General features: G+C 42.1%; 1 protein-coding gene across 1 annotated transcript; it reads right to left on the bottom strand.

Moving 5' to 3' along the window:
- Positions 1–57,121: 57,121 nt before the first annotated feature.
- On the bottom strand, positions 57,122–130,965 carry LOC140201766 (putative aminopeptidase W07G4.4). The gene is made up of 17 exons (XM_072266396.1): positions 130,857–130,965; positions 102,822–102,863; positions 98,939–99,035; positions 95,175–95,240; positions 90,248–90,330; positions 86,150–86,258; positions 81,277–81,401; positions 80,661–80,760; positions 74,085–74,160; positions 72,403–72,488; positions 71,767–71,871; positions 64,624–64,699; positions 64,223–64,341; positions 62,094–62,186; positions 61,361–61,418; positions 60,522–60,703; positions 57,122–58,875 (listed from the first exon to the last, which is right to left on the bottom strand). The coding sequence occupies exons 1-17, from the start codon at positions 130,892–130,894 to the stop codon at positions 58,741–58,743; spliced, it is 1,590 nt and encodes a 529-aa protein (XP_072122497.1). The 5' UTR covers positions 130,895–130,965; the 3' UTR covers positions 57,122–58,740.
- Positions 130,966–144,179: the final 13,214 nt, after the last annotated feature.

The following is a 144,179-nucleotide window of genomic DNA, read 5'->3' as shown; positions in this document are numbered from 1 at the left end:
TAGGAAGCTAGAACACAACAAGAGCAACCAAGATCTCATTCAGCTGGTCGTGGGAGAGGACATCCCTGGCAGGCCTTTCCTGCATGCTCGGAGTAACAACATGTCCTCAATGAGGCTGCAGTCAGGAGGGACAAGTGACCATCTCTTTATCAGAGTTGCTGGTGAACGCAGCAGGCCAGGCAGCATCTCTAGGAAGAGGTGCAGTCAACATTTCAGGCCGAGACCCTTCGTCAGGACTAACTGAAGGAAGAGTGAGTAAGGGATTTGAAAGTTGGAGGGGGAGGGGGAGATCCAAAATGGTAGGAGAAGACAGGAGGGGGAGGGATGGAGCCAAGAGCTGGACAGGTGATTGGCAAAAGGGGATACGAGAGGATCATGGGACAGGAGGTCCGGGAAGAAAGACAAGGGGGGGGGGGACCCAGAGGATGGGCAAGAGGTATATTCAGAGGGACAGAGGGAGAAAAAGGAGAGTGAGAGAAAGAATGTGTGTATAAAAATAAATAACAGATGGGGTACGAGGGGGTGGTGGGGCATTAGCGGAAGTTAGATAAGTCGATGTTCATGCCATCAGGTTGGAGGCTACCCAGACGGAATATAAGGTGTTGTTCCTCCAATCTGAGTGTGGCTTCATCTTTACAGTAGAGGAGGCCGTGGATAGACATGTCAGAATGGGAATGGGATGTGGAATTAAAATGTGTGGCCACTGGGAGATCCTGCTTTCTCTGGCGGACAGAGCGTAGATATTCTGCAAAGCGGTCTCCCAGTCTGCGTCGGGTCTTGCCAATATATAAAAGGCCACATCGGGAGCACCGGACGCAGTATATCACCCCAGTCAACTCACAGGTGAAGTGTTGCCTCACCTGGAAGGACTGTTTGGGGCCCTGAATGGTGGTAAGGGAGGAAGTGTAAGGGCATGTGTAGCACTTGTTCCGCTTACACGGATAAGTGCCAGGAAGGAGATCAGTGGGGAGGGATGGGGGGGACGAATGGACAAGGGAGTTGTGTAGGGAGCGATCCCTGTGGAATGCAGAGAGAGGCGGGGAGGGAAAGATGTGCTTAGTTGTGGGATCCCGTTGGAGGTGGCGGAAGTTACAGAGAATAATATGTTGGACCCGGAGGCTGGTGGGGTGGTAGGTGAGGACCAGGGGAACCCTATTCCTAGTGGGGTGGCAGGAGGATGGAGTGAGAGCAGATGTACATGAAATGGGGAGATGCGTTTAGGAGCAGGGTTGATAGTGGAGGAAAGGAAGCCCCTTTCTTTAAAAAATGAAGACATCTTCCTCGTCCTAGAATGAAAAGCCTCATCCTGAGAGCAGATGCGGCGGAGACGGAGGAATTGCAAGAAGGGGATGGCGTTTTTGCAAGAGACAGGATGAGAAGAGGAATAGTCCAGATAGCTGTGCGTTTTTGCAAGAGACTGGGTGAGAAGAGGAATAGCGTTTTTGCAAGAGACAGGGTGAGAAGAGGAATAGCGTTTTTGCAAGAGACAGGGTGAGAAGAGGGTTTGCCAATCACCTGTCCAGCTCTTGGCTCCATCCCTCCCCCTCCAGCAACTTTGATGTGTGTTGTTTGAATTTCCAGCATCTGCAGCGTTCACCAGCAACTTTGATGTGTGTTGCTTGAATTTCCAGCATCTGCAGCGTTCACCAGCAACTTTGATGTGTGTTGCTTGAATTTCCAGCATCTGCAGAATTCCTGTTGTTACCATCTCTTTATGGTCTCTTTATGGACCGTGCATTTACATGTAGATGTGACGGCCATTGTTAAGGTTCTTTCTGATCAACCAAATGTATCCAAATGAGTGGTGTAGATGGGCACCTTCCAGGCTGCATCACCATGTTCCGAGGGACACCATGAGGTTCGGTGCTGCCAGTGCAGATGCTCTGTGGGGAAGGACTATAGCTTATATTCTGTTGCCACAGGATATTGTGGAGCTGAGTCCTGTGTGAGAGCCTCTTAAATACATTATACATTGTTGAAAGAGGTAACATGGACCCTGGAGTCATAGCGAAGTATAGCACTGAAACAGGCCCTTTGACCCATCTAGTCGATGCCAAACCATTTAAACCGCCTACTTCCATCGACCTGCATCAGGACCATAGCCCTCCATACCCCTACCATCCATGTACCTATCCAAACTTCTCTTTCCAACATCACTCGTTCTGGCAGTTCGTTCCACACTCTCACGACCCCCTGAGTGAAGTTTCCCCATAAACTTTTCACCTTTCATCCTTAACCTATGACCTCTCATTGTAGTCCCACCAAACCTCAGTGGAAAAAGGCTGCTTGCATTAACCCTATCTATACCCCTCATAATTTTTGGAGCAGATGTCGATTGGGTGAGCCATTTTGAAGAGAAATAAATGAATGGGACATGGGAAACTTTAAGACTGTGATAGCTGGAGTACAGGAGCAGCATATTCCTGTTAGGAAGGGGAAATCTGCCAAGTTTAAGGAGCCTTAACTGACAAGACATATTGAGGGAAAGAATGAAGGGTTTAGGATGTCAAGGTCAAGCAAATCCCTTGATGAGTATCAGAAAATTAGGAATAATCGTGAGAGATATCAAGAGGGCAGAAAGAGGATACAAGACAGATTTGGCAGGCAAAGTTAAGCAATATTCCATGAGATTCCATAACAAAATTAAGAGCAAAAGGACAGCTACGGAGAGAGTAGGTCATCTCAGAGATCAGCAAGGCAGGAGATGGGTGGGATTTTTAATGAATATTTCTCCTTTGTGTTTCCTGAGGGGAAAATCATATTTGCTCAAGAGAGAGAAGGGAAACCAGTGGAGATGTTTTGTGGAACATTCTTATTATCAGGGAGTGGGTATTTGCAGGGCATATTAACCCCCATGGTTTTACTGAATGTATCCTTGGTCAGGTCCTGCAGATTTTATGGGAGGCTAGTGAGGTCCTTACAGAGATATTTGCTTCATTGTTAGCCACTGGGGAAGTTCCTGCTGACCTGAAGGGGGTAATGTTGTTCCATTATTTAAAAAGACTAGCAAGAACAAGAGAGGGAACTGTAGGCTGGTCAGCCAGACTGCAGTGGTGGGGAAATTACTGGAAAGAGTTCTGAAAACATTTTACCAGCATTTGGATAAACGAAGTGTGATTAGTAGAAGTCAGCGTGGCCCCTGTGTGATAAAGTTTTTTGAAGAGGGAAATGAAAGGATAAGAAGAAAGTTGGGAGTGGATGTTATCTACATGACATTTAGCAAGGCCTTCGACAAGGTCCCATGTGACAGGCTGGTCTGGAAGGGTAGGTCTCATGGAAACCAGGGAGATCAGGTGAAGTAGATTCAAAAGTGGCCGGGAGTTAGGAAGCAGGGACTGATGAATGTTGGTTGGTTAAGCTGGCGCTGGTGAAGCTCAGTGATTACTTATCAGTGGCAAGCAAAACAAAGGAAACAACTAAGTACTTCCATGAGAAGACCTGAAGACGCTGGAAATCCGGAGCAACACACACAAAATGCTGGAGGAACTCGGCAGGCCAGGCAGCATCTATGGAAAAGAGTAAACAGTCAATGTTTTGGGCTGAGACTAAATAATTTATTAGTACCATTTTATCTGGTAAGTAATCACTGCAAACAACAGCCTGTAATTCTCTTTGACCTGGAGGCGATTGAACGTGGCAGAACGGGGGCAAGGCACTGAGAGCGAGGAAAGACCCGAGGTTTAATCAATTTAATTGCCACCCTGAAGTGGAAAGGTCGGGTACAGGCTGAATCGAGGCAGCAGAGTCCAGGCCCCAGGGAACTTCGAAGTGACTCAAGCCAATGTTTGGACAACGATTTAAGCGCCAGACCAGATTGAGAAGGTCAGGGAGTCAGGGCCGGAGACGAAGGATGGGCCGGTTCAGCTCACTGCTCCGTGACGTTTACTCGGCTCTGCGCTAAACTCAGGCTGTGGCCTTGTATCTGTGAACGGTCTCCCTTTCGTGGACTTCAGTCTTGAATGCCATTTGCTTGCTTTTATTGTTTGCATTAATTGTTTTCTTTCTCTCGGCATATTGGGTGTACTATTATCTTCTATTTTCTGTTTTGTGGCTGCCTGTAAGGAGACGAATCTCAAGGTGGCAGTAAATGTACTGCACTTTGAACCTTGATTGAAGGTTGTTTCTCAGAACAGAGGCCACCGGCTCGTGGTGCGCTGGGACCCTAATTACACATTATTTATGTAAATGGATTTGATGCACAAGACTTGATCAGTAAGTTATGGATGTGTGGATGACATGAAATTAGGTGGATTTGTTATCAGTGAAGAAGGGAATCTGATTGGTTAGGGAAGTGGGCTTGGCAGTGGTAAACAAGCGTGAATATAGCTAAGTGAGGTGATGCACTCACATCTACTTTGACCAAGAAGTTGTTGATGGCCAGAACTAACTCTAGCCTGAGCAAGAACCTGGACCCACTGCAATATACCTTCCACCTCTAAAGGTCTACAGTAGATGCAATCTCACTGGCTCTCCACTAGGCTTTGGACCACCTGGTAAACAGCAATACATATGCCAGGCTGCTGTTTATCTATTTCAGATCAGCGTTCAACACCATCGTCCCCTTGGTACTAATCAACAAGCTTCATAACCTGGGCCTCTGTGTCTTCCTTTGCTACTGGATTCTTGACCTCCTTGTCGGGAGACCAGTCAGTATAGATTGGTGATAACATCTCCTCCTCTCTGACTATCTCAGGAGCCACTGCTCCACTCTCTCTACACTCACGACTGTGTGGCCAGGCACAGCTCAAACACTATCTATAAATTTGCTGATGATACCACTGTTGTTCAGATGGCGATGAGGAGGTGTATAGGAGCTAGATAGATCAGGAGGCTGAGTGGTGTCGCAACAATGACTTTCCACTCAACGTCAGCAAGAACAAGGAATTGATTGTAGACTTCAGGAAAGGGAAGTCAGAAGAACAAGCACCAGCCCTCCTTGAAGGGTCAGCCGGAGAACCATTTCAAGTTCCTGGGTAGCCTCAAACAGAGCTGTGGGTGGACCTACCCCTCAGGGACTGCAGCGGTTCAAGAAGGCACCTTCTCAAGGGCAATAGGGATGGGCAATAAATGCTGGATTGGCTGGCGACGCCCACATCCCGTAAATGAATTTAAAAAAAAAATCTCAGAGGATCTATCCAGGGCCCATCGTATTGATGCTGTCACGACAGCGGCTCTGCTTCACCAGGAGTTTGAGGAGATTTGGGATGTCACCAAAGACTCTAGCAAACTTTGCAAGCGTTCTGACTAGTTGTCTCACCACCTGTTATGGAAGCACCAATGCCCAGGAGTGTAGGAGGCTTCAGAGAGTTACAGACTCAGCCAGTTCCATCATGGGCACAAGCTCCCAATGACAGAGGACATCTTCCGAAAGTGATGCCTCAGGGAGCACCCTCACCATCTGGGATGTGTCCAATTCTCTAGCATCATTCAGACTCAAAGTTTTTAGGAACAGCTTCTTTGCCATCGGATTTCCGAATGGTCCATGAACACCACCTCACTAGTCCTTTTTCTGCACTATGGATGTATATTTTTTATTGTAACATAGTAATTCGTTATAGCAGCACTGTACTACGAACAAAATACAAGTTCACTGTTTATGCAAGCCACAGTACACCTGGTTCAGATTCAGACCAGTGTGGGACTATTTCTGTGGGGCACGAGGGAGCGTGATGGAACACAGAGTCCTTGGGTACAAGGGTATTGTCCATTGCAAGTAGCATCACAGGTAAGGTGGTGAAAAAGGGGTTCAGCATACTGACCTTGGTCAGTTGGGGCATTGAATATAGTAGTGTGTTGCTATGGTGCAATTGAATAAGTCATGGATGAGGCTGCCCTTCAAGTACTGTGTATACGTTTGGTCACTTGTTAATAGGAAAGATGTGGCTATTAATAAGGAGAAAATGCTTTGAAAGCTGAGAGCCCTGAAGATAAGTCACCTAGACCAGATGGACTACACCCCAGCATTCATTTCGAGAGTACCAGGTTATTAAAGAAAGGATGTAGTACTGAGATTTTAAGGCATTGGTCAGACCACATCTGGAGTACTGTGAGCAGGTCTGGGCCCCATGTCTAAGAAAGAATGGGCTGACATTGAAGAAAGCCCAGAACAAGCTTATAAGAATAATCCTGGGATGCATCAGGAGTGTTTGATGTCTCTGGGTACTTGCTGGAGTTCAAACGAATGGGGTTGAGGAAATATCTCATTGAAACCTACCGAATATTGAAAGGCCTAGATCGAGGGTACGTGGAGAGGACGTTTCCAATAGTTGGAGAGACTAAGAGCAGACAGCACAACTTCAGAACAGAAGGATGCCCCTTTAGAGCAGAAATGGGGAATAATTTCTTCAGCCAGAAGGTGATGAATTTGTGGAATTCATTGCCACTGATGGCTTTGGAGGCCAAGTCATTGGGGATACAGTACTGTGCAAAAGTCTTAGGTACGTACATAACGAGGGTGCCTAAGGCTTCTGCACAGTGCTGTAGTAGTCAATGTGGAGTGGAGGTTGAGTTTGTGAATCTGGCAGGGGCAAAGGATGTTGGGAATGGCGAGGATGGAGCACCATGGGAGGGGTGTGGGAGAGGTGGCAGTGAAGGAATGCCTGGGCACGGAGTGCTGTGGATGCCGGACATCCCACCTCTCCTGGAAGTTCTGGGCACCTCCCGTATACTGATAGCGGCTCCCTGATGCCCGCAAATTATATACAATATCCCGGAAACCGATTTTTTTTTTAGAGCGAGTGAGCAAGGGGTGGGGGGGGGCGGGAGAGAGAGAGAGAGACACACACACAGAGAGTGAGTGACAGACGTAGCGAGAGAGTGACAGAGAGAGCATCCTGATTGGTCTCTCTTTGTGCTAAGTTTTGTGCTATCAGTTTTCTCTGTGGGCGGGCTTTACAGTCGAACTCTCTCTCTCTCGCTTTCATTGTCCACCAATTCAGATTTCGAAATGTGATCAAGGCAGATGCAAGAGAACAGCTCCACTTGGAAGTCCTGGATTCTGTCTCAACTAACCTTGAAGGACTGGTGCCAAACTACAAAAGTTTGCCAGTTGATGAGTTCTGGGGGAAGCTGTCCAAAGTAAAATCTGTGAGCACAGGGCAGTTGAGATTCAAAGAGCTCTGCCAGTTGATGAAGCTGCTTTTGGTGCTGCCAAATTCTAATTGTGATGTAGAAAGGGCATTCAGCATGGTGCATCACATTAAGACAGAATTCAGAAGTCTACTGTCTCACAAAACACTTGTGAATCTGATGTCTTGCAAAATTAACAAATTCATTGACACAGACTGCTATGAGGTTGAGACTTCTGGTAAAATGCTCAAATCTGCCAAGCAAGCCACATCACAGTACAAAGAAAGTTTGCAAAAGAAATAGAAAAGCTATTTGCATTAGCATTGAGACTGCCAACAAAATACTCAACAATATATACAGTGTGTGTAAGTAGTTTCAATATGCAATCAAATAAATTATTGTGTTCTTTCATAATCAAATGTCCTGTATATACACCCTTGTAGGTCAACTGGGGGGGGGGGTGGAATATGGTGTTGTGGGGGTCAGGGGTGGTGGTGCTACCTCCCTGAAATGAGTTTTTGCAGGGGGGGGATGTCTGGGATGCAGACACACCCAGCACTGAGACACGATTGCAAGTTCATTTGATTCTAAAGAAATGGTGTCACTGCGTTCGGATATGTCCCAAGTCTGGAGTGAGAGAGACACTGAAGTGGGTCGATAGTTCACAGGCTTCAATGCAAACAGAGTTAGAGGGAAAAGAAAATAATAAATGCTAGGCTGAACAGGGCCATTAACTAAAACTCTCAAATGGAAGACGAAGCTGACACTGCGGCTGAAAGGAATAACTACATATAAAACAGATACCGCTAGTCTTCAGTCAGTTGACTCGACCGTACAATTTCTCAGGCAAATCCAAATGCAAGCAGGCAGCGAAACTTTGCTGTGCTTTGCTCAAGTCTCGACAAGCACTACGACGAAAAGAATGGAGTTAAATACCATCACAATGAAATAGTAATTATCTGACACGTGCGTATTCATGAACACAATTGTATCTGCTGTGCTGCTGAATCCATGGTTGTGACAATTGGTTTATTGATCATTACAAAATGTCTCTCTGGTGCTCCTCCCTCCCTCCCCTTTTCCCAACCATGATTCTCCTCTTCCTGCCCCCTTCCCACTCTTTCCACAACAGAGACCCATATCAGAATCAGGTTTATCATAACTCATGTACGTCATGAAATTTGCTTGTTTTGTGACAGCAGTACGGTGCAATACATAAAACTATTACAGTACTGTGCAAAGGTTTTAGACACCCTAGCTGTATGTACGTGCCTAATACTTTTGCACAGTACGGTATTTAAAGTGGAGGGTAATGGGATCTTGTTTAGTAAGGGGATCAAAGATTATGGGGCAAATGCAGGAGAATGGGGTTGGGAGGGAAAACAAATCAGCCATTATGGAACGCTGCAGTAGATTTGAGGAACGGAATGATTCTATGTCTTATGGTCTAAACTGGAAAGGGTGCGGAAGACATTTACAAGAATGTTGCCAGGACTAGAGGGCTGAGTTATAGGGAGAGGCTGGCCAGGCTAAGTCTTTATTCCTTGGAAAGTAGGAGAATGGGACTGATCTGATATAGCGACATTTAAATTTATGAGATCCAGAGATAAGTAGGATAGCATCAGCATTTTCCCCAGGGTGGGAGAGAGAAAAACTCAGTGGTTTAGATTCAGGGTGAGGGACATCTTTTTTCATGCAGAGGATGGTAAGTATATGGAGCAAACAGCCAGAAGTGGTTGGGGCAGGTAGAATCGTATAATTGAGGCTCTAGGATAGGTACATAGGGCCTTAGAATAATATGGGGTGGAAGATGGGTGGTCACAGATGTCAGCATGCACTTGTTGGACTGAAGGGCCTGTATGCATGTTGCATTGGTTGATGAGTGGCATTAAACAGAAAGCACTGGTTTGATGGCACAGTGAATGTATTGATTTGATGAAATAATGAATGTAAAGGGAGACATGCTTTGTATTCCCTATGTGTTTTTATGAATAAATGTGTTTAAAATATTAATTAATTCCAGTTCTATATATTCTGGAACCTGGAGTGCCATCAAGAGGCACCTCAAGGCATCAACAGCACATCCATAAGATTTATCATTGTCATTGTAAGAATAATTCCAATATCCATTCCCAAGTCAGCATGAATGACCTGGTTACAACGTTGTTGACACCGGATAGTCTGCCTTATTCAGATGCTCCACGCCCAGCGTCTGAAACAGACACTGTTCTGAGGAAACAAGATGGACCAAGAAAACAATTTCAAGGAAGCACAAACACATCCTTAAGTGCAACATGCTCACCGATTCCTAGAATCCTCTGCCCATGACAGTCCCAGTAAAGGAGCATTCAGGATGGTAGAGAACCTCAAGGCCACACGCTGGAGGACACAGAAACCCACTTGCAACAGTCAGCCAATGTGGAAAAGTGCGCGGGTCCCACAATGGTCTCAGGCTCCTCAGAGCTCACGAGCCTAGAAGAGCAAATCCTGAGGGACTGCCCACGAAATCAAATAAAAACACATTGGGGGGTTGTGTAAGTGTGATATAGGATAACTAGTGTTAGGTCGTTACAATTCTACTACCTTCGTTAAACCTTATATACAAAGATTGAAAATTCCTTGGAGGCCTGCTCAGAATTCAGGATTAAATCACTGCTCACCTTGAACTGACAGATTAGAAGCAAATATATGCAAATTATTCTATGTAGATTCATTTGCATATTGATATTGATGACAATCAAAGCATCTTCAGTGATACAAAGAATTAACATTTATTGACCAATATTAATTGCAGAAAAGGCTTCAATTACCAATGAATTTAACTGATTATAAGTTGATTCTTTGCTCAAAGGCCAGCAATATCAAAGGAGACCTTGTTTTATCAAAAGGGTAATATAAATTCCAATCAGTGATTTTTTGCATCAGTAGTCTCATCAACCTCCTGTATGCCAGTTGACAGAGGTGGTAAGAGGGAAGCCATGTTCTTCTGCAACTGGTCCGACTGATATGTTTTCATTTCCCCTTTACTGTCTGGGCTAACCACTTGAAGTTGGTGGAGACCTGGTACAGAGGGTCTGAGGTGTGTAACAAGAATTGGCTGGAGCAGATTGGGAAGGCTAAACAAAGATGGGACTCCCTCCGGAAATAATGTGTTCTCCCAAAAACTGCGAAGAATCAGAATCAGGTTTATTATCACTGATATACAGTGGTATGCAAAAGTTTGGGCACCCCCGGTCAAAATTTCTGTTACTGTGAATATCTAAGCGAGTAAAAGATGAACTGATTTCCAAAAGGCATAAAGTTAAAGATGACACATTTCTTTAATATTTTAAGCAAGAAAACATTTTTATTTCCATCTTTTACGGTTTCAAAATAACAAAAAAAGAAAAGGGCCTGAAGCAAAAGTTTGGGCACCCTGCATGGCAGTACTTAGTAACACCCCCTTTAGCAAGTATCACGGCTTCTGTAGCCAGCTAAAAGTTCTATTCAAAAAGTTCAAAGGAACATCTAAACAAGCCTGATGCATTTTGGAAACAAGTCCTGTGGATTGATGAAGTTAAAATAGAACTTTTTGGTCGCAATGAGCAAAGGTATGTTTGGAGAAAAAAGGGTGCAGAATTTTACAAAAAGCACACTTCTCCAACTGTTAAGCACAGGGGTGGATCGATCATGCTTTGAGCTTGTGTTGCAGCCAGTGGCATGAGGAACACTTACTGGTAGAGAGAAGAATGAATTCAATTAAATACCAGCAAATTCTGGAAACAAACATCACACCGTCTGTAAAAAAGCCGAAGATGAAAAGAGGATGGCTTCTACAACAGGATAATGATCCACAATGGACTACCTTGAGGCACAAGCTAAAGGTTTTGCCATGGCCCTCACAGTCCCCCAACCTAAACATCATCGAGAATCTGTGGATTGACCTCAAAAGAGCAGTGCATGCAAGGCGGCCCAAGAATCTCACAGAAGCCTTTTGCAAGGAAGAATAGGTGAAAATCCCCCAAACAAGAAATGAAAGACTCTTTTTTAAAAACGCAAACAACAAACAACAGGAATTCTGCAGATGCTGGAAATTCAAGCAACACACATCAAAGTTGCTGGTGAACGCAGCAGGCCAGGCAGCATCTCTAGGAAGAGATACAGTCGACGTTTCAGGCCGAGACCCTTCGTCAGGACCTTTCGTCTTCCTAGAGATGCTGCCTGGCCTGCTGCGTTCACCAGCAACTTTGATGAAAGACCCTTAGCTGTTTATAAGTGTTTACAAGCTGTGATACTTGCCAAAGGGGGCGTTACTAAGTACTGCCATACAGAGTGCCCAAACTTTTGCTTGGGGCCCTTTTCCTTTTTTGTTATTTTGAAACTGTAAAAGATGGAAATAAAGAAGATTTCCTGCTTAAAATATTAAAGAAATGTGTCATCTTTAACTTTATGCCTGTTGGAAATCAGTTCATCTTTTACTCGCTTAGTTATTCACAGCAACAGAAATTTTGACCAGGGGTGCTCAAACTTTTGCATGCCACTGTATGTCATGAAATTGGTTTGTTTGGTGGCAGCAGTACAGTGCAGGATGTAAAAAATGCTACGTTACAATAAGAGGAATAGCGATATAATGTTCATGGACCATCAGAAACCTGGTCTAGCAAAAGGGAAGTGGCTGTTCCTAAAATGTTGAGTTATGGGTCTTCAGGCTCCTATGCCTCCTTCCTGATGGTTGTCACGAAAAGGAGGCGTGTCCCAGGTGGTGAAGTTCCTTAAAGATGGATGCCAGCTTCCTGAGGTACCGTCTTTTGAAGATGTCTTTGTGATTGCATCAATACGTTGGGCTCATGACAGATCCTCAGAGATGTTGGTGCCCAGGAACCAGAAGCTGCTCCACCTCCCCCCCCGCCCCACAACTGATTCCTCAAAGGGGATTGGTCATTAGGTGTGAGATGCTCTCGGGGATGCGGCACTTGGCGCAGATGTGACCCGTCCCCCATCCCTCCACCTCAGTAATCAGCCAGTTCAGCTGGGTCATCATTTGGATGTCAGTAAGAGGAGCCTTCACAATCAGACAAAATGCCATTCCCAACACAAGCTGCCCTCAGTGGGGAGGAGACGGTCACCCACCTCTTTGCCGACTATGGATTTACTAGGAAGATGAGGAGAAGATTTAAGGGTCCTTGTTTTGGTTTATCCCAAGCAGCAGCATAACAGGGGGCTCATCTAGACAAACATCAAGTCCTGCGGAAGATCATCAACTAGGCGAAAGATTAACTAGAGAGCATAAGTTTAAGATGATTGGGTGGAGGTGTAAGGCCCTCTTATCCTCCGCTGGCCTGCAGGTCACCCTTGGGCAAGGTGTAGCACCTGCTTAGACCCCCGATCAGGTTCATATGAAGCCATGGGAGCAGGTGGTGGATGAACATATGAGTAGCTGGTTCACATCACAAACCACTGACACCAGGCAGACGATCTCTGAACAGTCCTGCTGAAGGGTCTCGTCCTGAAACATCAACTGTACTCTTTTCCATAGATGCTGCCTAGCCCGCTAAGTTCCTTCAGCATCTTGCGTGTGTTGCTCGGATTTCCAGCATCTGCAGATTTTCGCTTGTTTGTAACCTCTGAAGAATATTGATAATGGTTGAGGTCACCCATCTTGTACAGACACTGCCCAGAAGAGAACAAGGGCAGACCACTTCTGTAGAACCAAGGACTAGACAATGATCACCTACGTCATGCAACGCAGCACGTTGAGTGGGAGGAGGTTTAAAGAAGACCTGATGTGCAAAAGAGAATGGAAGCAGGAACAGTAAAAAACATTTAAAGGGCATCTGTATGAGACAGAGTGATGGTAAATTGGGATTAATGTAGTTTGGAATGAAGCTCAGCAGACATGCTGCCAACTGATGGGCCTGTTTCTATGCTGTACAACTCTATGATTCCATATATATTTCTTATTAATGAGAGATCTTGCAACTGTTACAGACAACATACATCTCAGATCAAATGCTGAAAATAATACAAAATATTTCTTTTTATCAAAGTGCTGGATGACCTGATCTCAGGCAGTACCCGTTACTGTGTCAGGGCAAAGACCAGTTTCCGGTCTCCAGCATTTTAATTTTAACTCCACTGTTGCTGTTATCAACCATCTCAGTTCCAGCAACTCAAGTTCACTTCAGAACTTGAGTATCATGTGCATGGAGCTTGCACGTTCTCTGTGACCACGCAAACACAAGGAAATCTGCAGATGCCGGAAATTCAAGCAAGACACATAAAAAATGCTGGTGAACGCAGCAGGCCAGGCACTATAACTCCTTGCCCATCCTCTGGGGTTCCGCCCCCCGACCCCTTTTCCTTCTCCCTGGGCCTCCTGTCCCATGATCCTCTCGTATCCCTTTTGCCAATCACCTGTCCAGCTCTTGGCTCCATCCCTCCCCCTCCTGTCTTCTCCTCTCATTTTGGATCTCCCCCTCCCCCTCCAACTTTCAAATCTCTTACTCACTCTTCCTTCAGTTAGTCCTGATGAAGGGTCTCGGCCTGAAACATCGACTGTACCTCTTCCCAGAGATGCTGCCTGGCCTGCTGCGTTCACCAGCAACTTTTATGTGTGTAGCTTGAATTTCCAGCATCTGCAGAATTCCTGTTGGTTGGTTACTTACATTAGTACCCTGTTTTCGCTTTCAGAAGGTGTCTTCACTGTTACGAAGAAAGACAGCGCGTGCCCCAAGCAGCTGCTCTCCCCGGGATTCGGAACTGCATTCTCGCCGGCATTGCTTAAACACGTGCTTGTGAGCAGCCGTTTGCAAGGTGACTTCTGAGGTATTGGAAAAGCCTAAAAGAGCTCGTAAGGGTGTTACACTTAGCGTAAAACTAGACATAATTAAGCGTTTTGATCGTGGTGAACGAAGCAAGGACAAAGCGAGTTTGGCTTGTGGAAGCTGACAAAGATGATGTTGAAGAAGTTTTGGCATCCCATGACCAAGAATTGATAGATGAAGAGCTGATGCAATTGGAAGAGGAAAGGATAACAATCGAAACTGAATACAGTATCGAAATGAACGTGAAGCCACTGCGTGAGATTTTCGCTGCAATGATGAAGTACAACTTTAATTTTGAAAGGGTACGTAGGTTTAGTGGGTATTTGCAGGATGGTTTGAGTCCTTACAAACAACTGTACGATAGAAAAATGCGCGAGGCTCAGCAGTCAAGCAAGCCTTCCACATCAACCACAGCAGACGACGAACCTCGATCTTCAACATCGAGGTGGGCAGTTATAGGAGAAGATGAGCTGCCTGCCCTGATCGATGATGAGATGACACCCCCGTGTCCCACCACCCCAACACCCAGGCGCCGGACAGATACTACACCAATTCGTGGAGAATGCAGCAGTAGCCGGGAGGCACACAGCACATCTTTAAGAAAAAAGCCGAAACAAACAAGCTAATTAATTAGGTGCCGCCGACACATAATTGTCGGCCCAGATCAGTGCCGATTTCCGATTGCATTGCCTCTGATCTGGGCCGACAATTACGTGTCAGTGGCACCTAATTAATTAGCATGTTTGTTTTGGCTTTTTTCTTAAAGATGTGCTGTGTGCCTCCCGGCTACTGTTGCATTCTTCACGGCAATGTATCGGGTCGGTGGCCCGGAGGGTGGGGGCCACTGCACCAACCAGCCTGCAACGACTCAGTCTAACACACCATCATCAGTTTGCTCGGCAAGCTGTCTTGCCGATTCCAGTAAGTAATACTACACTGTACATACATCATTTCTTCTTTATATAGGCTGTGTATTTTTATGTGTTATTTGGTAGATTTGATAGCCTCATAGCTTAAAGGTTACTGGAGAGGGTGTTTATGCCAGCAGCGCTTGTGTGAGATTTTCTGCCGAGAGCACTTGCGTGAGATTTTCGCTCCGGAGATCTGTGCAGGCAATCATTGTAGAGAAGTATTTCTACTTTACATAGGCTGTGTATTTATCATATTATTCCTGCTTTTACTATATGTTACTGTTATTTTAGATTTTATGTGTTATTTGTCATGATTTGGTAGGCTATTTTCGGGTCTGTGAATGCTCACAAAATTTTCCCATATAAGTAAATGGCAATTGCTTCTTCGCTTTACAACATTTCGGCTTACGAACCGTTTCATGGGAGCGCTGTACCTTCGGATGGCAGGGGAAACCTGTATTCCAAAATTACCACCCAATGAACGTTTAAAATTAGATGTACCTATTACGGTAGAAGAAATAAAGAATGCTATTTCCTCGATGAATTCAGGTAAAGCACCTGGTCCAGACGGTTATACAGTAGAATTTTTAAAATCCTTTTCTACTGTACTTTCTCCTTGGTTATGTAGAATCTTTAAGGATGCAGTATCTATAGGTAAATTACCACAATCTTTTTATCGAGCTTCTATCCTGCTGAATGTGCATCTTACAGGCCTATATCTTTGCTGAATGCGGATTCTGAGATTTTTTCTTAAATATTGGCAACAAGACTGAAGAATGCATTGCCTCAAATTATTTCTGTTGATCAGACTGGATTTATTAAAAATTGTTACTCCTTCTTTAATATTAGGAGATTAATGAATATTGTTTATACTTCTTCACCTAGAACTCCAGAATGCGTCATTTCATATGGATGCTGAGAAAGCTTTTGTTACAGTGGAATGGACATATCTGTTTAATACACTTGAGAAATTCAATTCTAATCCAATATTTATATCTTGGATTAAATTGATATATCTTACTCCTTTGGCTTCGATATTTACCAATATACAAAGATCTCCCCTTTTTCAGTTATTCCGTGGTACTAGGCAGGGTTGCCCTCTTACTCCACTACTATTCAACATTGCCCTGGTATTGCTATTGCTATTCGTGACTCTCCAAATATATTTGGTATTACCCATGGGAATGAGATACATAAATTATCACTATATGCAGATGACTTACTGTTATATATTTCTAACCCTCAGAAATCCAATCCAGCAGTATTATCTTTGCTTGCTCAGTTTAGTAGTTTTTCTGGCTATAAATTGAATCTTGACAAGAGTGAACTTTTTCCATTAAGTATGCAGGCTCCCATTTACAGATGTTCACCACTTAGATTGATTACCGACTATTTTACTTATTTGGGGGTTAAAATTGCTAAGAGGCATAAGGACTTATTCAAGCTTAATTTTTTACCGTTAATTAGTCAGGTTAAACAATTGCTTACTAAATGGCCCCCATTGTCTCAATCACTGATTGGCCGAATCAATGCTATTAAAATGATTATTCTGCCTAAATTTTTATATCTATTTCAGGCAGTACCCATTTTTATTCCTAAGTCTTTTTTTTGATACTATTGATTCTAAAATTTCTTCTTATATATGGCAGAATAAAAATCCAAGGTTAAGTAAAAAATATCTACAGAAGTCCAAGAAAGATGGTGGTTTAGCATTGCTGAATTTAAGATTCTATTATTGGGCAATTAATATTCGATATTTAATATTTAGGACGCAAGATTGGGATATAATAACAAGTCCACAATGGGTAAACCTCGAAAGTAATTTTGTACAAGGGTTTTCATTAGTTTCTATTTTAGGATCTTCACTGCCCTTTGTGTTTTCTGAATTGAATAAACAAATGGTTAATCCAATAATTAAACACACATTATGAATATGGTTCCAATTTCGTAAATTTTTTGGTTTGAACAGATTTATATTATCAAGCTCTATTATATCTAATTTTTTTTCCAACCCTCGGTTATGGATCAAGCCTTTTTGATATGGAAAAGGAAGGATATAACATGTTTCTGTGACTTATTTTTGAATAACTGTTTCATGTCTTTTGAACAGTTATCAAATAAATATAACTTGCTCAGATCCTATTTTTTTTTAGATATTTACAAACAACAAACTTTTTAAATACCATGCTGCCTACATTTCCGATTTCATACCCAACTGATATCATGGAAAAAATTTTAGGCTTAAATCCTTATCAGAAGGGTTTAATAGTAACTGTTTATGATATAATTATGATAATACAGCCAGGTATATCTGATAAAATTAAAAATGAATGGGAAAGGGAACTTCAACTTCACTTACCTACGGAGAAATGGGAGAAAATTTTTCAATTATTTCGCTCTTTCTCTATATGTGCTAAAAATATGCTGATACAATTTAAGGTAGTGCATAGGGCCCACATGTCTAAAGATAAGTCTAAAGATAAATTAGCTCGTTTTTAGTCCCAGATAAATCCTATTTGTGACAGATCTCACTCTGAGGTGGCTTCCTCCACTCATATGTTCTGGTCCTGCCCTCTCTCGGAAAAATTTTGGAAAGATATCTTTGGTATCATTTCAACAGTTCTGTGTTTTGATTTACAACCCCATCCTATTATGGCAATTTTTTGTTTGCCAATGATGGAACATAGCTCTTTATCCTCTTCAGCCTGTCAGATGATCGCATTTGTTACATTAATGGCCAGAAGATCCATTTTATTGAATTGGAAAGAGACCAATCCTCCTACTACATTTCAATGTTTTTCTCAAACTACATCATGTTTAAATTTAGAAAAAATCAGAAGTGTCATTTTTGATCCTTCGGCTAAATTTGAAGAGACTTGGAAGCTATTTATTCAACATTTTCATATGATATAGTTTGACCTTTTTCTGAATCCTTTTTATTAACTTAGAATATATGAATAGAGGAGTGGAGATGACGACATTAATGAATGTATTCGATCTAATATATTGGTTCAGCCCTGTTTTGATCTGTTAGGAATTTCTTTTTGTTTTTTGGGTTTTTTTTATGATATCCTTTTCTTTTTATTTCTTTTCTCTTCGTGATTAATTATATTAAGAGTTTGGAAGTCTATTACACTTGTACTATTTGTAGTTTCTCTTGTATATGTTGATTACCAATAATGTAATTCCAATCTCTTTATATCACTATTGTTATTATGTTTTTGAAAACCAATAAAAAGATTTTTAAAAAGTGGACACTGCACTTTTTGCCTGGATAAAATTGAAACTTTCACTGTGCAGTTTCAGATTCAGGATGTTCATTTTGTCATACAGACCAGCTGGGTATGTTACACCTCCACGGAGAAGTTCAATCTTGTTTCCCAAACTCTTGTTGACTTTGAGCAAAAATTCAACCATAATGTCAAAAAGATCAAAGAAATGTTTTAAGCAGCAGCCTTTTGACAGCCAGCACACTTCAATGTGAAGAAGCAAACATTCAAACTCTTCATCATTATCTTGGCACAAGTGGCACAATGTTCTGCTATTTAATGGATGAGCTTTAATTTTGTTGATAGTAGGCATTGCAAGGTATTTTCACTGTACAGGTTGAATAAGTCTGGCGAAAAGACACAGCCTTGCCTGACTCCTCTCACGATATTCACATACTCACTCACTTCTCCTTCTATTCTGATGGATGCTGTCTGGTCCCAGTATAAGCATTATGGCAATTGGAGGCCATAATATAAATAACATCAAATAACAAACTCATTCGTAAGGCCAGTGATGTTGTGGGGATGGAACTGGACTCTCTGACGGTGGTGTCTGAAAAGAGGATGCTGTCCAAGTTGCATGCCATCTTGGACAATATCTCCCATCCACTACATAATGGACTGGGTGGGCACTGGAGTACATTCAGCCAGAGACTCATTCCACTGAGATGCAACGCTGAGCGTTATAGGAAGTCATTCCTGCCTGTGGCCGTCAAACTTTACAACTCCTCCCTTGGAGGGTCAGACACCCTGAGCCAATAGGCTGGTCCTGGACTTATTTCCTGGAATAATTTACATATTACTATTAATTATTTATGTTTTTATTACTATTTAATTATTTATGGTGCAACTGTAATGAAAACCAATTTCCCCCCGGGATCAATAAAGTATGACTATGACTATGACTATGACTAAATGCTGATGACATTGTACTAATAGCTGATTCAGAAACAAAACTTCAAGAGCTACTCACTATAGCGGCAGCAGAAAGTAATCGCAGAGGCCTCTCAATCAACACCAAGGAGACAGAAAAACAAACATCCCACAATGTGTGATCAAGATTGGAAATACGAGCATCAAACAAGTCAACAAATTTAGATACCTTGGCAGCCTAATAAGAAGTGATGGCAGGTGCGACACAGATATCAAATACAGAATAGCAATGGCGAAAGAAGCTTTTCAAAAAATGAAGACCATATTAACAGACAGAAAGATGAGCACGTACACTAATAACAGAATACTGCAGTGCTACATTTATTCTATCCTAACTTATGGAAGTGAATGCTGGACCATTTCTCCTGCAATGGAAAAGAGATTAGAAGCAGCTGAATTATGGTTCTACAGGAGAATGTTAAAAATATCATGGACCACACACACAGCAAATTAAGAAGTTCTCAGAAGAGCCCAAGTAGTCCGATCACTCATACCAACAATAAGAGAAAGACAACTCAGATTCCTAGGACACATCATGCAGAAAGATGAACTAGAAAAACTCACACTCTCTGGAAAGATTGAGGGGAGCAAATCTAGAGGAAGACCTCGGCTTATGTACACCAAAAGCATAGCCAGGTGGCTACACATCGAGGAAATGGAAGTCATCCAAAGAACGAGGGATGGATCTATATGGAAAACCACGGTCACCAACGTCCGCATCAGATATATCCGGGGTGGGGCTGGAGGCTGGAGACTAGGGGCGGGGTGGGTCTGGAGGCTGGAGATTGTGAAAAGGATGTAAAAAGAATCTTAAAAAGAAATTAGAAAAACTAAAAGAAGGTACGAGGCTGCTTTGGTAAGTAAGGTGAAAATAAATCCGAAGGGTTTCTACAGTTATGTTAGTGGCAAAAGGATAGCGAGGGATAAAATTGGTCCCTTGGAGAATCAAAGTGGACAGCTATGTGCGGAGCCAAAAGAGATGGGGGAGATTTTGAACACTTTCTTTTCTTCGGTATTCACTAAGGAGAAGGATATTGAATTGTGTAAGGTAAGGGAAACAAGTAGGGTAGTTATGGAAACTATGATGATTAAGGAAGAGGAAGTACTGGTGCTTTTAAGGAATATAAAAGTGGATAAATCTCTGGGTCCGGACAAGATATTCCCTAAGACTTTGAGGGAAGTTAGTGTAGAAATAGCAGGGGCTCTGACAGAAATATTTCAAAGATCATTGGAAACGGGGATGGTGCCAGAAGATTGGCGTATTGCTCATGTGGTTCCACTGTTTAAAAAGGGTTCTAAGAGTAAACCTGGCAATTATCGGCCTGTGAGTTTGACGTCAGTGGTTGGTAAATTGGTGGAAAATATTCTTAGAGATAGTATATATAATTTTCTGGATAGACAGGGTCTGATTAGGAACAGTCAACATGGATTTGTGCATGGAAGGTCATGTTTGACAAATCTTATTGAACTTTTTCATGACGTTACTAAGAAAGTTGACGAGGGTAAAGTGGTGGATGTTGTCTATATGGACTTCAGTAAGGCCTTTGACAGGGTTCCACATGGAAGGTTAGTTAGGAAGGTTCAATCGTTAGGCATTAATATGGAAGTAGTAAAATGGATTCAGCAGTGGCTGGGTGGGAGACGCCAGAGCATAGTGGTGGATAACTGTGTGTCAGATTGGAGGACGGTGTGTAGCGGTGTGCCTCAGGGATCTGTACTGGGTCCAATGTTGTTTGTCATAAATATTAATGATTTGGATGATGGGGTGGTAAATTGGATTAGTAAGTACGCAGATGATACTAAGATAGGTGGCGTTGTGGATGATGAGGGAGGTTTTCAAAGATTGCAGAGAGATTTAGGGCAGTTAGAAGAGTGGGCTGAAAGATGGCAGATGGAGTTTAATGCTGAAAAATGTGAGGTGCTACATTTTGGTAGGACTCGTCAAAATAGGATGTACATGCTAAATGGTAGGGCATTGAAGAATGCTGTAGAACAGAGGGATCTAGGAATAATGGTGCATAGTTCCCTGAAGGTGGAATCTCATGTGGATAGGGTGGTGAAGAAAGCTTTTGGTATGCTGGCCTTTATTAATCAGAGCATTGAGCATAGGAGTTGGGATGTAATGTTAAAACTATATAGGGCATTGGTAAGGCCAAATTTGGAGTATTGTGTACAGTTCTGGTCACCGAATTATAGGAAAGATGTCAAAAAAATTGAGAGAGTACAGAGGAGGTTTACTAAAATGTTGCCTGGGTTTCATCTCCTAAGTTACGGAGAAAGGTTGAACAAGTTAGGTCTTTATTCTTTGGAGTGTAGAATGTTGAAGGAGGACTTGATACAGGTGTTTAAAATTATGAGGGGGATTGATAGAGTTGATGTGGATAGGCTTTTTCCATTGAGAGTGGGGAAGATTCAAACAAGAGGACATGAGTTGAGAGTTAAAGGACAAAAGTTTAGGGGTAACATGAGGGGGAACTTCTTTACTCAGAGAGTGGTAGCTGTGTGGAATGAGCTTCCAGCAGAAGTGGTTGAGGCAGGTTTGATGTTGTCGTTTAAAGTTAAATTGGATAGATATATGGACAGGAAAGGAATGGAGGGTTATGGGCTGAGTGCAGGTTGGTGGGACTAGGTGAAAGTAAGAGTTCGGCACGGACTAGAAGGGCTGAGATGGCCTGTTTCCGTGCTGTAATTGTTATATGGTTATATGGTACCTAGACAGACAGACAGGCATTACAATAATCATACTTGAAAAAGTTACTGGCTGAGGTTTTTGGCTGCGAGATGTTGAGGATGAACTACACAATAGATTATAAACAGACTTGGAATTTCTTTTTTCATAAATGCCACTAAACCAGCATGGTGACCTGTCATATATGGTTCTCCATCTGTTGCACAAGAAATTATGTTCCTGATTTTTATCCTCAATATACATTGTGAGCTCGTCCTAGATTGATTCTCTATTGATGTTTGTTTTTAACTTTTTACAAAAAAGAATCTCTTCATAAACTTTTCCATTTTTGATAAACCCATACATATGCCATTTGCAGTGCCTCGTTGTCTCGTACAGTTGGCTCATCCAGTTGTATCTCAAATTCTGGTTTTGTAGTTCTGGGCATAGATGATACTCAATGTCTTCACTCATGTCGTCAACATAATGAGCTACAGAGTTATTACTCAGAGGAATTGATTTTAAGATACTGGTATCCATTTTGAGAACTGTGGTGAGCACTTCTGATACAGCAGGCATGATTAATCTTTCACCAACTGCTATCATTTGCTATATCTTTAGAAGTGTTATAAGAAACAATGAGACCACTATCAAGGTCATTTTTAGCTTTCTTGGCAAATGACTCGAGTGTGCAATGCTTTTCAAATGCTTCTTTCATCTTCCAGAACTGAGTAATGCCATAAGTAGCCTTTTCAGGGTGCTTTTATGGAAGTGTTCCTGCAATCTTGATGGCTCCATGGCCTCATTAGACAGTACAGTATTGCTTGCTTCACTGCCTTGAGACTCATAGAAATTGGACCATTCGTATTTATCCATTATTAATGGTGCTAAATTAAAATAAAAAATTAACACACACTGGGGATGCCTATCGGATATTGATGAGGGGATTGAGTTGACAGGGGTGGAACGATGGAAGTGACACGCAAAGGAACGGTGAGGCGGTGACGAAGACAATCACAACAGCAAAAATTACATTGACAAGGATTCAGATTGGAATCTGAATGTTAGTTGGGATAAAGCTGGTGTTTGGCTAGCTACCTTTATACTATTCCAGTTAGCGCAATTGACCAATCATAAGACCATAAGACATAGGAGCAGAATTAGGCCATTCCGCCTATCGAGTCCACTCCACCGTTCCATCATGGCTGATCCCGGATCCTATCCAACCCCCATACACGTGCCCACTCACTATATCCTTTGATGTCCCGACCAATCAGGAATTTATCATTTCCGCTTTAAATGTACCCACGGACTTGGTCTCAACTGCAGTCTGTGACAGTACATTCCACAGATTCACCACTCTTTGGCTAAAAGAATTCCTCCTTACCTCTGTTCTAAATGGTTGCCCCTCAATTTTGAGGCTGTGCCTTTGGTTCTGGATACCCAAACCATAGGAAACTTCCTCTCCGCATCCGCCTTGTTGAGTCCTTTCAACATTCGGTAGGTTTGAATGAGATCCTCACGCATTCTTATAAATTCCAGTGAGTACAGGCCCAAAGCTGCCAAACGCCTCTTTTATGTTAACCCCTTCATTCTTGGAATCATCATCGTGAACCTCCTCTGGACTCTCTCCAATGACAACACATCCTATCCGAGATATGGGGCACAAAACTGTTGACAATACTCTGTGCGGCCTGACTAGTGTCTTATAAAGCTTCATCATTATCTCCTTGCTTTTATAATCTATTACCCTTGAAATATATGCCAACATTGCATTTGCCTTCTGTGACTCAACCTGTGAATTAACCTTCTGGGAGTCCTGCATGAGGACTCCCAAATGTCCCTTTGCACCTCTGATGTTTGAATTTTCTCCACTTTTAGATAATATTTTGCACTATTGTTCCTTTTACCAAAATGCATTATCATACATTTCCCAGCACTGTATTCCACCTGCCACTTTTTTGCCTAGTCTTCCAATTTGTCTAAATCCTACTGCAATCACATTTCTTCCTCAGCACTACCTATCCTTCCACCTATCTTCATATCATCCGCAAACTTTGCCACAAAGCCATCAATTCCACTATAGAACATAGAACATAGAAAAGTACAGCACAGTACAGGCCCTTTGGCCCACAATGTTGTGCCAACCCTCAAACCCTGCCTCCCATATAAGCCCCCACCTTAAATTCCTCCATATACCTGTCTAGTAGTCTTTTAAACTTCACTAGTGTATCTACCTCCACCACTGACTCAGGCAGTGCATTCCACGCACCAACCACTCTCTGAGTAAAAAAACCTTCCTCTAATATCCCCCTTGAACTTCCCACCCCTTACCTTAAAGCCATGTCCTCCTGTATTGAGCAGTGGTGCCCTGGGGAAGAGGCACTGGCTATCCACTCTATCTATTCCTCTTATTATCTTGTACACCTCTATCATGTCTCCTCTCATCCTCCTTCTCTCCAAAGAGTAAAGCCCTAGCTCCCTTAATCTCTGATCATAATACATACTCTCTAAACCAGGCAGCATCCTGGTAAATCTCCTCTGTACCTTTCCAATGCTTCCACATCCTTCCTATAGTGAGGATCTAAATTATTGACAAACAATGTGAAAAGTAGTGGTCCCTTGTTTATATTGGATGAGTTTGGGAAAATATCAGGTTATAAAATTAATGTAAAGAAAACACGGGTTTTGTCCTTAAATTATACAGCATCCAAAAATTTACAGGATACACATGATCTTAAGTGGGAAGCTAAAGCATTAAAATACTTAGGAATAACCCTGCCAAAAGATCTTTCAACATTGTCACAGGTAAATTATGGGCCATTAATTTCAGAGATAAAAGCAGATATACATAGATGGAATCTTATCCCCTTTTTAAGCTTAAGTTCAAGGATAAATACCGTAAAAATGAATATTCTCCCTCGGTTACTTTACCTTTTCCGGACTTTACCTGTGGAGGTGGACGATAATCAATTCAGGGAATGGGACAAATGGATTTCCCGCTTTATCTGGCAAGGAAAGAAACCTAGAATCCCATTTAACACCTTACAGTTAGGAAAGTAGGGAGGAGGTATGGCACTTCCTTGTTTGAGAAATTATTTTTATGCTTCACAGATAACCCCTCTGTTATATTGGTGCAATAGAGAATATAAGGCTAGATGGAAGGAAATAGAATTTGGATTGATTGACAGTTTTCCTCTACAGGCCTTAATAACGGACAAAGGATTGATGGCCCAATTGGAAAAGATTAAAAACAGCTGGATAAATCTCACATTAAAAGTATGGCAGAAGGTGGCTAATTCATGTGGAATCTACAACATGTTAAAACTTTTCAGATTGTGTGCTTATGATACTGAATTCCTTCCCAGCAGAGGAGATAAAAGATTTGAACTGTGGATAAAGAAAGGTCTTACAACCTGCCTCTCATTCACACATAAAAGAGTATTACAAAGTTTTCAATCCCTGCAGGACAAACATGGCCTAGAACACAATGACTTTTTTTAGGTACCTTCAAGTACAACATCATGTTAACTAAAGTTGTAGATATACAGACTTATCAACAGTAGAATTAGATTTTTTCAAGATTCTGAATTTGGCTTACAGTTCAATACCAAGTAAATCAATTTCTCAATTATATAATGCCTTCTCTCATGCCAAAAATGAAAACACATTTTATAAAGAGAAGTGGGAGAAAGAAGCGGGGTTGGTACTTTCAGACGAGGCTTGGGGGGAAAATATGCAGCTTTCAGTGGTCGACTAACTCTTTGATTTGGAGAGAACATTGTTGGAAAAATATTATAAGATACTTCAAGACTCCATACCAGGAAAAATATAAAGACACAAACGTGGCGTGTTGGAGAAGGTGTGGCTCCAAGGAGGCAAATTATTTCCATATTTTTTTGGGATTGCCCTAAATTAAGTTTATATTGGGAAGGTATTCACAGAACATTAGTTAAGGTATTTAAGACTCAGATACCTCTGAACTTTGAGACTCTCTACTTGGGGCATGTATTGTTTTTGGAACGGAAGAAAGATATAAAGCTGCTGCTGGCCCTTTTAGCGGCAAGTAAGAAATCAGTCATCAGAAAGTGGTTAAATCCAACATCACCTGCATTAGAAGATTCGCATAAAATCATTTTGGAAATATTTAAAATGGAAAAGATGACCTACTCTCTGAGAATTCAAAAGGAAAAATTCTATCAAATTTGGAATAAATGGATTGTATTTATAACCCCAGAGTGAGCAGACTTTAGATGACTCTCCTAATGGTTTATACTGTTTGTCTCACCAACATAGTAATAGTGTTAACGTAAGCACCCTTGGCTTGAATGTTTACTGTCCTTTTTTTTGGAAAATGTGGAATTAACACAAGTAAAGAAAAGATTTGGGGAAATTTTGGACCAGAAAGAAATGGACCAGAAGAGATACATGGAAATTAGTATTCAACCACTATCATTAATATTTTTATAGCAACTATTATCATTATTTAGTTTAATAGAGTGGAATTACAATTGCACATAAACGTCTATTTGAGTGCCTAATTATTTTCTATATTACATCAATGTGCACTTGTGAATGTACAAATTAATATAGATTTACTCACATAAAAATGGAAAAGGTTATATATGTAAAAAAAAAAGTTTGTGTGTTACTTGTGAATACCTTATCCAAATAAAACTAAAATTTAAAAAAAAATTTAAAAAAAAGAAAAGTAGTGGTCCCAATACTGAGCCCTGTGAATCACCACTAGTCACTGGCATCCAGCCAGAAAAGGCTCCCTTTATTCCCACTCTCTGCCTTCTGCCTGTCAGCCATTCCTCTATCAATGCCAGTATATTTCCTGTAACACCATAGTATTTTATCTTGTTAAGTGGCCTCATGTGGTCTCATATCAAATGCCTCCTGAAAATCTAAGTAAGTGACATCCACTGCCTCTCTTTTGTCTACCCTGCTTGTTACTTCTTCAAAGAATTCCAACAAATAGGTCAGGCAAGATTTCCCTTTACAGAAACTATGCTGATGTTGACTTATTTTATCATTAGTCTCTAAGTACCCTGAAACCTCAAACTTAATAATGGACTCCAACACTTTCCCAATCACTGAGGTTAGGCTAACTGGCCTATAACTTCCCTTCTTTTGCCTTCCTCCCTTCTCAAAGAGTGGAATGATATTTTCAATCTTCCAGTCCTCGGGGACCATGCCAAAATCAAGTGATCCTTTAAAGCATCCTTTACCTCTTCAGCAACCTCTCTCAATTGTCTTTTGCTGGATTTTTAAAACTTCCCAATCATCCAACTCCCACCAACTTTTGTTACATTATATGCTTTTTCCTTGGCTTTTATGCAGTTCTTAATTTCCCTTGGCAGCTACAGTTGTCTAGCTCTGTCATTTGAGAATGTCTGCTGTGGGGCAAATCTATCCTGCGCCTTGTGAACTATTCACAGAAACTTCAGCCACCTCTGTTCTGCCATCATCCCTGCCAGTATCCCCCGCACCCCCCCAATCCATCTGGGAAAGCTCCTCTCTCATGCCTCATATTAAGACTCATAATCCCCAAAGATGGTTCTTGACCACATATACTGTATGAAGCCGAGGTAGCCTTGAATACCACAAGAGGAATCCTTGAGGTTGCCAGGTCACTGATTAGCTCTATTTCATGGTTCGGTTTCAGCCAGTGCTGTATCGTTGCATGACCTGTAGATCTATAGAGAAAGTTAGAAGGTGTTCTTGACTTACAAACTGTTAAAATGCATGAACTCGTTCTGTGCCACTGGTCAAGGTGAACTGGTGGGTACCCTGTTTGCTAATTTATGCATCCCTAATAATGTCTGTTTGGTCTGTAAGGTTGGATGAGATTGCCAGGTTTCAGACACATTGTGACGACGAGTGCTCACCGCCTGCAGAGCTGTGGTTCTTCCTGTGTTCCAGTGCTCATCCTTTGTTTTGGAAATATCTGCCCAACTAATGGTCGGTCAGGTCTTGTGCCTCAAATTAAAGTGCCACTTACTGTACCACCCCCCCCCCAAGAATCTTGAATCCCCCCCGACGACTTCTATTTCCCCTAATGCTCCCTTAGGACATGCAACTGCCCTCTTGGGGGGGGGGGGTGTTGTACTGCCCCATCGGAAATCACTTCAATAAAGCAATAACAATGATAACTAGCAGTCTAATGCTTTAGATTTTATGCATGAAGAGTGAAAAAGTGTAGAATAATTTACAACATACTGTAGTTGTTGTCAGAATTAGTAGTGTTTCTTTGGCGAAGCAAAACTTTTTGATATTACAACAATCTCAAGAACCGACTGCTGATGTTCCTTAGAAATGGCCTCCAGGGGGCAGGCAGAGCACACTTTCAACAAAATAGTTATAACCCAACAAGTATGAGGACTAAGATCGTAGTACATGGCTGAACAAGAACTCATTCAAAAGTAATCAATGTAGTTTAGCAACACACATCAAAGTTGCTGGTGAACAGGCCAGGCAACATCTCTAGGTAGAGGTACAGTCAACGTTTCAGGCCGAGACCCTTCGTCAGGACTAACTGAAGGAAGAGTGAGTAAGGGATTTGAAAGTTGGAGGGGGAGGGGGAGATCCAAAATGATAGGAGAAGACAGGAGGGGGAGGGATGGAGCCAAGAGCTGGATAGGTGATTGGCAAAAGGGGATACGAGAGGATCATGGGACAGGAGGTCCGGGAAGAAAGACCTATGTTCGTGACACTTCTCACGCTCATAAACTTTTCGATGATTTTAAGTTCCCTGGCCCTCACCGCTTTATTTTCACCATGGATGTCCAGTCCTTATATACTTCCATCCCCATCAGGAAGGTCTCAAAGCTCTACGCTTCTTTTTGGATTCCAGACCTAATCAGTTCCCCTCTACCACCACTCTGCTCCGTCTAGCGGAATTAGTCCTTACTCTTAATAATTTCTCCTTTGGCTCCTCCCACTTCCTCCAAACTAAAGGTGTAGCTATGGGCACCTGTATGGGTCCTAGCTATGCCTGCCTTTTTATTGGCTTTGTGGAACAATCTATGTTCCGTGCCTATTCTGGTATCTGTCCCCCACTTTTCCTTCACTACATCGACGACTGCATTGGCGCTGCTTCCTGCACGCATGCAGACCTCATTGACTTTATTAACTTTGCCTCCAACTTTCACCCTGCCCTCAAGTTTACCTGGTCCATTTCCGACACCTCCCTCCCCTTTCTAGATCTTACTGTCTCTGTCTCTGCTTATCCACTGATGTCTACTATAAGCCTACTGACTCTCACAGCTACCTGGACTATTCCTCTTCTCACCCTGTCTCTTGCAAAAACGCCATCCCCTTCTCACAATTCCTCCGTCTCTGCCGCATCTGCTCTCAGGATGAGGCTTTTCATTCTAGGACGAGGGAGATGTCTTCATTTTTTAAAGAAAGGGGCTTCCCTTCCTCCACTATCAATTCTGCTCTTAAACGCATCTCCCCCATTTCACGTACATCTGCTCTCACTCCATCCTCCCGCCACCCCACGAGGAATAGGGTTCCCCTGGTCCTCACCTACCACCCCACCAGCCTCCGGGTCCAACATATTATTCTCCATAACTTCCGCCACCTCTAACGGGATCCCACCACTAAGCACATCTTTCCCTCCCCCCCTCTCTCTGCATTCCGCAGGGATCGCTCCCTACACAGCTCCCTTGTCCATTCGTCCCCCCCATCCCTCCCCACTGATCTCCTTCCTGGCACTTATCTGTGTAAGCGGAACAAGTGCTACACATGCCCTTACACTTCCTCCCTTACCACCATTCAGGGCTCCAAACTGTCCTTCCAGGTGAGGCAACACTTCACCTGTGAGTCGACGGGGGTGATATACTGCGTCCGGTGCTCCCGATATGGCCTTTTATATATTGGTGAGACCCGACGCAGACTGGGAGACTGCTTTGCTGAACATCTACGCTCTGTCCGCCAGAGAAAGCAGGATCTCCCAGTGGCCACACATTTTAATTCCACATCCCATTCCCATTCTGATATGTCTATCCACGGCCTCCTCTACTGTAAAGATGAAGCCACACTCAGGTTGGAGGAACAACACCTTATATTCCGTCTGGGTAGCCTCCAACCTGATGGCATGAACATCGACTTCTCTAACTTCCGCTAGGCCCCACCTCCCCCTCGTACCCCATCTGTTACTTATTTTTATGCACACATTCTTTCTCTCACTCTCCTTTTTCTCCCTCTGTCCCTCTGACTATACCTCTTGCCCATCCTCTGGGTCCCCCCCCCCCCTTGTCTTTCTTCCCGGACCTCCTGTCCCATGATCCTCTCGTATCCCCTTTTACCAATCACCTGTCCAGCTCTTGGCTCCATCCCTCCCCCTCCTGTCTTCTCCTATCATTTTGGATCTCCTCCTCCCCCTCCAACTTTCAAATCCCTTACTCACTCTTCCTTCAGTTAGTCCTGACGAAGGATCTCGGCCTGAAACGTCGACTGCACCTCTTCCTACAGATGCTGCCTGGCCTGCTGCGTTCACCAGCAACTTTGATGAGCGTTGCTTGAATTTCCAGCATCTGCAGAATTCCTGTTGTTCAATGTAGTTTAGCTTTATCAAAATTAAAACTCAGGCCTCAGAGGCTCTTGTTTCAAAAATAGCTGATATGGCAATTTTTAATGTACCTAAAAATCAATTATTTGTCTGTTTTCAGCAATGCACAGATATATTTAACAGGAGAATGAGAATTTCAGGCTGGTGTTTCATTCGGAAATTTAACAACTATAAATCAGCCTTAAAATGTGGAATTCAATCAGCCTAGCATAAAAATGATTAAAGATTAGCTTTGTCACATGTGCATCAAAATATTGAAACTTACAGTGAAATGTATTGTTTGTCTCAATGACCAGAACACAATCTACTTTAGTGCCAGGGTGTCACATCTTCCCCCCACTCCTAAGCACCCCACACTCCGCTCTCTGCTTTACATAGGGACCACTCTCTCCATGACTCCCCACTTCACTCATCCCTTCCCACCTGCCTCTCCCTCGGCATTTTTCCTCCAAAAGTGGGAAATACAACACTTGTCCCTGTATCTCCTCCCTCACCACCAGCTAACAACCTAAGCAGCCCTTCCACGCCAGGCAAAGATTCACATGCACCTCCACCATCCTCATGTGTTTGTGATATAAATGACTTGGATGAAAAAAAACAAATGGCTGAGTTAGCAAGTTTGCTGACCGCATTAAGGTTGGGAGAACTTAGAGAACTGTCATACGATACTAAAAAACTTAGATCAGTTACAGGAGGGAGGAGAAGATGGCGGCGCAACGCAGCACGCGCGGCTGTTCCAAATGAACATCGATATGTGTAACTAAGGGTGCCATACACAATCCGGATTTGATGGGGACAGCCGGGAGAAGCGCAGAGGAACATCTGGAGTAACTTCTGAAATGCCTGCTTCGCTGCCCCTGCTACTGTGCGATCGAGAATCTCCGGAGACGAAGGCCCCAAATCCTCGGCTTTGCGTATTGCCTGTTGCTGGGGCCGGGGTCGAAATGCTCGGTAGAGATGGTGCTCGGTGTCGAATAGGTGGTCAGAGGCTCAGAGTTTTCGGACGGACTCGGAGTCGGACCGTGGTCGGATTCCTCCAGGATGCTGCATCGGCAAGTTTGTGGTGCTGGAGGTTTACCGTCTGCGTGAGATGATGCGACTTTCAAGGGACTTTGAGATTTTTACTGTGCCATGGTTTGTTCTTATCAAATTACAGTATTGCTTTGCACTGTTGTAACTATATGTTATAATCATGTGTTTTTTGTTAGTTTTTAAGTCGGTTTGTCATGTGTTTTCGTGATATCATTCTGGAAAAACATTTTTATCATTTCTTAATGCCTGCATTACTATATGACAATAAAAGGGGACTGCGTGTCCTCATAATCATAATGGGCAAGAAAATGACAGAAACCCAAGCAATTGTGAAGTATTGCACTGCAGGAGGTTAAATGCTAGGGGAAAGTACACAATTAATGGCAGGATCCTTAACAGTAACATTGGACAGAGGGATCTTGTGGCTGTAAGACCATAAGAAAGAGGAGGAGGGCAGCTGGCCCATTGAGACTGCTCCATCATTCAATGAGCTCATAGCTAAACTGGCCACGGACTCAGCCCTACCTACCTGCTTGCCTTTTCTCCACAACACTTAATCCCTCTGCAATGCAAATATCTGTCTAACTCTGTTAAATGTGTCCAATGAGGTAGACCTTGCTGCTTCCCTGGGCAAAGAAATCCACAGATTCACTACTCTCTGGGAAAAGCAGTTTCTCCTCATCTTCATGTTAAATCTATTCCCCAGAATTTTGAGACTCTGTCCTCTAGTTCTATTCTCACTTACTAGTGGAAACAACTTTACTGCCTCTATCTTATGTATCACTTTTATAATTTTATACTTTCTGTAATGATTCCCTCTCATTTTTCTGAATTCCAGCAAGTATAATCCCTGGTGAATCAATTGCTCTGCACAGGCTAACCCCCTCACCTCCAGGTTCAGTCTGATACATAGAAACATAGAAAATAGGTGCAGGAGTAGGCCATTCGGCCCTTCAAGCCTGCACCGCCATTCAGTATGATCATAGCTGATCATCCAACTCAGAACCCTGTACCAGCCTTCCCTCCATACCCCCTGATCCCTTTAGCCACAAGGGCCATATCTAACTCCCTCTTAAATATAGCCAATGGAACTGGCCTCAACTGTTTCCTGTGGCAGAGAATTCCACAGATTCACCCCTCTCTGTGTGAAGAAGTTTTTCCTAATCTCGGTCCTAAAAGGCTTCCCCTTTATCCTCAAACTGTGACCCCTCGTTCTGGACTTCCCCAACATCGGGAACAATCTTCCTGCACCTAGCCTGTCCAATCCCTTTAGGATTTTATACGTTTCAATCAGATCCCCCCTCAATCTTCTAAAGTCCAACGAGTATAAGCCTAGTCGATCCAGTCTTTCATCATATGAAAGTCCTGCCATCCCAGGAATCAATCTGGTGAACCTTCTTTGTACTCGCTCTATGGCAAGGATGTCTTTCCTCAGATTAGGGGACCAAAACTGCACACAGTACTCCAGGTGTGGTCTCACCAAGGCTTTGTACAACTGCAATAGTACCTCCCTGCTCCTGTACTCGAATCCTCTTGCTATGAATGCCAGCATACCATTCGCCTTTTTCACCGCCTGCTGTACCTGCATGCCCACTTTCAATGACTGGTGGATAATGAGACCCAGGTCTCATTGCACCTCCCCTTTTCCTAATCGGCCACCATTCAGATAATAATCTCCACTGCAATGCCTCCAAAGCCAACGTACCTTTCCTCAAGAAAAGAGACCAGAACTGCACACAATACTCCAGCTGCAGTCTCACCAGTATGCTATACAGTTGCAGCATAACTTCCCTGCTCCTAAATTCAACCTTTCTTGCAATGAAGGGTGACATTCCATTTGCCTTCTTGATAACCTGTTGCATCGGCAAACCAACCTTTTGAGGTTTGTGCACAAACACTCCTCTGCACAACGGAATGCTGCAGTTTTTATTTTTTACCATTTAAAGAATAAATTGATCTTTTATTTTTCCTTCCAAAGTGGATTCTTGCATTTTTCAAGCTTTCCCCTCCATATGCCAGACCCTTATCCACTCAATGTATCTATATCTCTCTGCAGACTTCCCTCATCCTCTGCACAATTTGTTTTTTGACTCACTTTAGTTTTATCAGCAAACGCAGCTATATTACACTTGGTCCCCTCTCCCAGATCATTGATGTACAGTATATCATGAACAGTTATAAGCTCAACACCGATCCCTACAGTGTTTTGCTCACCACTGACTGCCAACCAGAGAAACAGCTGTACATCCCAACTCTCTGCTTTCCACTGGATACCCAATCCTCTATCCATTCAGTACCTTACCCCCAACTCGATGTACCCCTATTTTATGGATAAGTCTTTTACGTGGCACCTTACCAAACGACTTCTGGAAATCCAAGTTTACAACATCCATCTGTTCCCCTCTATCTAATATGTTCATTATTCCTTCAAAGAACTCCAGAAAGTTTGTCAAACAGAACCTGCTCTCCATGACTCCATGCTGCGGCTGCCCGATGGAACCATACTATCCAGATGTCTCACTATTTTTTAATGATTACGTCAGGCATTTTCCTGACTACAGACATTAAGTTAACTGGCCTATAGTTACCTGCCTTTTGCCTACATCCTATTTCAAAGAGTGGTGTGATGTTTTCTGTCTTCCATTCCGCTGGGATCTGTCCGGAGTCCAGAGAATTTTGTTAAATTATCATAAATGTGTCTACCATAACCTCCAGCATTTTAGTACCCCGGGATGCATCTCATAAGGGCCAGGAAACTTGTCTATCTTTAGACCTACTAGCTTTCTCATCACTATCTTGTTAGTAATATTAATAGTATCAAGGTCCTCATCACCCATGGCAACCATAATATTGCTATTTGTCATGTGAGGCATGTCCTCCGCACTGAAGACCAACATAAAATAGTTGCCTAGAGCTCGGCCATTTCCTCATCACCCAATATTAAATCCCCCTTCTCATAGTCCAAGGAACCTAAGTTCACTTATCCACCCTTTTTCAATTTATACAATTATATAAAAATACTGTTTAAATATCTAGTACTACTTTACTTTCATAATCTATGAAAGGAGGAGAAGATGGCGGTGCGACGCGACGCAGTGAGCGTGGCCTCTCCGGTGATGAATATCTGTAATCTGTTAAGTAGGATGCCGTGCACAATCCTGATCTGATGGGGCAGACGTGAGAGCATGGAGGAACATCTGGTGAAACTTCTGAGATGCCTGCTTTGCTGCCGCTGCTACTGTGTGATCCAGAATCTCAGGAGGAAGAGGCCCCGAATCCTCATCTTTGCCTGTTGCTTGGTGGCCGGGGCCAGGGTCGAAGCGCTCGGCAGAGATGGTGCTCGGTATCGGAGAGCTGGTCGGAGGCTCCAAGTTTTTGGACGGACTCAGAGTCGGACTGTGGTTGGGTGCTTCCAGGATGCTGCATCAGCAAGTTTGCGGCGCTGGAGGCTCATGGCAGGGAGAGTTTCTTCCTTCTACCATCTGCATAAGATGTTGGGGCTATCGGGACTTTCAGACTCTTTTTTTACCATGCCCATGGTTTGCTCTTAACAAGTTACGGTATTGCTTTGCACTGTTGTAACTATATGTTATAATTATGTGGTTTTTGTCAGTTTTATTCTTGGTCTGTCTTGTGCTTCTGTGATATCATACTGGAGGAACATTGTACCATTTTTTAATGCATGCATTTCTAAATGACAATAAACAAGGATTGAGTGTCCTCATAATCTAATCTAATAATCTAATCTAATCTTCCCGTCCCTTATTGATTGCCAGCTCTTTGCTGCTTTTTAAAGTTTTCCCAACCTTCCAGTTTCCCACAACTCTTGGCAACATTGTATGCATGAGCTTTTAGCTTTTGATGCCTTTTACTGCCTTAGTTTTCCAGTGCTGGATCTCCCATGCTTACTGTTCTTGCTTTTAAATGGACTATACTTTCATTGAAGATCATGAAAAATACCCTTGAAAGCCTTTCCCTGTTCCTCAACTGTCCCACTATATAGGCAATGCTCCCAGTCTGTGCTAGCCAGTTCCTCCTTCATCCTGTTGCTGGTCCCAGGGTTGAGGTTCTGAACTGGAAGAAGGCCAAATTTGAGGAAATGAGAAAGGATCTAAAAAGTGTGGATTGGGACAGGTTATTCTCTGGCAAGGATATGATCAGTAAGTGGGAAGCCTTCAAAGGAGAAATTTTGAGAGTGCAGAGCTTGTATGTTCCTGTCAGGATTAAAGGCAAAGTGAATAGGAATAAGGAACCTTGGTTCTCAAGGGATATTGCAACTCTGATAAAGAAGAAGAGATAGTTGTATGACATGTATAGGAAACAGGGAGTAAATAAGGTGTTTGAGGAGTATAAAAAGTGCAAGAAAATACTTAAGAAGGAAATCAGGAGGCTGAAAGAAGACATGAGATTGCCTTGGCAGTCAAAGTGAAGGATAATCCAAAGAGCTTTTACAGGTATATTAAGAGTAAAAGGATTGTAAGAGATAAAATTGGTCCTCTTGAAGATCAGAGTGGTTGGCTATGTGCGGAACCAAAAGAAATGGAGGAGATCTTAATTGGTTTTTTTTGCATCTGTATTTACTAAGGAAGCTGGCATGAAGTCTATGGAATTAAGGGAAACACGTAGTGAGATCATGGAAACTGTACAGATTGAAAAGGAGGAGGTGCTTGCTATCCTGAGACAAATTAAAGTGGATAAATCCCCAGGACCTGACAGGGTATTCCCTTGGACCTTGAAGGAGACTAGTGTTGAAATTGCAGGGGCCCTGGCAGATATATTTAAAATGTCGGTGTCTACGGGTGAGGTGCCGGAGGATTGGAGAATGGCTCATGTTTATCCGTTGTTTAAAAAAGGATCGAAAAGTAATCCGGGAAATTATAGGCTGGTTAGCTTGACGTCGGTAGTGGGTAAGTTATTGGAGGGAGTACTAAGAGACAGAATCTACAAGCATTTGGACAGACAGGGACTTATCAGGGAGAGTCAACATGGCTTTGTGTGTGGTAGGTCATGTTTGACCAATCTATTGGAGTTTTTCGAGGAGGTTACCAGGAAAGTGGATGAAGGGAAGGCAGTGGATATTGTCTACATGGACTTCAGTAAGGCCTTTGACAAGGTTACGCATAGGAGGTTAGTTAGGAAAATTCAGTCGCTAGGTATACATGGAGAGGTGGTAAATTGGATTAGACATTGGCTCAATGGAAAAAGCCAAAGAGTGGTAGTAGAGAATTGTTTCTCAGAATGGAGGCCTGTGACTAGTGGTGTGCCACAGGGATCAGTGCTGAGTCCATTGTTATTTGTCATCTATATCAATGATCTGGATGATAATGTGGTAAATTGGATCAGCAAATTTGCTGATGATACAAAGATTGGAGGTGTAGTGGATAGTGAGGAAGGTTTTCAAAGCTTGCAGAGGGACTTTGGCCAGCTGGAAAAATGGGCTGAAAAATGGCAGATGGAGTTTAATACAGACAAGTGTGAGGTATTGCACTTTGGAAGGACAAACCAAGGAAGAACATACAGGGTAAATGGTAAGGCACTGAGGAGTGCAGTAAAACAGAGGGATCTGGGAATACAGATACAAAATTCCCTAAAAGTGGCGTCACAGGTAGATAGGGTCATAAAAAGAGCTTTTGGTACATTGGCCTTTATTAATCAAAGTATTGAGTATAAGAGCTGGAATGTTATGATGAAGTTGTATAAGGCATTAGTGAGGCCGAATCTCAAGTATTGTGTTCAGTTTTGGTCATCAAATTACAGGAAGGATATTAATAAGGTTGAAAGAGTGCAGAGAAGGTTTACAAGGATGCTGCCGGGACTTGAGAAACTCAGTTACAGAGAAAGGTTGAATAGGTTAGGACTTTATTCCCTGGAGCGTAGAAGAATGAGGGGAGATTTGATAGAGGTATATAAAATTATGATGGGTATAGATAGAGTGAATGCAAGCAGGCTTTTTCCACTGAGGCAAGGGGAGAAAAAAACCAGAGGACATGGGTTAAGGGTGAGGGGGAAAATTTAGAGGGAACATTGGGGGGGTGCTTCTTCACACAGAGAGTGGTGGGAGTGTGGAATGAGCTGCCAGACGAGGTGGTAAATGTGGGTTCTTTTTTAACACTTAAGAATAAATTGGACAGATACATGGATGGGAGGTGTATGGAGGGATATGGTCCGTGTGCAGGTCAGTGGGACTAGGCAGAAAATGGTTTGGCACAGCCAAGAAGGGCCAAAAGGCCTGTTTCTGTGCTGTAGTTTTTCTATGGTTTCTATGGTTTCCTTGTTTAAGTATAATACATTGGCTTTAGAGCAAACTAATCACCCTCCATATGTATGAGAAATTCAATTACACTAAGTTTACCTACCTCATTGCACAGGACCAGATCTAAGGTAGCATTTTCCTTCGTAGGCTCACCAGCATGCCGTTCAAGAAAGCCAACAGAGATGCATCTTATGAAGTGCTCCTCCAGAACGCCTCGATGAACTTGATTCGCCTAATCTGTGCAAGGTAACTGTTCTCACATGCATCTGACATTGTTTGGTTTACTGTCCATACCACTAATGTTATTATTCAGTAGCCTATAGACAACCCTTTTTTCCCTTTTATTATTCCTAATCTCTGTCCAGATGAACTCAACATTCTACTCCTTAGATCTTTTATTATTTCTCACTGTTGCCCTGATTTCATCCTTATTTAAGAGTGCTAACCCAATTCCTTTACATTAATCCCAGCCCTGACCAGTTTGTACTGGCGCATCTCTCACTAGCCAAATCACAGAACAATTTACAATGACTTGAGAGAGGTAAAAAAAAAACAGGTGGGTTGTTGGGCAGTGTGGGTCGTTGGGTCACAAGAGCCTGTCCTGCATTGTATCTCGCAATAAATAAACCGGAGATGTGAGCATTGAATTTTCCAATTGCAGGCAACCTGAACATCATGTGTTCCTTTCTCCCTCCCCCTGATCTACCCAGGTTTTGTCACCACCCCTCCCCCAACTCTTAATCTACTGGGTCTTAAATCCACCTCCCACCAGCTAGGTGCATTTGCAGCCTTCTGTCATAAATTTCCAGCCTGCATCTCCCTCTGATCCTCTCCTCCCTTTGTTTTGAACAGCAGCAAATCAGAGATCCGGGGGTAGTGGGGGGAGAGACAGAGAGACAGGGAGACAGAGAGACAGAGAGATAGAGAGATAGAGATAGAGATAGAAAAGAGGTTGCTCACTCAGGTCAATGAGTGAGCATTAAAAAGCAGCTCTTTGCGGGTGTTTTGGCGTTTGAACAACGATGAATCGGGGATTATGATTCATTAGCAGTTGCAAATTAAAAATGAGCCAGGGTAAGGCAGAGCGGCCATTGTTGGACTGGACAGTGTTAGAGCAGGGATTTTGAAGCTTTAGTTCTTTGAGGCTTCAGCGAGAGAAGGCTAAAAGCTGTAGGTAGATTATTTCACGTTATTTATTGTTTCCTTCCTTATATTTGCACTGTTAAGGGCAGTGGGGAAGCCAGGCAGGATAGTTAGTGCTCCTCTTGCAGGATGGAGGAAGGCAGGAAGACCTCCAATGTCCCTGATGACTTCACCTTCAAGAAGTGCACCCAGCTACAACTTCTTTCTTTTTTCCAATATTTTTATTAAATTTCATATACACAAATACAGAATTAATAAGGATACTTATTATAAATCAAAATAAGGTAGCACAAAATGCACTATATATAAATCACACTGATACAGTCACAGTATCCCATATTCATGATCAATCAAGTGAAATAAATTGAATTATGAAATACAATAATATGGTTAATTATATTATATAAAAAAATCTACACCCACTGCCAAGACAAGGCTGGTGGGTTAAAAAAAACAAAAGAAAAAAAAAGAGTACTTTACCATATAGTGTTTTATAATAATAGCCCAGATCTATATTTTAATAACAATAACAAAACCAATTTCCCCCTGGATTAATAAAGTATGACTATGACTATGACTAATTCAAAGATTTTCAAAATAGTTCAGAAAGGGTCCCCATAACGTTTGAAAATCTTGCTTAGAATCAGAAATTGAACAACGAATCTTCTCTAAATTTAAACATGACATAACATCGCATAACCATTGAGCATGTGTGTGGGGGGAGCAACCTCCTTCCATTTAAGCAAGATTGCCCTCCTAGCCGTAGGAGAAATAAAAGCCAGTACCCCGCAAATGAGAAGGCTCCAAAATTATAGCTCTTTCCTCAACAATATCAAATAAGGCAGTCAAAGGATTGGGCTTAAAATTAACTTTAAAAAGTACAGAAAAAGTTTGGAATACATCTTTCCAATATTCTTCAAGGCTCGGACATGACCAAAACATACGAATTAATGAAGCCTCTCCGTTATTACATCTGTCACAATAAGGAGATATATCTGCAAAAAAATGAGAGAGCTTGTCTTTAGACTTATGAGCTCTATGTACCACTTCAAATTGTAGGAGGGAATGACGAGCACATAATGATGAAGAATTAATCATTTTGAAAATAGCCCTCCAGGTCTCATCAGATAATGAAGTCTGTAAATCCTTTTCCCAATCTTTTTAAATTTGTCTAAAGGAGCCATTCTCAGTCCCATCAACAGACCATAAATATAAGATATTGAGCCATTATCAAAAGGTTTCAAATCCGGGCTGGTAGAAAATATATGTAGTTTAGATCTTAAAAAATCTCTAATCTGTAGATATCAAGCCATACCTGTTTCTATTCTAAGTTTTTTTTTTGATTCTTTAGATTCGATTCATTTTTCCTATATATAGAAGAACAGAAAACCCCGACTGAATAAAGCCTGCCTTCAAAAAATTAAAAAGAATGGTGGGCTTGCTCTACCTAATTTTAGGTTATATTATTGGGCAATTAACATACGAAATCTCATGTTCTGGTTATATTATATTAGTCATAATCATTGTCCAATATGGGTCTTTTTGGAAGCAACTGGTATGAAATTTTCTATTATTTCTCTTCTCAGATCCTCTCTTCCTTTATCTTTAAATAAATTAACTGACAGTTTGGTGGTTAAACACACTTTGAGGATCTGGCTACAGTTTAAAAAACATTTTGGTTTATTGAGATTTGAGATTTTCTCTTTCTTTCTTTTTAAATCTGTTTATTGAATTAGTACACAAAAGGAAAAACATATAGAAACTAATACACTGATGTGATATAAATTTACAAGAGATATTAATACATAATAAAAGTACAAACAGTGCAGATTAGTTATAAAATAACGAGGTAATATAGTAGTATACTAATTTTCCATATATATCAATAAAGGGAAGAAAAAACCCAAAAAAGACCCCCAAAAAAAACCCACCGTGCAACTAACCTAAAAAGTAAAGCAAGGCAATGGGCTAACTAGCTACCAAGTAGACTTAAACAACTTAAACAATCACGTCCTCAAACCCGACCTCCATTAATAACAGCTAAAAACCAAGAAGGGAACATAAATATGGTCAAAGAGAAAAAAAAAGTTACATTAAATGAAAGTGTTGAATAAAAGATCTCCAGGTCTGTTCAAATTTAACTGAAGTATCATAAAGATTACTTCTGATTTTTTCCAAATTTAAACATAGTATTGTTTGAGAAAACCAAAAAAACGTAGTTGGGCATTAATCTCCTTCCAATGTTGTAAAATACATCTTTTTGCCATTAAAGTAAGAAATGCAATCATTCTACGAGCTGAAGGGGAAAGACTACTGAAGTTTTAGGTAATCCAAAGATAGCAGTAATAGGATGGGGAGAAATATCTGTATTCAATACCTTTGAGATAATATTAAAAATGTCTTTCCAAAAAGTTTCCAGAGTAGGACAGGACCAAAACATATGAGTTAAGGAAGCTACCTCCCCATGACATCTATCACAAAGAGGGTTAATATGAGAATAAAAATGAGCTAATTTATCTTTAGACATATGTGCTCTATGAACAACTTTAAATTGAATTAGGGAATGTTTGGAACAGATAGAGGAAGTATTGACTAGTTGTAAAATATGCGCCCAGTCATCCGCCAAAATAGTAAAGCCCAATTCCTTTTCCCAATCGGACGTAATCTTATCGAATGGAGCTATCCTAAGTTTCATGATAGTATTATAAATAATAGCCGTTACGCCTTTCTGACACGGGTTACGGTTAATTATAGTATCTAAAATATACGTAGTGGGTATCGCCGGAAAGGAAGAAAGTATGGTACTTAGGAAATTTCTAACTTGGAGATATCCAAAAAAAAATGTATTCTTGGTAAGTTACATTTGTTAGATAATTGTTCAAAAGACATAAGGGAGCCATCTGAAAATAAATCCAAAAACCATGAAATACCATTGGTCTTCCAAATTTGAAAGGCACAGTCCGTAGAGGAAGGGGGAAAGAATATATTGCCTAAAATAGGAATTGCCAGCCCAAATTGATTAAGATCGAAAAATTTTCAGAATTGAAACCAAATGCGTAAGGTATGTTTAACTAACAACACACATAAAAGTTGCTGGTGAACACAGCAGGCCAGGCAGCATCTCTAGGAAGAGGTGCAGTCAACGTTTCAGGCCGAGACCCTTCGTCAGGACTAACTGAAGGAAGAGTGAGTAAGGGATTTGAAAGTTGGAGGGGGAGGGGGAGATCCAAAATGATAGGAGAAGACAGGAGGGGGAGGGATGGAGCCAAGAGCTGGACAGGTGATAGACAAAAGGGATACAAGAGGATCATGGGACAGGAGGTCCGGGAAGAAAGACGGGGGGGGGTGGACCCAGAGGATGGGCAAGGGGTATATTCAGAGGGACAGAGGGAGAAAAAGGAGAATGAGAGAAAGAATGTGTGTATAAAAATAAGTAACAGATGGGGTACGAGGAGGAGGTGGGGCATTAGCGGAAGTTAGAGAAGTCGTTTAACTATCAGGTTACAAACCTGTTTATGGCGTTTCAAATCGAAAGGAAGAGAAGAACCTAAAATGGAGCCAAGTGCATAACCTTGAGCAGATTGTAATTCCAATACTACCCATTTAGGAATGGATAGTGTATCTTGGTCAAGTAGCCAAAATTTCATGTGTCGAATATTAATTGCCCAATAATAAAATCTAAAATTAGGTAATGCCAAACCTCCATCTCTCTTAGCTTTCTGTAGATGTATTCTACCCAATCTCAGGTTTTTATTTTGCCAAATAAAAGAAGAAATTTTAGAGTCAACTTTGTCAAAAAAGGATTTTGGAACAAAAATCTGTAACTCCTGAAATATATATAAAAATTTTGGCAGAATAAACATCTTAACAGCATTAATACGACCAATCAAAGTAAGATAAAGTGGAGACCATTTAAATGAAAGTTATGTAATGTGGTCAATTAAGGGTAGGAAATTAGTCTTAAATAAATCCTTATGTTTACAGGTAATTTTAATCCCAAGATATGAAAAATTATTATTAACCAATTTAAATGGCAGGTTCTGATATAAGGGAACTTGCTTATTAATCGGGAAAAGTTCACTCTTATTGAGTTTTAACTTATAACCTGAAAAAAGACTAAATTGTGTTAATAAATCTAAAGCTGTAGGAATAGATTTTTGAGGATTAGAAATATATAAAAGTAAGTCATCAGCATAAAGTGATACTTTATGAGACTTTATACCACGAGTTATACCAATAATGTTAGGAGATTCTCGAATAGTAATTGCAAGAGGTTCTAATGCTATATCAAATAATAAAGGACTAAGAAGACAACCTTGTCTGGTACCTCGAAAAAGAGGAAAAAAAGGTGAATTTAAAGTGTTAGTACGAACTGAGGCCATAGGAGAATGATATAACAATTTGATCCAGGATATAACTTTCGGGCTAAAGTTAAACATTTCAAGCATCTTAAATAAGTAAGGCCATTCGACCCTGTCAAAGGCTTTTTCAGCGTCTAGGGAAATGACGCATTCGGGATCATTTTGCGACGAGGTATAGACAATGTTTAAAAGTTATGAATATTATAAAAAGGATAATGATTTTTAATAAAACCCATTTGGTCTTCCGAGATAATATAAGGAAGTGCTTTTTCTAGTCTGTTTGCTAATAATTTAGAAAAAATTTTAGAGTCAACATTTAACAAGGATATTGGTCTATAAGATGCACATTGAGCAGGGTCTTTATCCTTCTTTAATATTAAAGAGATCGATGCTCTATAAAAGGATTCGGGTAGTTTACCAAATTTTAATGAGGCCTCCAGAACCCTGAATAGCCAAGGGATTAATGAGGATGCAAAAAATTTATAAAATTCCAGGGTAAACTCATCAGGACCAGGAGCTTTCCCCGGGTTCATAGAAAAAATAACATTCTTAATCTCATCAGTGGTAAAGGAAGTGTCTAACATAGAACATATATCGTATGAAATCTAGGTTATCTAAAAAGTTACACATATGTTTAGAATCTTGTGGAGACTCTGATTGATATAAAGAGGAATAAAAGTCAAAAAAGGATTGATTAATCTCAGCTTGATCAAATGTCAGTTGATCTTTTTGATTATAAATCTGATTAATTTGAAATTTAGTAGAGTTAGTCTTCAACTGATTAGCCAACAGTTTACCAACTTTGTCACTGCATATAAAATTCACATCTTGTTTCATTAATTGATTTGCAATAGAGGACAAAAGTAATAAACTGTGTTCCATTTGAAATTCAGTTCTTTGTTTATACAACTTCTCAGAGGGAGCTGTAGCATATTTCTTATCAATTTCCTTAATCTTGTCCACAAGAACCAGCTCCTCCTCCTTCAATCTTTTCCTCAAAGCAGCAGAGTACGAGATGATCTGGCCACGAATATAAGCTTTAAAAGTATCACAAAGGGTGTTCATGGATATATTCTCTGTACAGTTAAATGTAAAAAAGAGATCAATCTGTTCATTCATAAAGTTAACAAAATCCAAGTCCTGAAGCAACAGCGAATTAAAACGCCATTGTCTATTATTTTATGTATTGGCCAATATTTTAATAGAAAGCTTAAGTGGAGCATGATCTGAAATGGTTATAGAGTCATATTCACATTTAACCACTGAAGAAACAAGACGAGAGTCAATAAAAAAAAATAATCAATGAGATCTTCTCTTTCTAGTCCTATTTTTTCGAATTTTTTTAAACCATCTACGACCAATCTATTTTTTTTTAAGAGAATGGGATAGATTGGGCATTAAATAATTTCAGAATCTGTTCGTTGGAGGTATCTTTCTTCTTTTGAGCAGCTTCTCAGTGAAATACAACTTATCAAATACCCACTTTTTTCGATATCTACAATGATAAAGAGAGATTTTATCAATCAATGATAAAGAGAGAGACGACCAATTAGAAAGTGTCTTTTACACATAATTCATTAGGGTTAGAAAATTTTCTTTGAATAGATCTTTATAGTTCTTAGTGATTGTTACACCCAAATATGTAAATTGTTTTCTTGCAGTTTTAAAAGGAAGGTTAATATCGGATGGTATCAAATTATTTAAGGAAAGAATTCACTCTTATGTAAATTCAATTTATATCCTGAAAAATGACTACAATTAGTCAGTAAAAGAAACAGAGGGTAAAGACGTTGTAACATTAGATATAAAAAGCAATAGGTCATCAGCATAAAGCGAAATTTTATGAAAAATACCTTTCCTTAAGATACCGGTGATATCTTTAGACCCTCGAAAAGGCAACTGCTAAAGGTTCTAATACCAAATCAAAAAGCAAAGGACTCAACAGACATCCTTGTCTGGTTCCACGTTGGAGTTTAAATGGTTTAGAATTCTGAAAGTTAGTAAGGACCTGAGCAGAGGGAGATAAGTAAAGTAATTTAATCCAAAGAATAAAATTGGGCCCAAAATTAAATTTTCCAATGTTTTAAATAGGTAATTCCATTCAACTCAGTCAAAAGCCTTCTCCACATCCAGAGAAATCACACATTCTGATATTTCCTTGGATGGAGAATGCATAACATATAACAATCACCGTATATTAAAATAGGAATATCAATTTTTAATAAATCTTGTCTGATCATCAGATATTATAGAAGGTATAATATTCTCAAGTCTACAGGCCAAAATTTTAGATAGGATCTTAGCATCAACATTGAGTAAAGAAATTGGTCTATATGAAGAGCATTCAGTGGGATTCTTATTCTTTTTAAGAATAAGTGAAATGGAAGCTTCATAAAAAGACTGTGGCGACCTACCCACCTTGAAGGAATCAGTAAGGGTAGAACATAAATAAGGTATAAGCAATGAAGAAAAAGCCTTATAAAATTCTCCAGAGATTTCGTCAGGTCCTGGAGATTTCCCAGAATGCAATGAACGTACAGCTTCAGTGATTTCCTCCTGAGAAATAGGTTGATCCAACTGCTTTCGATTATTAGCCAAAAGTCCAGGAATATTTACAGTAATTGGTCTAAAAATTGTTCATTGCAGTATTATCTTTAACAAAATCAGAACTATACAGTTTAGAATAAAGTTCTCTAAAAGTGTTATTTATTTCAAAACTGTCCGTTGTCAACTCATCATTGGTTTTACGAATTTCTTTAATTTGCCGTTTATCTATAAAGGTCTTCAATTGATTAGCCAATAGTTTACCAGTTTTTTCTCCATGTATATAGAATTGGCTTCTATCTTTTAAAAGTTGGCTTTCAATTGGATATGTTATAAGAAGATCATATTTAGTTTTAATTTCAACACGTCTTTTGTATAGTTCAGGGTCTGGTGCCAAAGCATATTTCTGGTCTAATTGTTTTAATTGATTAACTAAGTCAGTTCTCTCTTTATTAGCTTTTTTCTTAATATATGCAGTATAGGAGATAAATTGTCCTCTAATATATGCCTTAAAAGCATCCCAAATGATAAATCTAGAAGTCTCTTCCAACGCATTTTCTTCTAAAAAAAAGAGTAATTTGATTCTCCAGAAATTTTGAAAGTCCTTATCAGATAAAGTTAAATTAAAATGCACATGAGTGAAACCAGGAAGATTTAAAGATAAAAGTACAGGAGAATGGTTGGATACAGCTATTTCTTTATATTCAGTGGATCGAACTAATGGAATCACTTGACTATCAATAAAAAATAATCAATCCTGGTATAGGAATGATGGACATGAGAAAAGAATGAATACTCCCTTTCTGCCAGGTGAAAAAAGTGCCAGACATCAACAATATCACATTTCATTAGAGAGGATTGAATAAATAAAGCTGATTTATTAGGTGTGGCTGATTTAGGAGAAGAACAATCTATTACTGGGTCTAGACAACAATTAAAATCTCCCCCCATCACTAAAGAATAAAGACTCAAATCTGGCAGGAATGAAAAGAAACGCTCAAAAAATTCTGGGTCATCCACATTGGGGGTGTACACGTTAGCAAATAGAATTTATTATCTAGTTTCCCTGACACTATGACAAATCGTCCGTTAGGGTCAGAGACAACTTTATGTTGAACAAAAGAAATTGTATTGTCGATAAAAATTGAGACCCCTCAAGATTTTTCTCTGAATGAAGAATGAAATTATGAAACCTTCCACCAATTAGAAAGGTGTGTGTTGTCACAACTACATACATGCGTTTCTTGTAAGAAAATAATGGGGCCCCTTAACTTTTTAATATAAGCAAAAATCTTATTCCTTTTCACAGGATGATTTAACCCTTTCACATTAAAACTAAGTAAATTAATATTTCAATTCATTTTAAATACTAATTAACAGAAAAGTTAAAAGATCTAACCATAAATTATTAGAACCAGAGAACAAAGCATAAAATAAGGTACTCAAACAGAAAATTTGGATTGGAGACCAACCCAGCTTCCAGAGGAAAAGGAAACCCCACTCCCTACCCCTCCCAAAGCCAAAGAAAACTGGCCAAAGAACAGACGGCATGCTAAACCCTAAAGACAACCCTCCCAAAGAAATCCTGTTGGCAAAACTCCAATCATTCAAGGTTATTATGTTCCTACCAAAAGAAAACAGACAAAATAAACTTAGATCAGAAATCCAAAACATAAGAAGATTCATTTTAACAATTTCAAAATATATATATATAGAAAAATCTCAAAAAAGAGCAACATAATAAAAAATATCAAACATATCAAAAAGCAAGATATATAAGTGGTCAAAATGCAAGTTTATTAAAACCTCATTCTATCCAACATTAAAAAGATAATTGCTCTCGTAAGAGGTATAATGCAATTAATCTTCTGCTTTCAAAAACTTCTATGCATGTTCAACCGATCCCAGCCATTTCTGCACACCATTTTTCTGAATGATTCTAAGATGTGTGGGGAAGCAAAGGGAGGGCTTAAACCCTTTGTTATAAAGCAGCAACATAACTTCTTTATATTTGGCACGTTCAGCCATAACCTCCGGTGTATAATCTTCCACAAATCTGATCATCTTCCCATTGTAATCAATCATTCCTACTCGACGGGTATGACGGATTAAAAGCTCCTTAGTATGAAATTCATGAAAACACAGAATAACCGACCTAGGTCGCTTGAACTTTGGTTTCGGGGCCAGTGACCGGTGGGTGCGGTCCAACTTAGGCACAGACAACAATAAATCAGGGAATAGCTGCTTCAGAAAGCTTGCAAAGAACTCCATGGGTGGGCACCTTCAATTGATCCTTCAAGACCCAGAATACGTAGATTGTTCCTTCTGCTTTCCAGGTTGGCAATCTTCTTTGTTAATTTTTCATGAGATAATGATAATTTTTTGCAGAGCTTACTCATGTCTTCTAAGTCCGCTTGCAGTATCGACAAAGTTTCTTTATTCTCCTTAATTCACTTATCATGTTCGATTAGAGTTTGTTGAATAATGTCCAAATTGACATTAAGGTATTGAAATTGCTCAGAAAGTTCTGTTCTTTGCTTTTTAAGGAAATCTCCAATTGATTCCAAAGTGGTTGGAGAATCATCTTCTTTTTCTTTTGCAGAGGCTTTAGTTTTTCTCGAAGATATAATAGAGCAATATTGAGATTTATAATAAGGTTTCAAAAAAACTGGTAGGAAACAAAAAAAAGATAAGGTAGGAGCAAGTTCAAAAAGTTGTTACCCTATTGGCTGCCAGCAGGGCTCTCTCCAGCTACAACTTCTAACACTCTGCTTTAAGAAGTTGGAGCTGGAACTGTATAAACTCCAGATCATTTGGGAGGCTGAGGGGATGATAGATAGGACATATAGAGAGGTAGTAACACCCAAGGTGCAGGACACAGGAAACTGGGTGACAGTCAGGAGAGTGAAAGGGGTTAAACAGCCAGTGCAGAATACAGAGAAAAGGGAAGCTGCGGTGATAGTGGATTCATTAGTTAGGGGAACTGAAAAGAGGTTCTGTGGATGAAAACAATGCCATGGTCAAGGCCGCCTTGGATTGAGTCTTCAGCATTCATTAAGTGAAAGGGTGAGCAGCCAGAGGTCATGTTACATGTCGTTACCAATGACATAGGTAGGAAGAATGATGAGGTTCTGCAAAGTGAGTTCAAGAAGTTAGGTACTAAGTTAAAGGACAGTACCTCCAGGGTTGTGATCTCAGAATGGCTACCCATGCCACATGCTAGTTGTTGGAGCATTTTTTGGGTTAGCACAAAAAGCAAATAACTTCAGCTAACAGACTTTAGATTCGAATATGAATTGTGGATTAAATCTAAGATGTAGCTCTGAATGATGGGTTCCTAAGAAGTGTGAACCAATTTAATTGGAAGACCAGATAATGCTAACTTAAATTTGTTATTTGTGGGTGCGAAGTGGGAGGTGTGATGTTTGTGTGCAGTTTAGAGGAAGCATTGTGGATGAATTATAAATATGGAAAGGTCCTTTGGCCTTTAGCACATAAAATGTTGTGTAGCGTTGGGTTGAGCAGCCTTTTGCTCCAAAAGAGAGTTTCTTTTCTCTTCTCACCTCTCCTCTCTCCCTCTCGTGACTCCAAAAGGCAGCCAGCTTACTTGGGAGTGTGTCTATCAAATAAAAAGTCTGCTTTTCATATCTACCAATTGCATCTCTCCAAATGACTTTGTTCACACGAGAACACTGGTGAAGACAGAAATAGAAAGTTCATACCATTTAATACATGTCTAAGGAGTTGGTGGAGGGAGGCTTTAGATTTTTGGATCATTGGGCTCTCATCCAGGAAAGCTGGGACCTGTACAGAAGAGAAAGCTTCTGGAGAGGGACTAATACCCTGGCAAGAAGGCTTTCTAGTACTGCATGGCAGAACAGGTAGTAGAGAGGATGTGGAGACATGATGTTAAGACCTCAGACAAAGCCAAGAAGCAAAAGGTTGAGCATGATGGTACTAATATTCTGAGTTGCGTATATTTCAATGCAAGAAAGATTGTAGGAAAGGCAGAGTATGGATCAACACATGGAATTATGATATTGTAGACATTAATGAGACTTGTCTACAGGAGGGCAAGGACTGGCAGTTCAATATTCTGGAGTTGCACTGTTTTAGGCACAACAGAGAGGGAGAGATAAAGTGGGAGGGGTGGCATTACAAGTCAGGGAAAATATCAAGGCAGAGCTCAGTCAGAACAGACTGGAGAACTCATCTAGTGAGGCTTTATAGGTGCACTGAGGAATACGAAAGGTATGACAACATTAATTGGGGCTATATTACAGACCACCTAACAGTCTGCCAGATTTAGAGGAACATTGTCTTTTTAAGAGATTGCAGACTGTTGCAAGAAACAAAGTTGTGATAGTAGGTGTTTTAACTTTCGACATATTGACTGGGACTACCAGAAAGGACTAGATGGGATAGAGGTTGTCAAATGTGTGCAGGAATGTTCCCTTAATCAGTAAATAGTAGTCCCAAATAGGGAGAGAGTGCAATACTTATCTATTAAGGAATGAGACAATAGATGACAGAAGTTAGCGTAGGGGAACACTTTGCATGTAGATTTCATAAAGCCACTAGTTTCACTTCAATGACGGAGGATAGGACTTGTCCTCAGGTTGAGATTCTAAATTGGAGAAAGGCCTTTTTTTGATGGTATCAACAAGGATCTGGCAAATGTGGATTGGGGCATGCTATTTTCTGGCAAAGGTGTACTTGCGAAGTGGGAGGCCTTCAAAATAGAAACGTTTAGAGTACCAAACTTGTATGTGCCTATAAAAGACAAGAATAGCAGGTTGATTGAACCTTGGTTTTTGAGAGATTGAGGCCCTGATTTAAAGGGAAGGGTTATAGGCAGGTAGGAACAAATGAGTTACTTGAGGATTAAATTTTAAAAATGCAAGAGAGCACTAAAGAAGGCACAAGGTTGCTCTAGCAGACAAGGTGAAGGAGAATCCAAAGGCCTTCTACGGCTACATTAAAAGGAAAAGGATAGCAAGAGACAAAATGGATCCTCTGCTGGAAGATTGGAATGGTAATCTACAGAGACATCTTTTTGGAGCCAAAAGAAATAGGGGAAGATCTTCAATAGATTTTGTTCATCTATATTTACTCAGAAGATGGACACAGGGTCTACAGAAGTGAGACAAAGCAGCCACAATATACAGATTGGAGGAGGTGGTGCTTGCTGTCTTGAGGCAAATTAGGGTGGACAAATCCAAAGGGCCTGACAAGATGTTCCCTCAGATCCTGTGGGAGGCAAGTACAGAAATTGCAGGGGCCCTAGCAGAGACATTTAAATCAACCTTAGTGACAGGTGAGGTACCGGAGGGGAGCTAATGTTCTGCTGTTTAAGAAAGGTTCTGAGAATAAACCAGGAAACTAAAGGCCAGTGAGCCTGACATCAGTAGTGGGAAAGTCATTGGAAGGTATTCTGAGAGACCAGGTATGAGAATTTGGATAGACGTGGATTGATTAGGGATAGTCAGCATGGCTTTGTGGGTAGGAGGTCGTGACTAACCAATCTTGTAGTTTTTCCAAGTTTGTTACCAGGAAAATTGATGAAGGCAATGCAGTGTGTCATGCACCCCATGACAGGGATAAAGAAACCAGCAAAAATAGAAACTACTTTGGAGTCCAGTATTGCTATAAACTACTAATATTTATTACTAACTACGCAATACAGTAATACAAATGTAGATAAATCAAACAGGTTAGCAATGATTTTATTTTTTTATATATATATATATATATATATACACACACACACACACACACGTAAATCAGTAAGAGTGGAAATATTTGTATGAAAAGCAAGCTTCCTTAAGTCTAGGGGTAAAAAGATACGGTCTTACGATGTTGAGTAAAGTTCAGTTTGTGGTATTGAGTAGTGATGGGAGAGGGGGGAGAGGGGGGAGAGGGGGGAGAGGGGGGAGAGGGGGGAGAGGGGGGAGAGGGGGGAGAGGGGGGAGAGGGGGGAGAGGGGGGAGAGGGGGGAGAGGGGGGAGAGGGGGGAGAGGGGGGAGAGGGGGGAGAGGGGGGAGAGGGGGGAGAGGGGGGAGAGGGGGGAGAGGGGGGAGAGAGTTGAGTCTTCAGGTGAGCTAACGCCGATCTTCTCGTCGTCCTCCGAAATCCTTTACAAGTCACCGACTGTGACTTTAACCAGGGGGACCAGTTTTCCTGTGGTGGAGCTATCATCCCGGCAAGGGTGGACACATAGACAACTCCCCACCAGTAAACCCATTCTTCACCGGTGGAATAGCAATTTGGAATCGATCTGCCTGATCGATCCTCCAAAACCCACTTTCTCTGCGGGCACAGCAATGCTCATTCAGTGTCCAGATCATGTGTCTGAGGTCTGTATCATCTGACCTCCTATTTATTTCTCTGTGCTGAGCATCACCTGTCATTCAAAGAGTCTCTCCTTCCTTTGTCTGCAAAGAAGTTCACAAGCAGGCTTTGAAGAAATATCAACAACCTGCTGAAAATCACATCGAGTGTCCATTAAATAACACCGCCTTCGGTCGCCATAGCAACTTACCAGCTGCTCGGTGCTGTCTCTAACTCCAAACTCAGTAAAAATCCAAAGTTACTTCCAATGCCTTAAAGTGACAGTCCAACCATTAATCTTCATCCCTCTCTCCTTTCCAAACAAACCATTAATGATGAATGTCTCTCTCTGTCTCTCTTTAAACAGTTAATAGGGGCACTCCTGGATCCCCTCACAAGTGAATGTTGTGTACATGGACTTTGGCAAGGCATTCAACAAGGTCCCACACAGGAGGTTGGTCAAGGTTCAATTGCTTGGTGTTCAAGATGAGGTAGTAAAATGGATTTAACATTGGCTTTGCAGAAGTCAGAGAGTGGTTGTAAATGCTTGCCTCTCTGACTGGAGGCCTGTGAACTAGTCGAGTGCCACAGGAATTGGTGCTGGGTCCATTGTTGTTTGTCATTTATATCAAAGATCTGAATAACGCAGTAAACTGGATCAGCAAATTTGCAGATGGCACTAAGATTGGGGATATAATGGACAGTGAAGAAGACTTTCAAAGCTTCCAATGGGACCTAGGTCATCTGGAAAAATGGCAAATGGAATTTAATGCAGACAAGTGTGAAGTGCAGCACTGTTGGAGGACCAACCCAGGTAGGTCTTACACAGTGAATGGTGAGGTACCGAGTAGAGTGATAGAACAGAGGGATCTGGGCATACAGTTCCAAAATTCCTTGAAAGTGGCATCACAGGTAGATATGGTCATTAAGAAAGCTTTTGGCACATTTGACCAAAGGGCCAGTTTCTGTGCTGTAGTTTTCTATGACTCACCCTCAACCGCTCCATCACCACCAACCACCGTCACCCAGCTTCACCCCCTCCACTCCTGGATTCAACTGCCCTTCACCCCCTTACGTGGTTCCATCTATCACTGATAGCTCCTGCCTCACTTTTCCTTCTCCCATTTCTGGCCATTTTCCCCTCCACACTTGGTCCTGATGCAGGGTCTGATCATCCATCTCCTGCTGAAGATGCTGCACGATCTGCTGAGTTCCTCCAGCAATTTGCAGTCTCATGCCTACCATCTAAATGAATAGTTTACACTACACACACAGTCAACTATAACAGATGAAGGGAAATACTTTTTTGATTAATGTTTTGCATATAATCTTTGGGTTAAACCAGTTTTGATAGCCATATGGCAACTGATTTTTGTCATATAGGAGCACTAAGTTGAGTTGCAGAAAATAACCAAGTTTGTGCTAAGGCCGAAATGATACAAAACATTTAACTCAATACTGAAAAGCCCTTCAGCAGCCAGTTATGGTCAGATTTTTTCTGTGCTCCTATATATGTTTGATTAAATAGTATATCAAAGGCATGGCTACAGATCAGTTATTCACTAGCTCTACAGAACAGCAATAGGACATTACAGAGGAGATGTCAGCAATCTCAATAAATTATTATAATAGAGTGAGTACTAAAGCAAAAACATTCAATTCTGTAATGTATCAAATACAGGAAACGACAGTAATGACATGAATACCGGGAACATTTCCAAAACAATTTTAATAGTTTATAAATGAAGCAATTTAAACAATGGAAAAGTTATCAGCCTTGTTGTATTGTAGTCAAGCGGTTATCAGCATAAACCCTGGATATAGTCAGAGGTTATCAACATAAACCAAACAATACATTACATTCAAGCAATTTAATGTAGATCAAGCTTGTGTCAAGGGGCTGGGGTGGTGTTTGGGTACAGTGAAAGGCATAAGGTGGAATATGAGCAGGAGGCTTACAAATTCACGCTTAATCCAATGCCCAAAAAGAAAATCACAAACTCTGGAATCAATCCTAAGAACTTCAAGGTAGACACTTTTCCAAATCCTTTCATCTATTGGCCACCACAAGAGTGCAGCAGGTAGCACAAATATATTGCAACTTGAGACATCGGCGTTCAGTTCCAACATCATCTGTATGCCCTCCCTGCGGAATGTACAGGTTTTCTTCAGATGCTCTGGCTGCCTACCACTGTTCAAAGACATACCAACACTCACAACAAGCTGGAGGAGCTCAGCAGGTCGGGCAGCATCCGTTGAAAAGATCGGTCGACATTTCAGGCTAGAACCCTTTGTCAGGACTGTAGGGGGAAGGGGCAGAGGCCCTATAAACTACAGTCCTGACGAACGGTTCCGGCCCAAAACGTCGACCGATCTTTTCCACGGATGCTGCCCGACCTGCTGAGCTCCTCCAGCTTGTTGTGAGTGTTGCTTTGACCTCAGCATCTGCAGATTATTGTGTGTTCAAAGACATACCAGTTAGTTACCCTCCCACCACCCCACCAGGGATAGGGTTCATCCTTTCTTCACCAACCACTGCATTAGCTTCTGTGTCCAACACATAATTCTCTATAACTTCTACCTTCTCAAACGGGATCCCACCACCAAGCACATCTCCGCCCCCCCCCCACCCGATTTCTGCTTTCCTCTAGAATCTCTCCCTACGTGACTCCCCTGTCCATTCATCCCTCTGCACTGACCTTCCTCCTGGTACTTATCCTTGCAAGCTGAACAGGTGCTACACCTCCTCCCTCACTACCATTCAGGACCCTAAACAGTCCTTGCAGCCAAGGCAACACTTCACCTGAGAGTCCGTGGAGGTCACTTACCATCTCTGGGGTGGCCTCTATATCAGTGAGGCCCGACATAGATTGGGAGACCGCTTTGCCGAGCATCTACCAGAAAAAGCAGGATCTCCCAGTGGCCACCCATTTCAATTCTGCCTCCCATTCCATTTCCAACGTATCAGTCCATGGCCTCCTTTTCTGCCGCGATAAGGCTGTTCAAGTTGGAATAACACCTTGTATTGCAACCTGATGGTATGAACATGGGTGATTTCTTGAACTTTCTATAATTGCCCTCCCCTTCACCATTCCCCATTTCTGCCTCTCATCTCCTTACCTGCCCATCACCCTTCCTCTGGTGCTTCTCCCTCTTCCCTTTCTTCTATGGTCTTCTACCCTCTCCTATCAGATTCCCCTTCTCCAGCTCTCTACCTCTTTCACAAATCAACTTCCCAGCTCTTTACTTCGCCCCTTCCCGGTTTCACTTATCACCTTGTACCTCTCCCTCCCCTCCTCCCACCTTCTTACTCTGACTTTTTCTTCCCCCCCGCCACCACACCTCACCCGTCCTGATGAAGGGTCTCAGCCCAAAATGTCGACTTTTTCCATAAATGCTGAGTTCCTCCAGCATTTTGTGTGTGTTACCAGTTAGTAGGTTAATTGGTCATTGTAAGTCAGGCTAGGGTTAAATCAGGGTTTGCTGGGTGGCATGGCTCAAGGGGCTGGAAGAGCCCACTGTATCTCAATAAATAAATCTCTGGTAGATGCACCCGCCACTCAATAATATTCAATTTGGTCGGGGATAATAGGATACCAATGGACTTGTTTTTTAAGGTGACTAGAAGCAGAGATCAGTGTCAGATACAGGAGTCAATCATGAAGGACTACATGAAGGAATTTCTTCATAGAGTAGTGCATCTTTGGAACTCTCCACAAGACAAAATCTTCCCTAAACCGTTATTAGTCGATCAGAGGTTTTAATGATTAGATAGTTTCAGTTACCATATCACACACACAATTTTATTCTGGGTTAGAGATGGAGAGCTAACATCACAAATGATTAAATTGGCACAGGAAACATAGCAGATGCTTTACTACCCCACTCAAAGCCCAAATAAATCACAATGAGAAGAGGAGCTGGTTATGAAAAGTCACCTAAGAGGAGAAAATGCTTCACTCAGTTAATTCCTTGCCAATGTCACTAAGGAGCTTGCCAAACCCATCTTCTTGCTGTTTCAGTGTTTGATTACAGTGAGATCACTGTTCACTGAACCATGATCAAGCATCCATTTTCATACTTCCAGACTTTCTCCTGGTTTAACACAAGAGTGAAAGCATTGTTTTAATCCTGGTTGTCGGATGTGGAAGGAGATCCATGTCTCTATTTTGACTGAAGTTGCTTTTTTGAAACTGTAGTTAATGAAACAACTTTATATCTACTGAACACAACACACACGAAACGCTGGGGGAACTCAGAAGGTCAGGCAGCATCTATGGAAATAAATAAACAACCCTTCTTCAGGCCTGGATAGGAAGGAGGAAGATGACAAGATAAAAAGGTGGGGTGAAGAGAAGGTGGCTAGATAGAAGTTGGGAAATAGAAGATGGGAGGGGAGGGATTTTTTTTAAACCAGGAGAAATCAATATTCATGCCATCAGGTTGGAGGCTACCCAATTGGAATTCAAACTGTTGCTCCTCCACCCTGTTGGTGATGCCCAGCGACTACTTTTCGGCAGCAAAAACAAAAAAAAGAAACTACTAAATGCCTTACTATAACACTTCATTAATAATGATCGATGCTAACAATGGAGCGAAGAGCAGTGGCACAGGTGAGAAACGGTTGAGGAAAGCGGAGGTGAGCGGTGCCGAAGGTACAGGGAAGGCATGGTCAAGACAAGCGAAGTTGGGGCGGTGGGGGGTCAAAGCAGTCAAGGCAGAGCTGTAGCAAGGAAAGTCCTGATGTCTGATCAATTCAAGTTCTAGGCCAAATTGGAAAGGTCAGGTACAGGTCAAATCATGGCAGCGAGGTTCAGGCCCCAGAGCAAGTAATGACTCGATGTTTGGACAATTTAAGCACCGGGCCGGATTGAAAAGGTCAGGGTGTTGGGACCAGAGGCTAGGCAAGTACCAATTCTGCTCTCTGCTCTGAGACATTTACTCAGCTCCACACTGAATTGAGGCTGTAGCCTGCTGTGGCTGCAATGGTGCCTGGCTTCGTATCTGTGGTCTTGCAACAGTTACTCAGCTCTGCGATGAACAAAGGCTGTGGCCTGCCCCAGCTGTGGTGATGTCTGGCTTTGTGACTTTCGTAAGATATTTGCTTACTTATATTCATCAAAGTTGCTGGTGAATGCAGCAGGCCAGGCAGCATCTCTAGGAAGAGGGTACAGTCGACGTTTCAGGCCGAGACCCTTCGTCAGGACTCGGCCCGAAACGTCGACTGTACCTCTTCCTAGAGATGCTGCCTGGCCTGCTGCGTTCACCAGCAACTTTGATGTGTGTTGCTTGAATTTCCAGCATCAGCAGATTTCCTCGTGTTTGCGTGCTTACTTATATTGTTCGCAGTTTTTTTTTTCTCTGCGCACTGGGTGCTTGATGGTCATTTTTTTTAATGGGGTCTTTAGAGGTTTGCTTTGTGGCTGCCTGTAGTAAGGAGACGAATCTCAAGGTTGTATAATGTATACATACTTTGATAATAAATGTACTGTGAACTTTTGACGGTGGCTTCATCATGGCTATAGAGGAGGTTACAGACTGACATGTCGGAGTGGGAATCGGAATTAAAACGTATGGTCATTGAGAAGTTTCGCTTTTGGTGAAAAGAGGGGAGGTGCTTGACAAAGCAGTCCCCCAACTTAAAATGGGCCTCTGCCTTGGGCAGTTAAGATTTGTAATGTAACCTAAAGCTTCAGATCCCAAACAGTATTTTTCTGCCATTGCTGCACAGACTATTCTGACAGCAATTGTATTAATGGAAAGATGTACTATTCTAGTGTGGAGACACTGTGGAAAAAGCCTATTCACAATTACCAGACCTCAGGGCTTACGAGGAAGGGTTGAGCAAGCGAAGGCTTTTCTCTTTGGTGCAAAGGAGGATGAGAGGCGACTTGATCGAGGTGCATAGTTTATAAGAAGTGTAGCTACACTGGATAGCCAATGCTTTTGACTAATAACAGAGGACATACCTTTAGCATGATTGGAGGAAGGTTTAGGGGTGATGCAAGTAGTAGTTTTTTTTTAAAAAAGTGTTAAGCGTCTGGAACGTACAACCGGGGTTAGTGATTACGGCTGATACGTTAGGGACATTTAAGAGAATTTTAGACAGGCACATGGATAAGAGAAAAATGGAGGGTTGTGGACAATGAAGGAAGGAAGGGCTAAATTGATTGAGGATAGGTTAGAAGGTTGGCACACTGAGCCTGTACTGTTCTATGTTCAATGAACGGTAGACTATCAATACACAATCCTAAACTCACCTTTCAATCCTATGATAGTGCAGTAATGCTCAGCTAATACCAGAACATCAGCTTTAAAAATGTAATCTCATTGGCTCAAAATTTGTCAAAATTATAGTTACAAAGGCAAATGAATACAATTGGAAATGTGTAAAGGTCTAACTTGGATGTTAAATGTGCATAGTTATTGAAATTATACTTAAAAGTAGCCTTCAAAAAAGTTCCTGCCAAACACCCAAAAACCTCTTACAATTTGCCTTTGACTGTTGTGACTCTGATTAGTTCTGCAACTGATGGCTTAGCCTCGACAAAAAATTGAAATAGTTGATTGTACAAGATAAAATCATTAAAAATTACATACAGATAGAAAGTAAATTCATTGATTACCCGACCTGAGAAAAGTTTGGATTACTTATTAACCAGCTGTAGACTATTCTAGAAAGTTGAACTAACTACCAACCCACAGAAATGTAACTAACATCAAGTTTCCTTTAGAATCAATAACGTGGGTTGACTATTTCACTGGAGTTCCTATGATTATACTTCCCCTGGTGTTCTCCGAATGCTGATTAGGAAGAACATTTCAATGGATCAAATCAGTTTGCTCAAATACGAGGTAGAATATACTTTGCTGTCAGGGCAACCACTGGTGATCCAGTTGGTATCCCGGGAAATGGACCAGAAGATCCAGCGATGTCAATGTGGGAGTAGCGAAGGGGCTTTTCAGAATCAATTCCATGCTGAAAGAAAAGAACTAATTTAGTACAAATGGTTTTACAGTAGACCTAATAATTGTAAGAATCTCCATAAACCTTAGAACAATAAAAATAAAAAACCCTGCAGATCCAAAAAACAAAGTAATTGTAGGACACCAGCATAACCAAGCAATTAACCTTTGTATCAGTTCATTTTTGGATGTCACCTCTCATTAGATCATTGTCAGTTCTGGTTTTCCTCTCATAACTAACAACTGACACAATCCATGGACTAGGGTTAACAAGCTGTCAGCTCCCTCAGAACTCCATGGGATTCAGAATCAGGTTTATTATCACTGTCTCATATGATGTTATATTTGTTTTGCGGCGTCAGCACAGTACAAAGACAATATTACTAACAGGTTACAAAATAAATAATGTATAAGAGGAATAATGTGAAGTGCTCATGGTCTGTTCAGATGAGAAGAAGCTGTTTCTGATCATTGCATCAGAGTTTTCAGGCTCCTGCACCACCTCCCTGATGGTAGTAATGATGGTATAATGAAAGGACCATATTTAATTTATTCTGGTCAGAAATTTTACACGGCTTATACAGAAACACAATGATTACAAGGTGGCCATTTTCTCCATAAGTTCTACACAAGAGTGCACCAACTTAGTCCCAAACACCCAATTTCTTTCCATTCCAGAGCCCCAAGTTCTTCTTGTTCAAACGCTGATTGAACTTTCTTTAGAATGCTATGATTAAATCTGCCTCCACTACCTCTGCTGACAGTGTAATCCTGAGACCAATAGCACACGGCACGAGGAAGATCCTCATGTTTCTTTTGTTAATTGATTTTAAGTCTCCTACCTCTTGGTCACTTTGCCAGTGGAAACAATCTCTATATAGCTTGTCTATATCCTTAGTGATTTTGAATATCCCTCTCCCCCACTTTCCAAGCTCCTTCAGAATGAAGGCCCCTCTTCTCTGGAATCATTCTGGTAAATTTCTTCCGCACCCTCTCCTGATTTTTCATAATTCCAAACTTGCAGCAACTACAATCGAACGATATTCCACTTCTGGCCAAAGTGCTTTACATAACCTCCTTGTCCTTGCACTCCTACTTCTATTCATCAAACTCAGAATTCTACATACATTGTTATTAAAACCAAAAGTTTAAAAAAAACGCTTCCTCAACCACGTGATATTTTTAAGTGGACCATACACTCTGACCCACACCTCCAAAGTCATCCCAGATCTGTGTCTGAACCTCAAATTGATTTTCTTCCAAAAGTGATTACACTGCATTTCATTTGCTAGCTTTCTGTCATTCTACCAGTTTCTACTACATTTCCTTCAAGGTTATTACAATCCCCCTCATGGTTAATGCACCTCTGAATGCCATATCATCTGCAAGTGTGGACATTGTGCCCTGTCCAACCAGGTGAAATCAGTAATACTGACACTTGGGTGAATATCACTAGACACCTGTCCTCTGGTCTGACAACTTGACACTAAGATCTAGCCATGCAGTGACAGGAGTTACCGATAATTAAATTACAAGACTGTATGGTTGTACATGACCAATTTAAAGATTGTAGATTTCATAGTAAATGTGCCATTAACTGGCTACACTTCTAAAGCATATACTTTGAAGTCCAACATGGAATCCTTGTGCAAACATCACCTTATCTAGGCCTGAACCCATGATCAGGAAAGCTGCAGGAGACTGGTGTCCACGGGCTGTGGCACTGGACGGCAGGTTGTTACACTGCAAAATATCTTCATATTCTGACTTTCCTTTATGGAACTCATAATCATCACGTCGGATGGTAGAGATTTCAAAAGGATCCCCCACTTCATCACCAGCTGACAGGAGGACAACAGTAAAATACTCAGCTTGTGCAGTAATAACATTACAACATAATGCAATAAAATGTCAAAATTCAGTCATACAGCATGGAAACAGACCATTCAACTCAATCAGTCCTTGCTTACCATCAACTAATCAATAACACTTATCCTAAACAGATCCCATTCCATTCTCCCTACTTCCCCATCAACTCCCCCAGGTTTTATCACTCACCTACACACTAAGGCAATTTGGGGTGATCAATTAACCTGCTAACCTGTGCATCACTTGGGATGCGAGACAAATACTACACCAGCTAGAGGAAACCTACGGGGTCACAGGAAGAAATGTAAAAAATGTATAAAACAGAGGTCAGGATTGAGCTCAAGTTCCTGGAGCTGAGGCAGTAATCTCTTGCTGTGCCACTGTCAACTTCAACAATGATTATTCCTACCCTTCTCCAGAAGACAAAAGTTTCCATGGCAATTAACTACATATTCTGAACAAAAATTTGTCAAAGTTTATGCAAAATTTGCACAAGTAATCAATTTATCCTTTGAACTGGTATGAAGCTATTAGTGAAGTAGATTTCTACCATGTTGAGTACCTGTAACATTAGGTGATAGAAATTTGAAAGCGCCAGCATGATAAGTAGAGGCAGAAATTATTCTTACCCTCCTGAATCTCCTGAGCAGTTTTGGCCCAACGCGCAGGGCCATTATCCATGATTATCTGCAGCAAAAGTAGTTGTAGTTTAATGTATGCAAGCTAGAAAATCGAGTGGACAACATACAGTATTTCCAAACTTCAACACTGCATTACAGTAAGCCCACTTTTGCAGTCACTTTAAAGAAAGATAGCAATTGTTCAGGTTTAATGCAATTTACAAAAATTTAAGGCTTTGTTTATATTGCTTTGTCATCATAAACCAACTCTCCGATGAATCACTGCTGTCAATTTGTACAGAAAAATCCCACAAAAATGGAGCGGAAAATGAAATTCAATTACTGTGCAGTAGGTAGTGATAAAACATAGCCAGGATACTGATATTTCGGCTCTTCCAATGAGAGTACAATAATTTGTTTATAATTCCGTTGGCCAGAAAGGACTATAGCTCTAAATCTCAATAAAAAAAACTAAACCAATCTAATGGCACTGCATCAGTACAGATGTGTCTGCTTTAAGTATGTTTAACACTCAACAGTAAAACATTTGTCAGACTTACTGCGCCTAAACAATGAAATAAGGTTGCATTTTCTGCAATCAAACAAAAAACCCTAACTAGAAACTGTTGTCATTCATTCAATATTCTACAATGGAACTAGACTTAAAACTAGCTGATATAATGTGGTACACTGCAAGTTTCCGCAAGGTCTTTTCATGTCATACAAGATAGACTGAACTTACAGAATAGTTGCAACCAACAGCTCGAATAGCATGGCCAGTCAACGTGGCGATCGTGAACAATTCAAAGTGGTTAGGTTCATAATTGTCAAGAGCCTGCAAAATGGAAACTGCGATAATTAATTTTTGAAACATAACAGGTAATGCTCAAACCATATTGATACAGGCAAAATGCTATTCAGCCTTTTAGAAATCCTAAATGAAATGCCAGTACGAACTTATCAAGAGGAATAAGATCAATGACTTCAGTCCAAACTGAAAAGAGAAACCATCAGATGCAGAAAAGATTTGTTAAAACGGTAACAACTCCCCCCCCCCACATCTAGATTCATGCTAAAGAGCAAACATCTTCAACACAGCCATCTTGTCAGAAACCCTCAGGACCTTGTTTCAATTAATGTACAAACTTTAACAGAAGGTGCTCCCATCATAAATGAACTCCATACATTTCTTCATCTCACACTCTTCAGTGATTATTCTGGAGTTAGGAAACTGTAGATGGCAGATATTAGAATGAGAACCAATATTCAGTAAATTAATACACGTGTCAGAAACCCCATCCGTTATTTATTTATATACACACATTATTTCTCTGTCTCTCTCCTTTTTCTCCCTCTGTCCCTCTGACTATACCCCTTGCCCATCCTCTGGGTTTTTCCCCCCTCTTCCTTCTCCCTGGGCCTCCTGTCCCATGATCCTTTCATATCCCTTTTGCCAATCACCTGTCCAGTTCTTGGCTCCATCCCTCCCCCTCCTGTCTTCTCCTATCATTTTGGATCTCCCCCTTCCACTTTCAAATCTCTTACTAGCTCAGTTAGTCCTGACGAAGGGTCTTGGCCCGAAACGTCGACTGTACCTCTTCCTAGAGATGCTGCCTGGCCTGCTGCGTTCAACAGCAACTTTGATGTGTGTTGTTTCAGTAAATTAAACCTGCTCATGATTTAATTTCAGATATTTTAAAGGCATCAAATCCAATCATTGGGTGTGGTACTGATTCTGTACCATTGAAACTGCACAGAGAAGACAATGCATGTTAGTGTTAATTGGTGGTCATGGAAAACTTCAGGATGAGATCAGGCATTAGCATTAAGTGGCCATGCCCTTAATTTAACACATCATTAAAGGTGAATCCTTGCCATTTAATGTACAGTTCAGGACATGTCCATTAGTCACTGGAAGATGTTTCCTGCTCGCCATTGCTGTCTACCATGCCTCCAACAGTGCCCTTAGGTCATCTGCAGGGTTATCAGCCAGGGACCACTATTCATTGATGTTTCGCTCCCCTAGCCCAAGTACATCTCCTGAGGGCAGGACATCTCCTTGCCGCCCCCTGCAGCTTTCAATGGGCTTAGTCGGTCCCCCAAATTCTGTCCTTCCTCAGCCACAGTCAAAAACTGTCCTTTCCTACCTCTTCAGCCAGCTCTCTGTTGGCCCTCCTGAGTCCCACGCCAGTCACTGCCATATCATGGAGTAACTTTGTCGTCGATGAGCCAACGAAGCCACACATCCTCCCTCCACAGGGTAGATGATGGTCTTTCAGCCGGCTGACGGGTCTGAGCACTTCAGCCTCTTCTGCTCATAGCCAGCCTCCACTCCTTCCTCCCTCAGGATGATTAATATTTTAGTGAGCTGTATATTCAGGGAGCTATCCCTCAACACGAACAAAAGTTTACTTTGGAATTCTGGAGGTCATGCTAAGGATCTTTCAGGTAGCCACCAGTATTTCAATATTCAGAGGAGTTCTATGTGGGATGTTCAACTATTGTAAATATGTACAGTAAGTCTGCAAAGTCCCCTAAGTATATTCTACATGTCAGTTAAGGTGGTGAGAATAGTCATTGAAACTGTAGTTAATCATTCACTATTCTGCGTTTTAAAGGTATAAAAGATTGTGTGGATTGAGGAGAAATAGATTCCCTTCAGAATATCAAAAAAACCTTTGTATCTTCCTGCTCTAGCTTCAATGTTGATTGGTTCAACAATCACAACAGATATTACTAGTAAACATTCTTTCAAAATAAGAAAACAGAACAGGAGGGAGCAGAATTTATTTTGTGTTAACCCTGTGGACAGATGTCCTTGCTGGATTTGGAATTCAAGCAGGTTTTCTTCAACGGTGGGAGAATACACACCCTTTCCTTCATGTGGCAGAGGAGATCCACCATTGCCATCCGCCCTTCAGCATCTGTATTTCCAACCCGAATTCTTCTCTTTGCCCGAGATGTGATAATCTCATCAGCCACATAGCAATCTACACAAGTGAACACCACAGGTTCAAACAGTAGAATTAAATTACATGTACATTAGAGACAAATTTAACAGTAACATCTGTCTCTGAAAATATAGTCACCATCCAAAAATTTAGTAGGATTTTAAGACAAATAGAAAACTGTTTCTATTTCTGGCTCTGATTCAACTGTTGATTAATCAGAACTTCACCCAAGCAATACCATCTAAGGAAACGTGCACAGAGCAGTACTGTGGAACTGCTACAAATAGTCTGCTTGATCACATCCTTTCAAATTGACAGTACCTGATCCAACACTGTTCCTGACCATTGCCATTGCACCCATTACTCGGATTCCTCTGGGTTTCAGGATTGAAAGTACCTGTATTTGGAGATAATTCAAATCATTAATAAACAATAGGTAAAATTTCAGAGACCTAGATGATCTCAACCTTGTAACATAAATGGCTTTGCTTTCAAGTAAATTGCTCCGGCTACTTAACTCCTGCACATCAGTTAACACGAGCTTAAAAATGAGATGAAACTTGAGTTAAGATAATTACAACTGATCAACTGACTTCAGATATTACTACGCCATTTGAGGCAATATACACATAGCATGAAAAGACCTTTCGACATAGCTTCACCAACAACTGTACTTGGACTTACTGAGAGGAGTTTTCCACTAAACATTACACACAAAACACTGGAGGAGGTCAGTAAGCGTGGCATGCTGAATTCCTCCAGCTTCTTGTGCGTATTGCTTTGATTTCCAGCCTCTGCAGATTTTCTCGTTTATGTTTCCGGTAAACATGTCTGAATGCAGACCCACAGTGCTGTCTGACAGTTTAAAGGCAACACCCACAGTGAACCGGAAATGCTTCTCCTAGTCATAGAACACTAGTCAGAAACAGGCCCTTCGGCCTATCTGAACTAATAATCTGCCTATCCCATCGACCCACACCCAGACCATAGCCCTCCATACTCCTCGCTAAATTTCTATCCAAATTTCTCATAAGTGTTGAAATCAAACCCCCACCCATCACTTCCGCTGGCAGCTCGTTCCACACTCTCACGACCCTCTGAGTGAAGAAGTCCCCCCCCATGATCTCCTTAAACATTCCACCTTTCACCCTTTACCCATGACCTCTTGTCGTAATTCAACCCAATCTCAGTGGAAAAAACCCACTTGCATTTACCCTATCTATAACGTTCAATTTCGTATATCTCTATCAAATCTCTCCTCATTCTTCCAAGCTCTAGGGAGTAAAGTACTAACCTATTCAACTTTTTACTATAGCTCAGGTCCTGAAATCCTGGGAACACCCTTGTAAATCTTCTCTGCATTTTTTCCAATCTTATTGACATCTCTCAATAACTGCACACAATTGTTAGAGTGAGTTTTTTTGGGTAGATGACTTGTTTACATTTAAATGACTTTGGCCACCAGACTTCTATTTGGCAAAGTACTGTGGATTGAGTCCACAACAATGCGCTTCCTAAAAAGGCGTGAATACCAGATGCTTCTGGTGCCGTAGTTTGACCTGATGTTGTAGTTTCGAAGACAGTATTATCTATACATTATAGATATTAATTGTCTTCTACGTTAGCACGTAAAATGCCAAATAAATCCTAAAGGCTGTGGACACCAACCCAGACATGTTGGTGTCAGAAGGAAAGGATGGTGTGACATTTTGTATATAGCTTCAAAAGGAAGCATTGTCTGTAACTTTTTAAGTAGCAATTGCCTTTGTGTATAGCATATAAATATCCAGCCCACACTGAGCTAGCAGACCTTTCTGTGGAAAGCGTCTCCGTCCGTAGATGCCTGCTGTACCTTGTTGTGTCGAATAAAGAAGCTGCTTTGTACCTACCAGTGACTCTGTCTCCCCAGTGATTTCATCCACGTTACAACAGTACTCCATATTATGCCTCACCTACATTTTATACAACTTCAAAATAACATCCTACTCCTGTAACTCAATACTTAATGTTCAAAGTAAATTATCCAAATACAAATACATTGCTACATACAACCTTGAGATTCATTTTCTTGCAGACATTCACAGTATATACAAAGAAATGAAAAATAATAATAGGCAAAAGTAGAGAACATGAGATGAGGAGACCTTGAAAGTGAGCCCATTGGTTGTGGAAACAGTTCAGTGTTGGAGTGAGTGAAGTTATTCCTTCTGCTTAAGAGTCTGATGGTTGAGGGGCAACAACTGTTCCTGAACTTTGTTTTGTAGGTCCTGTGCCTCCTGTACCTCCTTCCTGATAGCAGTAGTGAGAAGAGAACATAGCTTTCCTGTGACAGTGCTCCATGTACACGTGCTCAATGGCTGGGAAGATTTTATCCACAATGAACAGGGCCGTATACACTCTTTCTGTAGGATTTCCTGGGCATGCTGTTTCCATACCAGGCTGTGATGCATCCAGTCAATATATTCTCCACTGCACATCTACAGAAGTTTGTCAAAGTTTTAGATGACATGTCAAGTCTTTGCAAACATCTAAGGAAATTGAGGTTCGGCTATGCCTTCTTTGTAATGACACTTACCAAGTACAGATCCTCTGAAATAATAACACCGAGGAATTAAAGTTTCTAACCATCTCCACCTCTGATTTTCCATCGACAGCTAACTCAGACTCCAATTTCCTCCTTGGTCAATAATCTGCTGCTTGGTCTTGCTGACATTAAGTGAGGTTGTTGTTTGTGGCACCACTCAACCAGATTTTCAGTCTCCTCCCTATATGCTGATTCGTCGGCACCTTTGAATTGGCCAATGATAGTGGTATCATCAGCAAACTGAAATCTGTCATTGGAGCTGTACTTAGCCACACAGTGATAAGTATAAAGGAGTAGAGCAGGGGACTAAGCACACAGCCTTGTGGGGCACCTGTGCTGATGGAGATTGTGGAGGGAATGTTGGTGACAATGCGAACTGACTGGGGTCCGCAGGTGAGGAAATTGAGATCCCGTTGAGTAAAGAGGTATTGAGGCCAAGGCATTGGACCTTATTGGTTATTTTTGAGAGCATGGTATTATTGAATGCCAAAGTGCCTTTACAATTATATCCTACTGTCGTCTTCTTCGGCCGTCCCTTGATTTCGATGTTGACTGAGGCCTGGGCAAGGTTGTATGGAAGACCGGCAGTTGCCCTACTGTAACACCACTTTCAAGGAATTATGGACCTGTACTACCAGATCCCTCTGTTCCACTCTACCCGTCAGTGTCCTACCGCTCACTGTGCAAGTCCTACCTTGGTTGGTCCTCCCAAATCCAGTAGCTCACGCTTGTCTATATTAAATTACATTTGCCACTTTTCCAGCTGGCTCAGATCCCACCTCCCATATAGGACATTGTCAAAGGCCTTGCTAAAGTCTATGTAGTCAATATCCACTGTCTTGCCTTCATGAACTTCGACATAAATCTGCACTTTCAACAGATCTGTTAAAAATAAATCACACCTTTCAACCTCGGATTCTGCGCTGGTTTGGATTTTCTTCATTAGCACAAAATCATAGCTGCATATGCTGACATGAATAATCTTGTTCAGAATGGGAGTCATTGCTGTCCAAATGATACGTGGAGACATCAGTGCTGTGAGTATGGCTGATTTCACACACAATTTACAAATAGAATATCAAACTCAAAGAAAACAGTCAAAAACAGAGAGCACGTGATAAGATTGGGAAAAATACAAAGAAACACTTAATGACAAAGATTAATAAGGAAAGACAATACTATAAAGTCATGCTGGTAGAAATAGCAAGAGTTTCTACATATTTAAAAAGAAAGAAATTTAATAAAATGAGTGTTAGTGCTACAGAAAGACTCCAGGATTGACAATAAAAAAAGATGTCTTTGAGGATGCCTGGAACATCCCAGCAATAACTGTAAATCAGAAATTTGGAAAGGCGGCAAACTCAGGGGGCAGGATAAAATGCAATCCAAATGGCTACCGAAATTGTGCAATTGCTGGTTTGAATTTTCCAGAGTTCCCTAGATTTGGTGAAAATGGCATTAGCTTGGAAAATAAAAAACGTAACTCCCATGAAATTAAAAGGATAGACAGCATGCAGGAAACAAGCCAATTCATCGCAAAAAGTTTGAGTCTATTCTTAAAACATCATGGCTGTGCACTTAGAAAAACAAAGCATTCAGACAATGTCAACCGTTTTATGAAAGGGAAAGCATATTTGGCGGTTTTCTTCATTGCAGAGGAGCCTAACACTAGAGGGCATAGGTTCAGAGTGAGTTTTAAATGTGATCTGGGGGAGTATTTTTTTCCCACCCAGAGGGTGGTCAGAATCTGGAACACACAGATGGTGGTAGCAGAGTTGCCCAAAATTGAAAGCGCCTCTGGACAAGCATACAAATTGTCAAGGAATAGTGGGCTATAAACCACATGCTGGAAAGTGGGATTAGTATATCAAGATATGTGGTTGGCATGGATGTGGTGAATGGAAAGGCCTGTTTCTGTGAATATATTAAAAGGATAATAGCAACAATCACATAACTATATTATACATTAGCGTGGTGCTGTGAAACATGTCTAAACCTTACAGCACAACCATAAAATATGGAATTTACATATTCAACATACCAGTTTCCTTTCAAAGATGCAATGCCTTCCTGTAGACACTGTCCAATACTAACAGTGCTGGTATGGGAGAGATTAATTTGTAGAAATTATTTAACTTCTGAATGTTTATTCAGATGGAGGCTTGGTGAATGTTTCAGGAAGACAATGTAAGAATCAGAGTCTGGTTTGAAATCACTGGCATACGTTGTGAAATTTATTGTTATGCAACAGTAGTACATTGTAATACATAATAACTAAAATAGATTACAGTAAGTATACACGAGGAAATCTGCAGATGCTGGAATTTCAAGCAACACACATCAAAGTTGCTGGTGAATGTAGCAGGCCAGGCAGCATCTATAGGAAGAGGTACAGTCGACATTTTGGGCCGAGACCCTTCGTCAGGACATATATAAATACAGTAAGTATATATATTTTAAAATGTCAAATTAAGTAAGTAGTGCAAAATAGAGAAAAAAGTAGTGAGGTAGTGGTCATGGATTCTATGTCCATTCAGAAATCTGATAGCAGACGGAAAGAAGCTGTTCCTGAATCGTTGAGTGCATGCCTTCAGGCTCCTGTACCACCTCTGTGATGGTAGCAATGAGAACAAGGCATGTCCTAGATCACGTGGGTCCTTAAAGATAGATGCTGCCTTTTTGAGACATTGCTCCTTAAAGATGACCTGCATGCTGGGGAGGCTAGTACCCATGGAGCTGACTGAATTTACAACTCTCTGCAGCTTATTTCGATCCTGTGCAGTGGCTTGCCCCACACCTCATATCAGACAGTGATGCAGCCAGACAGAATGCCCTCCATGGTACATCTGTAGAAATTTGCAAATGTCTTTGGTGACATTCCAAATCTCCTCAAGCTCCTAATGAATGACAGCTACTGTTGTGCCTTCTTAGTAACTGCATCGATATGTTGGGCCCAGGATAGATCCTCAGCGATGCTGAGAACCAGGAACTTGAAATTTCTCATTCTTTCTGCTTCTGATCACTCTATGAGGACTGACGTGTGTTCCCTCATTTTATCCTTTCTGAAGTCCTCAATCAGTTCTTTGGTCTTACAGACATTGAGTGCAAGGTTGTTTCTGCGACACCACTCAACCAGCTGATTTATCTCGCTCCTGTACGCCTCCTCGTCACAGTCTATTGTTCTGCCAACAATAGTTGTGTCGTCAGCAAATTTATAAATGGCATTTGAGCTGTGTCTAGCCACACAAGTCATGAGAGTAGAGAGAGTAGAGCAGTGGGCTATGCAAACATCCTTGAGGTGCACCAATGTTGAGTATCAGCGAGGTGGAGATAGTATTTCTGATCCACACAGATTGTGGTCTTCCGGTACAGAAGTTAAGGATCCAATTGACGAGGGAGATACAAAGGCCCTGGTTTTGGAGCTTTTTGATCAGAACTGTAAGAATGACTGTGTTAAACGTTGAGCTGCTGTCGACTAACAGCAGCCTGATGCAAGTATTAGCATTGTTCAGGTGTACCAAGGCTGTGTGAAGAGCCAACCCACTGTAGACTAATTGTGGCGAAAGGGAAATTGTGGTGGGTCAGGTCCTGACTTAGGCAGGAGATGACTAGTTATAACTAATCTCTCAAAGCACTTCATTACAGTAGATGTGAGTGCTACTGGGTGATAGTTGTTAAAGCAGCTCACCCTTCTCTTCTTGGGCACTGGTATACTTGTCGCCCTTTTGAAGCAGGTGGGAACTTCTGTCTACAGCAATGAGAGACTGAAAATGTCTCTGGATGCAACGTCAGTTGGTTTCCACATGTTTTCAGACCCCTACTAGGTACACTATCAGGAGCTGTCTTCTTGCGATGGTTCAACCTCTTTCAAGACGTTCTAGCATCGGCCTCCGAAGCAGAGACCACAGGGTTACCGGATACTCAAGGATTTTCAGAGCTGTAGTTTTATTCTCTTAAAGTGTGCAGATTGGTGTGATGTCCTGTTTCTAACAGGAAGATCACAGTCTGGTAACAAAGTACGTTCCAAATTGGTGGCACAGGTAACATTTGGTCAGTGTTTCAGGTGCAAGTGCAAAATAGATAGGCACGGGTAAAGAAAGGAAGAGTTGGTGGAATGTGGAAGGGAGGGTGATAGGAAAGTGAAGGTATCAGGAGAAATAGAGTCATGGTGGCAAGGGAGTGAGAGAAGATAGGAGAGAAAATAAAAATTAGAAACATGCCAGTTTGAAAGAACAGACCTGATGCTCCGTTTCCCAATTTGCATTAAATCTCATTTACTCATCACTAGGACATCATTGAGAACAGCGAAGAGGAGGAATTTCTTTAAGCAGAGGCTACTGAGTCTCTGTAGGCTAAGTCGTTGTTGTTCTTCTGGTGTCTCGGGTGCCACTTCTTTAGTATTTGACTGTTATTTACGAGGCTGAGTTACTAGCTTGACACTCAACCCAGCACAGATGGAAAGTGTGCAGACAGCCGGCTGGATTCGAACCCAGGACCACTTACCCCGAAGTCTGGTGCGGATGCCACTACACCACCAGGTGGCTAGGCCAAGTCATTGTGTATATTTCAAGCAGAAGTTAATAGGTTCTTAATTAGTAAGGGCATCAAAGGTTTTGGGGAAAATAAATCAGCCACGATGGAATGGTGCAGAAGACTTGATGGACGAAAATGCCTAATTCTGCTCCTATGTCTTATGTTTAGTGGTCTTAATAATTATCAGCATTACTTTGCTAACAGCGCTATTTCTGACTGCATAGACTCGGGTCTCTTGAAAAAGGAGATGCAGCCTGGTGCTCACACCAGTAGGAACAAAAATTAAAGAAGCATGGCTGAGGCAAGTCATGGACCAACTTAAATAATCACCAGAAGATAGCTTGTACCTGGAATAGCCCAGCAACAGCAGCAGCTCCACATTTATCTCTGTGCATTCCTGCCATAATGCCACCTGCTTTGATGTCTGCACCACCAGTATCATAGGTTACTCCCTGGGAACAATTTTTTAATAAAAATATAAACAATTATGTAACTGGTATCAAATAGTCAATACAAATGTAAATCATTCCAAATCTTTTTTGAAATAAATTTGCCCAAATTGTTAATGATGACAGTTCGGTCATACAAAATACCCTAGGGTCCCACCAACTCTATACCATCTGAAAGTCTATTTGAGATATTAATTACTTAAATCAAGTAGTTACTTCATCCATTCCTAAATCCCTCATCCAACCTCTTCAAACAGGTGCTTGGGAATGAATGAAAGCAAAATACCAGAAACACAGCAGGTCAGACAAAATCTGTGGAAAAAGGAACAATTACCATTTCAGGGAAAAGGCCATTGCATCTGAGTGTTTCCAGCAGTTTCCAATTGTAATTTCAGTTCAGACCAATTAAATTATAATCATAAGATGTTTACCATTGCAGAGGGCTGGTATTAAAAATTAACTGAAATGATAAAAACATTGCAGTACCATTAAAACAATAAGGCATCAATTTTGATCCATTACACAGATTTATACCTTGCCAACAAGCAGGAGTGTTTTTTCTTTGGCACCTTCTCCATTATAGTCCAGTATAATAACCCGTGCCTGGTGACGTTGTACATCTGAAGAGATTTAAAGGAGGGAAAGAAAAACAACTATTTTTATACATCACCATTTAGTCCATTAAATGGCCACATACAGTAGAATCTATCTTGAGAATGCAAAACTAAAAATTTGCTTTGAATAGATCACTAAAAACTTTAACGACTTAAGTACCAGAATTACATTCCCAACACTTCAGATTGGAAGACCGACCCCCACCACCCCAGAATGAGGTAACAAAAAATTTTGCAGTGACTATCAGTCTTCACTATGACTTTGGAAACACTCTCGAAGATAAACACTGCCCTCAGCATCCACAGACACGTTAGTTCTCACTTTTGCCTCAAAAGGACCCGTCCTCTTATACTATTTTGCCTGATAATCACTTTTGAAATCTAATGCACGTTAACATCTTAACTTTCTTACACTCTGCCTCATTGCAGTTTTCCATTCTCTTCTGATTCTTTTGAAAGAAGGAAGTAACATTACTGAAATTTCCATGTGCAGAATTATAGGATCACATGATTAGAATAAAAACATCAGAATTCAACCACTCTGAAATTACAGTCTTATGGAGTGCATACAATTTGCTTTCATTGACTCCCAAATTCTAGTGCTATGAAATGTATAACAGGTTAAAAAGGAAATGTCAATTAATCACAACTTTATGGACTTGTAGTGGATTCTGTATAATTTGGAAGCCACAGAAATAAAGTGGATTAACAAAGATAGAGGCACAAGAGATTACAGATACAGGTCGACCTTCACTAATCCGACACCACTGGGACCTGAGGAGTGCTGGATTAGTGAAAATGCCAAATTACAGAAGGATCACATTAAGCATAATCAATGCCAGATTATTGAAGGAACCGGATTACAGGTAGTTGGATTAGTGAAGGTCAACCTGTACTACAACCTGAAACAGCAACCTGCTGGAGGAATTCACTGAGTTGATCTGCATCTCTGAGGGGTGAATGTTCTAACTCCTTCTGTCACTTTCAGGTCAAAACTCTCCATCAGAGCTGAGAGCGCAAAGGGCTAAGTCACAAGTTAAAGGTGAGTATGGGAGGTGAAAAGGCAAGGGAGGGGAGTGAGTTGGGAGACATTGACATTCTCTTTATCTGCCTCCATCATTCACTAGTTATTGTCTCCAAACTCTTCCCTGCCCCTCCCTTCCCTGGCACAACCTGCCCATCATGTTTCACCCTTCAGACCACCAATCACCTCCAGCTCCTTTCCCACCACTCCACCTCACCTCTGTATACTAGCATCTTCCCTCTCCACCCTCAGACCTGATTCAGGATCTTACCCTAAAGTGTCAACAGTTCTGCCTCCTGCCACCCCACAGATGCTGGTCTACCTGTGGAGTTTGATTGGTAGATTGCTACAATAGAAAGACCAAACTCATTGAAAGAATTCATTTCCTCCAGCATTGTATGTGTGCATTGCACAACTTGAACTCAGTAAGTCAGGCAGCATCAATCGAGGGGAAATAAACATTTGGCGTTTTGGCAGGGTGGGAAGAGGCAACTATATTGGATTCTAGCACATGGAGCAAGTGCAGCGTATCAAAACTACATTTTTTATTCAGAATGCAATTGAATGCATCAACTGACCTTTAGCACAGCGATTGACTGCCGCCAAGCATGGGTATTCCGCCTGCAGAGTACTTAAATCACAAGTCACTGAAACCTGGCAAAAAAAAAAAAAAATCACTTTAAACTAGCTTTAACTGAAAGTAAACTCTGATCAAAAATACACATCCTTATGAATAGCTAGATACCTATTAACTATATATACTATATCACTTCAAGAGCAGCTGCAGAAGATTTTCAACAGGGAGGGCGAGCAGCCAGAAGTTGTGGTGCACAAAGGTCAAAAGAGGGAGGAGGTCCTGCGCAGTGAGTATAGGGAGTTAGGGAAGAGGCTGAAGAGCAAAATGTCCGAGGTAGTCATCTCTGGATTACTCCCAGTACCATGTGCTAGTCAGGACAGGAATAGGATGATAGTACAGATGAACAAGTGGCTGAGGAAGTAGTGCAAGGTTTCAGATTTCTGGATCATTGAGATCTCTTCTGGAGAAGATATGACGTGTAAAAAAAGGACAGGTTACTCCTGAACACAGTGGGGTCTAATATCCTTATGGGCAGGTGTGCTAGAGCAGTTGGGAAGGATTTAAATTAATCTGGTTGGGGGATGGGAACCAGAGTGAAAGGGCTGGTGATGGGGCAGTTGGTGAACAAGTCAATGCGTTGTGTAGTGAGACTGTGAGGAAAGACAAGCAAATGATAGGGCAATATTGCAGTCAGTGGGATGAGTTGAAGTGTAACAAGAGAGCAAATTAGAAAAGGATGAATACAGGACTGAAAGTGTAATATTTGAATCCACGTAGTTTACAGAATAAGGTAGATGATCTTGTGGCACAGTTTGATATTGGCAGGGATCACTGAGTGGTAGCTGAAAGAAGATCACAGTTGGGAGCTTAACATTCAAATACACACATTGCATCAAAAGGATGAGCAGGTAAGCAGAGGGAATGGGGTAGCTCTTTTGCTAAAAAAGTGAAATCAAATCCTTCGAAAAAGGTGACATACGACTGGAAGATGTAGAATTCTTGCGGGTAGAATTAAGAAACTGCAAGAGTAAAGAGGCACTGACGGAAGTTATATACAACCCTCTGAACAGTACCCAGGATGTGGGCTTCAAATTACAAGAAGAGATAGAAAAGGCGCATACAAAAGGGCAATGTTACAAGAGTCGGGGTGGGGGGTGCGGGGAAGAATTTCAATATGCAGCTAGATTAAGAAAATCAGGTTGATGTTGGATCCCAAGAGAAAGAATTTGCAGAATGCCTACAAGATGGCTTTTTAAGAGCAGCTTGTGGTTGAGTCCACTAAGGGAAAAGCAATTCTGAATTGGGTGTTGCGTAAAGAACCAGATTTGATTAGGGAGCTTAAGGTAAAGGAATTCTTGGGAGACAGTTTAAGAGGGAGAAGCAGAAGTTAGATGTATCAGTATTACAGTGGAGTGAGGGGAATTACAGAGGCATGAGAAAGGAACTACCCAAAGTTGACTGGAAGGACACTAGCAGGGATGATGGCAGAACAGCAATGACTGGAGTTTCTGAGAGCTATTCAGAAGGTGCAGAATAGGTACATCCCAAAGGTGAAGTATTCTAAAGGGAGGATGAGGCAACCGTGGCTAACAAGGAAAGTCAAAGACAGCATAAGAGCAAAAGGGAAGGCATTTAATATAGCAAATAATAGTGGGAAGTTGAAGATTGGGAAGTTTGTAAAAACCAACAGAATGCAACTAAAAATAAAAACCATAAGGAGAGAAAAGATGAAATATGAAGGGTATCTATCCAATAATATAACAGAAGATGTCAGCAGATTTTTCTGATACATAATTATTTATTTTATTTTAATTTTTGAGATACAGTGCAGAATAAGCCCTTTCGGCCCTTCGAGCTGCGCCGCCCAGCGATCCCCTGATTTAATCCTAGCCCAATCACAGGACAATTACAATGACCAATTACCCACCAACCACTATGCCTTTGGAATGTGGGAGGAAATCAGAGCACCCGGACGAAAGCCACGCTTTCATGGGGAGAACGTACAAACTCCTCATGGGCAGTGGAGGAAATTGAACCCAGGCTGTCTGCACCGTCAAGCGTTGTGCTTACAATCACGCTACCATGCCGCCCAAAAAGATCACTAGTACTGATCTTTCAGGAATCATTAGATTCTAGAATGGTTCCAGAGGACTGGATAATTGAAAATGTTACCTCAATCTTTAAGAATGGAGGGAGGCAGAAGAAAGAAGATTACAGAAGAGTTGACACCTGACTTTAATGGTTGGAAAGATGGAGTCAATCATTAAGGATGTGGTTTCAGGGAACAAAGAAAATAGGCCAAAGTCAGTATGATTTCCTTAAAGGGAACTCTTGCCTGGCAAATCTTTTAGAATTCTTTAAGGAAATAACAAGCAGGATATAAAAGAGAGACAGTGGATGTTGTATACTTAGAAGGCATTTGACAAGGTGCCATGCATGAAGCTGCTTAACAAGTTTAAAGAGAATTACAAGAGAGACACTAGCGTGGATAGAGCACTGGCTGGTTGGCAGGAGACAGAAAGTTTGAAAAAGGGGAGCCTATTTCGGTTGGTTGCCAGTGACAAGTGGGTCCACAGGGATCAATATTGGCATCACTTATTTTCACATTGTAAGACCAAAAGAGATAGAAGCAGAATTACACCATTTGGCCCATCGAGCCTACTCCACCATTCCGCCACAGCTGATCCAATTTTCCTCTCAGCCCCAATTTCCTGCCTTCTCACCATGTCCCTTCATGTCCTGACCCATCAAAAATCTATCAACCTCTGCCTTAAATATACATAAAGACTTGGCCTCTACTGCTGCCTGTGGCAATGAATTCCAGGAAACATTCTCTCCACATCCACTCTATCAAGGTCTTTCACCATTCGATAGGTTTCAATGAGGTCACCCCTCATTCTTCTGAATTCTAATGAATACAGACACAGAGGCAAACACTTCATATGATAAGGCATTTAATCCTGGAATCATTTTTGTGAACCTCCTTTGAACCCTCTCCAGTTTCAGCACATCCTTTAAAAGATAAGCGGCCCAAAACTGTTCACAATACTCCAAGTGAGGCCTTACCAGTGCCTTATAAAGTCTCAACATTACATCCTTGCCTTTATATTCTAGTCCTCCTGAGGATCATATTATGATTACTTGACCCCAAGGGTTCTTTTACTTTAAGCTCTCTAATCAATTCTGGTTTAGTGTATAACACCCAATCCAGGATAGCTGATCCTCTAGTGGCTTCAACCAAGAGCTGCTCTAAAAAGCCCGCTCGTAGGCAATCTAGGAATTACCCCCCTAGAATCCGGCAACAATCTGATTATCTACCTGCATGTTGAAGTCCTCCACATGGCTATTGTAACATTGCCCTTTTGGCTGCATTTTCTATTTCCCATTGTAATTTGTAGGCCACATCCTTACTACTGTTTGGGAGTCTGCATACAACTCCCATTCGGGTCTTTTTAACCTTGCAATTGCTTAGCTCTCTCCACCATTCAACACCTTCCAGCCCTATGTCACCTCTTGCTTATGAGTTTTTTTTTAACCAACAGAGCAACGCCGTCACCTCCTGCCTGTCCTTACAGTGTGTATCCTTGGACATTTAGTTCCCAGCTATACTCTTTCAGCCATTAGTGATGTCAACATCATACTTGCCAATCTGCAACTGTGCTGCATGTTCGTCTACCTTATTCCGTATACTGCGTATGTTCAAATACAACATCTTCAGTCCTGTATTCACCCCTTTCGAATTTGTCTACTTTATACGTTGCTACTCACACTGTTGACTGCAATTTTGCCCTATCAACAGCCTCTCCTCACTACATATAGCTTCTGTTTGTAAACCAGCACTATTCTCTGCCTTTCCTATTATACTTCTTGCATTGAAATATATGCAGCTCAGGACAATAGTCACACCATGCTCAAACTTCTGATTCCTGATTTTGTCTAAGGTCTTACCAAGATCTGTCTCCACAAACCTCTCCACTGTTCTGGCACTCTGGTTCCCATTCCCCTGCAATTCTAGTTTAATGTACAGCATTAACAAACCTTCCCACTTGGATATTTGCCCCCCTCCAGTTCAGGTGTAAGCTGACACTTCTGTGCAGGTCCCACCTTCCCTGGAAGGGAACCCAATGATCCAAAAATCTTATGCTGTCCTTCCTACACCAACTCCTTTGCCACATATTACCAACATCTGCCTCCATAACCTTTCCTCTAACTGTTCTGGCACTCCGGTTTCCATCCCCCTGCAGCTTTGCTTTAAACCTCACCGCACAGGATTAACAAACCTTCCTGCTAGGATTTTAGTTCCCCTCCCAGTTCAGGTGCAAACCATCCCTTCTGTACATGTCCTACCTTCACTGGAAGAGAGTCCAATGATCCAAAAATCTTATGCCCCCTCCCCCCCACCAATTCCTTAGCCACGTATTAAACTGTACAATCTTCCTAGTACTGGCCTCACTAGCACATAGCACATTCAGCAATCCTGAAATCACAACCCTGGAAGTCCTGTCCTTTACTTAGCACATAACTCCCTGAACTCCCCATGTAGAACCTCGACACTTGTCCTGCCCATGTCATTGATACCTACGTGGGCCAGGACCTTGGGCTGTTCACCCTCCCACTTTAGAATGCTGAGGACTTAATCTGAGATATCCTGAACCCTGGCACCCGAGAGGTAACATAACATCTGGGAATCTCATTATTGCCTAGAGAACTTCCTGTCTATTTTCCTAACTAATGAATCCACTATCACCACAGTATACCTCTTCTCCCCCCACTTCCCTTCTGAGTCACAGTGGCAGACTCAGTGCCAGAGATTCACCCACCGCAATGTTCCTCTGTGAGATCATCTCCACACTACCCCCCGTCCCCTGTACTGATCCACTGCTGCCTTTTATCCTTGAACAACGGACCTGATTGAAAATTCCTCATCTCAAAGCTTACAATGTCTGGATGGCCACTGGTCAAGGCTCTTTATAGTCAAAGTCTATACAAAAACAATTTAAATGACAGAATTTATGGTTTTGTGGCCAAGTTTTCAGATGATACCAAAATAGATGGAGGGACAGGTAGTGTTGAGGAAGAAGGGAGCCTGCAGAAAGACTTGAACAGATTGGGAGAATGGGTAAAGAAATAGACAATGGAACATAGTGTAGGAAAATGTATAGTCATACACTTTGATTGAAGGAATAAAGGTGTTGACTATTTTCTTAACGGGGAGAAAATCCAAAAAAAAAAGATGTACAAGGAGTCCTTGCGCAGGATTCCCTAAAGGCTAATTTGCAGGTTAAGTCAGTGATAAGGAAGGAAAATACGATGTAGCATTCATTTAGTGTGTACTAGAATATAAGAGCCAGGATTAATTACACTGCACTTGGAGTATTGTGTCGGCACGTGGCCAAGTGGTTAAGGTGTCGGTCTAGTGATTTGAAGGTCACTAGTTTGAGCCTCAGCTGAGGCAGCGTGTTGTGTCCTTGAGCGAGGCACTTAACCACACATTGCTCTGCAACGACACTGGTGCCAAGCTGTATCGGCCCTCATGCCATTCCCTTGGACAACATCGGTGGCATGGAGAGGAAAGACTTGCAGCATGGGCAACTGCCAGTCTTCCATACAACCTTGCCCAAGCCTGCGCCCCGCCCTGGAAACCTTGCAAGGCGCAAATCCATGGTCTCACGAGACTAATGGATGCCTATAAACTTGGAGTATTGAGCAGTTTTGGGCCCCTTATGTAAGAACAGATTTGCTGAAATTGAAGAGAGTTCACGAGATTGATTCCAGGAATGAGAGGGTTAACATATGAGGAGTGTTTGATGGCACAACCTCAGAACAGAGGGATATCCATTTAGAACATAGATGAAAAGGAACTTCTTTAGCCAGAGGTGAATCTGTGGAATTCATTGCTACATGCAGCTGTGAATTCCAAGTCTTTGGGTTGATATGTTCTTGATTAGTCAGGGCATCAAAAGTTACAGAGAGAAGGCAGGAGAATGGGGTTGAGAGGGATGATAAATCAGGTATGATGGAATGGCAGAGCAGACTCGATGGGCCGATAGCCTAACTCTGCTTAATGTCTTACTATCGTCATATATAGTTTATAAGAAATTTATTTATTTATTTATTTTTTAACGTTTTCAACAGGATTAATTCACTTCACAATCCAGAACAGAACGATATAAAAAGCAACTCAATTTAAACCAGTACCAAATATTTTAAAGCTACTTGGTAAATGAAAACAAGGGTACTCATTTCTGCTGCAGATAATTGGGGGAAAATAGGGAACTTTTGACCACTTGGAGAAAAAAATAAACCAAGTACATGTCCTCAAATGTATTTCGAGTATGGTGGAAGCAAATTTAACAGTATTTTTCTTTTAAATACACGCGAGGATAACTCTGCTGAGCATTGGAGAAAGCAGGAAATTGGAGCTAATTGGACAGCTCCTTCAACTGGCATACGTAGGCAGAGTCAAGTTGCTCCTATGCTCTGATTTCAGGAATGTTTCATAAAGTGCATGAAAGCAAAAAGTAGATTTTTCAATTGCTTCAGAACAAACATTGTGCTGAAGTCAACACTCACTTACAGTGACAACAGAATTATGAAAAATATTCTGAACGTAGTTAGCCACTTTTGGAGCAGCCATTCGCTCTGGGTCAGAACCACCAATATCTCTGCACACAGTCCTGGAAAGAGATAACTTAAAGTCAAATTAGTTGGTAGATGCAGACAGCTCATTAAAACAGTGGTTCCCAATCTGGGGTTCACGGATCCCGCTGCTAATGGTAGAAATGTGTGGTATAAAAAAGGTTGGGACCCCCTGCACTAAATGAACATTTACAAGGAACCACACGAATCTCTGGACTTCCAGTTTCATAACTTTAATGATCAAATTTGTAATGTGATTCAGTGTTAAACAATTTAACATAAATCCTTTAAAAGTTTTTACTTTGGACAGAGGATCATCTCAACCGAGTGAACTGAAGTGACAGTATTTTTGAAATACGCTTAGAACAAGATCAAAGTTGCCAAATTACGCTACACAGGACTTTCTTCATGTTAAATGTAAAAAAAAACCTTCATGCAGTTATGCCATTTTAATCTAAAGAAACGAGATATCAGTTTGCTAATAAGTTTGTTTTTAATGGCTGTTTCAATGTTGTCTATTCTTGGTAATTTTATGGCCCTTCAGTAGTTCTTACCTGCCCATCTCCAGTGCTGACGCCAGTTTCACAAGTTTCTTCGCTTCCTCCTCACTGGGCGCCCATACACCTAGATAATCTACTTTATTAGACTTCTCTTTTTGGGCTTCATATATTTCCAATGGCTGCAATATAACATGGGAACAGACTTAGTAAATCAGCAAAACATTCTGAAAGTAATTTAAATGGATCATAGCATATCACATCAACCAATTTATGACAGATGTAAAAATGTTTTAATTTAGCACTCTGTTTACAATAAAGATATATTCCAAGGAAACATCCCCCCCTCCATCTCTCTCCAAGATTATCAATCATTACTTTAATAATTACTACACAGAACAACTCAGATACTGCGAATAATTAAAGTAGATGATAGATAATTAATTTTAAGTAGAATTGTTTCCGTATCTACAGATACTACCTGATCCAAATGTTGTGCATTTAATATTTCAATAACATTTGAGTAACCTTGTGAGTAACGATGTGTGTGTATATGTATGTATATATATATATATATATATATATATATACACACACACACACATATATATACACACACACACACACACACACAGTACTGTTTGGGTAGGCCCATTGTCTCTTGTCTGCTCCTGTCCTACTGAACTTGTGTCCTCATTTCGATTCCATTCTAAACACCTTGATTCAGTCTCTTCACACCTACATCTGCGACACTTCTCATGCTCTCAATCTCTTCAGTAATTTTCAATTCCCTGGCGCTGCACATCTTCAGCATGGATGTTCAGTCCCTATACACTTCTATCCCCGTCAGGAAGATCTCAAAGCTTTCTGCTTCCTTCTTGACAAAGGACCAACCAATCCCTCCTCCATTGGCTGAACTGGTCCTCACCTGAACAATTTTTCCTTTGGCTCCTCCTACTTTCTCCAAACCCAATGGGTAGGGATGGGCCCAAGTTATGCTCACCTCTTCATCAGCTACATGGAACAGTCTATGTTCGAAGCCTTCCCCAGACATACTCCACAATTCTTCCTCCACTACACTGGGGACATCATTGGCACTGCTTCATGCACCCATTCTGAGCTTGACAATTTTATCAATTTTGCCTCTAGCTTCCACCCTGCCCTTAAATTCACATGGTCCATCTCTGACCCCTCAACCACATCTCTTCCATTTTGCATATGTCTGCCCTCACCCAATCCTCCCACCACCCTAACAGGGATAGGGTCCCTCTTGTCCTCATCTATCACCTCATCAACCTCCACATCCAGCACATAATTCGCTGTAACTTCTGCCATCTCCAACAGCATCCTACACCAACCACAGCTTTCCCTCTCCCCCCACTTTCTGCTTTCCACAGGGACTGCTCCCCGTGAAACTCCCTAGTCCATTCATCTCTCCCCACTGATCTCCTTGCAAGCAGAACAAATGTTACACCTGCACCTACAGCACCACCCTTGCTACCATTCAGGACCTCAAACAGTCCTTCCAAGTGAGACGACACTTCACCTGAGTCTGTTGGGGATCTATTAAATTTGGTGTTCCCGTTGTGGCCTCTTATATATCGGTGAGAGCTGACGTAGATTGGGGGGAACACTTTGCCGAACACTTACACTCTATCTGCCAGAAAAAGCGAGATCTCCCAGTGGCCACCCATTTTCATTCCACGTCCTATTCCCATACGTCCATCCATGGCCTTCTCTACTATCATGATGAGGCCACACTCAGGTTGGAGGAGCAATACCTTACATTGCAATCTGGTGGCATGAACATTGATTTCTCAAACTTCTGGTACTGCCCCCCACCTTCTCTCTATTCCTCATCCCCTTTTCCATATATATATATAACCATATAACAATTACAGCACGGAAACAGGCCATCTCAGCCCTTCTAGTCCGTGCCGAACTCCTAATCTCACCTAGTTCCACCAACCTGCACTCGGTCCATGACCCTCCCTTCCTTTCCTGTCCATATATCTATCCAATTTAACTTTAAACAACAACATCGAACCTGCCTCAATCACTTCTGCTGGCAGCTCGTTTCACACAGCTACCACTCTCTGAGTAAAGAAGTTCCCCCTCATGTTACCCCTGAACTTCTGCCCTTTAACTCTCAACTCATGTCCTCTTGCTTGAATCTCCTCCACTCTCAACAGAAAAAGCCTAACCATGTCAACTCTATCAATCCCCCTCATAATTTTAAACACCTCTATCAAGTCCCCTCTCAACCTTCCACGCTCCAAAGAATAAAGACCTAACTTGTTCAACCTTTCTCTGTAACTTAGGAGATGAAACCCAGGCAACATTTTAGTAAACCTCCTCTGTACTCTCTAAATTTTATTGACATCTTTCCTATAATTCGGTGACCAGAACTGTACACAATACTCCAAATTTGGCCTTACTGATGCCTTATACAATTTCAACATTACATCCCAACTCTTATACTCAATGCTCTGATTAATAAAGGCCAGCATACCAAAAGCTTTCTTCATCACCCTATCCACATGAGATTCCACCTTCAGGGAACTATGCACCATTATTCCTAGATCCCTCTGTTCTACAGCATTCTTCAATGCCCTACCATTTACCATGTATGTCCTATTTTGATTAGTCCTACCAAAATGTAGCACCTCACATTTTTCATAAGAATGCTGTAGAACAGAGGGATCTAGGAATAATGGTGCATAGTTCCCTGAAGGTGGAATCTCATGTGGATAGGGTGGTGAAGAAAGCTTTTGGTATGCTGGCCTTTATTAATCAGAGCATTGAGTATAAGAGTTGGGATGTAATGTTGAAATTGTATAAGGCATTGGTAAGGCCAAATTTGGAGTATTGTGTACAGTTCTGGTCACTGAATTATAGGAAAGATGTCAATAAAATTGAGAGAGTACAGAGGAGGTTTTCTCTCACTTTATCTCCTTGCCTGCCCATCGCCTCCCTCTGGCGCTCCTCCCCTTTTTTCTTCTTCATGGCCTTCTGTCCTCTTCTATTAGATTACCCCTTCTCCAGTCCTGCATCTCTTTCACCAATCAACTTCCCAGCTCTTTACTTCATCCCCCACCCCTCCCGCTTCACGTATCACCTTGCGTTTCTTCCCCCCCCTCACCCTCTGATTCCTCATCTTGTTTTCTCTAGTCCAGCGCAAAACATCGACTGCACTCTTTTCCATAGATGCTGCTTGGACTGCTGAGTTCCTCCAACATTTTGTGCGCGGTACTTGGATTTCCAGTGTCTGTAGATTTTCTCTTGTTTCTGATATCTCCTCCTTTTTCTTGATCTATCTTGACCTCTGGAGACAAAGTCAACCAGATATCCTTTATAAACTACTGATTCCCATGGTTACCTCGACTATACCTGTCCCCACTCTAACTCCTATAAAAATGCTATTCCCTTTTCTCACAGTTTCTTTGCCTCCACCACATCTGTTCCCAGGACGTAGCTTTCCGTTCCTCCTTTACTACTGATACTGCCCTCACCCACATTTCCTCCATTTCGTGTACATCTGCGCTCACTCCATCTTCCTGCTCCCATAATAGTAAGAGTCCCTCTTATCCTTATCTACCACACCATCAGCCTCCACATCCAACATATCATCCTTCGCAATATCTGGCATCTCCAAAGAAATCCTACCACTAAACATCTTTACCTCCCCAACCCCTCCTCGCTTTCTGCAGGGATCACTCCCTCCATGATCCCCTTGTCCATTCGTCCCTCCACACTAATCTCTCTCCAGGAACTTATCCCTGCAAACAGCCTGAGTGCTACACCTGCCCATATACCACCTCCCTTGCATTCATTCAGAGCCCCAAACATTCATTGCAGGTGAGGTAACACATCACCTGCAAATCTGCTGGGGTCGTCTATTGTGTCTGGTGCACCCAATGCGGCCTTTTCTAGTGGTGAGATCTGTTGTAAATTGGGGGACCGCTTCGTTGAACACCTTTGAACCATCTGCTAGAAATGGGGCTTCCCAGTGGCCAAATATTTTAACTTTGATTCCCATTCTGATGTGTCGATCCATGGCCTCTTGTGCCAAGAGGAGTCCACCTTCAGCATGGAGGAGCAACAGCTTACATTCCACCTGGCTACTCTCCAATCTGATGGCATGAACATCAATTTCTCCTTCTGATGAATAAATTTCACCCCACCCCTCCTCTATTCCCCACTCTGACCCTTCTCTAATTCTCATCTGCCTATTACTTCCCACTGGGTTCTCTCCTCCTTCCCTTTCTCCTATTGCTCACTCTCCTCTCCCATCAGATTCTTTCTTCTCCAGCCTTTGGGCTTTCTCACCCACCATGCTTCACCTATCATCATCCAGCTAACCTTTTTCCACTCCCCCCACCATTTTATTCATGCATCTTCCTTCTCAGTCCTGAACAAGGGTCTCGGCCTGGAACATCGACTGTTTATTCATTTCCAAAGATACTACCTGACCTGCTGAGTTCCTCCAGCTTTTTGTGTGTTGCTTTAGATTTCCAACATCTGCAGACTTTCTCATATCTGATTAAGCATTCTTGTTTGTTTAAATAATTATGGGCTTTATATGCAAAAATATGTCAATTGCATACATCACTCTACCACATGATCTGTGGCACCTCAAACTACACCTGCAGTTTTGGATTCCCGTGTTTCACTTGAATTAATTCAATGTTTTGAAGTTACAAAATAACACCAAGTACCACCAGCATCTTGTTTTTAACCTACAAGCAAAGAGTAACCAATTTCTTCCTCCTTATGCAGTTCTGACTGGGAACAGAATTGTGGAGTTCATTGATGGAGGAAAGTCATTTAGAGGTAAATCCTTCCTGATAGAACAACTGCAAACTAATGATACCATCTTTTGGCTTAACAACAAATGGTGTAAAATTATTCAGCTAAATGCTGTACTTACAACATACAAAGCATGTAGAGCTCCAAGCACAGTGACCAAGGAAGCATCTTTGAACAATCCTTCTGGGGGACACACCAGAATGGGCTTTACCATGCCAGCCTTCAGAGCACTGGGGAACAGAATCAAAAGAAAGTTTCATACATGTTGCTAACCTCATGAAGTGTGAATCATTAATAGGAACTAACAACTGTCTCACTTTTACAGTGCAAGTATGAATGGCGGAGGGAGATACAACACAAAATTCCTTTTGAAATATGTTGGACTTCACAACAAAATGTACCAGCCATTACAGTCAATGTTTGAAGTAGCGAGCGAGAGTGACATCTTGCAAGGGCGGGAGCCATTTGGAAACCACAAGTCTCATCAGGAGTGAGTTATTTGAACCAATTAAAAGAAAGGAGGCGTTAAGTGGAGTGATCATTATTGGAGCGGGGCAGTGTTAAGAGTAGTCTGGCTTTGGCAAGAACAGACATAGGCTCTCAGTTTCCAGTATGTGTTTTTTTTTCTGTTAGTACACAGCTAGTGTGCTAAGAACAGGTCCAGAGTTGGCGTTATGTTCCTTGTACAAGATGTGGGAACTTTGGGAGACCAGTCTCCCAGAGAAATACATCTGCATGAAGTGCACCAAGTGCAGCTCCTTAAAGACTATGTTAAGGAACTGGAACTACAGCTGGATGAACATTAGCTGATACAGAAGAATGAGGTGATAGACAGGAGCTACAGGGAGGTAGTCACCCCTAAGTTGCAGGAGGCAGGTACTTGGGTGACTGTCAGTAGAGGGAAGTGGAACAGGCAGCCAGCACAGTGACCCCTGTGGCCGCTCTCCTCAATAATACGTGTACCACCTTGGATACCGTTTGGGGAGGGGGGGGGAAAAAGAGGGGGTGGAAGGGAGGGGAGTGGTGGACACTACCTATCAGGGAGAAGTCACAATTAGCAGATCATCGGCACTGAGTCTGGCTCTGTGGCTCAGGAGGGAAGGGGTGAGAAGAGGTGAGCTGTAGCGATTGGGGATTTGTTGGTTAGGGAAACAGAGTGGGGAGGGGGGAGAAAAGGCTCTGTAGACAAGAACAAGATTCTTGGATGGTTTCTTGCATCCCAGGTACCAGGGTCAGGGACATCTGGGATTGAGTCCACAGTATTCTTAAGTGAGAGGAGAACAGTCAGAGGTCGTGGTCTACATCGGTACCAATGACGTGAGTAGGAGGGGTGACGGGTTCCTGCAAAGTGAGGTCAGGAAATTAGGTGCTAAGCTAAAGGACAGGACCTCCAGGGTTGTAATCTCAGGACTGCTACCCACGTCACATGCTGGTGAGGGCAGAAATAAGAAGATTATACAGTTTGGCTAAAGAGTTTGTGCAGGGGGGAGGGCTTCAGATTTTTGGATTACTGGCCCTTCATCCATGGAACGTGGACCTGCACAGAAGGGAGTGTTTGCACCTGAACTGGTGGGGGTCTAATATTCTAGTGTTGCACTGGGGCAGTGGGGGGGGAGGGGTGGTAAACTAGATTTGCAGGGGACAGGAACCTGAGCATCAGAACAGATAGTGGAATGGTTGTGGAGAAAGATGTTGTAAAGCCTACACACAAGGTCAGGAATCAAACGGTTAAGCATGGTGGGATTAATGTTCTGAGCAGCATACATTTTAATACAAGTATTGCAGAAAAGGTGGACGAGCCTAGGGCGTGGATCAGCATGTGGAATTATGACATTGAGCCATAGGCGAGACTTGGTTGCAGGAGGGGCAGGACTGACAGCTCAATGTTTTGGGATTCTGTTATCTTAGATGGTGATAGAGCAGAAGGGATTAAAGGGGGAGGTGGGGTGGCATTACAAGAAGGGAAAATGTCAAGGCTGTGCTCAGCCACGATAGACTGGAGAGCTTAGCTAGTGAGTCTTTATGGGTAGAACTGAGGAATAAGAAAGCTATGCCCATGTTAATGTGATATTACAGATCACCCAACAGTCCGCAGGATTTAGAAGAGCAAATTTGTAAAGAGATCGCAGACTGTTGCAAGAAACAAGGTTATGACAGTTGGTGATTTTAACTTTCCACATATTGACTGGGACTCCCGTACTGTAAAAGGGCTGGATGGGAAAAAACTTGTCATGTGTATTCAGGAAAGTTTCCTTAATCAGTACATAGAAATCCCAACTAGTGAGAGCGATACTAAATCACTTCATAGGGAATGAAACCATGCAGGTGACATGTTTGTATATGGGAACACTTTTCATCTAGTGATCATAATACTATTTGAGTTTCAATGTAATTATTATTGTGGAGACCCTGTGCAGAAGTTACGGGGGCCCTAGCAGAGATATTTAAAACATGCTTAGCCTCAGTGAGGCGCTGGAGGATTGCAGGATAGCTAATATTGTTCTGTTGTTTAAGAAAGACTCCAAGAATAAACCACGAAATTATAGGCTGGTGATCCTGACATCAGTAGTGGGAAAGTTATTAGAAGGTATTCTAAGGACCGGATATACAGTGCCTAAAAAAGTATTCACCCCTTGGAAGCTTTCATGTTTTACTGTTTTACAACACAAGTCACAGTGGATTTAATTTGGCTTTTTTTGACACTGATCAACAGAAAAAGACTCCTTCGTGTCAAAATAAAAACAGATCTCTAAAAAGTGATCTAAATTAATTGCAAATATAAAACATGAAATAATTGATTGCTTAAGTATTTATCTCCTTTTATATAACACCGAATCATTACTGGTGCAGCCAATTGGCTTTAGAAGTCACATAGAAATAAAATGGCGATCGCTAGTGTACAGTCAAGGTGTTTCAATTGATAGCAAAAATACATCTGTATCTGGAAGGTCCAACTGCTGACAAGTCAGTATCCTGGCAAAAACTACTCCATGGAGCCAAAATAACACCCCAAACAACTCCATAAACAGATTATTGAAAAGTACAAGTCAGGAGATGAATACAAGAACATTTCCAAGTCGCTGAATATTCGGAGTACAGTTAAGTCAATCATCCAGAAATGGTAAGAATATGGCACAGCTGTAAATTTGCCTAGAACAGGCCGTCCTCAAAAACGGAGGGACTGTGCAAGAAGGGAACTAGTGTGGGAGGCCATCAAGAGACCCATAACAATTCTGGAGGAGTTACAAGCTTCAGTGGCTGAGATGGGAGAGATTGCGCATACAACAACTGTTACCTGGGTGCTTCACCAGTCGCAGCATACGAGAGAGTGGCAAAGAGAGCCACTGTTGTATGTGTGAATCATTTCATGAAATCTCCGCTGGAGTTCGCTGGAAGGCATGTGGGAGACACTGAAGTCAGCTGGAAGGTTCTATGGTCTAATGAAACCATAATTTGAGCTTTTTGGCCATCAGACTAAACATTCTGTCTGGCAAATCCGAACACTGCACATCATCAAAAACACACCATCTCTGCCGTGAAACATGGTGGTGGCTGCATCATGCTGTGGGGATGCTTCACTGCAGCAGGTCCTGGAAAACTTGTGAAGGTAGAGGGTAAAACGAATGCAGCAAAATACAGGGAAATCCTGGAGGAAAACATGATTCAGTCTGCAAGAGAACTACAACTTTGATTACTTTTCCAGCAAGACAACGACTCCAAGTATAAAGCCAAAGCTACACAGGAATGACTTAAAAACAGCAAAGTTAATGTCCTGGAGTGGCCAAGTCGGAGTCCAGACCTCAATCCAACTGAGAATTTATGGCTGGACTTGAAAAGGACTGTTCACTCACATTTGCCATGCAATCTGACAGAGCTTGAGCAGTTTTGTAAAGAATAGGGGAAAAGTGCAATATCCAGATATGCAAAGTTTGTGTTTAATAATTGTAATAAATTTAGATCAATTTTTAGAAATCTGTTTTCACTTTGACACGAGTCTTTTTCTGTTGATCAGTGTCAAAAAAGCCAAATTAAATCCACTGTAACTCAATGTTGTAAAACAACAAAACATGAAAACTTCCAAGGGGGTGAATACTTTTTATAGACACTGTATTTTACTAAAGTTCATTAACCTCAGAGCAGCAGGAGGCCCAATGTTTTACAGGGAATTGAAGATACAGAACATGAATGAAAACTGACTGCTCATGATATGCTTACATACCGCTTGATGCCACTGTTAGCTGCATCGCTAAATCTCCGCACATCATCATAATCCCTGTTGAGTGGTCCAGTTGGTGCAAAGATCTATAAAGTTCAGGGAGTTTACAATTACCATGCTGGAGGAATTTTATTCAGTGATATTCCTTTATAACAGAACTGCTCAAAGATAGCATTCATTATCTAATTGGTTCCTTTGTTCCTGGCAACATTCCAACGAATCTTTCCTGCACTCTATTAGGTCTGAGTATGATAACCAAAAATGAATATAGGACTCCAGCTGAGTTTTATAGAAACTTAGGTTTAGTACAATTTCCCCATTTTGCACTCTGCCTTCAATTTTCCATCTTCAACAATGTAAAAGTATCTCCAAGGATGTTTCTGAACTAAAACCAAAACAATTATTTTATGTACCTCACGTTTAACCTTCCTACCAAAATGAGACAATTCACACTTGTATCACAGTTATAAACTCGGCTTATTTATTCACATCAAATTACCACAAACTCATGTCCAATCCCAAACAGATTCATGGAGTCAGTAATACAGCACAGAAACGAGGCCTTCGGCCCAACTCATCCACACCCAACCCAATGCCCGTCTAAGCTAGTCCCATTTGCCAGCATTGGGGCTCATATCCCTCTAAATCCTTCCTGTCCCTGTACCTGTTCAAATGCCTTTTAAATGTTCTTATATCTGCCTAACCACTTCCTTTGGCAACTCTATATACTCCATCCTCTCAAGAATCTGATCCTCAGATTCCTTTTAAAACTTTCCCTTCTCACCTTTTCCCTCTTGATTTTGATTCCCTTTTCCTGAAATTAAAACTACAGCAGTAGTTTGATAGCAGTTCCCAAAGATTGCAGTGCATACACTTAATCTAATGAAAAACTGGCTACCATAATTTTTAGCTTTGTCCATCTTCAGTTTCATATCCTTATTGTTGCAAGTCCTCTCAATTTGCATAGAAGCAAACATTCTGTCCCTTTACATCCATAGTGACTTAAATATCTCCCCCTCCAAAGTGAATCAGAATCAGCTTTATTATCAACTTGTACGTCATGAAATCTGTTATAGAAACATAGAAAACCTACAGCACAATACAGGCCCTTCAGCCCACAAAGCTGTGCCAAACACGTCCTTACCTTAGAACTACCTAGGCTTACCCATAGCCCTCTATTTTTCTAAGCACTATGTATCCATCCAGGAGTCCCTTAAAAGACCCTATCGTATCCGTCTCCACTATCGCAGCTAGCAGACCATTCCACGCACTCACCACGCTCTGCGTAAAAAACGTACCCCTGACATCTCCTCTGTACCTACTTCCAAGCACTTTAAAACTATGCCCTCTCTTGCTAGCAGTTTCAGCCCTGGGAAAAAGCCTCTGACTGTCCACACGATCAATGCCTCTCATTATCTTGTATACCTCTCTCAGATCACCTCTCATCCTCCGACGCTCCAAGGAGAAAAGGCCAAGTTCACTCAACCTATTCTCATAAGGCATGCTCCCCAATCCAGGCAACATCCTTGTAAATCTCCTCTGCAACCTTTCTATGGTTTCCACATCCTTCCTGTAGTGAGGCGACCAGAATTGAGCATATTACTCCAAGTGGGGTCTGATCAGGGTCCTATATAGCTGTAACTTTACCTCTTGGCTCTTAAACTCAATCCCCCATGATTGATGAAGGCCAATGCACCGTATGTCTTCTTAACCACAGGGTCAACCCGCGTAGCAGCTTTGAGTGTCTTATGGACTCAGACCCCAAGATCCCTCTGATCCTCCACACTGCCAAGAGTCTTGCCATTAATGCTATATTCTGCCATTATCTTTGACCTACCAAAATGAACCACCTCACACTTATCTGGGTTGACCTCCATCTGCCAGTTCTCAGCTCAGTTTTGCATCCTATCAATGTCCCGCTGTAACCCCTGACAGCCCTCCACACTATCCACAACACCCCAACCTTTGTGTCATCAGAAAATTTACTAACTCATCCCTCCACTTCCTCATCCAGGATATTTATAAAAATCACAAAGAGTAGGGGTCCCAGAACAGATCCCTGAGGCACACCACTGAATCACCGACCTCCACGTCTACAACCACTCTTTGCCTTTTGTGGGCAAGCCAGTTCTGGATCCATAAAGCAATGCCCCCTTAGATTTTATGTCTCCTTACTTTCTCAATAAGCCTTGCGTGGGGTACCTTATCTAATGCCAGCTCATCATCTCTGACTGTCTTAGCAAACCCTAGCTTTGTCAAGAAGTGAAACAATTCTGATCTTCCAGTTCGTTGGTCAAGCTGAATGATTTCACAATCTCTACTCTTACTTCCTTTTGTAAGCGAAGGTACATCTCACATAGATCGGGCAACTTTTCTATTTTGAGTGCTACTAAAGTACTGGTTTAGAGGCATCTGTCAGCATTTTTTGTGTAAAAATTGATTGCCACATTTCCTGTGTTAGAACTGCGGGAGTAATTTCATAGCTGTTTGGAGCTGGTGCTTTGCTTTTCAGTTTTTGAAACGTTTTTAAGCTTATCTACATCTCCTCTTGTATTACAAATATCTGAACAGTTAAAGGAAGCTCAAGTTTTGAGTCCCCTTAAGTTATTCATCTATATTACATACTAGTCACTGTTTTAGGATTTTTTTTCCACTTTTGCATTTGACATTGTTCTCTGAAATATATATTTTTCACAAACATCTATTTCTATTTTATTCTCAATACCTTCAGTCATCCAGAAAATTCATGGTTTAACCTGCTTTCTTCTGTACACCCGGGAAGGTACCGTGTATCTAAGTCTCATTGTTTGACCAGCAACATAGCTGAACCAGATGCCCATGTACAATATTAAAACAATCCCTCTTTCAAGTAGCTACTCTAACATCGAATAGAACTTTTCCATAACCATTCCAAACATATTCCAATCACTGAAACACTTATTATAAGCACTCCATTCCCCAAAATCAAATCAGCACCACTGTCATTTCCAAATGAACAGGAAATATGCCAAAGAGTATACTTTAGGAGTGCCTCTATTTTAATATTATTTTCTCATGTAAATTTTGCAAAATTTTATTGTGTACACTTTTTATTGAAGTTTGATGCTATCAGTAATTAATAATGCAGTTTCATTCCAACCCACCCAATGGTTATGTTGTGTGATTCCCCTTCCGTGTAGACCTAGCACCTCATTTAAGTAGTAATAGATACCAAACTTCCCACAGAGCCACTAGAAGACATATAACATCAGGTGCTCCATTAAGAAACAGCTTGCAGTTTTTGAACTAAAAGATGAAAAGGGGAAGAGTCTAGGACCTGAGGGCTCAACCATAGAATATAAGGACATCCCTTTACAGCAGAGATGAGGAGGAGTTTCTTTAACCAGAGGATGGTGAATCTGTGGAAATCATTGCTGCAGAGGGCTGAAGTGGCAAAGTTATTGGGTATATTTAAAATGGAGGTTGGTAGGTTCTTGATTAGTGAGGGCGTCAAAGGTGATAGCAAGGTGGCCCAAGTTTTAAATGTTCATTTTTATTGTCCAAGTATGCATGTCCAATACAACTCTGATATTTGTCTACTCCAGGTAGCTATTACAAAGAGAAAGACAATGGGTGTTGATGAAAGAAAATACATCAACCCCCCCACCACAAAATAGGAACAAAACTTATAACCCTGCAATCCCTCCTCCTCGCAGCAAAAAACAGCAATAACAATCCCTGACCCTCTCACTCGCAGAAAAAAACAGCAATTTATTAACCCCCTTACTCGCAGAAAAGAACAGTGATGTAGCACCAAACCCCCAAGCTTCCCGCCTTTCACACAAAAAATTAAAACTGAAGCAAGCCAACATACAATCTACTAATCACATAGGAACATAGAAAATAGGTGCAGGAGTAGGCCATTCGGCCCTTCGAGCCTGCACCACCATTCAGTATGATCATGGCTGATCATCCAACTCAGAACCCTGTACCAGCCTTCCCTCCATACTCCCTGATCCCTTTAGCCACAAGGGCCATATCTAACTCCCTCTTAAATATAGCCAATGAACTGGCCTCAACTGTTTCCTGTGGCAGAGAATTCCACAGATTCACCACTCTCTGTGTGAAGAAGTTTTTCCTAATCTCGGTCCTAAAAGGCTTCCCCTTTATCCCCAAACTGTGACCTCTTGTTCTGGACTTCCCCAACATCGGGAACAATCTTCCTGCATCTAGCCTGTCCAATCCCTTTAGGATTTTATGATAAATCTTAAAATATCAGAAACATCATTTTGAGCAGCCACACAAACTCAGCCCTTCCATAGAAAGAGCAATTACCGATCTGCCTGCTGACCATCTCCATTGGGAGCCATTGCTGACCCTCACTGCATTCACCTCAATGCTTAAATCTTCCTCGCCGCTTCGAGATGGAATCGCTTATGACCCAGCAGGTCTTTTTCCCCAGTCAGCTTGTGCCCTCAGTCCTTTTTCTCCTGCTCCACCCCCGCCCATGTCTAATCTCCACAAGGCAGCTCCTCCAAACACAGCAGAGCGCTGGATCCTTTCTCTGAGTTCCAAACTCTACATTACAGGCTCCAGCAGATCCCATAACACAAGCCAAAACTAAAAGATCAAGTAGAAGGCATCAAGAAAATGAAATAATTGGAGAGGTTTTCTATCCGGAAGGTGTCCCCTGAGGAAAGGAGGTTGGGAGGGGAAAATAAGTCAGCCATGAGCAAATGGTGAAGCAGACTAATTCTGCTCCAATGTCTTATGGAGAAGGAAAACAAGCAAGCTCTGTATACAGAACACAATAATAATAGTGGGTGAACTTAACCACATTTGAGTTATGGAACATATTAGCACAAGTCTACAGTTTGTATCTTCATGCAGGAGGTCTAATTATCTGCAACTGTACAGAAAGAAAATATTGCTACACCCTTAATATACTCACCAATCTAGACCCCGGAAGACCAACATCATGGACCAACACCACTTCCTGTTCCACTGAAGCATCGATCTGGAAGACAGAATTTAGTCACATTAAAGCATTATTATTGTCACATGTACCAAGATAGTGAAAATCTTGCTTGCAAACTATTCATACAGATTAAATCATTACTCAGAGCAGAGGCAGAACAATGTGTAACAGCTACAGAAAAGGTGCAAGATCATAATGTGTAGATTGTGAGATCAAGAATTCAACTTATTGCCCTCAGGAACCATTTAATAGTCATAACAGCCGAGTATAAACTGTCCTTAAGCCTGGTGATATGAGCTTTCAGACTTTTGTATCTTCTGCCTGATGGGAGAGAGGACAAGACAGAATGTCCAGATGGGTGAGGTTCTTGAATATGCCAGCTACTTTACTGAGGCAGAGAGAAGTAGAGTGACATTAAGCTGGGTGCCAACAGCCGAAGAAGAGGAGGAGGAGGAGGAGTAGAGGGACATAACAAGCCTTTGATTCAAAAAGTTAACAGCAGTTGAACTTTACACCTACATTGAGAAAGTTGCTGAATTTCTCATTAACCTCGTGACACTCAGCAGGAGGTCTGCTGAAATACTGAATTAAAACCTGAGCTGTACCAGACCCAATACAAAAGGCCGACAGTTTCCTGCTATGCCAATTACCCCATCCTGAGTCCAAGAAGACAGCAAGCTCACTTACCCCAACCATTAGGCACCCCTGCCTTCAACTTTCAAATGATCCCCAACCTTTCAACACAGGCATATTTTATAAAGCTATGGGCGTTGGCTAATCTAACACATGCCAAGACACTTTTTGTTTACTTTTCAACACCCAGCCTGACTTAAACTCAAATACAGAGATGACCTGTCAATTTCTGGTTAAGGAGTCAAGCTTTAATTAGGCTGGCATTTGAATCTATGGTCATCATTCATTAGTTGATAAATAGGGGCCGTAGACAATTCTGATTTGATGGAGAATGGACGTGAAAGCACAGAGGAACATTTGGAGAAATTTCTGAAACGCCCGTTCGGTGCTGTCATTGCTGTGTGGTTGGGAATCTTTCGGAGGGTAGGCCTCAAAATCCCCGGCCTTGCTAGCTTTTAGCGACCAAGAAGGAGATTGAATTGTTCGGACAGAGATGGGACTCAGTACTCGGTGTCGGAGAGCTGATCAGAGCTCGAAGTTTTCGGATGACTCAGAGTCAGATTGTGGTCGGCATGGCAGGGAGAGTTTTTCTTCCTTCTCCCGTCTGCGTGAGATGTGGAACATCTGGGAAACTTTGAACTTTACTGTGCTCACAGACTTCTTCATCAAGTTATGGTATTGTTGCACTGTTTGTAACTATATGTCATAACTACGTGGTTTTGTCAGTTTTTCCAGTCTTGGTTTGTCCTGTATTTTGTGATATCACACTGGAGGAAATAATGTATCATTTCTTAATGCATGCATTACTAAATGACAACAAAAGAGGACTGTGTCTTCTACATAATCAATGATTTGGTCAACTGCAAGTAATTGGGAAATTGAGATAGTCCCTTCTTCCCATTATTCCTTAAATTGACCTTTCACTTAAGAAGAAATTAACATACCAGCATGAACATGCAAAAGACATACTAAAACATCTGGTCATGACTGAAGGACCTGTGAGGGAGTAGTTCTAGTCACTGTACTACAAAACAGCTTCTAGCTTCTCTTATTCCCACAAAAACAATCATTCCTTGACCACTGATATTTACCATTCGCAACCAACCTTATTTATATTCATTCTGATAAATCATCAGTTTTAATGGATTTGAAATCTAACTCACCTCCCAAACTCCAGCCTCTTGCTCTAAATCTTATGCAATCTATGCTCATACAATGCTAGCCTCATGTATCACATTTCAGTCATCCATTGTTAGCAGGCATTAGTCAGTCCAAAACCTAGAATTCACTCCCAAACTAATTTCTTTTCATACATAAAAGAGAGGCCTTATGGCTAATATTATCATGAAGCTTGGTCTTAGCTTGCTCAAGTTTAAGTACATACCTACAAGTTTGTGCTCCTTCCTCTACCCCCTCTTTCTTATGCTATTTCTTCCCCTTTCCACTCCAGTCCTGATGCTGGGCTGCAGCCCCAAATATCAACTGTTTATTCCCCGAGGCTGCCTGACCTGCTGAGTTCCTCCAGCATTTACAGAATCTCTTGTATTTATGGTTAAATCAACCATTTAGTACAGATGAAAATTTATGTACCTTTCTCCTTCAATGTCCATTCCACTGTAAGAACTGCACAAGTAAAACCTTCATCTGATAAGATAGGTCTAAATGTAAAGCCACACACACAAAATGCTGAAGGAACTCAGCAGGCCAGGGAGCATCTATAGAAAAGAGTAAACAGTTGACCTTCCTGGCCAAGACCCTTCATCGAGACTGGAAAGGAAAGAGAGAAATCAGAGCAAGGAGGTGGGGTAGGGGAGAAAGTAGTACAACGTGGAACGTGAAAGAGTTGATTGATGAAAGAGGTAAAGGGTTGGGGGGGGGCGGGAACCTGATAGGAGAGGGTAGAAGACCACGGAGGAAAGAAAAGTGGGAGAAGCACCAGAGGGAGGTGATGGGCAGGAAAGGAGATAAAGTGAGAGGGATGGGAGAATGGGCAGGGGCGCATTACCGGAAGTTCGAGAAATCGATATTCATACTATCAGGTTGGAGGCTGCCCAGACAGAATATAAGGTGTGCTCCCCCAGCCTGAGGGTGGCCTCATCACGGCAGTAAACGAGCCCAAGGTCTGGCGTGTTGGAATAGGAAGTAGAATTGAAATGTGTGTCCACCAGGAGATCCCGCTTTTTCTAGTGGACGAAACATAGGTGCTTGGCGAATCAGTCTCCGAACCTATGTTGGGTCTCACCGATATACAGGAGGCCACACCAAGAGCACCAGATGCAGTAGATGACCCCAAAAGACTCAATTATTTCCTTATCTGGAGGGACTGCCTGAGGCTCTGAATGGTAGGGAGGGAGGTGGTGTGGGGGCAGGTATAGCTCTTGTTCCACTTGCAAGGATAAGTACCAGGAGACAGATCGGCGCGGAGGGACAAATGGACAAGGGAGTCGCGTAGGGAGAGATCCCCGTGGAAAGCAGAAAGTGGGAAAGATATGCTTGGTGGTGGTATCCCATTGGAGATGGTGGAAGCTACTTAGAATTATATGCTGGATGCAGAGGCTGGTAGTTTGGTAGGTGAGGACAAGGTGAACCCATTCCTGATGGGGGTGCAGGTAGACTTGTGTGAAATAGAAGAGATGCGGGTGAGGGCAGCACTGATGGTGAAGCAAGGAATGCCTCTTTCTTTGAAGAACACCTGTTTAGTTCTGGAATGAATAGACTCATCCTGAGAACAGATGCAGCTGAGATGAAGAAACTGAGAGAAGGGGATGGCATTTTTTTAATACAAGTGACAGGGTGAGAAGTAGTATAGTCCAGGTAGCTGTGGGAATCAGTGGGTTTATAAAAGGTTTCAGGAGATAAATTATCTCCAGCGATAGTGAGATCAAGAAAGAGGAGGGATACATCAGAAATAGACCAGGTAAATGTAAAGCGCTCTGCAGAGTCCATTACAGATGGTCTAACGCCAGATATTTTTTTAAAAAATTAACCCTAGAGCACTTTTGTCTGTAATCAGAAATAGTTACACTGACTTCAGCTCAGTCCTTTATTATAACCGCTGAAGTATCAGTAGAAAATAATTTAAGGCATGTATTAAGCATACTCACAGACTTATACTGGTTAAGTGCAGTCTTCAAACAAAGCAAATCTCCACAAAGTTTATCAATGGTATTTGTTACTAAGACAACACCATCAAATTGCCACCTGTTCAGAGAAAAAAAACATCTATGGTCATTTGCACTTAGTATAAATAATGGTAATTTTAATTTGAGAATTTTCTCAACACCTAGTAAGCTGGACTTGTAGTTGCCGTGCAGGGCAAATATCACACAAGCACCAATCAGTTACTCAAATGAACTTTCACAAGTTAGATGGCAAAAGCTGTACCACATTAAAGTCCAAGCAGCAAGTATAACAACTTCTTTCAGAAAACAATGACAGAAACATGAACTATGAAACATTTCTCCAATGATAGAAACATGAACCATTTACCCACTACTCCAATTAGTAACTGACACCAATCCCGAGATGTTTCCTATAGGGGGGGATGTCTAGGACCAGAGGGCATAGACTTAGAATACAAGGACGTTCCTTTTGAACAAAGATGAGAAAGAATTTCTTTAGGCAGAGGGTGGCGAATCTGTGGAATTCTTTGCCACAGATGGCAGTGGAGGCCAAGTCATTGAGTATGTTTAGAAATAGCTGTTGGAGCAAGAAGGCTGCGAGTGAACAGCTGATTTTTGGAGCCAAGGCAGTTTTTACTACTCGGGGTAAAAGAGAGGCAAGACTGCACAGGCGTGTGACGTCAGCCAATAGAGCACAAAAGGTTTAAAAGGCAAAGAATCTTCAACGGTTTTTGATTCCGAGCAAGAAGGCTGTGAGTGAATGGCTGATTTTTCGGAGCCAAGACAGTTTTTACCACTTGGGGTAAAAGACAGGCAAGACTGCACAGGCGCGTGACATCAGCCAGTAGAGAGCGAAAGGTTTAAAAAGACCGCCGTATCCAGCGGGCAGCAGAGTGATAGGGCTTTGGCTCAACAGGCTTAGGCAGTAACGAGACGAGGCGAGGTAGGTTTACCAGTGTTACTTGCAGAAAGGAGGAAGTATGTGTGTGAGGCCAGTTATCTGTGCTCGGTGTCAGATGTGGGAAGTCCTGGAGTCTCCCAGCCTCCCGGACGGCTATATCTGCAACAGGTGTGTCGAGCTGCAGCTCCTAAGGGACCGAGTTAGGGAACTGGAGATGCAGCTCAATGACCTTCACCTGGTCAGGGAGAGTGAGGAGGTGATAGAAGGGAGTATAGGCAGGTGGTCACACCTGGGCTACGGGAGACAGATAAATGGGTCACAGTCAGGAGGGGAAGGGGAAGACTCAAGTACTAGAGAGTACCCCTGTGGCTGTACTCCTTGACAATAAGTACTCCTTTTTGAGTATTGCTGGGGGGGGGGGGGGACAGCCTACCTGGGGGAAGCGACAGTGGCCGTGCCTCTTCAACTAATGCCTTGTGGCTCAGAAGGGTAGGGAAAGGAAGAAGAAGGCAGTAGTGATAGGGGACTCTATAGGTAGGGGGTCAGACAGGCGATTCTGTGGACACAGGAAAGAAACTAGGATTCCAAGGGGTCCTTACCGGGCTTAGGTATAACTGTGATCAGGGCTGTGTTTAGATCTCTATGGAAAGTGCCATTTCCAAAAACATAATTTAATGTTTCTAACCATACTGGTCCAAGAACATCCCACAGTGCTAGGTAAAGTTCCACAGGTATGCCAACTATACCTGGCGTACAGCCCTTATTTGTGGCTTTGACTGCTTTTAAGTAGCTCATCCAGTGTAATAGGAAAGTCCTCTAATGACAACGTAGGGAGGTCTAATCCACTAAAAAAAAATCTGAAGTCATTCTCAGAAGGAACTGAGCCACTTGTATACAGTTCTTTAAAGTAATTCTTGAATGTCTTGTTTATTTCCTCTGTTGAAGATACTACTCCAGTACTGGTACAGACCTTTTAGCTTCCTGTTGTTTGAGCGTTAGTGCTAAAAGATGGCTCGGTCTGCTGCCTTCTGCATAAACACAAAATAATCTGCTGATGCTGGGATCAAGGCAACACTTACAGTATGCTGGAGGAACTCAGCAGGTCGGGCAGCATCAGTGGAACACCTCCACTCCATCCACCACAACAGACAAGATTTCCCAGTAGCCACCCACTTCAACTCTGCTTCCCATTCAGATATGTCCACACATGGCCTCCTCTACTGCCATGATGAGGCTAAACTCAGGTTGGAGGAGCACACCTCATATACCATCTAGGTAGTCTCCAGCCCCTTGGTATGAACATAGAATTCTCCAACTTCCGGTAATTCCCTCCTCCTCCCTTCCTCTATCCCTATTTCACTCTGCCCCCTCCCCCAGCTGCCTATAACCTCCCTCATGGTTCCACCTCCTTCTTCTACCACCCATTGTTTTCCTGCCTGTGACGTTGATGTTTCCCCTCCCCCACCCCTTCGTCTTTCAAATTACTGGTCTTTCAACTGAACCTACAAGCATTCTTCCAATCCTTCCCCCTCCTTCATTCTTCAGTCCTGACGAAGGGTTCCGGCCCGAAACGTCGACTCATCGTTTCCACTGATGCTGCCCGACCTGCTGAGTTCCTCCAGCGTACTGTAAATGTTGCCTTCTGCATAATACTTATGTTTGGTTATATGGATCATATATTCTGCCCTGCTTCTTAATAAATCATTTAATTCTACTTGTTTTGTTTTGAGCTAGTTTTCTTTTGTTATGGTGTATATCCTTTTGAGATCATTCTCCAAAACCTTACATAAAATCTAATGTCATTGTATTCACCGAATTGTGGTCACGCCAACATCCGTAAATCAGTATTTAAAAAGTATTGAACACATTTAAACCATAACTAGCAGGATAAACCTGTGCAGAAATCTTTCTCAATATGCACACACGTTTGCAGTGATTTATTTCAGCATTGTTTCCCCTCTTGGGAACCATCTGCAACCGACATCCAAAGATCTGGAAGATTAACGAACCCACTGCAGCATTTAAAAATAACCTGCTCCCATCTATATGCAACCTGGTTATGCTCAGGTAACTAGACATTTATCTTGAGAGAAATTCCTGAGGGAAAGGTAATAAATGTCATAAGAATTTCAATAAGAACTTCCGGTAAGATGGCAATGCGTTCAGACGCAGCGGCCTCTCGGGGGTCAACCAAAGGTGTTTTTGTAATTTTTTTTTTAAAAAAAGACTTTTTTTTAAAAAATGATCGCAAGACAATGCTAGATGTCAAGAACTTCAAGTACTGCAAGTCTATCCCATCAGTGAGCTGCTCATTGGCGAAGGAGCTGGACTTATATGGACTATGTTACCGCCTGCTACAGAAAAGGCATCAGAGTTGGTGTGCGAAAGCAGTGAGCAGACGAACAGTGAGCGATTGTCTTGAAAGTTTCTTTTGCGATCCAAGATCCTGTTGGACATTGATGATGTAAAATGCTACAAGTCCACTTCTCTTGTTTATTGGCGGGACAGACAGCGGGGGAGTTGCATGGCCTCGACAGTAGCACAGCCTAGGCCTCCTGCATCAGGCTTGCCCATAGCAGCAGGTCAGAACTGGAGCCGCCAGAGGCGGTGTAGCGCAGCAGCCATGCTAGGTTAGGGGCTGGCCCCTCCTGTCACTGCTACCATCCAGTGCTCGATCCATGGAAGGGAAGATGCATGATCATCTGCAGACTGCTGGAAACTCCTTATTCTTGCTGACAACACCAAAATACAGGACATGTCATTCAGGGACTTGGGCTAATTTTTTTGTGTTTACTTGTTATCTGTATACTTGCAGGATGTGGCTCGTGCTTTGTATGATTGTTGGAAATGTGTTTTGCACCTTGGCCCTGGAAGGACACTTTCATTTGACTATATTCATGAAAAGTTGTATGATAATTAAACTTATTACTATTGAGCAAAAGTCAAGAGCAATATTATACTCACTGGCTGCTTTGCAATTGAGTTGTGGGGACAACTTCTGGCAGTCTGTAAGAAACAATTGAAATAAAAGTTAGCATAATGTCAAGGACCATGCTTAAGAGGACCAACAAAATCTTCAAATTTCAACCTCGCCCATGACAAAACACAAACAAGGATGAAAAGAGCAGAACAATCGACATTGCTATTACTTCATTTATTATGGTAGAGGCAGTCTAGTCATTTGAAATCAAGGTATTGTACAAAATTGGATATTTTTCTCTTGATTGTTGCTGCAACAGCACTTGGAGCAGTCGAGTATCAAAATGAAAGATTAAGTGAAATAACTTTACATACAAGGGAGTTTTTCAACTCTGCTGGAAAAAGGGAACAGCCATGGTTGCTGCATCATTCAACAAATTCAGGGGTGGTTTTTTACCACTGCACCACTTTTATTCACTAACTCCACAGCCCTTTATGTCCAAAATAGTCTTGAATGCATCCACCAACTGCCCCTACTGGCCAAGAAGAGAAGTTCAAGGTCCATTACACTCTGCACTGAATTGCCAAATCCTTATTATGGGATTAGCATTTGGCTTGAATCATCCAGCTGTGGGGGGGAAGAGAGAAAATCAACTCTGTATCTGCATCATTTTATACACTGCAACATATTCAATTTAAATTCAATAGAATTATGGTTGATCATTTATGTCAACCACACTTTTGCAGTATCCTCAGATCAATGAACTAATCGATCATTTTCTTGAACATAATCTGTAATCTCCACCACCCACATAGAGTAACAAAGTCATTGAACACCTCAGCAAAGAAACAGGTGTTTTGGTCCATCCAGTTTATGCTGAACCATTAAACTGCCATGTCCCTTCAGCCTGCACCCGGACCATAAAACCCCTCCCATCTATGTACCTATCCAAATATCTCTTTGATGTTGAATTTGATCCTGGATCCACCACTTGCCCTGAAGGCTCATTCCACACTCAGCACGCCAAGTGAAGTGCCCCTTCATGATACCATTTCACCTTTCACCCTTAAGCCACGATCTCTAGTTGTCAAACCCAAAGTCAGTGGTGGGTCTCATCAGCAAGAATTATGAGTCAGCATACAGAGAGGAGGTGCAGCAGCTAACAGATTGGTGCAGAGCCAACAAACTATCTCTGAATGTCAACAAAACAAAAGAGATGGTTGTTGACTTCAGAACACGGAGTGACCACTTTCCGCTGAACATCCATGACTCCTCCATAGAGATCGTTAAGAGCACCAAATTTCTTGGTGTTCACCTGGCAGAGAATCTCACCTGGTCCCTCAACACCAGCTCCATAGCAAAGAAAGCCCAGCAGTGTCTCTACTTTCTGCGAAGGCTGAGAAAATTCCATCTCCCACCCCCATCCTCACCACATTCTAGAGGTTATATTGAGAGCATCCTGAGCAGCTGCATCACGGTCTGGTTTGGAAATTGCACCATCTTGGATTACAAGACCCTGCAGTGGATAGTGAGGTCAGTTGAGAAGATCATCGGGGTCTCTCTTCCCACCATCACAGACATTTACACCACACGCTGCATCCGCAAAGCAAACAGCATTATGAAGGACCCCACGCACCCCTCATATAAACTCTTCTCCCTCCTGGCATCTGGCAAAAGACACCGAAGCATTCAGGCTCTCACGACCAGACTATATAACAGTTTCTTCCCCCAAGCCATCAGACTCCTCAATACCCAGAGTCTGGCTTGACACCAACCTACTATACCCTCTACTGCGCCTACTGTCTTGTTTATTATTTATTGTAGTGCCTGCACTGTTTTGTGCACTTTATGCAGTCCTGGATAGGTCTGTAGTCTAGTGTAGTTTTTGTGTTTTTTTCTTACGTAGTTCAGAGTAGTTTTTGTACTGTTTCATGTAGCACCATGGTCCTGGAAAATGTTGTCTCATTTTTACTATGTTCTGTACCAGCAGTTATGGTTGAAATGACAATAAAAAGTGACTTGACTTGAAAAGCTTACTTGTAATTACCTATATATACACAAACACACACACCTCAATTTTGTATAACTATCAAATATCCCCTCAATCTTCTATATTTTAGGGGAATAAAGTCCCAACCTCTTATTTATTGAGATACAGTGCAGAATATGCCCTGTCACTTCAAGCCGTGCCGCACAGCAATCCCCCAATTTAATCGTAACCTAATCACAGGACAAATTACAATGACCAATTAACCTACTAACCAGTACGTCTTTGGACTGTTGCAGGAAACTGGAGCATCCGGAGGAAACCCATGCAGTCACGGGAGAACGTACAAATTCTTTAGGGGCAGCAGAGAGAATTGAAACAAGGTCGCCTAAAGCATTGTGTAAACAACTATGCTAACCTACTCAAGCTTTCCCTGCAACTCAGGTCTTTGCGTCCCGGCAACTTTGTAAATTTTCTTTGCGCTCTTTCATCCTTATTTATACGTTCCCTGTAAGCAGGTGACCAAAACTGGAGAAAATATTCCAAATTAGGCCTTACCAAAGTCTTATTTATCCACCCTAATTTGACTCAAAAGCAAACACCTTCTACTGGAATCTCTATAGGGTCCATGACCCTGCTGCTGCATTCCCTTACATCTATAGACTGTGTCCATCTCCTGAGTCATTACAGATGCAAAGCATCCGTTTATGATCTCCTCCATCTCTTTTGGCTCCACATATAAGATTACCACTTTGATCTTCTAGTGGGCCAACTTTATCCCTTGCTATCTTTTTGCTCTTAATATATCTAAGCCCTTAAGATTCTTCTTCACCTTGTCAGCTATAGCAATCTCATGTATTCCTTTAGCCCTTCTGATTTTCTTAAGTGTTCTGTTGTATTTCTTATACTCTCCAACTACTTCATTTGTTCCTACCTTCCTATACCTGCTTTTCTTAACCAGTGCCTCAATATCTCTCAAAAACCAAGGTTCCCTAAACCTGTTATCCTTACCTTTTATTCTGGCATGAACATAGAAACTAAGTACTCCGAAAATATCATTTTTGTTGGCCACCCACTTACCAAGTAATCCTTTGCCAGAAAATGACCTGTCAAAATCCACACTTGTCAGACCGTTTCTGATACCATCAAAATCAGCCTTTCTCCAATTTAGAACCTCAACCTGAGGACCAGACCTATCCTTTTCCATCATTACCTTGAAACTAATGGCACTATGATCTCTAGATGCAAAGTGTTCCCTTGCACAAACTTCTGTCTCCTGCCCTGTCTCATTCCCTCATTGGAGATCTAGTATTGCACTCGCTCTCACTGGGAATTCTATGTATTAATTAAGAAAGCTTTCTTGAACACATTTGACAAACTCTTTCCCACTGAACCCTTTTACAGTATGGGGGCCCCAGTCAATGTGGAAAATTAAAATCACCTAATATCACAACCGTCTGTTTCTTGCAACAATCTGCAATCTCTCTACAAATCGAAACTCTGCAAACTGTTGGATGATCTATAGTATAATCCCTTTAACGTGATCGTACCTTTCTTATTCCTCACTTCTATCCACGTAGCTTCAATGGATGAGCTCTCCAGTGTGTCATGATGAGCAATGCCATGATATTTTTCCTGTCTAACAATGCTGCCCACCCACCCCTTTTAATCCCTCCAGCTCTATCTTATTTAAAACAATAGAACCTTGGAACATTGAGCTGCCAGTCCTGCCCCTCCTGCAATCAAGTCTCACTAATGGCTACAGTGTTTAATTTCATGCTCTAAGCACATCCACCTTTCCTACAATACTCCTTGCATTGAAATGAACACAATTCAGCGCATTCGCCTCATCTTGTTTGACCTTTCGATTCTTGACTTGGTGTGTAGGCTTAAGAACATCTTCATCCACAAACACTCTACTATCTGTTTGGTGCTCTGGTTCCCATACCACTGTAACTTTAGTTTAAACAACCCCAACCCCACCCTATGCCACACCAAGAAGCCTTCCTGATATAATATTTGTCTCACTCCAGAACAAGTGCAAACTGTCCCTTTTATACAGGTCCCACCTTCCCTGGAAGAGAGCCCAGTGATCCAAAACCTGAAGCACTCCCTCCTGTACTAACTGCTTAAACACACGTTAAACTGTATGATTTTCCTGTTTCTGGTCGCATTAACACACGGCATGGGTAGCTATCCTAATATAACTTAACACCCATCTCCCTGAACTCACTTTGCAGGACCTCATCACCCATCCTACCCACGTGATCGGTACTGGCATGAACCATGACCTCTGGCTGATCATCCTCCTACTTAAGAACGCTGTGGACTTGATCCAAGGAGTCCCTGACTTTGGCACCCAGGAGGTAAGAAGCCATCTGAGAATCACATTTGTGTCTGCAGAGTCTCTTCTCTCTCCCCCAACCCCCCTTCTGAGCCCTAGAACCAGCCTCAATGCCATAGACCTGACTGCTGTGGCTTTCCTCTGATAGATCATTCCACCCAACAGTATTCAAAGTGGTATACTTGTTGTTGAGTGGTACAGCCACAGGAGTACTCTGCCTAACTCTTTCCTCCCTCCTGACAGTCACAGTTACTGGTGATGTGTAGCTTGGGTGTAACTACCTTCCTGTATACTCTGTTTATTAAACTCTCAGCCTCCTGGATGAGCCAGAGTTCATCAGTTCCAGTTCAAACTCCTTAACATGGTCTGCTGGAAGCTGCAGCTGGATGTACTTCTTGTAGATGTAGTCTTCAGGGACACACGAGGTCTTCCTGCCTTCCCACAAGAGGAGCATTTCAGTATCCTGTCTGGCATCCCCACTGTTCTAAATGTGCAATAAGAAAGAATAAATAATGAAAAAAAATTTACCTACGACCTATGCCTCTTTTCAGGGAAGCCTCGATGAACCAAAGCCTCAACTGTCCACGCACAATAGCCGCTCCACTTAAACCTAGCTTTTTTTCTATTGAACGATGCTGTGCTTAATTATGAATAATTCAATGTCTCCTGAGGACTGTGGTGTGCAAAATGTGTAGACTGTCCTTGCTCACTTCTTTTAATCACACACACACACAAAGAATGCTGGAGAAACTCAACAGATCAGGTAGCATCGAGGTTGGAAAATAGTGAATGTTTTGGGCTGAGATGTTTCATCAGGTCTAGAAGGGTTAGAATGAGAAACTGCAAGAGGTAGCTGCTAAGGTGACATCCTCATACAGTTCTCTTTCTTTATTATTGCACAGGTAGAGCACTGAAAATGCTGGAGCTGTTACTTTGAGAGGGGTTGATGTCAAGTCAAAGGGTTGCTTCTTGCCCAATTGTGACCTTTGGTGAATGCCAGGACTCAGTGAGGAGCACAAGCAACAATATGGTAAGATGAAGATAGGTTTGTATATTTTTGTCTCTCTTTTCCCTCAAAGCTTTATACTTGTAGCAAGGGAGCTCAGCCCTGTGTCATGCTCCTTTTGGACTATCTGGGAACTCAGGGAGGCTGCCACATTCCATGGGCAGGAAGTGTCCAGCTGCTGCATCTGGCAGGCTACATGACTGCCCATGGTTGTGCATGGTTCACCTTGCAGCATCCGTGATGCTGAGAGCATTGTGGATAATAAATGTTAAGTGAGTTGGCCACACCACAGGGAAACATAGGAATAGGTGACCAACAGGCAGAGCGGTAGCAGGAAGTTAGTGCAGGAGACTCCTGAGCTGATATCCAACCCCAAAACACATACACACAACTTTGGATACTGTTGGGAGAGATGGCTCATCAGGAGAAGGCAGTAGTCAAGATCATGGCACCACAGGAGGGCAGGAAACCAAGTGGCAGAGCTATCATGATAGGAGATTCTATGGTAAGGAGAATAGCAGTTTCTACGACCACAAATAGGACTCCCATTTGGTGTGCTACCTCCCAGGTGTAAGAATCAGGGATTTCTCAGAGCAGCTGCAGGGAATTGTGGAAGGAGAGAGTGATGGCCAGTTATCATTGCACATGTATATACCAACAATTTAGGAAAAAGTGGGAGGAGGTTTTGCCACTAGGGTTCCTAGAGATAAGTTAAGTCAGTGGTCCCCAACCACCAGGCCGCAAAGCATGTGCTACCGGGCAGTGAGGAAACGATATGATTTGGCGATATAAGTCAGCTGCACCTTTCCTCATTCCCTGTCACGCCCACTGTTGGAACTTGAATGTACGCGAGGTCATTACCCACGCATCATCCATGTCAGCGTGGGAAGAAGATCAACTCCTCGAACTTGTAAATGATGGTGGGCTGAAAAGTATGTTTGACATAATATCTCTGCCGGCATTCTGGATCAAAGTCAAGGCTGAATATCCTGAGATAGCCACGAAAGCACTGAAAATGTTGCTTCCATTTCCAACATATCTCTGCGAAGTGGAGTTTTCTGCAATGAATGCAACGAAAACTAAATTGCGAAATAGACTGGACATAAGGAACCCCCTTCGAGTATCGCTGTCTCCCATCACCCCTCGATGGCACCATCTTGTTGCAGGGAAACAAGCCCAGGGCTCCCAATGATTCAGCAATATTGGTGTGTTGCAATGATTTTATATGTTGATATGGGGAAAATATGCGCTGGGTGTTTAATATTAAATTCATTAGATAAACCCTTTTAGAAATACCACTTATAAGTGACTTAGTTGACTTATCACCTATATTCTGGTCATGATTAACATCCCCCCCACAACCGGTCAGCCGGTCCGCAAGAATATTGTCAATATCAAACCGGTCCGTGGTGCAAAAAAGGTTGGGGACCCCTGAAATAAGTAGAACTCCAATGTAATAACCCAGCGGTCCCCAACCACCGGGCCGGGGACCGGTACCGGGCCGTCAAGCACGTGCTACAGGGCCGCCAGGAAACGATACGAGTCAGCTGCATCTTTCCTCATTCCCTGTCACGCATTGTTGAACCTGAACAGAGGGTTGCCAAATGTCCTGTATTAGCCGGGACATCCCGTATATTGGGCTAAATTGGTTTGTCCCATACGGGACCGCCCTTGTCCCGTATTCCCCCCACTAAGGTAGAGCGTTCCTATGAAACCTTTAGTGCTGAAATAGCATAAAGCACAGAAGCAATTACCATTAATTTATATGGGAAAAATTTTTGAGCGTTCCCAGACCCAAAAAAAAACTTACCAAATAACACATAAAACCTAAAATAACACTAACATATAGTAAAAGCAGGAATGATATGATAAATACATAGTCTATATAAAGTAGAAATAATGTATGTACAGTATAGTTGGGAAGATTAAGCCAAAACCGATTTGGTCATAGTCATTTACCCCAACTTTCCTGGGGTAAACACAAGTGTCCCGGAATTTGACTGCTACTTTTGTCCCCTATTTGGGAGTGAGAAAGTTGGCAACCCTAACTGTAAAAGACATGTTGAGGTGAGTTTAACCCTACTTGAACAACCCCCCCCCCCCGCACCCCCGGGTCAGCCGGTCCACAAGAATATTGTCAATATTAAACCAGTCTGCAGTGCAAAAAAGGTTGGGGACCCCTGTTAAATAATCTCAGGATTGCTAACTCTGTCACATGTTAGTCAGAATAGGAATTGCAACATAGTTATGATGAATATGTGACTCAACTAGTGGTGCAGGAAGGGAAGGTTTCATGAACAGAACCTCACCTCGTTCTTTATTTCTATTTTTGCAACACACACACACACACACACACACACACACACAGTAGTTCATGCTTTTTCTATTATTTATTGCATGTTCTGCTGCCACAAAGACAACAAATTTCAAGACATATGCTGGTGATACTAAACCTGATTCTGAAGCATTGGAACTGGTTCCAGGGAGGTGGGACCAGTTCAAACTGAACAGTCTGCACCTGGGCAGGACAGGGATCGGTATCCCCAGGGGGATTGTTTGCTAGTGCTGTTGGGAGGGCTTAAAATAATACAGCAGGGGGATGGGAAGTCAAGAAGAAAGAAGGGAAAACTGAAAACACCAGAACAAGAATGTTATAAAAGAGAAAAGCCACAGGGGACTACAGAAAAATCAAATGCAAAAGACACAGGTCACTGGATTCTAAAAGGACAAACAGCATAAGGGCACTATCTAAATGCCTCTGATATTTGATACAAGGTCAGTGAATTTGTGGGATAAATCAGTACAAAGGGATAGGCAGGAAGGTAAGGGAGGCAGAATAGCACTCTTTCAAGCATTCTGCAAGAGAGCAGAATGCTCGAGTCTATCTGGGTAGAAGATTAGGAATAATAAGGGAGGGGTGGGGGAGAAATCACTAGTAGGAGTATAGTAGCACAGGCAATAAACCAAGATATACCAAATGTATTTAAGAATGAAATGGCAGTTGTCATAGGGGATGAGCACAGATTAGGTGCCATCTTAGATCTGGGTCCTGTGTAATGAGACAAATAAAATTAAATGATTTTGCAGTTAGAAATCCTCTTGGAAAGAGTAATCACAATATGATTGAATTGCTCAAAAAAATGGAAGGTGCCATCTACTAAAACCAGAGATTAATATCTAAACTAGGGAGACTAGAACAGGATGAGGGAGGAACTGGCTAGCGTAGAGTGGACTATCAGGTGGGACAGTTGAGGAACAGTGGAAGACTTTCGGTCAGGCTATCACCATGCTCAGTAAAAGTATAGAGAGCCAGCCTTGCACAACTAAGGAATAAAAGAAGCCATCAAGCTAAAAGCTCATGTCTACAAAGTTGCCAAGAGCAGCTGGTAACTGGAAGATCGGGAAAACCTTAAAAACCAAAGAACCACTAAGTAAGCAACAATGGAAAAGAGATTATGGAAGTAAACTAGCACGAATCTTAAAACAGTGATTTTTTTATATAATTGTGTAAGGTGGTGATGAATGTAGGTCCCTTTATGATTACATCGGATTCACTGTCTGCATAGCCCTCAAATGAAAAGGAGATTTTAAGCCCTATCCAATATAGATTGCATGAGTACCCTCATGATAGGGAGGGTTTACTGTATCAACCTACTCTTCAAAGACCAGCTTACTTCCCTATTTAGTCTCCGCAGCGAAGTCTAGCTGCCAATAGTGGTGAGTTCCCCCCACCCCGCACCAAGGAGGAGACATTTCCAGCTAAGTAGTTTAAACACAGTATTTTATCTTTAATGATACCTGTTTAAATTTAGACAAATCTGATGAATTCTGATTTAAAAATGATCTCTGAATTACAAAAAGTTTTATAAGCTACAAAGGATTTCAAAGCACAGGTACGATTCTTACGAACCAAAATAACCTACCAAAGAGCTGCAAGTGAACAAACCAAAGAATATAGAATGAATTCTAATTCTTCTTTGTCACCCTGTCTGTCATTCGCTTTGTCATTCCTAACAACCCCCAATGCTTTCTAACATTTATATTGTTTTGCTATTAGTTGATATTGTATGTAATGTTTTTCAGATACCTTTGCTTGTACAAAGAAATTCATACAAATGGTCTAAAGTCTTCTGGGGACAGAAATCTCAGACGCCCAAACTTAATGCTGTGAAAGCTGACTCTGAGAACACAAATAATCCAACTACTGGTTGACCATATCCATGTTTATTTAATGTGCTAAGGGACAAAATTAGTCTGGTCTGCAAGCTTTCTTGAACTTCACCACAATCATGCAAATACACGGGGTGATTGATAAGTTCGTGGCCTAAGGTAGGAGTCCATTTTAGAAAACCTAGCACATTTATTTTTCTACATAGTCCGCTCCTACATGTACACACTTAGTCCAGCAGTCGTGGAGCATACGGATACCTTCTTTGTAGAAGTGGTCTACAACAGGGGTGATTGATAAATTTGTGGCCTAAGGTGGAAGGAGATGAGTTATTAACCTCAAATTTTCTGCATTATCACTCAGAGTTGAACTGCACGTGCATGTAACGAGAGCATCTTGGACCTCCAGGTGGTCCACAGCAGGGGTGATTGATAAGTTCGTGGCCTAAGGTCGGAGATAAGTTATACAGCTCTCATTATATGCATGTGTAGTTCAACTCTGAGTGAAAATGCAGAAAGTTTGAAGTTTCTCCTCATCTATCATTTATATTGTATCATTTCTTAATGCATGTATTACTAAATGACCTCTCTTTCAAGCCACGAACTTATCAATCACCCCTGCTGTGGACCAGTTCTGGAGGTCCAAGACGCCAACTTCTACAAAGAAGGGATTCGTATGCTCCGTGACCGCTGGACTAAATACGTGAACGTAGGAAAAGTAAATGTGCTAGGTTTTCTAAAATTGACGCCGTTTACCTTAGGCCACGAACTTATCAATCACCCCTCGTAACTTGGCCCAGTGTTGTTTGATTTGATGCAGGACAATTATCATTTAATCTTCATCGATTAAACTTGGGCCTACTAGACCTCACTGTTTACTTATTTACAAGTTGAGCAAGGAATATTGTTCAGAAGTTAACTATCACAAGCAACACCAACACTTTGCAAAGATCATGTTGTTGAGTCAGAAAGCTAAGATTAGCAATTACCCTCTTGGGCCTGGAAAGTTAATATCCATTACACCCTGGGAGATGAGAAGGTACATATGCTCATAAGTACAATGAAAAGCCTGCTTTGCATAGTGTTTATACAAATCAAATTATTACACAGCGCGTTGAGCTAATAAGGCCTTGAGCCTGGTGGTAGTGTGCTTTCAGGCTTTTCTATCTTCTGCCTGATGGAAGAGGGAAGAAGAGAGAAATCTCCAGGGTAGCTTGGGTCTTTGACAATCATCATCATAGTTTGTCACAGCAGACAGCCAGCCACTCTGGTGTTGTTTGGTTGATGTTGAGCAGGTCAGTGTCAGCTAAATCAGGTGAGAGTGGGCAGTTGCGCAGAACATGTTTAATGATCTCCACCCTTTCACCACACTCACAGGATTTTCTGGTCTTTAAACCCCACTTCACCATATTGTCTCCCGTCCTACAAACTCCCACTTCTCGCTCTGTTGAGAGTGCACCACTTCTGTCTGTCAAGATGAGAGTTTAGCTTTTTTTACCTTTGACAATGCTGGTTGTTTTACCGAGGCAATGGCCCTCCCCATTTCTCATTGCTACATCAAGGTGAAGGTAAAGGAGCCTGAGGAGACACCTCAGGCTATTCTTAGAAACAGCTTTTTCCCCTTCACCATCAGATTTCTGAATGAACAATGAAACCATGTACACTATCTCATCATTTTCTTTACTTTTTTATATGTGTACACACACACAAATTTATTAACATAATTTATAGTTTTCCTTTTATTATGTATTGTAATGTACTGCTACCAAGTAACAAATTTCATGACATATGCCAGTGATATTAAATCTGATTCTGAGAGACACAGTGTGAGGCTGGTTTCCATGATGTGCTGTGTGCACAACTCTGTGGTCACGTGCAGAGCAACTGCCATACTAAGCCAGTATGTATCCAGAGACAATGCACTGAAGAGACCACAAGGATATGCCAACTTTCTGTACTCTCCTGAGGAAGTAGAGGCATTGGTGAGCCTTCTTGGCTGTGACATCAACATGGTTGGATCATGACAGCTTATTAATGTTCAAATCTGGGAACCAAAAGCTCTCAATTCTCTCAACACAATTGATGTGAACAAGAGCATGTGCACAGCTCTCCTTTCTGAATTCACTGACCAGCTCTTTTATTTGGTTAAAATTGAGGGAAAGGTGGTTGTCATGACACCATGTCACTAAACTCTCCCTCCTTCCTGTACTCCAATTCGTTATTTGAGACACTGCCCACTACAGTGGTATAATTTGTTTAGATTAATTGTGGTGGAGGTATTGCTGTCTATCCTTGCTGACTGAGTCTGCTGATCAGAAAGTCAAGGTTCCAGTTACAGAGGGAGGCATTAAATTAACTCCCAGGTTTTGGAGTGTGGTGATAGGTTTGCTTGGATTAATAGTATTGAAGCTATAGTCAATAAACAGTGGGGAATTAATATTGGATAATGTGAAAGTGGTCAAGGCCTTGAATGACTGTTTTGTGTCACAATGGAAAACATCACAAAGAGAAATGATGATGAGAAGGAAGGTGAAGATCGCTGTCACTGAACATGTACTGATGAACTAAGTAGTGAGTCTAAATGTAGACAAGTCCTGATGGAATGCAACCAGGGGAACAAAGGAATGGTGGAAATTATAGCAGACTCATTTGTGATAGTTTACCAAAATTCTCTGGGCAGATCCCTGCAGATTGGAAGACAGTAAATGTCACACCACTGTTTACTAAAAAAAAAAGATGCTGACAAAAGACATAACTATAGGCCAGATAGTCAGGAAAATGTTTGAATATATCATTAAGGAAGAAATAGTGAGATATCTGGATAGAAGTGGTATCATTAGGCAAACAGCATGGATTCATGAAGGGCTAGTCCTGCTTGACAAACTTACTGGAGTAATCTCTGGATTGCTGCCTGTGCCATGCACCAGTGAGGGTAAAAACAAAATTAGGAAAATTTAGGAGATGAATGTGTGGCTGAAGAATTGAGTACAGGGGGCAGGGTTCCAAATCAGGAGGGGAGGAGATGATGGCGGCGTGACGCAGCACGTGCGGCCGCTCCGAAATGATATTGTATTTGTAAGTAGGTACCGTGCATAATCCTGATTTGATGGAGACAGACGCGAGAAGCACGGAGGAACATCTGGAGAAACATCTGAAATGTCCGCTTCGCAGCCACTGTGCGATCAAGAATCTCCGGAGGGGAAGGCCCCAAATCCTCAGCTTTGCCTATTGCCAGGGCTGGGGTCAAAGTGCTCAGCAAAGATGGTGCTCGGTGTCAGAGGGCTAGTCGGAGGCTCGAAGTTTTCGGACGGACTCAGAGTCAGCTGTGGTCGGGTGCTTCCAGGGTGCTGCATCGGCAAGTTTGCGGCGCTGGAAGCTCATGGCAGGGAGAGTTTTTCTTCCTTCTACTGTCTGCGTGAGATGATGGGACTTTCGAGAGACTTTTGAGACTTTTTTTACCGTGCCCTTGGTCTGTTCTTTATCAAATTATGGTATTGCTTTGCACTGTTGTAACTATATGTTATAATCATGTGGTTTTTGTCAGTTTTTCAGTCTTGGTTTGTCTTGTGTTTCTGTGATATCATTCTGGAGGAACATTGTATCATTTCTTAATGCATGAATTACTAAATGACAATAAAAGAGGACTGCGTGTCCTCATAATCTAATCTAAGGGTTTCAAATTTGTGGATCATTGGAATCTCTTCAGGAGAATGTATAACATGTACAAAAAGGATGGGTTACACCTGAACTTGAGGGGGACCATATCCTTGCAGGTAGATTTGCTAGAGCTGTTGGGAAGGTTTAAAACTAGTTTGGCAGATGAATTGCAAATACATAATAGGACAGAAGGTGAGGCAGTAGTGACTGTGAGGAAATTGAAATCAGTGAGGTACATCTATTTGAATGCAGGTATCAGGAACAAAGGAGATAAAGCATGAATCAGTACATGAAACTATAACATTGTAGCTATTACAGAGACTTGCCTGTCACAAGGACAGGAAAAGCCACTGGATATTCTTGGGTTTAAATGTATCAAAAGGGACAAGGGGATAAAAGAGGTGGGGGGATGAGGAATAATGTCCCAGCGGCAGAATGGGAGGACGCCGTGGCGGGATTCTGTACTAAATCAATACAGGTGGAAGTTAGAAACAGAAAGGCAGCAACCACAATTGGGAATATAGTCATAATCATACTATATTGATCCCGGGGGAAATTGGTTTTCGTTACAGTTGCACCATAAATAATTAAATAGTAATAAAACCATAATAGTTAAATAGTAATATGTAAATTATGCCAGGAAATAAATCCAGGACCAGCCTATTGACTCAGGGTGTCTGACCCTCCAAGGGAGGAGTTGTAAAGTTTGATGGCCACAGGAAAGAATGACCTCCTAGGACGCTCTGAGTAGACCACACCCCACTGGACTCCAATAGCAACAGAGACACTGGGAACCACACTGAGAGGCAGATTTTGGAAAGGTGCAAAAAGTTTAAATGAGGTGTAATTTGTTAGGTGTGTCCATGAAGGATTCCTGACAATATATAGACAGACCAACTAGAGGAGAGGCTATATTGGATCTGGTACTAAGCAGATGGCACCAGTAAACCACAGCGATGTTCTGTGGGCTGTGGACTACTCTTCTAAATATACTTTTAAATATACCTCTTTCAAATTATTCTCACTGCAATTTGCAGCATGTAATTTCCCTCTAAATAATGTGCTTTTACATCAATTTAATGACCTACAGATTTCATGATCATCTGAAGGTCTCAGTTGATCAGGCAGGTACAGCACCTTTAATGGATGAAGGTTTGAGGCCGGGGGGGGGAGGGGGGGGTGCTGGTGGGCTCCAAGCCAAGCCAAAATGCAGAGGGACAAGGCCCTCTCCTCTACCCAGCATCTTCTTTGCAAATGTGCATTTGCTGCAGAACAAAACTGAGGGCCTGAGGCCAAGATTGTTGTATCGGAGGAATGAAGGAACTATTGTATTCTATGTTTGAGTGAAACTTGGCTGTCTTCAGCAAGTCAGATACAGTAGTCAAATCAGGGGGCTTTTCAATTTACCAAATGAACCAAATTGTTGACTTGGAAAAGCCAAAAGGCAGGAGTGTGCATTTTATGATAAACCCTCGGTGGTGCTCTGATGCAGCAGTTTTGTTGAACTCTGGTTCCCCCGAACTTGTACACCCAATGGTCAAATGTCATTCATTCTATTTACCCAAGGATTTCTCCATAATCCTGACTACAGTCCACATACCACCAGTGGCCAACTATAATCAAGCACTTGAGATACTTGATGCAAGATGTCATCTCCAAACAAGAAACTGTCCATCCCAACACATTTTAAATCATAGTCAGGGACTTCAACCAGGCTTGTCTGAAGAAAGTCCTGCCCAATTACCATCAGCATATAACCTGTAGCATCAGAGGTCCCAATACATTAGACTACTGTTATACTAAGATAAGGAATGCATACCGTACCATGCCAAGACTACATTTCAGTAAATTTGATGACTTAGCCGTCCTTCTATCTGCATACAGTCACAGATTAGAACAAAGAGGTGATCGTGGCAGACAAAGAACCAGCTATGGGTTTGCTTTGAGTCTCTGGACTGTGCCGTGTTCAAGATTTCATCTGTGGATCTGGATGTATACCCCATGGTTGTCGCAGAATTTATTAAAACATTTGCAGATGAGTGTGTCCCTACAAAATCAGTCTTCCCCAGTCAGAGTCACCGGATGAACCATGAGATCCGCAATCTACTGAAAGCCAGATCAGAGGCATTCAAATCTGGCGACCAAGAAAGTTACATGAGGTCTAGGTGCGATCTCTGGAAAGCCATCTTATGGGCAAAGTGGCAAGCCCGGACTAAACTTGAATCGAAGATGCTTGACAGTTGTAGCAGGGCTTGAATACTACCACCTATTATAAAGATAAATCAAGCAACCAAGGCGACAGCAGAGCCTCACTTCTAGATGTGTTCAGTGCCTTCTGTGCTCACTTTCACCATCAAAACATGGAGGAATCATCACGAACTCCCACATCCCTCAATGATCCTATGATTTCAGTCTGAGGCTAAAATGTGAGCAGCCTTCAGGAGGGTAAACCAATGAAAAGTATGCAGCCTAGATAGGATACCTGGCCCAGTAATAAAAACCTGCGCTGATCAACTGCCTGGAGTGTTCACTGAGTTCTTTAGCCTCTCCCTTCAGCAGGGATTGGACACGCTAGAGGCAGGAAACATGTTTCCGATATTGGGGGAGTCCAGAACCAGAGGCCACAATTTGAGAATAAGGGGTAGGCCATTTAGAATGGAGTTGAGGAAAAACTTTTTCATCCAGAGAGTTGTGGATCTGTGGAATGCTCTGCCTCAGAAGGCAGTGGAGGCCAGTTCTCTGGATGCTTTCAAGAAAGAGTTAGATAGAGCGCTTAATGATAGCGGAGTCAAGGGATATGGGGAGAAGGCAGGAACGGGGTACTGATTGTGGATGATCAGCCATGATCACAGTGAAGGGCGGTGCTGGCTCAAAGGGCCGAATGGTCTACACCTGCACCTATGGTCTATTGTCCGAGGTACCCACATGCTTTAACAGGTTTCAATTATACCAGTACCCAAAGGAGCGTGATGACACACCTCAATGACTATCGCCCAGTTGCACTGACATCCACAGTGATGGTGTTTTGAGAGGTTGGTGATGAAACATCAATTCCCGCCTGAGAAGCAACTTACAGCTACTCCATTTTGCCTGCCAGATCAACAGGTCACACCAGATGCCATCTCACTGGCTCTTCACTCAACCCTGGAGCATCAGAACAGCAAAGATGCATACATCAGGATGCTCTTTGTCAACTACAGTTCAGCATTCAATACCTTCATCCCGGCAAAACTAATCAATAAGCTGCAAGACCTTGGCCTCAATACCTCCTTGTGCAATTGGATTCTCGATTGCCTCATTTGCAGACCCAAGTTGGTTTGGATTGGCAACATCTCCTCCATAGTCTTCATCAGCACACGTGCTCAAGGCTGTGTGCTTAGCCCCCGCTCTACTCACTTTATACTTAAGACTGTGTGGCTAAGCTCAACTCCAATGCCATATCCAAGTTTGCTGTCAACACCAATGTAGTAGGCTGAAACAAAGGCGCTGATGAATCAGCATCTAGGAGCAAGATTGAAAATCTGGCTGAGTGGTGCCATAACAACAACCTCTTACGACTCAACATCAGCAAGACCAAGGAGCTGGTTTTTGACTTCAGAAGGAAATCAGAGGTCCATGAGCCTGTCCCCATCACAGGATTAGATGCAGACAGTCAGCAACATTAAATTCCTCGGTGTTATTATTTCAGAGGACCTGTCCTTGGCATAAGTGCAATTACAAAGAAAGCACAGCAGTGCCTCTACTTCCTTAGGAGTTTGCGAAGATTAGGCTTGTTATCTACAACTTCGACAAGCTTTTGCAGGTGTGTAGTGGAGAGTATATCAACTGGTTGCCTCACAGTCTGGTATGGAAACACCAATGCCCTTGAACAGAAGATACTACAAGAAAAAAATGGATATGTCCCAGTCCATCAAAGGTAGAGCCCTCCCCACTATTGAGCACATTTCCAAGAAACAATGTCATAGGAAAGCAGCAACTCTCATCAGGGACCCCCACTACCTAGGACATGTGCCCTCCTTTTCGGTGGTACAGGAGCCTCAGGACTCAAACCACCAGGTTGTAACAGTTTTTACCCTTCAACCATCAGGCTTTTGAACCAAAGGTGATAAGCTTCACTCATCTTCACTTGCCCCATCACTGAAATTTTCTCTCAAGCAAAGGACTCTTCATTTGATGTTCTTGATCTTTATTTTTCTTCTTTCTTTTTGTACAAACGTTTGTATTTGCACAATTTGTTGTGTGAACACCCAAGTTAGGCAGTCTTCCATTGATTCCATTATGATTACCATTCTACAGACTTACAGAGTATGTCCACAAGAAAATGAATCTCAGGGCTGTATATGGTGATATGTATGTACTTTGATAATTAATTTACTTTGCTTTTAAGCAATTAACCTGACCAGGTGACAGGTCTCTCAGGGGAGAACGTTCAGTGGGAACTCACCAACCTTTACTATAGCTTTAGAGAGGGAGAAAAACAGACGGTATGGGGAATTTCAACTTGGAGAGGGGAACTGATGCTGCTAGGCAGGAACTTGGGTGCGTAAATTGTAAATGGGTGTACAAAACGAAATGCACAATAGAAACGTTGAGACTTTTTTTTTGAAAAACAGCACTATCATGGGGTACTGATTGGGTTTGTCCCATTGAGGCAGAGAAAGGACGGTTAAAGAAACCATGGTTAACAAGAAGTCTGGAGCCTCTAGTTAAGAGGAAGAAAGAAGCTTAAGATTTAGCAAGCTAGGATCAGAGAGGGCTCCAGAGGTTTACAAGGTAGCCAGGAAGGAGCTGAAGAATGGACTTAGGAGAGCTAGGAGGGGGCATGAGAAGGCCTAAGCAAGTAGGATTAAGGAAAATCCCAAGGCATTCTACACACGTGAAGAATAGGAAGATGAATAGTGAAGGTAGGACTGATCAGGGATAGAAGAGGAAATGTGCCCTTAATAAACAGATGATGGGGCGTGGGGGGGGGGGGGAGAGAAGAAAGAGGGCAAATGTTATTCCCTTGATCAAGAAATGGAGTAGTGATACCTTAGAAATTATAGACCTGTCAGTCTTACTGCAGTGGTAGTCAAGTTATTGGAGAAGATTCTTAAAGACAGGACTTACAAACATAATCTTGTCAGGGATAGTCAGCATGACCTAATGGGGGGGGGGGGGGGGGGGAGGGGCAAGTCAGCCTAACAAGCCTGATTGAATTCATAAGGATGTGATCAACCACACTGAGCAGTAGTTGCAGTGCACATGGATTTCAGTAAGGCATTTGATAAGGTTCCATGTGGTAGGCTCATTCAGAAAGTCAGGAAGCATGGAATCCAGGGAAACTCGGCTGCATTGATTCAGGAGGCAGATGATGACAGTAAATGGAGCTTATTCCGCCTGGCAGTTGGTGACAGGTGGTGGTGTTCTGCAGGGATCTGCTCTGGGGACCTCTGCTCTTTGTGATTTTTATAAGTGACTTGCATGAGGAAGTAGAAGTGTGGGTTAGGAAGTTTTCAGGTGACACGAAGGTTGGTAGAGTTGTGGATAGTAAAGAAGGTTGTAGTAGGTTACAATATGACAATGACAGAATGCAGAGCGAATCGTCCAACGGTACAGATTAGAAAGATCCAAGACCTAATCTCACTGGGGTTCTATATTGTAGGGAGAGCATTCTTATCCTTCAGTCCTTCTTAGGACAAGATACTTACTGTTTGATTTCCCGATTCAAGATTAACTTTGTTTTGTATGTACTTTCAAAGCATTTATTCAGTTTCAATACCTGAACAAAATGCATGCTAATTATTTCATTGAAATCAAAATTGCTCAAAGCCATTTCTCAATCATGAGTGTCAAGGATCCAATGCAGCACAAAAAAAACCCACAAGGAACACAATAATAATAATAAAAAGCACAATAAATATAAATTTGCAAAAATACTGATTGTATGTCCATAAAGTAACGCTAGACACAGGACACAAAATACTGGAGAAACTCAGCAGTCCAGAGAGCCTCTATGGAAAAGAATACTGTTGACATTTCAGGACAAGACCCTTCATCAGGACTGAAGGAAAAAAAGTCATCGGAATAAGAAGGTAGTTATCCAAGATGAAGAACCACAAGGTGATAGGTGAAATCGGTGTGTGTGTGTGGGGGGGGGGGGAAAGGAGAGAGGGGTGAAGTAAAGAGCTGAGAAATTTATTGGTGAAAGAGATACAGGGCTGGAGAAGGGGAAAATCTGATAGGAGAGGACAGAAAACCATGGAAGAAAGGGGGAGGAGCACCAAAGGAAGGTGATGGGCAGGTAAGGAGATATGGTGAGGGGGGAAATGACAATTGGGAATGGTGAATGGGGGGATTACTGGAAGTTTGAGAAATCAACATTGACGGTGGTTGGAGTGTTAATGGGTGGGTTAGTGAGTGAATGTGTTGATCAGCCTCACTGCTTGGGGAAAGTAATATTTGTTGAGTCTGGTAGTCCTGGCATTAATGCTACGTAATTTCATCCTTAATGGGAGCAGGACCTTGGGCAGAGTGGGATATTACTGGCCCTTTTCTGACACCTTTCTGCATACATCTCCTTGATGGCAGTTAAGCTGGTGTTGGTGATGCTTCAATAATAAGCAGTTTTGTGATAACTTTTACTGCCGCTATCTTCAGATTTGTTATGTATGTAATCTGTCTTCATCTTTGCAGCCTCGACATTCATCTCACAGCTTGCTCTTCCATTATGAAAGCAACTCCAATTAATAAAACTGCACTATACAGATATAAAAGCTATCTATATAAACAAGTCCATTTCTTTTCACAATGCCATCATTTAAATGCAAAATTCTGCAATCCCAATTCAATTTCCACACAAACAATATTAACTTATCTAGAGTATCACACACAAAATGTTGGAGGAACTCAGCAGGTCAGGCAGGATTTATGGAAGAAATAAGCAGTCAAAACTTCAGGCCAAGATCCTTGTTCAGGACTGGAAAGGAAGGGGGAAGAAGCCAGAATAAGGTGGTGGGGGAACGGGAAGGAATACAAGCTGGCGAGACCAGGTGGTGGGGAAGGTGGTGAAGTAAGAAGTTACGAGGGGATAGGTGGACAAGGTAAAGGGCTGAAGAAGGAATGTGAATGGGTGGATTTTCTGGCTTCTTTCCAGTCCCAATGAAGGGTCTCAGCCCAAAATTTATTTGACTCCTTATTCCTTCCCCACAGGTGCTGCCTGACCTGCTGAGAATTTTGTATGCGTTACTCTGGATTTCCAACATCTGCAGAATCTCATGTTTATTAACTTATCCAAGCCAACAAAGGAGTACAGTTAAATCATCCAAGCCTACTGGTAAGATTGGAGATAAAATTGCACCATTCCTACTCAGAGGACTGTAATCAACCTTGGACCCAGTTTGATAGTCTTAAGGCAATAGCCTGAGTTTTGAATTTTCCTATCAGGAAAATTCAAATGAACTTTAATCATACCAAACTACTTACAAATTAGATATTGTTCCAATCTTAAGCACAGTGCAGTTTGTGTTGCAGTAAACCTTAACTAACTAAACAATTAAACAATTAAGACTTGCAAGTGAGCAGCAGTTATTTCTAATTACTATCGTATTCTTTCAAAATTTTGCATGATCACTAATGAATAATTTTCACACCAACGGAAAGGCTCTGGCATATTTCAAACTCTAAGTTAGTAATCAGCAATTTTTAAAAGAATACAACACATCAAGGGCAAACAACAGCTTAATATGGTTATCAATACTCAGGATGGAAATTACCAAATAGCTGCTGCTCACTTGTAAGTCTTAATTGTTTAATTAGTTAAGGTTTTCCACAGCACAAACTGCACCATGAACGGCTGTACCAAACAATTGCTATTTTGCAAATAATGTGACATAATGTTTAGAGTTCATTTGAATTTTCCTGACAGCAAAAATTCAGGCTATTGCCTCATGAATATTAAACTGGGTCCAAAGTTGTCCTCTGATAAGAAGGAATGGCACAATTTTACCCTCAATCTTGACAGTAGATTTAATGATTACTGTCGTATTCCAAGCACACAAGATTTATGACAGCAATAAGTTGCAACATGCTTAGTAAAGGCAAGCAACTTGTGGAAATAAATCAACCAAATTAATTCTCTACCAAGTCTTTCAAAGCACAATATTGCAATCATTCTGACAATGTGGAGCATCACAAAATAGGTACTACAGCAACACACAAAATGCTGGAGGAACTCAGCTAGTCAGTTAGTATCTATAGAAATGAATAAATAGTCTACAGTTCCAGCTGAGACCCTCTTCAGGAACCACTTCCATTCAGATGTCTCATTATTTCTTCCTTGATTATAGGTTCAATCATTTTCCAACTACACACATTAAGCTAACTGGTCTATAGTCTTTTGATAAACAGTGATGACATTCACTATCTTCCAATCTGCCGAGACCTGCCCAGAATCCAAAGAATTTTGGTAAACTATCACAAATGTGTCTATTATGAGTTTTGCCATTACTTTCATTACCTTGGGATGCATCCCATCAGATTCAGGAGACTTATCTACCTTTAGATCCACTACTTTGCTCATCACTACCTCCTCATGACAAAAATTGTATGAAGGTACTCACCTCCCACCCTCTTTGATGTGTTAAACTTGTCCTAAACAGTGAACACCAACAGAAAATATTCACTCAAAGCATCAGCCATTCCCATATGATTCTGAAGGGTTTCAGCCCGAAACATCGACTCTTTACTCTTTTCCTTAGATGCTGCCAAACCTGCTGAGTACCTCCAGCATTTTGTGTGTATTACTTTGGTTTCCAGCATCTGCAGACCTTCTCTTGTTTGCGTTTCCGTCTTATCCAAAATTAACTTTCACATTTTACCTTCCAAGGGACCCTATGGTCACTCTGGCTACCCTTTTTTGTTTTATATAGTTATAAAAGCTTTACTATCCGTTTCTATGTTTTGTGCTAGTTTACATTCATAATCTATTTTCTCCTTCTGCTTGCTTAATGGTTGATTTTGAGGTTTTAAAATCTTCCAATTTCCCACTACTCTTGGCAACTTAGTATGCATGAGCTTTAAATTTGATATTTTCATGTTTCCTTAGTTATCCAAGGCTGGTTCTCCCTAACTTTACTGTCCTCACTTTTTAACAGAGGTATACTTTTGTTGAGAATCAATCATGAAAAAATCTCTTTAAAGTCTTCCACTTGTATGGGGTTTCTTCTTTTATGTTACTGCTAAGGCTAATATTAAATGGTTTCTTTGTTATGTTAACTGCTGAGAAAGTGCTTCTCTCTCGCAGCTTGTTTGGGTTACGTTATTGATAAGAGCATTGTATTCATTTGCTAACCAATTGGAATAGATGTTATTCTTTCTTGTGTCTGTAAGCTATTGTTTCGCAGGCTTTAGGACAGAAGGCGATGGGGAGAGAGAGAGGAAACACGATGCTGTAAGCTGGGTGGTGGGACGGACCCCGAGCGGCAGTCTGAGGCCCAGGGTCTTCGGTGAGGAGAGGAGATGAAGACAGACTTGTGTGAAATGTCTGGTTGACCACCATGGTTGGTCCCAGGCGGCGGGTCGAGGAGGTCGGAGAGGATCGAATGGTGGAAAGAAGACTCCGTTAATTGAGTTCCAACTGTTGTGCACGAAGTGGTTGAACTTTGATAAGTTTGGTGCCTTTTACTTTCCTTTTATATTTTCTCTCTATTAATTACATAGTTCCAGTAAGATCTATAAAGTGTAAACATTTAATCACATATGGTGTATTGTCTGTTATTTGACAGGGTGGGGTACATCACACAGCATCCACACAAACTTGATTACCCAGTTTGCCGGGGCCAAAGGTTGCTCCCCCTAGACGAAAGCGAGCTGAGCGAGCCTGAGGCTTACCAGGGGACTACACCCTATTCCTTAACTGTATGAGCATATAGTCTATGTTCCCACTCTACCCTAGCTAACTCCTCCCTCATACCATTATAGTGAGCCCTGTTTAGACGTAATACACTGGTTTTAGATCAAACTATTGCACCTTCCACTTTTATGAAAAATTCAATCATACTGTGATTACTCTTGCCAAGGGGATCCCTAACTACAAGGTCATTAATCCTGTCTCATTGTACAGGACTAGAGAGATTTTTCCTTGTAGGTTCATTGAGTTGCTGTTCAAGAATGTTATCACACATGTATTCTATGAAGTTGTTCTCAAGAATGCTTAATTAATTTGATTCACCTAATCTACGTGCAAGTTAAAAGTCCTTCAGATGCACTTTAATTTTTACATTATTTAATACCATAAAACATAGAATTAGGCTATATCACCCATGAGGTCCACTCCACTGTTCCATCATGACTGATTTATTATCCCTCTCAATCCCATTCTCCTGTCTTCTCCCCGTAACATTTGATGCCCCAACTAATCAAGAACCTACCATTTGACATCCTGACTAATCAACCATCTTTTGCCAATGCCACTGTAATGATATTATTCTATAGACCACACACAATTTCCGCCAGTAATTTTTCCTCCTTCACCATTCCTAATCCTTACCCAGGTGAACTAAACATTCTGCTCCGTAAATCTTACATTGTCTCTCACCATCACTGAGATTATTAATTAAGAGTGCTACCCCACTTCCCTTACCTTCCTGCCTATCATTCCATATTACCCAATACACTTGGATATTTAATTTCCCATCATCTCCACCCTGCAACCACATTTCTATAATGGCCACTAAATCATACCCCTTGTACTGATTTGTGCCACAAATGCACAAGAGCTTGTTTTGAATATCATTAGTATTCAGATCAAGTACTCTTACACCCACTGATTGTCCTTATTATGTCCAGTAACCTTGGTGTCATTTGCATTTGACTTTTCTGTACTCCTGACTTTTCTCTTTTCGAATTTTGTTTTGGTCCCTGCATTCCTTTCCTATCTTTCTGCCCGGATTCCCATTTTCCCCTGCCATATTACTTTAAACCCTCTTCAACCCTAGCAAACATTTCTCCCGGAACAACGATCCTCGTCCTAACTAGGGTGTAGACGGTCAAGTGTGTTCTGGTCACACCTACCCCAGAACCAGTTCCAGTGCCTCAGGAATCTGAAACCACTCCCTTCTGCACCACTGCTCAAGCCACATTCATCTTAACTACACTGCTTTGTCACCTTGACTAGCATGTGGTACAGGCAGCGATCCTGAGATTGAGGTCCTACATTTTAATTTATCTCCAAGATCCCTAAATTTGGGTGTAGGACCTCCTCCCACTCTTTTCCTATACGCACAACTAGTTTTTTCAGCCTCCCCTTCCACAATGCTCTTCAGCCACTCTGAGATATGTGTGACCCTTACACCTGGAAGGCAATACACCAACTGGGAGTCCATTTGCAGCCACAGACACAGAAGGAACAGACCATAGGAATGCTTCTGCATCACAATGATTAAGTTTTACAGGGGTCATAAACTTCTATTACCCACAATTACTGTTCTTTTATCACTTCCTTCACTGAAGCCTTTTGAGATTATGCCAGCTGTGGGAAAATCATCCCTCTTGTGTTTCTTGATCTCATCACTCAAGATTCAGTGTCATGCAACTCAACCAATTTGATTTGGCCCATGCCTTCATTAACCAAGTCCAATACTTGCCTTTATTGAATCTTGCTCCTCTTTACACAAGTCAGCTGGTTTATGGGGATGTGGCCAGAGTTAGTTGGGGTGCAGTTAGTATTGGTTGGTGTATGCAGGCCTTTGGACATTAAGATTACAGTTAAGGGTAATGTTGGGGTGTGATTGTGTGGGGCAGTGGGAAAATCATCTCTCAGATTTACTTGCAAAGCAGTAAAACTGAAGCTATGTTTTACTGCTTTCCATGAAGTTTTTTTATGTTTTACATATTAAAATCATTAGTCAGTTAAAAAATATGCAGGCAAATTAAGTAGCTATATAATTGCATCTTAGCCGGCCAGTGGTGTATTGGCATTCACACTGGACTTTGAAGCGAGTGGTCCAGGGTTCGAATCCGGCTGGCTCCTTGCCAGCTATCCATCCTTGCCTGGGCGAGGGTGTCTAGTGATCAAAGACCAAAATACCTGAAGACCCCAGGTTATATTACTAATGATGTGTCCCAGTGCACACGCAGTTAATTCAGCCAAGTGGTGTCGGACCAGGTTAATGAAGGGCATGGGCCAGATTAAAGTAGCTCCACAACTTATCTGCCACATACCTCCTGATACTAAACTCCAACCCTATCTCCCCCATCCCTACCCTTAACCCTAACATCCAAGGGCCCGCACACCAACTAACCTGGACCGCATCCCAACTAACCCTAGCCACACACTCACAAATGAGATGACTTGTCTCAGGAGGAGGAAGATCCCAATAAAGGCAAGTATTAGACCTGGCTAATGAAGACGTGGGCCAGATCATAATAGCACGGTTGTGTGACACTGAATCTCAAGTAACAAGATAAAGAAGCACCAGGGGCATGATTTTCCCACTGCCCACATAATCACACCCCAACATTACCCTTAACTGTAATCTTAACGTCCAAAGGCCTGCACACACCAACTAACACTAACCGGACCCCATCTAACCCTGGCCACATCCCCACAAACCAGCTGACTTGCGTAAAGAGGAAGATCCAATAAAGGCAAGTATTGGACCTGGGTAACGAAGGCATGGGCCAAATCAAATTGGCTGAGTTGCGTGACACTGAATCTTGAGTGATGAGATCAGGATGATTTTCCCACAGCTCGCATAATCTCAAACAGGCAAATGCTAAAGAAACGACATCCAATGCACCATAAACCGCAGAGAACAACACACACAGAGGCAGCACGGCAGCACGGAGACTGATTCGTCTCCCCATTATCTAGTATCTAGCCAAGTTAATCCTATTTCCCTACTCTTGGGCTCTAGCTTTCTCCCACATCCACTTTGAGCTCGAAAAATCACTCAGGTATCACAAAACCATTTATCCTGCATCTTATACCTTATATGCCATTACCAAATCAGCACTACAAAACAAGTCCACAAGGACAGCACCATTAAGTTAACTACAACTCTGTCTATAAGAAGGGTCAGAGCCGTCTCTATTTCCTGAGGAGACTGAGGTCCGTTAACATCTGCCGGACGATGCTGAGGATGTTCTACGAGTCTGTGGTGGCCAGTGTTATCATGTTTGCTGTTGTGTGCTGGGGCAGCAGGCTGAGGGTAACAGACACCAACAGGATCAACAAACTCATTCGTAAGGCCAGTGATGTTGTGGGGATGGAACTGGACTCTCTCACGGTGGTGTCTGAAAAGAGGATGCTGTCCAAGCTGCATGCCATCTTGGACAATGTCTCCCATCCACTACATAATGTACTGGGTGGGCACAGGAGTACATTCAGCCAGAGACTCATTCCACCGAGATGCAACACTGAGCGTCATAGGAAGTCATTCCTACCTGTGGCCATCAAACTTTACAACTCCTCCCTTGGAGGGTCAGACACCCTGAGCCAATAGGCTGGTCCTGGACTTATTTCCTGGCATAATTTACATATTATTATTTATGGTTTTATATTGCTATTTAATTACTTACGGTGCAACTGTAACGAAAACCAATTTCCCCCGGGATCAATACAGTATGACTATGACTCTGCTCATTCATGAAGCTAAATTTTGACTTTAAAATCTTTGGTCTCCATTGTCCAAGACTAGGTCCTTGAAATATCCATTTTTTCCTCCCGTATCCACTTTCAGTCCAAAAGATCAATCAGATATCACAAAATTATTTATCCTGAAAACTATCAATGGATATCAGCATATTGTGGCGACCCATTTTCTAGCACACACAGGCAGAGGGCCGACCCCAAAAAGAGCGCCAGGCCATCTTCACCAGCAGGGGGGAAATCCCGTCCGCGGAAAGGGTCTGGGAATATGCATTCCCCCACAGCAGTCCCGCCCCAGGGAGGGTGGGAACGGGAAGGCTTTAAAGCGGGCCGCGAAGTTTGAATAAACCTTTTTATCGCAACTCCAACTCACCGACTCCGTGTGGTTATTCTAACGCTGTGTGTAGCACACCGCTACAATATAAATAATACAATGGGTAAAATGAATTAAGAACATTGGAAATGACCCAACTTTGGAGATAATTGAAGTAACACACACAAAAATGCTGCCTGGCCTGCTGAGTTCCTCCAGCATTTTGTGTGTGTTACTTGGAGTTTCAGTATCTGCCAATGTTCTCTTGTTGAGATAATTAACATTTAGGTCAACCTTTCAGCAGAATGGAAAAGCAAACAGCGCAATTTGAAGATTTCCTCTCCATCCAGAAGGTTGGGCAAATTTTAACTTATCAGGCTGACATTGTTGTTTAAATAGCTTTTTGTATGACTACTTGAAATATTACAGCACAGGAAGCTGAAGCCCGAAACACAGGGAAAAAAAGGATTAACATAGCTAGCTACTTGATGCTCAGTACAGATAATGGGCAGACGAATCAGTCTCCATGCTGTCTAACCACGAAAACATTCCGTTAAAAAAATGAAGTAAAATTTACTTCATTAGCAAGAAACAGAAGTGCAAAACAAAAAAATGGCTACAAACTCTAAAACGAAAGGAAAACTTTACCAGAATTTTGATGTGCTGGTAACTTGCGCTTTTTTATTATTATTACGTATATTTGAAAACGATGTTTCATTTATGCGAAGTCATCCCAACTGCAGCAATAGATCCTTAAACCATTCAGCAAATGCACTGATTTGGCACAAACTGCTCTGAAGTACAGCGTCCAGCAGAGAAGGGTAGTGGGGCTCCCGCCTGCGCTTCAGGGGCTAGGAGAAGCCCCATCAGCAACCCTGCCGTGCCCGTGCCGGTACATGGACCCAAATTCGGGGCAGAGCCATTAACATGAACGCATCAGTTTAGCAGGTGCACGACAAACCACCTGAAGCTCACCTCAAATCAACACTCTCACCCGCCGCCGCCATCGCCATCGCCGCCGCCGCTCGCGCAACGCCGCCTGTCCGCGAGAACGGCGGCCTGCCCCCTATCTATCGGTTTCCACTGCTCGACCCGCCCACTTCGCACTGTCATTGGCTGCGATACGCATTCCAATTTGATTGGCGGCCGGCTAGCAAATTGGCTGGTTAATTAATGGCCCGCTGCCCCGGACCGCGTTATCATTGTCTAGCGCTTGCATGCTAGCTGTATGCGGTTGTCGTTGTCCGTTAACGGCTGAGATTAGATTTAAACTTCCTGTTTTTGAGGTTGGAGCATTTCCGGATAAGGCTTAATCTGTTTGTAAAGGCGCGGATCGAGGAGAATAGCAAGCGATTTGCTTTCTGATGAGGTTAAACAGGCACCGGGGCCTGTCGAGATCGGGGATCCCCGCGCTACCTTGGTTCTGTCGATCCGAACCAGTGAGCTCACTGTAAATGTGCATTACACGTGAAATGTCAATTTGCATCCAAATCAAATTACTGGACGCAGATGTAGGAATACCCTACTGTGTATTCGGCCTGAAGTCCAACTAGATCAGCACTATCTCATCCCCAAATGCTTTTCCCACCCAGCATCAAAGGCTCCCGCTGACTCAGACAATTGCTTATGTTGTGCAGTTTCTCAGGGTGGCCGATGGTTCAAATTAAAATAGTTCAATTTAAAATACGAGAATGTATACAGTATACAATCTGAAATTCTTAATCTTTACAGGCATCCACGAAACAAGGGTTTAAACTCGAATTTTTTTATTTCAAAATATACTTTATTCAAAAATAAATATATACAATAAACCATTCAATAACTTTTCCTCCTTTACATACGTTTCCATTATACTCAGTAAAATATCCGTATTAATAGCCACCCACGTGGCTCTCCAGTAGTTCAGCTTAGCATATCATTGTTGAGGGGTATACTCCTCGCCCACCGACCCCTCCCACTCCCACGGGTGGAGAAACCTATACTGTGGTCCTTCCCCACCGGGTCCTTGCGGTGGCTGCACCAAGTTTCAGTGCGTCTCTCAGCACGTACTCCTGCAGCCGAGAGTGTGCCAGTCGGCAGTATTCTCCCACGGACATCTCCATGTGCTGGTAGATCATCAAGTTTCGGGCTGACCAAAGAGCGTCTTTCACCGAGTTGATGATCTGCCAGCAGAGTTGCAGGGGAATGGGAACCAGAGAACTGGAGCTGGAGGGGTCATGGGAACATGTTGTTAACTTTACATACAAACATAGGAACACACATAAAAGTTGCAGGTAGGAAGGGATTGAACAAGGGGGGATAAAATCGTGTCGAGGTATGCAGAAATGAGTTCGGTGGGGCAGGAGCAAGCTGAGACAATAGGTCGGCCAGGACAGGCAGGTTTGTGGATCTTGGGTAGGAGGTAGAAACGGGAGGTGCAGGGTGTGGGAACTATAAGGTTGGTAGCAGTGGATGGGAGATCCCGTGAGCGGATAAAGTCGGTGATGGTGTGGGAGACAATGGCCTGGTGCTCCTTAGTGGGATCATGATCGAGGAGTAAATAAGAGGAGGTATCCGCGAGTTGTCGCTGTGCCTCGGCAAGGTAGAGGTCAGTACGCCAGACTAGAACAGCACCCCCCTTGCCTGCTCAGGATCTCTTTATTGCTAACTGCCGACGGGACATCAACCGTCTCGACTTCACCGCACCTTGTCCCCATTCCAACCTCACTCCTTCGGAACGCTCTGCTCTCCATTCCCTCCGCACTAATCCTAACCTTATTATTAAACCCACCGATAAGGGGGGTGCTGTTGTAGTCTGGCGTACTGACCTCTACCTTGCCGAGGCACAGCGACAACTCGCGGATACCTCCTCTTATTTACCCCTCGATCGTGACCCCACTAAGGAGCACCAGGTATGGATCAACACGTGGAATTGTGACATTGTAGCCTTTAGTGAGATTTGTTTGCAGGAGGGGTAGGACTGGCAGCTCAATGTTCTGGGGTTCCGTTATTTTAGACATGGTAGAGGAGGAAGGATTAAAAGGGGAAGGATGGCATTACTAGGGATTTAAGTGGGAGGGTCATAATGTAGTAAATTGCATAAGCAGATTTGTTGATGACACCAAGATTGGGGCGTGTAGTAGATATCAAAGAAGACTATCAAAGCTTGCAACAGGATCTGCAGCAAATGGAAAAATGGGCTGAAAGATGGCAGATGGAATTTAATACAGACAAGTGTGAGGTGTTGCACTTTGGGAGGACAAACCAAGATCGGACTTGCAAAGTGAGTGTAGGGTACTTTGGAGTGTGATGGAACAGAGTGATTTGGGAATACAGATCCATAATTCATTAAAAGTGGTGTCACAGGTAGATAGGGACTTAAAGAGGACTTTTGGCGCATTGGCATTCATAAATCAATGTACTGAGTACAGAAGTTGGGTTGTTTTGTTGAAGTTATATAAGACGTTGGTGAGTCCTAATTTGGAGTGTTGTATGCAGTAACGGTAACCTACCAATAGGAAAGATATCAATAAGATTGAAAGAGTGCAGATAACATTTCAAAGAATATTGCCAGGACTGGAAGACCTCAGTTACAGAGAAAGTTTGAGTAGATAGGACTTTAGAACCTAGAGTATACGAGAATGAGGAGAAAATTGATAAAGGTATACTAAATTCTGAGAATTCTAGATAGAGTAAGTGCAAGCAGGCTTTACAATGCAATTATGGAACATCTTGCCAGTTGAAGTGGTGAATGAGGGTGCTATTTCAACATTTAGGAGAAATTTGGATAGTTCCATGGATGGTAGGGGTATGGCTGGCTGTATAGAGTCTGGGCAGAATAATAGTTCAGAACCATTTAGATGGGCCAGAAGGTCTTATTTAGTGCTGCAGTGCTCTGTGACTGTAAGTAGATAGGAACAGATGACGAGAAGCTTTGGTTACAGAGGTAGATGGTGCAATGTCAGAAAGATGTAAAAAGAAACGTGGAAGGAGAAACGAAGAGAGATTTGGGGACAAAGTTCCAGACGGTTAGCCTTTGGCACCTGAAATCACAACAACCCTTGGTGGAACAATTAATACTTGGAATGATTGGAGAAGCCAGAATGGGAAGTGTAGCTATCACATGGGGATGTAGGACTGGAGGAGATCACAGAGATAGGAGAGTCAAGGCAATAGATGAAATTGGAGACAACGGTGATAATTTTAAAATTGACGTACGATTTGTCGGATTGCAACAATCTACGGAAGTAACTTGGCATGTCGAGCATTTTTTGGAGGGAACTGAATTGTCAATGTTTAGCATCAAAAACCATGCATCAGGATACAAAACTTCAACAAGTTCAGAAATGATAAATAATTGTGAATGCTCTTTCTTATCTGCATTCACCATCAGCCCTGGCAATGCATTCAAGGCACCCGACACTCTATGTAAAACTAAACTTATTCCGCACATCTCCTTAACACTTTCTCCATCTCACTCTAAATGTGTACCCTCTAGTGTTAGACACTTAGACCCTAAGGAATAAGATATCAGCAGTCTACCTCTGCCTCTTATAATTCTATAAGCTTTTATCCTAGCCTCCACTGCTCCAGAGGAAAAAAAACCTAATTTGACACACCTCTCCATATAGCACATGCATTCTAATCCAGGTAGCATCACAGTCAACGTCCTCTGCATCCTCTCCAAAGTTTCCATGTCCTTCCTATAATGGGGCAATCAAAATTGAATATGATACTTCAGATATGACTTCATCGTAGATTTATAAAACTTCAACGTAATCTCATAATTCTTGAACTTAATGCCTTGTCTAATAAAGGCAAGCATCCTATACATCTACTTTGCCACTCTGTCAACTTGAGTGGCGGCTTTCAGGGAGCTATGGACTCAGATTCCAAGATCCCTCTCAACATGGATGTTATTAAAGATCCTTCCATTAACTGTGTAGACCAGCCAGCCGGTGTTGTAGTGACATCTGCACCGGACTTCGAGGCGAGTTGTTCTGGGTTTGAGTCCAGCCGGCTCTCTGCACGCTTTTCTTCTGTGCTGAACAGAGCATTTAGCTAGCAACTTGGCCTCCCAAAAAAAAACAGACAAATATTAAAGAAAGGGCAAGGTTGCTACAGAGAGAAGTAACAACATTCTCTATGTACTTTACATTTGATCTGCCAAAATGCAACACTTCACACTTGCTTAGCTTAAACTCCATCTGCTATTTCTGAGTGCCCATTTCTCAATCTAATCTACAGCCTTATCTGGGTTCTGGTTAATTGGGACACATCGAGCATCTTAATGACATGGTAAATTTTATTCTTAATGTCAAGGTTATTATTCCAGACCAACTCATACATAAAAATATAAACATATGCAAATTAAGATCAAGTATACGCTATTTGCCCTGAAACCTGCTCTGCCAGTTAACTAGAAATTAGAGGCATAGAGAAATACAGTACCAAAGCAGGTCCTCCAGTCCATCTTGTCCATGCCGAAATCATTTAAGTTACCTATTCCCATTGACCTGCACCGGGACCACAGCCCTCCATATCCCTACTATCCACGTACCGATCCAAACTTCGGTACTTGTGTTGCAGCTCATTCTCACAACCCTGTGAGTGAGCAAGTCTCCCCTCATGTTCTCCTTAAACTTGTCACCCTTAAGCCATGACCTCAGGTTGTAGACCCACCTAACCTCAATGGAAAAAGCCTGCTTGCATTTACCCTATCTATATCCCTCATAATTTTGTATGCCTCCATCAAATCTCATCTCAATCTTCTACGCTCTAAAGAATACAGTCCTAACCTATTCAATCTTTCCTTATAACTCAGGTCCTCCGGACCCAGGAACATCTTTGTAAAATTTCTCTGTGCTCTTTCAAACTTAATATCCCTCCTGTAGGTAGGTGACGAAAACTGCATTTAATACTCCAAATTAGGCCTCACCAATGTCTTATACAACTTCAACATAACATCACATCTTCAGTACTCAATACATTGATTTATGAAGGCCAATGTGACAAAAATTTCTTTACAACCCCATCTGCCTGTGACACCACTTGCAATTAATTATGTACCTCTATTCCCAGATCCCTGTACCTGGTTGGTCCTACCTAAGTGCAAAACCTTGCACTTGCCTGCATTGAATTCCATCTGCCATTTTTCAGCCCATTTTTCAACCCATTTTTCCAGCTGATGCAGATCCCTGTGCAAGCCATGATAGCCTTCCTCACTGTCCACTCCACCCCCAATCTAAGTGTCATGTGCATATTTGCTGATCTACTTAACCACATTATCATCCAGATCATTAATACAGAAGGCAATCAACAAAGGAGCCAGCACTAATCCCTGTGGTACTCCACTAGTCACAGAGGCAACTCTCTACTACCACTTTCTACATTGGCTTCTCCCACAAAGCCAATGTCCAATCCAATTTACTGCCTCATCCTGAAGGCCGAGCGACTGAACCTTTGTGACCAACCTCCCATATGGGACTTTGTCAAATGCCTTACTAAAGTCTATTTAGACAACATCCACTTCCTTTCCTTCATCCACTTTCCTGGTAATTTCCTTGAAAAACTCTGTAAGATTGGCCAGATATGACCTACCGCACATGAAGCCATGCTGACTATCCTTAACCAGCACTTGTCTGTCCAAATACCTATATATCTGGACCCTTAGAACACCTTCCAATAACTTTCCCACAACTGATGTCAGACTCATCGGCCTGTAATTTGCCAGTTTATGTTTAGAGTCTTTCTTTAACAGCGGAACAACAATGGCTATCCTCCAACCCTCTGCTACCTCCCCTGTCACTAATGATAATTTAAAAATCTCTACTAGGGCTCTGGCAATTTCTGCACTTGCCTCCCGCAGGGAATGAGGGAACACCTTGTCAGGCCCTGAGGATTTATCCACCTTGATTTGCCGCAGCATAGCAAATACCTTCTCCTCTGTAATTTGTACAGGGTCTATGAAGTTAATGCTGTTTTGTCTCACTTCTGTAGACTCTGTCTGTCTCCTGAGTAAATACTGAGGCAAAGGATTCATTTAAGAACTCATCTGTTTTAGCTCCACACATTGATTACCAGTGTGGTCTTTCAGAGTACCAATTTTGTCCCTTGCAATCCTTTTGCCCTTAACGTATCTGTAGAATCCCTTAGGATTCTCCTTCACCTTGTCTGCTAGGGCAATTTCATACCTTCTTTTAGCCTTCCTGATTTATTTTTTAAATGTTCTCTTGCCTTTCTTATACTCCATAAGCACCTCATTTGTTCTTACTTGCATATCCCTGCTATGCACCTCTTTTTTCTGTTAACCAGTGCCTCAATATTTCTAGATAATTAAGTTTCCCTACACATATTACCTTTACCTTTTAGTCTGCAGGCACATGCAAGCTTTGTACTCTCAAAAACTCATTTTTGAAGTTCTCCATCTTATCAGCTGCCAGAAAATAGTCTGTCACAATCCACACTTGCCAGGTCATCTCTGATGCCGTCAGAATTGGCCTTTCTCCAATCTAGAATCTCACCAACAGAGCAGACCTAGCTTTTTGCATATGTACTGATGGTATTGTGGTCACTAGGTACAAAATGTTCCCCTGCATAAACTTCTGTCTCCTGCTCTGTCTTGTCCCCTAAGTGCAGATCATACTGATGAATGAAACTTTCCTGAACATATTTGACAAACTCTACCCCATCTTGTCCTTCTACAGTATGGGATTCCCAGTCAATATGTGGAAAGTTAAAATCACCTTCTATAACAACCAACAGGAATTCTGCAGATGCTGGAAATTGAAGCAACACACATCAAAGTTGCTGGTGAACGCAGCAGGCCAGGCAGCATCTGTATCCCTCTATCCCTCCCCCTCCTGTCTTCTCCTATCATTTTGGATCTCCCCCTCCCCCTCCAACTTTCAAATCCCTTACTCACTCTTCCTTCAGTTAGTCCTGACGAAGGGTCTCGGCCTGAAATGTTTCAGACCTCTTCCTACAGGTGCTGCCTGGCCTGCTGCGTTCACCAGCAACTTTGATGTGTGTTGCTTCTATAACAGCCATGTGTCTCTTGCAACAGTTGCAATCTCTTTACAGATTTGTTCCTCTAAGTCCCTAGGACTGTTGGGTGGTCTGTAATATAGCCCCATTAGCATGGTCATACCATTCAGTTCCACCCATAATGCCTCACTGGTCAAGTAGTCCAGTCTGTCCTGATGGAGCACTGCTGTGACCAGTAATGCTACCCCTCCTCCTTTAATCCCTCCCGCTCTGTCACGGCTAAAACAATGGAACCCTGGAATATTGAGCTGCTGCTCCTGCCCCTCATGCAACCAAGTCTTACGAATGGCTACAAGGTCATAATTCCAGGTGTTGCTCCATGCCCTGAGCTCATCCACCTTTCCTATGATACTTCTTGCGTTGAAGTATATGCAGCTCAGGACACTAGTCACACCATGTCTCAACCTTTTGATTCCTGACTTTGTCTGAGTTCTTACCAACATCTGCCTCCATAACCTTTCCTCTAACTGTCCTGGCACTCTGGTTCCCATCCCCCTGCAGCTCTGGTTTAAACCTCACCGTGCAACATTAACAAACCTCCCTGCTAGGGTTTTGGTTCCCCCACCAGTTCAGGTGCAAACCATCCCTTCTGTACACGTCCCACCTTCCCTGGAATAGTGTCCAATGATCCAAAAATCTTATGCCCTCCCTCCTACACCAACACCTTAGCCACATATTAAACTGTATAATCTTCCTAGTTCTGGCCTTTAACTTAGCACCTAAACTCCCTGAACTCCCTATGTAGAACTTCATCACTTGTCCTGCCCATGTCATTGGTACCTACATGGATCACAACCTCTGGATGTTCACCCTCCCACTTAAGAATGCTGTGGACTCAATTAGAGATTGAGTCCTGGGCTCTGGCCACCCCAGAAGCAACATAGCATTGGGGAATAACGTCCCCGCTCACAGAACTGCCTGCCCGTTCCCCAAACTAATGAATCCCTCATCGTCACAGTGGGCCTTTTCTGTCCCCCTTCCCTTCTGTGTCACTAGAGCCAGACACATTGCCAGAGACACGACCACTGTGACTTTCCTCTTTTTGATCAACCCCCTACAGTATCCAAAGTGATATACCCTGTTGTTGAGGGAGATGGCCACAAGGGTACTCTGCACTGGCCCCTTAACCCCTTTCCCCTTTCTGCCTGTCACACAGTTTCCTGTGTCCTGCACCTTGGGTGTAACTATATGTCCTATATATCACTCCTGATGTGGCTCTGTGACTCAGAAGGGAAGAGGAGAGAATAGGCACACTGTGATATTAGGGAATTCATTAGTTAGGGGAATGGACAGGCGGTACTGTGGGTGAGAACAGAATGCCCGGATGCTATGTGACCTCCTGGGTGGCCAGGGCCTGGGACATCTCCAGTCGTGTCCTCAGCATTCTTAAGTGGGTGGGTGAACAGTCGAGGTCGTGGTCCATGCAGGTCCCAATGACATGGGTAGGGTGAATGCTACGGCACACATCCAGTTCCAGCTCCAACTTCTTAACGGGGATTATTAGAAGCTGCAGCTGGATGCACTTCTCACAGTTGTAGTCGTCAGGGACATTGGAGGTCTCCCTGCCTTCCCACATCCCGCAGGAGGAGCGTTCAACTATCCTGCATGGCATCTCTATTGTCCTTGCAGATATAAGGAAGGGAAGGAAAAGAAATAACCTAGAGCTTTTTTTTTCTCTCTGCTTTCTGTGACTGAAGCTTCTCTCCACTGAAGCCTTGAAGAACCAAAGCCTCAAGATCACCACTCTGACTTGTCAAATCAGACGATGGCCATTGTGCTTCCCCTGCCTTCCTTTAATTTGCTCTTGTTAATCAATCTCAAATGCGGATTTGTCGCTGGTCAAAGCGCTGTTAATTGACATATCTAATTCTCCTGCCTGCCCACAATAACTGTTCATCCCCTTCACTCATTAAGAATTTACCTCTGCAATAGACTCTGCCTCCACTCATCCTTTGTAGAGAGTTCCAAAGGCACGCAACCCTCTGAGAGAAAAAAATTCAATTCACACTTGTGTTAACTTTGTGATCCCTTAATGTTAAACAGTGAACTGTAATTCTAAATTCTTCCATAAAAAAAGATACTCTCCACACCCATCATGTCAAAAGAATTACAGGCATAGCCTGTACAAAATATAAACTGCCGGAAGGACTCGGTGGAACAAGCAGCTTAAAACAACCTCTCCCTCAATATCACAAAAACAAAGGAACTGGTTGTAGATTGCAGGAGGAATGGAGACAGGCTAGCCCCTATTGACATCAGTGGATCTGGGTTTGAGAGGGTGAACAGCATTAAGTTCCTTGGCATAAACATCACCGAGGAGCTCACGTGGTGAAAAAGGCACAACAGCGCCTCTTTCATCTCAGACGGTTGGAAGAAGTTTGGTGAAGAAATCCGAAGAACTTTCTACAGGGGCACAACTGAGAGCATCCTGACTGGCTGCATCACAGTCTGCTATGGAAGCTGTATCTCCCTCTATTGCAGGACTCTGCAGAGAGTGGTGTGGACATTCCAGCACATCTGTAGATGTGAATTTCCCACTATTCAGGACACTTACAAAGACAGGTGTATAAAAAGGGCCCAGAGGGTCATTGGGGACCTGAATCACCCCAACCACAAACTGTTCCAGCTGCTACCATCTGGGAAACAGTACCACAGCATAAAAGCCGGGACCAACAGGCTCCAGGACAGCTTCTTCTACCAGACCATCAGACTGATTAACTCATGCTGACACAACTGTAGTTCTATGTTATATTGACTATCCTGTTGTACATACTATTTATTATAAATTGCACATTTAGACAGAGACATAACATAAAGATTTTTACTCTTCGTGTATATGAAGGATGTAAAGTCATATCAATTCCATTCAATTCAATATGGAAGCAAAAGAATGGTCAACATTTTGGCTTGAGATCCTGCATTGGGAGAGAGTGTCGAGGGAAGTGAGACCTAGGCTGTTAGTGACAGGGTGAAACTACATGTGGGGAGGGCGAGGTATGAATAGTAGATGGAGCCAGGTGCAGGAAGGGTAGAGACCAAGGCTGGAAGCAGACAAGGGAGGGATGATGGAGAGATGGAATCAGGTCGGAGAGAATGATGAGTCTAGGGCAGAGAGGGATGGAAAAGGTGAACAACGGGAGAGAAAACTTGAGTGGCATGATGCAAATGGGAGAATAATACTGTGGCAGTAGTTTACCTGAAATTGCAAAATTAAAGTTCATACAATTGGGCTGTCAGCTAATAAATGGAATATAAGATTCTAGATTGCACTTGGCCTCACCATGGCAGTGGAGAAGACTGAGGACAGACAATTCAGTGTGGAAATGGAAGATGAAATTACACACTACCAGAAAATCAGGATGTCTGCTGCACATAAAGGATGGGCACCCTGTAAAATGACGCCTAGTCTATAGGCTTGGTCTTGCCAGTGTAGAGCAAAACACATCACAGGAAACAAATGCAGCTGACCAGGTAGGAAGGGGAATACGTGAATCTCTGACTCACTTGAAAGGACTGTGTGGTGGTGAGGAGGAATGGTTAGGGACAGGTGTTGCACCAAGTTTGCAGGTGATTCCAGTGAATGGGCTGTATCTCGAATGACGATAAGTCAGGTACAGGAAGGAAATAGCTCAGAAACTTGATGCCATGACAACCTTTCTGAATGTCAGCAAAAGAAAAGAACTGGTCAGGAAGGTGGGAGGCTGTACACATGCTTCCGTCATTGTAGTGTATTTAATATGTCAGTAATACTTGAGTAATGTAAATATATTTGATTAAGCATTCTTTCTTTGTTCACGTAATGTGTTATGGGTTATATGTAAAAGCACGTGAATGGCATACGTTATTACCTCACCACGTCATGTGAGCGCCTCACTAAAGGAGTAAAATGAAGTACACGAATATCCCCGGCTCCCATGGTTTCTTTCGATTCTTTTCTGGAGTTACAGAATGTAACAGTCTTCATCAACAGTGCTGAAATTTTTATCAATGCACCATAGAAAGCATCCTATCTGAATGCATTGGAGCTCTGCCTATGACTGCAAAAAACTGCACATCACAGAAATCAGTCTCCCCTCCATGGACTCTGTTACACTTCTTGCTGCTTCAGTAAAGCAGCCAGACCCCACCCACCTCAGACATTCTCTTTTCTTCCCTCTCCTGTTGAGCGGAAGATACAAAAGCCGGAAAGCACGTACCACTTGTCTCTATGACAGCTTCTATCCCTCTGTTACAAGACCAGTAAATGGTTCCCCACTTTGATAAACTCGACTCTTGACACCACAGTCTACTTCATTATCGTTTTTCATCTTATTGTCTACCTGCACTTTTTCTGAAGTTGTTACATTTTACTCTGCATTCTGTTATTGTTTAACTATGTATTACTTCAATACACCGTGTAATGAATTGATCTGTATGAACAATAATGCAAAACAAGTTTTTCACTGTTACCTCGGTACAATTGACAGTAATATACCAATTCCAATTCCATTTTAAGTTGCAAGGGTAAGTACAATGGCTCACAGAGGGGTGGGTGGGAAGAAAGAAGGTACTGCCTTTCCTCATAACACTATCACCCATTCTCCGAATTGCTTCCATCCCATAACATTCCTCCTTAAATCCCACCTTACCAATACCCTACATTATAGAAACATAATGTCCCTACTTTTATATTCTATCCCCCAGCAATAAAGAAGAATTTTTTTTAGTTTTCTTATTATGTGCATACTGGAACATTCAGATCAGTGCTACAGAGTTTTTCCACATTTAGACATACCCTTTGTTTTAATCTTTCCTGCCAAAATGGACAATTTCACATTTTCTCACGCTGCATTTCATTCGGCAGGTTTTTGCTCACTCACAGTCATGTCTCTTCCACCACAAGCTTTAATCTTCCACAATAACAGGATACAGTACTTCATCACATCCCTTCTGGAAATTTGTCATGCATAACATGTTACTTCTTAACTTCAATTAATTTCTCAAATAATAATTTTCCTTCCACAAACTATGTTTGCATTGCCTGATTAACTTCAAGTTTCTAAGTGTCCTGTAATACTGTATATAATAGTATAACATTTTTCCATGTGAGATTTTCCTATTGGTAATGTATTGGTTCATTATTGTCACATGTACCGAGAAACTATGAAAGACTTGTTTGCTTGCCATCCAGGTGGATCATGCTACAGTATATATAAGTTCATCAAGGTAGAAAAAGGGAAAACAGAATGTAGACAAAAGTGTTGCAGCTACAGAAAAAGTGCAGTGCAGGTGAACAAATAAATTGCAAGGGCCATGCCAAAGTAGACCAGGAATCTAAGAGTTCATCTTATGCTAATTCTTTCAGTTTTAGAATTGAGATTTAATAGAGTGGAACAGTTATAATCAATAGTGAATCTGCTGAATCTAGCTTACAAGGTCTCATGATGCTGCAGTGCCACATCTCGTGCTTCTCAGCTACATCATCTGAAAATGCAGCTTCATCTCTCATACTGGCAACACTTAGGGCCAACTTTTCACCAATCTGTACTCTACCTCTAATTCTCCTTCATCTTGTTAAGCCTATTCTGGATCAACAGAACTTCTTCCAGGTTAATATTGGGACGAAAGTCATTGTCTTTGATCCTTTCATATAGGGGTTGGTGCATCCATGCCACCTTTTGGTTCTGCTTTTGTAATATTGCATTCTTCATTTCCATTATGTATTTACTCGAGACTTTTTCAATCCAGTCCTTCATCACATTCTACCATTGTAGGTACTGTTAAAGCTAATTTCAACCTGTGACTTGTTACTTATTAGGAGTGTCAGTGACTCATTGGGTTTTTAAAATGTGACCAGTTTAGCCTGACATTGTTTCTTAAAGATAACCAAAATTCCATACAATTTTATCTTGTCTTGGTAATCCCTTTATTTAGTTTTTGTTGATCGTTACTATCACTTACATTGAGTTATAACAAATGGAATGTGATCGTTCAAATTCTAACCAGGTTGTGGACAAATCATTTTTTGCATTTCTTCTTTAAAATTTTTTATAGGCTTCATCATGTGGAAAGATTTTCTCTAAGTTTACCCTATCAGACATGTAGATCATGCAGGAGCTTTAAGGTGTGAAATAGTTTTGAGAACATTGAACGTAGTACAGTACAACACAGGAACAGTCCCTGTGGCTCATAATGTTGTGCTGAACCAACTGAAATCTTTATACTTTAATTCTGGGCTTAACTTTCTCTCTAGCAATGTCAAAGTCAGGTTTACCGCTGTAGAATTTCCGTGTA

The sequence above is a fragment of the Mobula birostris genome, chromosome 8 (assembly GCF_030028105.1).
Source record: "Mobula birostris isolate sMobBir1 chromosome 8, sMobBir1.hap1, whole genome shotgun sequence".
Lineage (NCBI taxonomy): Eukaryota > Metazoa > Chordata > Chondrichthyes > Myliobatiformes > Myliobatidae > Mobula > Mobula birostris.
The sequence above is the reverse complement of the archived record's forward strand: the minus strand, read 5'-3'. Positions and strand labels throughout refer to the sequence as shown.

Excerpts from the sequence above, each read along its gene's own strand:
- LOC140201766 (XM_072266396.1), bottom strand. The coding sequence starts at position 130,894 with ATGGCGATGGCGGCGGCGGGTGAGAGTGTTGATTTGAG. Across the intron at positions 72,489-74,084 it reads AGTCAATCGCTGTGCTAAAG|ATGTACAACGTCACCAGGCA; the intron begins GTCAGTTGATGC and ends AAATCTCTTCAG. Across the intron at positions 61,419-62,093 it reads CTGTTGGTTGCAACTATTCT|ATAATCATGGATAATGGCCC; the intron begins GTAAGTTCAGTC and ends CTTTTGCTGCAG.